The sequence below is a fragment of the Mytilus trossulus genome, chromosome 10, assembly GCF_036588685.1.
Source record: "Mytilus trossulus isolate FHL-02 chromosome 10, PNRI_Mtr1.1.1.hap1, whole genome shotgun sequence".
NCBI lineage: Eukaryota > Metazoa > Mollusca > Bivalvia > Mytilida > Mytilidae > Mytilus > Mytilus trossulus.
This window is the reverse complement of record NC_086382.1, coordinates 32914270-33058448: the sequence shown is the minus strand read 5'-3', so window position 1 is coordinate 33058448 and position 144179 is coordinate 32914270. Positions and strand designations below refer to the sequence as shown.

The 144179-nt window shown below is 32.8% G+C and overlaps 9 protein-coding genes and 1 long non-coding RNA gene across 10 annotated transcripts; 1 reads left to right on the top strand and 9 right to left on the bottom strand.

Annotated features, from left to right (window-relative positions):
- Positions 1-1842: 1842 nt before the first annotated feature.
- On the bottom strand, positions 1843-7640 carry LOC134687240 (baculoviral IAP repeat-containing protein 2-like). The gene is made up of 4 exons (XM_063547377.1): positions 7586-7640; positions 5614-6121; positions 3963-4135; positions 1843-2338 (listed from the first exon to the last, which is right to left on the bottom strand). Exons 2-4 carry the CDS (start codon positions 6092-6094, stop codon positions 2333-2335), a joined length of 660 nt encoding a protein of 219 aa, XP_063403447.1. The 5' UTR covers positions 6095-6121; positions 7586-7640; the 3' UTR covers positions 1843-2332.
- Positions 7641-11180: 3540 nt separating this feature from the next.
- On the bottom strand, positions 11181-13383 carry LOC134687238 (uncharacterized). Its single transcript, XM_063547374.1, has one exon. It carries the CDS (start codon positions 13358-13360, stop codon positions 11258-11260), a length of 2103 nt encoding a protein of 700 aa, XP_063403444.1. The 5' UTR covers positions 13361-13383; the 3' UTR covers positions 11181-11257.
- A 22042-nt stretch (positions 13384-35425) lies between these two features.
- LOC134686179 (uncharacterized) lies at positions 35426-40830 on the top strand. The gene is made up of 3 exons (XR_010101557.1): positions 35426-35523; positions 39029-39123; positions 40542-40830. It is a non-coding gene; the product is annotated as an uncharacterized LOC134686179 (long non-coding RNA).
- A 9346-nt stretch (positions 40831-50176) lies between these two features.
- LOC134687836 (sialomucin core protein 24-like) lies at positions 50177-96071 on the bottom strand. The gene is made up of 11 exons (XM_063548295.1): positions 96066-96071; positions 84626-84761; positions 83098-83169; positions 72959-72985; positions 71975-72088; positions 70246-70293; positions 67802-67873; positions 58608-58709; positions 57479-57544; positions 56661-56681; positions 50177-50521 (listed from the first exon to the last, which is right to left on the bottom strand). The coding sequence occupies exons 1-11, from the start codon at positions 96069-96071 to the stop codon at positions 50376-50378; spliced, it is 810 nt and encodes a 269-aa protein (XP_063404365.1). The 3' UTR covers positions 50177-50375.
- A 90-nt stretch (positions 96072-96161) lies between these two features.
- LOC134687835 (uncharacterized) lies at positions 96162-110612 on the bottom strand. The gene is made up of 6 exons (XM_063548294.1): positions 110422-110612; positions 103480-103581; positions 101004-101072; positions 100416-100433; positions 97164-97271; positions 96162-96247 (listed from the first exon to the last, which is right to left on the bottom strand). The coding sequence occupies exons 1-6, from the start codon at positions 110498-110500 to the stop codon at positions 96162-96164; spliced, it is 462 nt and encodes a 153-aa protein (XP_063404364.1). The 5' UTR covers positions 110501-110612.
- Positions 110613-112491: 1879 nt separating this feature from the next.
- On the bottom strand, positions 112492-114300 carry LOC134686178 (levansucrase-like). The gene is made up of 2 exons (XM_063545852.1): positions 114154-114300; positions 112492-113082 (listed from the first exon to the last, which is right to left on the bottom strand). The coding sequence occupies exons 1-2, from the start codon at positions 114245-114247 to the stop codon at positions 112700-112702; spliced, it is 477 nt and encodes a 158-aa protein (XP_063401922.1). The 5' UTR covers positions 114248-114300; the 3' UTR covers positions 112492-112699.
- Positions 114301-117493: 3193 nt separating this feature from the next.
- LOC134686177 (uncharacterized) lies at positions 117494-119199 on the bottom strand. The gene is made up of 2 exons (XM_063545851.1): positions 119080-119199; positions 117494-118061 (listed from the first exon to the last, which is right to left on the bottom strand). Exons 1-2 carry the CDS (start codon positions 119117-119119, stop codon positions 117526-117528), a joined length of 576 nt encoding a protein of 191 aa, XP_063401921.1. The 5' UTR covers positions 119120-119199; the 3' UTR covers positions 117494-117525.
- A 6717-nt stretch (positions 119200-125916) lies between these two features.
- Positions 125917-128075, bottom strand: LOC134687237 (salivary glue protein Sgs-3-like). The gene is made up of 2 exons (XM_063547373.1): positions 127899-128075; positions 125917-126719 (listed from the first exon to the last, which is right to left on the bottom strand). The coding sequence occupies exons 1-2, from the start codon at positions 127963-127965 to the stop codon at positions 126187-126189; spliced, it is 600 nt and encodes a 199-aa protein (XP_063403443.1). The 5' UTR covers positions 127966-128075; the 3' UTR covers positions 125917-126186.
- Positions 128076-132378: 4303 nt separating this feature from the next.
- On the bottom strand, positions 132379-135837 carry LOC134687236 (mucin-2-like). Its single transcript, XM_063547372.1, has 2 exons — positions 135698-135837; positions 132379-134282 (listed from the first exon to the last, which is right to left on the bottom strand). The coding sequence occupies exons 1-2, from the start codon at positions 135771-135773 to the stop codon at positions 132775-132777; spliced, it is 1584 nt and encodes a 527-aa protein (XP_063403442.1). The 5' UTR covers positions 135774-135837; the 3' UTR covers positions 132379-132774.
- A 3925-nt stretch (positions 135838-139762) lies between these two features.
- LOC134687235 (salivary glue protein Sgs-3-like) lies at positions 139763-141809 on the bottom strand. Its single transcript, XM_063547371.1, has 2 exons — positions 141610-141809; positions 139763-140790 (listed from the first exon to the last, which is right to left on the bottom strand). The coding sequence occupies exons 1-2, from the start codon at positions 141683-141685 to the stop codon at positions 140165-140167; spliced, it is 702 nt and encodes a 233-aa protein (XP_063403441.1). The 5' UTR covers positions 141686-141809; the 3' UTR covers positions 139763-140164.
- Positions 141810-144179: the final 2370 nt, after the last annotated feature.

The window sequence follows — 144179 nt, the reverse complement described above, 5'->3', positions numbered from 1 at the left end:
TGATAAATTTGAAGCCTGGCATTGAATATTGATACTGTTGATGTTGATTATTAAGGTTTGATGGAGCACCTGGCTGACCAAGCAATATAACGTTGTTTTAATAAATCTTAAGTAATTTGGATATCCGATACAATGACGAGAGATCCATTTATTCATCTATTGGTTGAAATTCCATAAGGAATATATACAAGCCATATGATTATTCAGCATTTTCTCATTGTTAAGTGACATTTTTTTTATCGAACAGTGTATGTGATATAAGTAGCACACAACATTTTTCTTAAATTTGCGACAGATAATATAGATCAGCATCACATATAACAGTTTTCAAACAAAGCACAATCAAGACATATTTTGATCTATGTATGTTCCCTGCCATTAGTTCCAGAAGTCACATACCGTGTTATTATTATAGATATTATAGATCAATGGATTTCTAATACAGAACACAAATTAGCATTGCATTGAAAGGATCTAATTTAATCACCAAAGAACAGGTGTTATTGTTTTCTGAATTGGTATAATAAAATAAGAAAGCAATTTTAGAGACTCCAAATAACTGTTTCTTGATAAAAATAAAAATCTTTGTAAAGATTTAAATCACAACAGTACTGAACTACGAAGAAAACTCAAAACGGAATCAAATAGCAAAATCCAAAGATTAAAAAAAAACATCAAAGAAATGGACATCAACTGTCATGTTCCTAACTTGATCAGATATTTTCTAATGTAGAAAATGGTGGATTAAACCTGGTTTTAAAGCTAGTTAAACCTCTCACTTTTATGATCGACGCGTCAAATTCCATTATATTGACAACGAAGTTTGAACAAAATAAACAGACATAATAGGTAAAAATGTCACAAATAGGGGTACAACAGCAACACGAATGGTAATCATATCCCGCTCGACACGTGGCGCCCGTCGTGTTGCGCTTGTTATTACAAATCCGGTAAATCGTAAAACACGGATCAATTTTACTGTACTGCTCCAAGAAAAATATAGTGTGTCTTAAAACTCCCAATTAATAAAAAAAAAGTTGGTGATATAGACTTAAACTGGCAATCAACTTATTTAATGTAAGATTATTTTATTGATTCGTAAATCAACATAGTCTCAACTAAAAATAATTACAATTAAAAAACACTTTTAGGCTTTTCCGTTGAATACAAAACTCGTATTTATTAGCAGTGATATATCAATTCGATAACAAAAATTTATATTAACATATTCACTGAATAGTCTTTTTCTTACATATTTAAAAAAAAATTAAAAAAAATGGCATTAGTTTACAAATTGATGCCCGTCGAATAGACTCAAACACTAACATACAATCGTACTATTACATACTTTAAAATTAAAAAAAATCTGACGTGATAAAAAATCAATGCATTGAATCGTTTAAAAAGTAATATCAGATTCTGTTTATTCTAAGTATGAATTTATTAGTAATTTGAATTTGAATTTGTAATAGGATAATTCTGGATTTCCCTAAATTCAAATTTGTACTGTAAAAAATACATGGATCAATATAAAAACCTTTCGCTATAGTGATAGAGATTTCAATCAAATCGGGATTGTCAATTGCAAAGATAAATATTATCATCAAATGCATAACACAGCATTGGATCGTCATTTAGAGTGCTATGTTTTGAAGATTATAGAGTGAGTGACAACAAAACATTTTTTCAGTTTATCAAAAATGATACACACACAATATACCTGTCAACCGTTGATTCGACTGTTAACACGCGTATGGCAAAGCATGAAACAAAAACAAAAACAATGGATTTTGAAGTGTGGTCCTAAGTCTACGTACACGCTGTGATTGGGAGTAAGAACAATAACTTTTCATGTTTTATTAGAAAATAAAGTTGTCCATATGATTACCATGTGTTCATATGGAATGTTCCAATGTGATAAAGCATACTTAAATTCGGACTCCGTCCGAAATTAAGCTTATGAGGAAGCAGGGTTGAAGTACAAATTAGGATAAAATCAATACATTTTCTGTTAAAAATCTATCAATATATTCTATGCTCCTCATGTCAAAAATTTGTTAAGAGGATATATCTGTAACATTCATCTTTATATTCGTACAATGATAAAAGTCAAATTGAAATAAGTGAAAACAAACCCGTCATTTTGGTAAAATTAAAACGCAAGATGTTGGTGCATGTTTGCTTTTTAAATCTTATGATATAATATAGAGTCTTTTCTTTTAAATAGTATCTAGACGAATGCATCCGTAAGACAATGTGGTGAATTTTATCAAAAGTAGACACATAATGTCTAATCCTGTCTTGAATTAACGATTGTGTAATTTGGCTGCTGCTATCCCTGTAATAGAAATCAGATTTTAACTGAATAGTCATTGTTTGTTGTCAAGAACATTAATGTTATTCAGGCACTCCTGATTATATTCAAGTAAAAATGTATGTAAGTCCATATTGGGTTTTTTTGTGTTCATTTTGTGCAAGCTTTAGAACAAGTGCATTGCATTTTATTAGTTTTAAATTACAACAAAGTTGATAGTAAAACATTACATTGTTTACCATTTTACGGTTCTGTCATTTTAATGAAATTGACATTGACGTGAGATGATAGTCGTTTACCATGTTAACCTTGTTAACGCGCTTGATTTATAATTGCAGTTTTTTTAAACTAGATTTTTAAATTTGATTCTTGTTAAAGTCTGTTTTGACCTCGAATTAAGCGAATTAACTAAATAGTAATATCTAAAGTTGATAATCTCGTTAATGTAACCTTATTTTGGTAAATAAAAAAAGCCACATTTATATAAACTTTGGATTTCAAATATTTTGGCCACGAGCATCACGGAAGAGACATGTATTGTCGAAATGCGCATCTGGTGCAGAACAATTGGTACCGTTTATGTTATTACTACCACTGGGTCGATGCCTCTTCTGGTAGACTGTTAGGCCCCGAGGGTATCACGAGCCCAGTAGCTGGCATGAAAATACGGATTTTTTGTGTAATCAAAATTTGCTGTTTCAAAATGTAAGAAATTATTATAAATTAAGGAATGTATCTCCCTCATGCAAAGCTCTGATACCTTTCATGATTTTGGATATACTTTATAGACCTTTTGAATTATAGCTCTTCAGCTTTTATATAAACTTTGGATTTCAAATATTTTGGCCACGAGCATCACTGAAGAGACATGTATTGTCGAAATGCGGATCTGGTGCAGAAAAATTGATACCGTTAATGTTATTAGTTTCATCATATTTCAAAAAAGTATAATTTTATCCTTAAAAATAATATTGATGTTAGCGAAGGCAAGAAATTATTTGCATTCATCAATTGTCAGCACAAAATATAGATAATTCGAATAAAATTGTGTTTAATGGAGAAAAACTAAAAGCAGTGGAAAAAATATGGTTTTGATACAACAGCTCCAGAATCATAATAATTATCAAATGTAACTGGGCTTACAAGTATGCCACAAAATTATAATAGAAACCGACGTAAACTAGTTTAACCAGTATTTAAAGAAATACCTGAGCTGCATGTTTACCTGCTAATGATAAAATTCCTCAATCGTGCGTAAACGGCTTTACGAAATTTGTCAAATTTTATTATTTCGACACAATCAAAAAGTAAAATAAGCAAAAATACCGAACTCCGAGGAAAATTCAAAACGCAAAGTACTTACAAGTAATCAAATGTCAAAACAAAAGCTCAAACACATCAAACGAATGGATAACATCTTTCATATTCCTGACTTAGTCCCGACATTTTCTAATGTTGAAAATTGTCAATTAAACCTGTTTGTTTTTAGCTAGCGAAATCTCTAAGTTGAATGACAGTCGAATTAAACTGTATTGTATTGATAACGATGTGTGAACAAAACAAACCAAACATACACGAACATTTATATTTATCAAATACTCTCAGTCACTTGTAATAAGTATTAACTTTTTCCATTAGATACACTTACAGTGTCTGTGTTTGTAATGATATTTTCACAAGATAATATTCCTTTCTCTTTTAGGTCTGATATGAAATCACAGTCTGATTGACGAGTTGAGTGGATAATTATGGGATCGGCATCGCTGCTCCAGTTTTTGTAAACAAGTCCGCACTGAAAGCAAGTTACCATGTCACCAAAACCTTATTATCGAAATAAACAAAAAAGTGAATCAATATCTGAGGATATCATAAGTAGTCAGTTTTTTAGTACTGTCATGCTTTATAACAAGGCCTTCTAAAAATTGGAAAATCAAGATTTGGGGGCGATTCAGTTACTCGTCTTTTTCCTATTTATCGTTTTGTTGGTAGTGTTTCTTGTACTGAAGTTTTGTAATGTCCCGTATGTTACTTTATCAGCTATAATGTAATTTGTAATTTGTCGAAATAAGAGTCAAAATCCATATCACATTGACATAATATTATCCTGATTTTGCATGTAACACTGGTATACTCTGTTGATGGACAAAAACAACTGTAAATGAAAATTATCATTTAATGATTTCTTACGGCTTGAATGAAGCTGCGTTATTTAAAGTGAATTTCGATGTCAACGTGGCTTTTAAAACATATCAGAGTTGTCATGGCAACTTAATAGCTCTTAAAAATATTGAAAATGAAAGAAGTTATATGAAACATTTAGCAAAGCCAACAAGGTTTCCAGGTTCATAGATAATAGGTGTAATAAGAACGAATTGTCGCTGAACATTTGATAGGTCCTGCACATTATTTTATTATACTTATGTAAGTTGGGCATAAAGCGATAGATGCCTATTGCTACAAGAAAAAAATCCGTTTTTGTCAAGGAAATAATATTTATTAAAACTCATTGCTGTATATGTTACGTTTCAATATGAATAGTTGATACGTGGCATACCTAATGCATTTAGTTTTAGATGCATGATTTTTTTTAATTTGTTGTGAGTGGCATTGAACTAGCTGTCAGATAACTGCGAGTACTTTCAGATCTGTTCCTAGTGTCTTTTTCTTGTCAGGATGAACAAGTTCTCGGCCACGTCCACTTGTATGTTTGTCCATCTGATGAGTTAAGCCTCTTTCGACTGATTTTTATAGTTCGTTCTTATGTTGTACTGTTATAACCCTGTCCCATGTTAGGGGAGGGTTGGGATCCCGCTAAGATGTTTAACCCCGTCACATTATTTATGTATGTGTCTGTCCCAAGTCAGGAGCCTGTAATTCAGTGGTTGTTGTTTGTTTATTTGCTTCATATTTTATTTTATTTTTTTATAAATAATGCCGTTTGTTTTCTCGTTTGATTTGTTTTACATTGTCATATTGGGGCCTTTTATAGCTGATTATACGGTATGGGCTATGACAATTGTTGAAGGCCGTACGGTGACCTATAGTTGTTAATTTCTGTGTCATTTTGGTCTCTTGTAGACAGTTGTCTCATTGGCAAGCATACCACATCTTCTTTTTATATTTACTAAATATCCAAACTCCATATCAGTTACAAAAACTGATTGATTGGTTCAGACATATGCATTGGAGAGAAGACAAGTACCTAGCAATAATTAGGTGTTACGATAATAAGTGAATACATTTTGTCTTTTTTCTAGACAAGAAAATGAATCTGAACAAAGTTTATATGAACATCTCACCTCTGTAAAAGAACCCAGACTTTGCAAAGTGCATGGTAGGCCGGTTACATTCAGATTTCCATCCTTGATATGATTTGCATCTTACTTCTTCGTTACTGTAAGTTCTGTATTGTGCAGAATTTTGTCTTTTGTGCTTTCGTTCAAAACATTCATTGTTATTTGAATCTGATAAATCCGTAAATAGATACCTTCTTTTTTGTTGTTCGTGTACTCGTTTAGCAATTTCATATAAATCCTCTTCTGTGTTTGAAAGATTGCTTCCTAAGTCGGATCTAACAACTAGCCCTTGCTGTTCGTCGTTGTCTGAAACCTGACTTGTAAATGTTTGGCTTTGTCCACTAGGTAGAATTTCTGATCGCTGCTTCTGAAGTTGTTGGTATCCTGGAACAATGTTTTGGTTTGTGCTTTGACCACCATCTCCTGAGCGTAAAGATAAAGCTTCATATTTTTCCCGAAGATCTTTTAATTCCTCATAAAACATTGTATAATGAACCAGTTCCTAGTTTACCTACATTGAAAGTAATCATGCATTGATGACAATATGTCTATGATATAAGTCTATGTCATAGAAAATGAAACTTAAACTGACATAAATACTCGAAACGCGCGTCTGACGTACTAAATTATAATCCTGGTACCTTTGATAACTAACTATAAATACTCACTGATAACATACTAACGTTTTCTTATTTCAAATGAGCACTTGAGACAAGAAAAACATTGTCTTGATGTGTTTAATTTTTTGGGAAGTATTTGTTTTTTCCATTTTTGTGTAAAATCAATATTTCTTTGTTTTTATTTTATTACAATGTAAGACATATAATCACGATGATGTATGTTAAAAGCATTAAAGCAATAACCCTTTATTATATTTGTTCATCAAAGTTTTAAAAGCTGTAAAAACACTATTCTGTCACTAATAACGTCAGTCATTCAAAGTTTTTTTTGTACAAATGCAATGTGTTTTATCATTGCATGCTAAATTATGGTAACGTTCTGTTTAAAATAAGATGTTGTTATATAAATTTATCAGGATAAAATGCCATGTTATGATTGATTTATACCAGGGAAACATTCTTCTTTATATCATGGTTAACATTTTATAACACTTCAAGAAGCTTGATTCCTTGTGCGCTTTCTTAAATTGGATAGTTGTTATGTACATGTTATTACTTTCATCAAAGATTAATTGTTGATTTTCTGTTGGTGTTTTAAAATCACTTCCTAACGCTACTTTTGTGCTAGTTCGTAGCGGTCAGTTTCTATTGGTAAAGGAAGCCGGGGTGCCCGAGGAAAACCGCCAAACTTCACTAGGAAAACAGACAATCGTAGTTAATCAAGGATGAAGGCGGGTGCACCCGCATGAGCGCGGCTCGAACTCACAACCTCAGTGTTCACTGGCTACTGGTTACAGTTATTAGACCACTAGGCCACCGAGGCCCCTTTGCAATAATAAAACAGAAAATGCCTTCTTTTTTGTTTTTAATCTTTTTTAAATCAATGTAAATCCAAATCTTTGTTTAAAACACTAATATTATCGAAGATGAAGTCAGCGTCAAAATTTCCATTGGCAATTTCATTGTCTTAAAAAAAGTATCTTTGAGATAGAATATGAAATTACTGTAGAGATCGGAAGTAGTTTTTACTTCCAACTTTATGTGAGCCAGGATATTTAAATACAACAAGGATAATATTTTCTTTTCTTTAAACTCTACCATGTCTACAACAAAGAAAATTCAACTGTGATGGGATAGCCTTAATGAAATTCACAAAACGAAAGTGAAACGGAAAACATTTTCTGTAACTGTGATTCGATTGTTTTAACAAATAGATATTAATTTAAAAATAGTTTATCACATAGCGGATATATATATTTGTTTTACAAAAATAACAAAAAGTTGTAACTATAAGAATTTTGACGTATTTCGTTTTGTTTGTAAAGTCAAAAAGATGTAAGTTTCACTATTCATACCTGCGCCATTTATTTCAACATTACTGTGTCATAGAAAGTTTTTACAAAATGGCGATATCACATTATCTAAAATTTAAAAACACCTTTTCTAACTATAGATGTTATGACATAATACCACTCACAAGTTTAATATCAATATGTAGTATAATCTTTAATTTATTATATATATGAACAACCTGCTAATTATTTAATGGCTGTACGTCTGGATGTCTGCCAAAATGTATATTGTTTTATTACGGTATTGCTTTAAAAAAACCAGTTATCATACACATGTGATTTGGTATATTGTCAACTTAGAGAACAACGCATATAGCTCAATGAACAAGGAAATAAATTCATAATACTTACGATAATTTATTAAAATTTTGCCGAACTCCAAAACAAATTCAAACAAGAAAGTCCCTTATCAAATTGCAAAATCTCAAGCTCAAACATACTAACCTATTAAAAAAACAACGGTCATATTCTAGATCCTTTATAAAACAGTCATTTGAACACAATACAGGAACCTCGTGCATTTTTCATTAATATTTTGTCTGCTGTCTTTGTTAAAAGTTTTATATTAAAATGGGAATCGTAGATATAAATTTCTTGCTTTGGTTTATGATAATTCTTATTTTGTGAAGAACCGCACTGATTATATCAGAAAATACAGCGAAGAGGATATTATCAAAATGCTGGACTTTATCGACAGAATATTTGTTGAGTTTGGGAATAGGCATTAAAATAGACGGTATTCCAATGGGTACTTATTGTTCAGCCTTCTTGTCGACTTGTTTTTGTACTCATATGAAGCAAAATTCATTCAGAACCTTTTAACAGACAAAACGAAAAAGCAACTTGCAAAGTTCTTTAATTTTACTTTCAAATATATTGATGATGTCTTACCACTAAATAATCCATATGTTTTTCAGAACTTATATCTCATCACTGATGAGTCTTTTGTAGACGAAACGCGCGTCTGGCGTTTATACAAGTCTAAATTGAAAGTTACGTTCAAACCTATGATTGCGTTGGATAAAAACCGCAATTTTTATACGTGTGCATGTAAAACAAATTTCGTTGTAAAAGGGTCTAAATACAGCACAGACAACATTTTCCAAAAGACCAAAAACGTGAAAAAGTATCTTTAAACAAAACGCATTTGACTAACAGGTCGAACAATTGATGTTCTTTAACCCTGCTGACTGCCATTGGCGATTGCGAAAGAAATTGATCACAAGTTGTGACAAAATGAATCTTAATATAAATTTAATACTAACAGAAAACAATTTAATTGTGGCCACGATGTTATGCCACAAACATAAGGTTTCAATATGTTTTTGGTACACCAGATCCGGATTTCGACAATAAATATCTCTTCAGTGATGTTAGGGATCGAAACGGTATTTGGAAGGCCATATAAAATTTACCCTCATTTTTAGATAGACTTTTGAATTTTGAGAGTCAATATAGGATGAACGGATCATATAAACCGGAGGTAAAATATGATACAAACGCAAACAAAAAAATATAAACTACGTTCTATATATATACAACTCGTCTATAAATCAACCCAACAATGTTAGATCTGTAAATTTGCTTTCGTAAATTGTTGGTTCTTCCCTCGCCGGGATTCGAACCCATGCTACTGAGATATCGTGACACCAAATCGCCTGCACTGTAGCCGTCCCGCTAGACCACACGACCACTCTAGCGGGACGATTACAGCGCAGGTGATTTGGTGTGACGTTATCTCAGTGGCATGGGTACGAATCCCGGCGAGGGAAAATCCAAAAATTTGAGAAAGCAAATTTACAGATCTAATATTGTTGGATTGATGTTTAGACGAGTTGTATATACATAATGTACACAGCCGTGTGTCACCATTACTGCTGGAGATCCGATGGATAAATCTGTTGTATATATGTATAGCTAATAAAAGGTCTAAACATGGATTGTTTTATTCAAAATACTTCACCATTTCTTCAATACAATGTACAATTATGATATCACGTCGTATTTTATTTTAACTTTGTACATTATCAACCTTTACTACTAGAATTAAGTTCATGTTTGTAATATCCTTTTGGTGGGGGTAAAAATTATTTATCCTGCCATTGTTGTTTCTTTGTAATGTTATCTTTCTTTTTTGCCTACGTGCTTTGTTTATAAGCCATTTCATTTTCCTTTGTTCGAATATTTGTTTGTTTTAATAGTTTTGAAGATTTCATAATGATGACTGCTGTATATCCTATTTGTTTTTGACATTTTTACCTATTATGTCTGTTTGTATTGTTCACGCATCGCAACATAATGGAATTGTATGCGGCTGTCGAACCATACAATTAAGAGCTTTATCAAGCTTTAAAACAAGGTAAAAATCATAATTTTCTGCATAAGACAAAATGTCTGTACCGTGTTAGGAAACTGAAAGTTTGTTTTCCTTTCGTTTTATGTACTTGAGCTTATGATTTTTGCCATTTGAATTTGATTTCCGTTTTGAATTTTCCACAGGGTTCGTTTTTTTTTGTTATTCATTTTTTTAGTACACTGATTATGTCATTGAATATATGTAACTGAACCGATTATGATACGTTTTCTTCTAGAAGTTTTTACTGTTGGATTCTATCATTTATGGTTTAATTCACTATTTGCTTCTGTATCAAATCCGAAATATAACAACTGGTTTCCAATCGATACGATGATCGATTTTGAAGACCGTTTAGTTTTGTCAGTTTGTATGGTCTTCTCCTTTCTATTTTATCTTTGAATTAGGTATTTGTGTTATAACATTTGTTTATGGAAGGTTGGTGACCTTAAAACCATAAAACATGAACAACACGACGTGTGCCACATTACGAGCAGGATCTGTTTACCCTTTCGCATCACCTGAGATCACCCTTATTTTTTGGTGAGGTTCACGTTGCTAAGTCTTTAGTTTTCTATGTTGTGTCTTGTGTACTATTATTTTTCTGTTTGCCTTTTTATTTTTAGTCATGGCGTTGCCAGTTTATTTTCTATCTATCAGTTTGACTGTCCCTCTAGTATCGTTGGCCCTTTTCATACCTATGACAACGCTTTTTCCCAGGAAAGTCAGTCGTTGATTTACTTGTTGTCATCGTCAGAGCAGACGACACTGATTTTCCTAATTATTGCTGAAATATAGTGAAAATAGAAATGGGTCAAAGAGACAACTACCAGACTAAAGAAAAAAATACAGCCGAAGGACATCACTGGTTCATTAACACAGCGAGACAATTATGCACATTAAGGTGGATTTCAGCTAGCACCTTAAACAAAATGTGTACTATTTCAATACAAATAGATTTCATACTAAACTCCAAATATACAAATGAACTGGAAAATACAAAACGTACAAAGCCTAGAGCCTCCTGAATCCTGACAGTCTCACAGAGATGTTCATACCTTTAGTGTTTTACATGTGTTTCTTCGTATTTATTTTTGAATTAGATATAAAAATATCTGGTTGAGACAATGAGACAATGTCCACCAAAGACCAAACATATTATACACTATCTACTTGTTTTTATTATTCCTGCTGCTGGTTTTTTTTCCAAACTTATGAATTGTCTTGAATAAAAGATCGCACAAGTTATGTAAATTATTGTCTAATTTTTTTCCATTATCAAAATGTATTTTAGCACGGTCTTTATTCTGTGATAACATATTTTACGCTAGATAACACCTGTGACATGAAGCAACGTTATTTTCTGCTAATGATTTATTTTGTGTTAATTCTTTAGCCTTTGTGAATGCCTTTTCGGCAAGAGAATAGTTTCCGCAATCTTCTCCACTATAGCCTAGAAGTTCGAAATTTCCATAGCTTGCTGTAAAATGACAATATGTCAAGAATTCGTCCAGAACTTGTGTAACTTTGGTTGATTTAAGCTTTAAATATGCTTTAATCAAAAAGTAATATGCAAAGGCCCGGGAATTTGCCTCGAAATAACCAGAATATAAAACTTCCTTTTTAATTTGTTCATTTAACATTGGAGATTCGTCCTTGAAATAAGTGTTTTTCATCTTTGTTATTTGTTTTTCATCGGATTCTATGAAGTTTAAAAGTAAATTTATGACTTCATCCCATTCCTGCGTATAACAAAGGAGATTTGAATACTCAATAGTGCTTGGGTGGTACACTCCACTTTTACGTAAAACTTCTTTGAACATCCTTTCTGCTTGACTTAAACTCAATTTTGCTCCCCACTGTTCATCACATGTTCTTGCAAGTCGGAAGCACATGCAAGCCATAAAACCTCGGTTTTCAAAATCTGGAAAATCAATGTCCTCTTTCTCATAAAACAGCAACATTAGAAATGTAGACTTCAGTTTGTTGCCTATGAGTCTGATTAATTCAGGAAATGGCGTTTGAAAATATTTCTCAACAAAGAGTTGATAGAAATCTAAATGATAAAAAAATGGTATACGCTTTTTTTCAGTCAGCATAGCTGATGCTACAATACACTGAACATCTAAAAAGCAACCAAAAATCGACTGTTTCGTCGTAGGATGGGATTCAGATAAAATTTCATTCATGACAGGTTGAACAATATCACGGAATTTCCTGTTATAACTTATACAGTCTTCTGTTGAGAGTATCAACACTTTTTCGTCGGTAAAATCTAAAATCGGAGACAAAGGATCGTTTCGAATCTTTCTCAGAAAAGACATAATCTCGTCAAAATCCTGGTCTTCCAATTGGTATATTAGATTATTTTGAGGTAAGAAGTAGCAAGGTAAATACCTTCGATTTATACATTCAATCAAAATATCTATCATATAAATTACACAACCAGCTGGGTCGTTATCCCAAGCAGTCGTATGCAATTCATCACAGCAATGTAAAAATACGTTTTTAAGACAATAAGATGATAGTTTTTTCATGTTCAGTTGTAACCGTAGTATCTTCAAGTAAATAAGGCACTGTCTCTGGCTTGAAGTAACAGCTTTTTCCGCAAGGAGCTGCTCAGCTTTAGCAAATGATAATCTCCATTCTATTTCGGGGTGAGAGCTGTGACGATGTGAAACTGGGACCATGTGACAACCACAAGCAATAATTTCTTTAATAGTATCAGAAGTTAACCAGCCATTGTGGCGCTTTCGTTGTATCCATTCTTCAGCAACATCCGGCCATGTCTCGCAAGGTATAGAAAACACTTTATCAGTTGGATGATATAAAATGTTACCATCTTTTGCCCGTTCGAGAAGAGGTTGGTGACAATCTTCCGATGATATGGCTGGACCTTGTCTTGAATACATGAAAGCATCATCTGGGTCATCATTTACTTGATCGTATTGTTCTTTCATTAGCATATATGAACTTATATAATCTTTGTTTGTTTCTTCGTCATGAAAGATAAGTGGATTATCCCTAACTTCTGGATCACTTATTCGAACCCTTCCATAACCAGGGTGCGTTTGATTAGTCTCGATGAATACGGAATGCTTTGTGCCATCTTCCTTAAATTCACTCATTCCTGCTTGAAATCCTTCTATTTCTATCATTACATCGATGTCAGAAAAAAATTCGACGTGATGATCTCCGGTAAATCTAATTGCGCCCGGTATTCCGTAACCTTCTGCTTTACTCCCAACTGGAACTACCTTTGAACTGAGTAGCATTTTAGGCGGACATCCTGTGAGAACTTTTCCTTTTTCCGGTCCAAGATGCCGGCGAGGTAGAAGTAGTTGCATAATATAGGACATATGAATGAGAGGTATTCTGGAAATGCCATCCCTTTCCTTTATAGAATAAACAGTTGTTTTCTGCATTTCTGAAACCAGAAAAAGAATAGTGAACACCGAGAACTTTGATTAAAATGTGTTAAAATAGCCAATGTTTAAAGATTTTTTAAGGACGTAGAAATGGTTGCACAGAACCGAGACTGTCACTAGGAAAGAAAGAAATTGGACATTCAAAAGGTTTGGGGTTCACAAGTATCACTGTCTTTAAATTGGTATAAAATCTAGTAAACGTTAGTATAATATAAGGTAAAGCACCTCTCTTCCATTTAAATGTTACCACCTCGATTAAGAAAAAGGATGAGGTCTTTCTTTTAACACTGGTCAAACAAGCACAAAAGTCGGTGTTTAAATAACGAAATTTCTGCGCTGTAGATTTTTAAGGAACAGGACAGTCACCACATGTTTTATACACAAGCACACAAGTAGAACATGTTAGCCACTTCTACAGTCTCGTTGAAAGAAACATAAGGGGGATGATGTCTGTTTGAAATGCTAACAAAATCTATTAAATTAATTTTTAAGCCATTTAAACAGCCCCTTTCTCTATTTCAGTTTTCATTTTCAATCCTGAGTGTCCTCTATACGCATCCAAATTGAATAACTTTTAGACATGTTATCCTACGTAAACAAGTCTGAAATATTTAACACTGTGCGTAATAAAAAAAATGCAACTAACTTCTAGCAGTTTACAGGGAGATGACAATTTGTATATATTCGTCAACTATCAGATCTTGTGGTCATTTGAGTAAGTCACAATTTAGGATTTTCAAACCTAGCTGATAGAAACTTTTCTATTAAACAATATCTACCAAGCATTCAAGAACAAGTGATTGATCAGTGCACTCAACTCTTCCAAACTAAAATTTTATCAACAATTTCATTATTCAAATCAGCGTAGTTCAATCTTATGTTGATGTTCTAAGTAAATATAATAAATTAGAAAGGTCATCTCTGTGCAAAATAAGATTAAGTGACTGTGCATACAATCTTGCTATAGAAAAAAGGCGACATTTTGGTTTACCCACCAATTTGATGAACGAGTTTGTAATGTATGTAGATCGGGTCAGATAGTAGATGAAAATCACTTTTTACTGAATTGTGAAAAATTTCTGATCTGAGCGTCACTGATGAGTCTTATGTAGACGAAACGCGCGTCTGGCGTATAAAATTATAATCCTGGTACTTTTGATAACTATTTACACCACTGTGTCGATGACACTGCTGGTGGACGTTTCGTCCCCGAGGGTATCACCAGCCCAGTAGTCAGCACTTCGGTGTTGACATGAATATCAATTATATGGTCATTTTTATAAATTTTCTGTTTACAAAACTTTGAATTTTTCGAAAAACTTAGGATTTTCTTACCCCAGGAGTAGATTACCTTAGCCGTATTTGGCACAACTTTTTGGAATTTTGAATCCTCAATGCTCTTCAACTTTGTACTTATTTGGCTTTTTAACTATTTTGATCTGAGCGTCACTGATGAGTCTTATGTAGACGAAACGCGCGTCTGGCGTATAAAATTATAATCCTGGTACTTTTGATAACTATTTACACCACTGGGTCGATGCCACTGCTGGTGGACGTTTCGTCCCCGAGGGTATCACCAGCCCAGTAGTCAGCACTTCGGTGTTGACATGAATATCAATTATATGGTCATTTTTATAAATTTTCTGTTAACAAAACTTTGAATTTTTCGAAAAACTAAGGATTTTCTTACCCCAGGAGTAGATTACCTTAGCCGTATTTGGCACAACTTTTTGGAATTTTGAATCCTCAATGCTCTTCAACTTTGTATTTATTTGGCTTTTTAACTATTTTGATCTGAGCGTCACTGATGAGTCTTATGTAGACGAAACGCGCGTCTGGCGTATAAAATTATAATCCTGGTACTTTTGATAACTATTTACACCACTGGGTCGATGCCACTGCTGTTGGACGTTTCGTCCCCGAGGGTATCACCAGCCCAGTAGTCAGCACTTCGGTGTTGACATGAATATCAATTATATGGTCATTTTTATAAATTTTCTGTTAACAAAACTTTGAATTTTTCGAAAAACTAAGGATTTTCTTACCCCAGGAGTAGATTACCTTAGCCGTATTTGGCACAACTTTTTGGAATTTTGAATCCTCAATGCTCTTCAACTTTGTTTTTATTTGGCTTTTTAACTGTTTTGATCTGAGCGTCACTGATGAGTCTTATGTAGACGAAACGCGCGTCTGGCGTATAAAATTATAATCCTGGTACTTTTGATAACTATTTACACCACTGGGTCGATGCCACTGCTGGTGGACGTTTCGTCCCCGAGGGTATCACCAGCCCAGTAGTCAGCACTTCGGTGTTGACATGAATATCAATTATATGGTCATTTTTATAAATTTTCTGTTTACAAATCTTTGAATTTTTCGAAAAACTAAGGATTTTCTTACCCCAGGAGTAGATTACCTTAGCCGTATTTGGCACAACTTTTTGGAATTTTGAATCCTCAATGCTCTTCAACTTTGTATTTATTTGGCTTTTTAACTATTTTGATCTGAGCGTCACTGATGAGTCTTATGTAGACGAAACGCGCGTCTGGCGTATAAAATTATAATCCTGGTACTTTTGATAACTATTTACACCACTGGGTCGATGCCACTGCTGGTGGACGTTTCGTCCCCGAGGGTATCACCAGCCCAGTAGTCAGCACTTCGGTGTTGACATGAATATCAATTATATGGTCATTTTTATAAATTTTCTGTTAACAAAACTTTGAATTTTTCGAAAAACTAAGGATTTTCTTACCCCAGGAGTAGATTACTTTAGCCGTATTTGGCACAACTTTTTGGAATTTTGAATCCTCAATGCTCTTCAACTTTGTATTTATTTGGCTTTTTAACTATTTTGATCTGAGCGTCACTGATGAGTCTTATGTAGACGAAACGCGCGTCTGGCGTATAAAATTATAATCCTGATACTTTTGATAACTATTTACACCACTGGGTCGATGCCACTGCTGGTGGACGTTTCGTCCTCGAGGGTATCACCAGCCCAGTAGTCAGCACTTCGGTGTTGACATGAATATCAATTATATGGTCATTTTTATAAATTTTCTGTTTACAAAACTTTGAATTTTTCGAAAAACTAATGATTTTCTTACCCCAGGAGTAGATTACCTTAGCCGTATTTGGCACAACTTTTTGGAATTTTGAATCCTCAATGCTCTTCAACTTTGTTTTTATTTGGCTTTTTAACTGTTTTGATCTGAGTGTCACTGATGAGTCTTATGTAGACGAAACGCGCGTCTGGCGTATAAAATTATAATCCTGGTACTTTTGATAACTATTTACACCACTGGGTCGATGCCACTGCTGGTGGACGTTTCGTCCCCGAGGGTATCACCAGCCCAGTAGTCAGCACTTCGGTGTTGACATGAATATCAATTATATGGTCATTTTTATAAATTTTCTGTTTACAAATCTTTGAATTTTTCGAAAAACTAAGGATTTTCTTACCCCAGGAGTAGATTACCTTAGCCGTATTTGGCACAACTTTTTGGAATTTTGAATCCTCAATGCTCTTCAACTTTGTATTTATTTGGCTTTTTAACTATTTTGATCTGAGCGTCACTGATGAGTCTTATGTAGACGAAACGCGCGTCTGGCGTATAAAATTATAATCCTGGTACTTTTGATAACTATTTACACCACTGGGTCGATTCCACTGCTGGTGGACGTTTCGTCCCCGAGGGTATCACCAGCCCAGTAGTCAGCACTTCGGTGTTGACATGAATATCAATTATATGGTCATTTTTATAAATTTTCTGTTAACAAAACTTTGAATTTTTCGAAAAACTAAGGATTTTCTTACCCCAGGAGTAGATTACCTTAGCCGTATTTGGCACAACTTTTTGGAATTTTGAATCCTCAATGCTCTTCAACTTTGTATTTATTTGGCTTTTTAACTATTTTGATCTGAGCGTCACTGATGAGTCTTATGTAGACGAAACATGCGTCTGGCGTATAAAATTATAATCCTGGTACTTTTGATAACTATTTACACCACTGGGTCGATGCCACTGCTGGTGGACGTTTCGTCCCCGAGGGTATCACCAGCCCAGTAGTCAGCACTTCGGTGTTGACATGAATATCAATTATATGGTCATTTTTATAAATTTTCTGTTTACAAAACTTTGATTTTTTCGAAAAACTATGGATTTTCTTACCCCAGGAGTAGATTACCTTAGCCGTATTTGGCACAACTTTTTGGAATTTTGAATCCTCAATGCTCTTCAACTTTGTTTTTATTTGGCTTTTTAACTGTTTTGATCTGAGCGTCACTGATGAGTCTTATGTAGACGAAACGCGCGTCTGGCGTATAAAATTATAATCCTGGTACTTTTGATAACTATTTACACCACTGGGTCGATGCCACTGCTGGTGGACGTTTCGTCCCCGAGGGTATCACCAGCCCAGTAGTCAGCACTTCGGTGTTGACATGAATATCAATTATATGGTCATTTTTATAAATTTTCTGTTTACAAATCTTTGAATTTTTCGAAAAACTAAGGATTTTCTTACCCCAGGAGTAGATTACCTTAGCCGTATTTGGCACAACTTTTTGGAATTTTGAATCCTCAATGCTCTTCAACTTTGTGTTTATTTGGCTTTTTAACTATTTTGATCTGAGCGTCACTGATGAGTCTTATGTAGACGAAACGCGCGTCTGGCGTATAAAATTATAATCCTGGTACTTTTGATAACTATTTACACTACTGGGTCGATGCCACTGCTGGTGGACGTTTCGTCCCCGAGGGTATCACCAGCCCAGTAGTCAGCACTTCGGTGTTGACATGAATATCAATTATATGGTCATTTTTATAAATTTTCTGTTTACAAAACTTTGAATTTTTCGAAAAACTAAGGATTTTCTTACCCCAGGAGTAGATTACCTTAGCCGTATTTGGCACAACTTTTTGGAATTTTGAATCCTCAATGCTCTTCAACTTTGTTTTTATTTGGCTTTTTAACTATTTTGATCTGAGCGTCACTGATGAGTCTTATGTAGACGAAACGCGCGTCTGGCGTATAAAATTATAATCCTGGTACTTTTGATAACTATTTACACCACTGGGTCGATGCCACTGCTGGTGGACGTTTCGTCCCCGAGGGTATCACCAGCCCAGTAGTCAGCACTTCGGTGTTGACATGAATATCAATTATATGGTCATTTTTATAAATTTTCTGTTTACAAAACTTTGAATTTTTCGAAAAACTAAGGATTTTCTTACCCCAGGAGTAGATTACCTAAGCCGTATTTGGCACAACTTTTTGGAATTTTTAATCCTCAATGCTCTTCAACTTTGTATTTATTTGGCTTTTTAACTATTTTGATCTGAGCGTCACTGATGAGTCTTGTGTAGACGAAACGCGCGTCTGGCGTATAAAATTATAATCCTGGTACTTTTGATAACTATTTACACCACTGGGTCGATGCCACTGCTGGTGGACGTTTCGTCCCCGAGGGTATCACCAGCCCAGTAGTCAGCACTTCGGTGTTGACATGAATATCAATTATATGGTCATTTTTATAAATTTTCTGTTTACAAATCTTTGAATTTTTCGAAAAACTAAGGATTTTCTTACCCCAGGAGTAGATTACCTTAGCCGTATTTGGCACAACTTTTTGGAATTTTGAATCCTCAATGCTCTTCAACTTTGTATTTATTTGGCTTTTTAACTATTTTGATCTGAGCGTCACTGATGAGTCTTATGTAGACGAAACGCGCGTCTGGCGTATAAAATTATAATCCTGGTACTTTTGATAACTATTTACACCACTGGGTCGATGCCACTGCTGGTGGACGTTTCGTCCCCGAGGGTATCACCAGCCCAGTAGTCAGCACTTCGGTGTTGACATGAATATCAATTATATGGTCATTTTTATAAATTTTCTGTTTACAAATCTTTGAATTTTTCGAAAAACTAAGGATTTTCTTACCCCAGGAGTAGATTACCTTAGCCGTATTTGGCACAACTTTTTGGAATTTTGAATCCTCAATGCTCTTCAACTTTGTATTTATTTGGCTTTTTAACTATTTTGATCTGAGCGTCACTGATGAGTCTTATGTAGACGAAACGCGCGTCTGGCGTATAAAATTATAATCCTGGTACTTTTGATAACTATTTACACCACTGGGTCGATGCCACTGCTGGTGGACGTTTCGTCCCCGAGGGTATCACCAGCCCAGTAGTCAGCACTTCGGTGTTGACATGAATATCAATTATATGGTCATTTTTATAAATTTTCTGTTAACAAAACTTTGAATTTTTCGAAAAACTAAGGATTTTCTTACCCCAGGAGTAGATTACCTTAGCCGTATTTGGCACAACTTTTTGGAATTTTGAATCCTCAATGCTCTTCAACTTTGTATTTATTTGGCTTTTTAACTATTTTGATCTGAGCGTCACTGATGAGTCTTATGTAGACGAAACGCGCGTCTGGCGTATAAATTATAATCCTGGTACTTTTGATAACTATTTACACCACTGGGTCGATGCCACTGCTGTTGGACGTTTCGTCCCCGAGGGTATCACCAGCCCAGTAGTCAGCACTTCGGTGTTGACATGAATATCAATTATATGGTCATTTTTATAAATTTTCTGTTAACAAAACTTTGAATTTTTCGAAAAACTAAGGATTTTCTTACCCCAGGAGTAGATTACCTTAGCCGTATTTGGCACAACTTTTTGGAATTTTGAATCCTCAATGCTCTTCAACTTTGTTTTTATTTGGCTTTTTAACTGTTTTGATCTGAGCGTCACTGATGAGTCTTATGTAGACGAAACGCGCGTCTGGCGTATAAAATTATAATCCTGGTACTTTTGATAACTATTTACACCACTGGGTCGATGCCACTGCTGGTGGACGTTTCGTCCCCGAGGGTATCACCAGCCCAGTAGTCAGCACTTCGGTGTTGACATGAATATCAATTATATGGTCATTTTTATAAATTTTCTGTTTACAAATCTTTGAATTTTTCGAAAAACTAAGGATTTTCTTACCCCAGGAGTAGATTACCTTAGCCGTATTTGGCACAACTTTTTGGAATTTTGAATCCTCAATGCTCTTCAACTTTGTATTTATTTGGCTTTTTAACTATTTTGATCTGAGCGTCACTGATGAGTCTTATGTAGACGAAACGCGCGTCTGGCGTATAAAATTATAATCCTGGTACTTTTGATAACTATTTACACCACTGGGTCGATGCCACTGCTGGTGGACGTTTCGTCCCCGAGGGTATCACCAGCCCAGTAGTCAGCACTTCGGTGTTGACATGAATATCAATTATATGGTCATTTTTATAAATTTTCTGTTAACAAAACTTTGAATTTTTCGAAAAACTAAGGATTTTCTTACCCCAGGAGTAGATTACTTTAGCCGTATTTGGCACAACTTTTTGGAATTTTGAATCCTCAATGCTCTTCAACTTTGTATTTATTTGGCTTTTTAACTATTTTGATCTGAGCGTCACTGATGAGTCTTATGTAGACGAAACGCGCGTCTGGCGTATAAAATTATAATCCTGGTACTTTTGATAACTATTTACACCACTGGGTCGATGCCACTGCTGGTGGACGTTTCGTCCTCGAGGGTATCACCAGCCCAGTAGTCAGCACTTCGGTGTTGACATGAATATCAATTATATGGTCATTTTTATAAATTTTCTGTTTACAAAACTTTGAATTTTTCGAAAAACTAATGATTTTCTTACCCCAGGAGTAGATTACCTTAGCCGTATTTGGCACAACTTTTTGGAATTTTGAATCCTCAATGCTCTTCAACTTTGTTTTTATTTGGCTTTTTAACTGTTTTGATCTGAGTGTCACTGATGAGTCTTATGTAGACGAAACGCGCGTCTGGCGTATAAAATTATAATCCTGGTACTTTTGATAACTATTTACACCACTGGGTCGATGCCACTGCTGGTGGACGTTTCGTCCCCGAGGGTATCACCAGCCCAGTAGTCAGCACTTCGGTGTTGACATGAATATCAATTATATGGTCATTTTTATAAATTTTCTGTTTACAAAACTTTGAATTTTTCGAAAAACTAAGGATTTTCTTACCCCAGGAGTAGATTACCTTAGCCGTATTTGGCTCAACTTTTTGGAATTTTGAATCCTCAATGCTCTTCAACTTTGTTTTTATTTGGCTTTTTAACTATTTTGATCTGAGCGTCACTGATGAGTCTTATGTAGACGAAACGCGCGTCTGGCGTATAAAATTATAATCCTGGTACTTTTGATAACTATTTACACCACTGGGTCGATGCCACTGCTGGTGGACGTTTCGTCCCCGAGGGTATCACCAGCCCAGTAGTCAGCACTTCGGTGTTGACATGAATATCAATTATATGGTCATTTTTATAAATTTTCTGTTTACAAAACTTTGAATTTTTCGAAAAACTAAGGATTTTCTTACCCCAGGAGTAGATTACCTTAGCCGTATTTGGCACAACTTTTTGGAATTTTGAATCCTCAATGCTCTTCAACTTTGTATTTATTTGGCTTTTTAACTATTTTGATCTGAGCGTCACTGATGAGTCTTATGTAGACGAAACGCGCGTCTGGCGTATAAAATTATAATCCTGGTACTTTTGATAACTATTTACACCACTGGGTCGATGCCACTGCTGGTGGACGTTTCGTCCCCGAGGGTATCACCAGCCCAGTAGTCAGCACTTCGGTGTTGACATGAATATCAATTATATGGTCATTTTTATAAATTTTCTGTTTACAAATCTTTGAATTTTTCGAAAAACTAAGGATTTTCTTACCCCAGGAGTAGATTACCTTAGCCGTATTTGGCACAACTTTTTGGAATTTTGAATCCTCAATGCACTTCAACTTTGTATTTATTTGGCTTTTTAACTATTTTGATCTGAGCGTCACTGATGAGTCTTATGTAGACGAAACGCGCGTCTGGCGTATAAAATTATAATCCTGGTACTTTTGATAACTATTTACACCACTGGGTCGATGCCACTGCTGGTGGACGTTTCGTCCCCGAGGGTATCACCAGCCCAGTAGTCAGCACTTCGGTGTTGACATGAATATCAATTATATGGTCATTTTTATAAATTTTCTGTTTACAAATCTTTGAATTTTTCGAAAAACTAAGGATTTTCTTACCCCAGGAGTAGATTACCTTAGCCGTATTTGGCACAACTTTTTGGAATTTTGAATCCTCAATGCTCTTCAACTTTGTATTTATTTGGCTTTTTAACTATTTTGATCTGAGCGTCACTGATGAGTCTTATGTAGACGAAACGCGCGTCTGGCGTATAAAATTATAATCCTGGTACTTTTGATAACTATTTACACCACTGGGTCGATGCCACTGCTGGTGGACGTTTCGTCCCCGAGGGTATCACCAGCCCAGTAGTCAGCACTTCGGTGTTGACATGAATATCAATTATATGGTCATTTTTATAAATTTTCTGTTTACAAAACTTTGAATTTTTCGAAAAACTAAGGATTTTCTTACCCCAGGAGTAGATTACCTTAGCCGTATTTGGCTCAACTTTTTGGAATTTTGAATCCTCAATGCTCTTCAACTTTGTTTTTATTTGGCTTTTTAACTATTTTGATCTGAGCGTCACTGATGAGTCTTATGTAGACGAAACGCGCGTCTGGCGTATAAAATTATAATCCTGGTACTTTTGATAACTATTTACACCACTGGGTCGATGCCACTGCTGGTGGACGTTTCGTCCCCGAGGGTATCACCAGCCCAGTAGTCAGCACTTCGGTGTTGACATGAATATCAATTATATGGTCATTTTTATAAATTTTCTGTTTACAAAACTTTGAATTTTTCGAAAAACTAAGGATTTTCTTACCCCAGGAGTAGATTACCTTAGCCGTATTTGGCACAACTTTTTGGAATTTTGAATCCTCAATGCTCTTCAACTTTGTATTTATTTGGCTTTTTAACTATTTTGATCTGAGCGTCACTGATGAGTCTTATGTAGACGAAACGCGCGTCTGGCGTATAAAATTATAATCCTGGTACTTTTGATAACTATTTACACCACTGGGTCGATGCCACTGCTGGTGGACGTTTCGTCCCCGAGGGTATCACCAGCCCAGTAGTCAGCACTTCGGTGTTGACATGAATATCAATTATATGGTCATTTTTATAAATTTTCTGTTTACAAATCTTTGAATTTTTCGAAAAACTAAGGATTTTCTTACCCCAGGAGTAGATTACCTTAGCCGTATTTGGCACAACTTTTTGGAATTTTGAATCCTCAATGCACTTCAACTTTGTATTTATTTGGCTTTTTAACTATTTTGATCTGAGCGTCACTGATGAGTCTTATGTAGACGAAACGCGCGTCTGGCGTATAAAATTATAATCCTGGTACTTTTGATAACTATTTACACCACTGGGTCGATGCCACTGCTGGTGGACGTTTCGTCCCCGAGGGTATCACCAGCCCAGTAGTCAGCACTTCGGTGTTGACATGAATATCAATTATATGGTCATTTTTATAAATTTTCTGTTTACAAAACTTTGAATTTTTCGAAAAACTAAGGATTTTCTTACCCCAGGAGTAGATTACCTTAGCCGTATTTGGCACAACTTTTTGGAATTTTGAATCCTCAATGCTCTTCAACTTTGTATTTATTTGGCTTTTTAACTATTTTGATCTGAGCGTCACTGATGAGTCTTATGTAGACGAAACGCGCGTCTGGCGTATAAAATTATAATCCTGGTACTTTTGATAACTATTTACACCACTGGGTCGATGCCACTGCTGGTGGACGTTTCGTCCCCGAGGGTATCACCAGCCCAGTAGTCAGCACTTCGGTGTTGACATGAATATCAATTATATGGTCATTTTTATAAATTTTCTGTTTACAAAACTTTGAATTTTTCGAAAAACTATGGATTTTCTTACCCCAGGAGTAGATTACCTTAGCCGTATTTGGCACAACTTTTTGGAATTTTGAATCCTCAATGCTCTTCAACTTTGTTTTTATTTGGCTTTTTAACTGTTTTGATCTGAGCGTCACTGATGAGTCTTATGTAGACGAAACGCGCGTCTGGCGTATAAAATTATAATCCTGGTACTTTTGATAACTATTTACACCACTGGGTCGATGCCACTGCTGGTGGACGTTTCGTCCCCGAGGGTATCACCAGCCCAGTAGTCAGCACTTCGGTGTTGACATGAATATCAATTATATGGATCAATTATATGGTCATTTTTATAAATTTTCTGTTTACAAAACTTTGAATTTTTCGAAAAACTAAGGATTTTCTTACCCCAGGAGTAGATTACCTTAGCCGTATTTGGCACAACTTTTTGGAATTTTGAATCCTCAATGCTCTTCAACTTTGTATTTATTTGGCTTTTTAACTATTTTGATCTGAGCGTCACTGATGAGTCTTATGTAGACGAAACGCGCGTCTGGCGTATAAAATTATAATCCTGGTACTTTTGATAACTATATAATCTGACTACAGAATAATCTTCAAAACAATTATATTAAATCTTCTTCCTTATTCCTAAATATATTTTGGCCCATATTTAAGAGACAACAACGAGCAGGTACACGAGTCCGATTCAAGGAGGACAAGCTTTATGTCGACGGACGAAGGATATTTCCACAAGATGTAGCATATAAAAACAAACGTCAAAACCATTCGGCCCTAAAAAAACCAGACTAATATAAATGATCAGCAAGACCCCCCCCCCCCTCCTTTCTGCTTAAACACGTTGGGCCTTCTTCTGGTGTTAATCAGCAACTAATTGTAAAGAATGGATAGGACAGGCTTACAAGAGGACAGTCATCTCAGATTAAGTTATCTTTTCTAAATGTATTTGGACATTAAAACAAGCTTAATTACAATGAATTTCATTAAATCTTATGATATTTTTGTGTTCTGTGAATCAAACACAAACTGATGATTAAGCCGAATGGGAGATTTGAAATAACAAAAAAGAAGTTACTAGAACAAGGACAGAACGCACTTTATGCTCTATATAAAAAGATTAGGAATAAATCTCTTTGGGTCTTTAATTGATCCTATACTTTTAAAGGGAGCGAAATTTGGGGATATGAAAAATTAGACATATTAGAAACAGTGCACTGGCAATTTTTAAAGCAGGTGCTCTCTGTCCGAAGATCAACGTCAAACTTCATGGAGTACGGCGAAACAGGTAGATATCCACTAGACATACATGTAAAACAACGTATACTAATTTTTTGGGTAAAACTACTTTCGAATGATTCTAAACTGTCTAGTAGTATGTATAAGTTACTGTATGGAATGAATTGTTCAGGAAATATGCAATCAAAATGGTTATTACATGTGAAATCTATATTGAATGATGTTGGCTTATCGTTTGTATTTGATAGCCAAGAAATTGCTAGTAAAAATAGTATAAAATACTATTTTAAACAAATCTTACAAGACCAATGTGTACAAAAATGGCACAGCATGGTCGAAAGTGCCTCGAGAGGGGAACTTTATTTATCTTTAAAAGGGGATTTATATCTTGCAGGCTACTATGTGAAATTAAATAAACAACGCAAAGTACACTTGAGTAATCTGCAATGTTCAAATTTGAAATTCCCTATAGAAGCCGGTAGATGGTTAAATATTTCTCGCGAGGACAGAATATGCTCATTATTTGTCATGTAGCATATTAATCTATTGCAAAAAAAAATCATAATTTCTGATAAAATTTGTAGATTTAGCTAACAAAGTCCTTATATTTGTATATAGTAACATTCCTTTACAGTGGAAAATTGATTAAACAAGGAATTACCTACAATTACAATTTGCTTGCCAGTCCCTCTCTGTGATCACAAATAGATAATTCTGGCTCATTTCCCAATCATTCTCACTTGAAGGGAAGATGTTTAATGTAATCATCATTCATAGTCTATTTCAAAAATGACAAACAGTTCTTTATATTGGTATGTAAAAATTTTAAACGTTTCAAATTTATGAAATTATATTCGTACATCAATTGTTTTGATACATCAATAACAAAAACTGAAATATATTGCATTGATTCATTTTGTAATTATTCAAAATTATATCAGAAACCTAAACATAATTATAAAAAAATGAACCTGTTAAGGGGAGACAATACTCGTATTACTTTTTCGAATTGGCACATAATACCACGGAATGTCACTCTTTCATACAAATGGCACATCCATATAATTAATTAACTGCGCAATCGTGCTCCATCTTCAATGATGATTCTGAATTATAAATATAACCAAAAGTTGTTAATCTATAGATAGTGAAGACTAATGAAAGCTCACCCACTGTAAAAGTATTTCTTTGCACTTTTTCAAAACTTCCTCAGAAAAATTCTCGAGCCACTTGACTTTCATAGCTCAAAATTAACGTTTTTACAGAATATTTGAATAAAGTAGTTACAGATTATTCGCTTCTCAAAGTGTAAGACGCAATAAAAATCGTATGCTTGCACAATCTTACCGAAATACGGATTTAATTAAGTCCTGAACATTTTGACATTTCTTCGTATATTTTTATCGAAAACCGGTTTTAAACAAATCACAAGTACGTGTTAAGATCCGACTAAATACCTATTTTCCGATATGGTCAGGTAAAATTGCTATGTCATGGGGGTTAAAGGAAATGAATTTCATGATCTGCTAGTATGTTGTAACCCTAATATTGAAAGAAATAGAAAAATACATACATATATATATATATATATATATATAAAACGTCTGAATAATAGTCAACGATTTTTCCCACGAGGGCGCTGGATCGTTACAAGTAACGATACATGTACACAATAAAATAAATTATATAAACGCCTAAAAAGTGTACATAACAACACCAATAACACAAAAAGGAACTATAAATGTTATTATTTATAAATATTTCGGATAACAGATATCCTTCGTCAGTCAGATTCTGATGTTAAATGAATCATCTTTAAGTCTTCTTAGATTAAACTTTTACTAAATCTTGAAATTTATACAATAAAAAAGGCAAACCGAACATCAGTTAAGACGCTTGCATCATTGCAAAAATATGTTGAATATGAAATAGGTTATATGACTATTTACATCAGAGAGTTCAAATAAATGTTTTAAATAAAAATAATAATGTGCGATATGAACTAGCACATTTCTAAAGCTTTAACAGTGTCGATAAATATGATGTTACAAGAAAGATTGCGTTAATAAGAATTCCAAATAAACAGCATTGAACGGTCTTATTTCTAAATAAACAGCACTGAACGGTCTAAATTTCTAAATATTTCAGATTTAACAACTGTAGTGTAATTACATTAGAGTCTGCGATGTTTAAATCAAACGGCCGTTTAAAAAAAATAACAAATTTTGACTAAAGTAAAATAGTTGGACGTGGCTTGGTACTTGGTACATCCCTCAAAAAATTAAGCAATTAGATTGTTATATTCAACAGATATATTTTAGAAATGAGTAAGGATAGAAATAAAAACGGGGACTGTAATAATAAGTAATATAACCCAGATGTGAAGCACTGCATATTGGCGAATTACATCTTTTCATTTATCCCATTTGGTGCCAAAGTTGTTAATTTTCTTATCCAAAATCTTTCCCGAGTAAGTCTATCCTCCCTAGACCAAGCAGAGTTGTGGTCAATGATAGTAATGGTCAGTCGATTGAGATCTGCCTTAGTGTGGCCAGGGGATCTCAAATGACGACTAAGAGGGAGGTCTGGCTTGCATTGGTAGTCGCTACGATGGCTTGCATTGGTAGTCGCTACGATGACCGTCGTTTCACAAACGAATGAACGGTCATCGTAGCGACTACCAATGCAAGCCAGACCTCCCTCTTAGTCGTCATTTGAGATCCCCTGGCCACACTAAGGCAGATCTCAATCGACTGACCATTACTATCATTGACCACAACTCTGCTTGGTCTAGGGAGGATAGACTTACTCGGGAAAGATTTTGGATAAGAAAATTAACAACTTTGGCACCAAATGGGATAAATGAAAAGATGTAATTCGCCAATATGCAGTGCTTCACATCTGGGTTATATTACTTATTATTACAGTCCCCGTTTTTATTTCTATCCTTACTCATTTCTAAAATATATCTGTTGAATATAACAATCTAATTGCTTAATTTTTTGAGGGATGTACCAAGTACCAAGCCACGTCCAACTATTTTACTTTAGTCAAAATTTGTTATTTTTTTTAAACGGCCGTTTGATTTAAACATCGCAGACTCTAATGTAATTACACTACAGTTGTTAAATCTGAAATATTTAGAAATTTAGACCGTTCAGTGCTGTTTATTTAGAAATAAGACCGTTCAATGCTGTTTATTTGGAATTCTTATTAACGCAATCTTTCTTGTAACATCATATTTATCGACACTGTTAAAGCTTTAGAAATGTGCTAGTTCATATCGCACATTATTATTTTTATTTAAAACATTTATTTGAACTCTCTGATGTAAATAGTCATATAACCTATTTCATATTCAACATATTTTTGCAATGATGCAAGCGTCTTAACTGATGTTCGGTTTGCCTTTTTTATTGTATAAATTTCAAGATTTAGTAAAAGTTTAATCTAAGAAGACTTAAAGATGATTCATTTAACATCAGAATCTGACTGACGAAGGATATCTGTTATCCGAAATATTTATAAATAATTACATTTATAGTTCCTTTTTGTGTTATTGGTGTTGTTATGTACACTTTTTAGGCGTTTATATATATATATATATACTTTTGAAATAGGCTAGATACTATCAATCTTTAGTATAGTGTATGGAAGCAATACATGTATATGCAGTTGGGGATATGAAGATTCATTTCGGCAGAGGATGATGATTAATTCGATTAAATGGTACATGATTACTTAAATTAACTATACGTGTATCATTTATATATATATCGGATATGTTCCTTACGCCGTAACTACAATTCCCTTCCCTTTCATGAATATGACCTATCGAATAAGACTATTTACCGGATTTGTTATCACATAAGCAACACGACGAGTGCTTTCATGAATGTGACCTATCGAATAAGACTATTTACCGGATTTGTTATCACATAAGCAACACGACGAGTGCCACATGTTGAGCAGGATCTGCTTACTCTTCCGGAGCACCTGAGATCACCCCCAGTTTTTTGTGGGGTTCGTGTTGTTTTTTCTTTTGTTTTCTATGTTGTGTCATGTGTACTATTATTTGTCGTTTGTCTTTTTCATTTTTAGCCATGGCGTTGTCAGTTTGTTTTAGATTTATGAGTTTGACTGTCCCTTTGGTATCTTTTGTCCCTCTTTTATAATTTATAAACAAATAATTTAAAAATTGTATGTTTTCAAATATTTTAAGGTTCATCATAACAGATGGACAAAAATGGCCGTATTTTCACCTCAAAAACTACTCTGTGTACATACTTACCTGTGCTGTTTGGAAAGTTTTAATGCCAAGCATCCACTAGATATATAAAAGTTAAATGCATTTTGTGTTTAAGAAAGATAAAATCTTTCTTGGTTTTTGATGGGCATTTTTTCACCTTTCTTCAGAAGGTGCAAAAATAAACAAACACCTGAATTACTTTGATACTGTCCACTCACTGACTCAGATAAACTCTTTACTCCTATAGTTGTGAAGATACTAAACTGGTCCGCCGTTCCATCTATACAGATATTTCTATGTATTATAGCTTTGCACTGAAGGTCAGTGTAGCGATAAGTGAACACAACAGGGGTCCAGTTTATGAAGATACCTGGTGTACATGTCAATGAAAACAATACAAACCGGTTTTTTACCTGAGGGAGCATCTCATAGTTGTACCACAACTTAGTCAACTTTCACCGGTGCTTTGCTTTTGCGCCAAAAAAATCTTTCATTTGCGCCACAAACAATATTTCATTTGCGCCAAAATAAAACCTTTCAATTGCGCCAATATTACAGGTAAATACTTTTTGCATAAAGGAAAAAAATGACCATCAAAATCCAAAAGAGATTTTATCTTTCTGAAACACAAAATGCATTTAACTTTATTATATCTAATGGATGCTAGGCATTAAAACTTTTCCAACTTTACAGGTAAGTCTGTACTCAGAGTAATTTTTGGCATGCAAATACAGCCATATTTGTCCTTTTGATATGATGAACCTTAAATATAGTTGTGAAAATAAAGAAAATTCTTGCTTCAATAGAGCAGAAAATAAATAACATGTCATCTTAGTTTACAAAAAATAAATAACCGATCCAAAAAAAAATCCTCCTCATATAGGCGAATTATTGTAATATAAAAGTGCTCAATAATGTCGCATTGCTTCTACAAAAAATCATGAAGTATTTTTGATAAAAGAAACTGTTAAGTTCAACTTCTTACCTAATTTTAGTTGTGTGTTATAATCCAATTAATCATATGATATATATATATGTCACGATATGTGTGTATTTGTTTGGATCGTTTAAACCACGTGCCAAACAACCGACGTATGTTACGGTGTGTGTGATGGCTTATATTATATGAAATTGACTTGTATATACATATGTTTATTTCAATTTTGTTCTATTATCACTACCACTTCTGTCAAGCTGTATATTATGTGTATCTGCCTCTTGTGTCAGAGTGTACAATAAAATCTTGTAAATCTTGTACACGCTGTAATGAGAATCAGCTAATTGTGAAACGTTGCATTATTAGTGAAAGTGACAAGTTATATATTAATTCTTTCATATATACATAAATGTATGGTATATAGAAATGAGATTATAGCATATTTCAGTATGCTGTAATTATTATCATGTACTGAAATATTAGTCTTTGCCGATTATTGTAGATTTTTTAAGATGTTTTATTTTCGTGTTACATGATTTAATTATTTTCTTAAATATATCAAAATCATATTGAAATTGTTATTTTTAATAAAATTGAGAATGGAAATGGGGAATGTGTCCGGCAAAGAGACAACAACCAGACCAAAGAGCAGACAACAGCCGAAGGCCATGCACCAATGGGTCTTCAATGCAGCGAGAAACTCCCGAACCCGTAGGCGTGCTTCAACTGGCCCCTTAACATTGTAGTATTATGTTTTTGTCTAAAAGAAATTTTCTACACGTTGACAAAATTAAATACAAAATGTAGCAATGGTTCAGAAGTTTCCCCACAGGCACTTCTCTCAGATAAAAAAAAAAATCCTATATACCTTAACATTATGTATAATATATAGGAATATTTTTCTGAGACAAGTGCTAGTCCAAATAAATATGACGTCTTGGAAGGCTATCTAAATTTTTTGCTTTGACGCCTCCTGCGAGTAAGACAAGTGCCTGTGTTTTTCTCCTATAAAATAACTTGAATTCTGGCCCATGCAATTTATTGAAAAATGATCTCGCTCATCCAAATATTTACACAAAAAGTGCTTGCCTAGCTGCGGGACCGTACCTATGGTCCGCCAATAGTAAAAAATAACATAAGGACCTAGAGCTACCGTACGGCTCCGCAGCTAGCTCTAGTGCTTACCCGGCCCTATTTTGCACGGGCCCATCTATCTGATAAACATTGAACGGTCCCCAACAATGATGTATCTTTACCATGTTTACCCGGAATTTGTGTCTTTCCATTTGGTCGACTAAAATGTTACAAATTTATCACATATATGAACTTGTAATGAAAAATTAAACTGATGAAAAATGCATTGACTTACCTCTTAAGCGACAATTTCAAATCTGAATTAAATTAATGTTAAGTATATAATGGTGCAGATTCGGTGCTTGTTTTCATGTTGCGCTGATATAAACTATTGTCGAATGGTAAACGGTATCAGAACATGCAGTAAAGTAATAAAAAAACACACTGATAGATGTAACAGATGTGTCACACATAAACAAATGATAAAGTGTGTACAACACAGTAATGTATTGCACTACATAATCTTGATAGTGATAGAAGTATATGAAAGTTACATATGTAAACGCATAGGAATTATGACATCTTCAAAGATTCTTGAAAGACTATTTATAATATATATTTTTTTCTTTAATTGACGCCTAACGCAGGAAGGCATCAAAGCAAAATTTAAAATAGCCTTCCAAAATGTCATAATTATAAGGACTATAAAGGCAGCGATATGAATTATTGGATTATAAGAATATTCACATTAAAGACAGCAAAACGTTTAGACAAGTAACCAAAAATGGTGAAGTTTCACTCCATGAACTTCAAATGTGTTTTTTTCCAGACCATTTAAATGTATTGTAGGTACCTTAAAAAAGGTTCTACGGTGCTTCAAAAAATGTGATGATTGTCTGGTGCGTTTGCGTCTCAATGCGAACTGCCCCATGTTATAATATTGAAGAAATATGGTATATATATATGTATTCATGATTGCCAATAAGACAACTTTTCACCAAAAATCAAATGTAGTGGGTGTAAGAAGTTATAGGCAACCGTACGGGGTCTTCAACGATGAGAAACAGTAAGAGAATTGTAACTTAATAACTTTACCATTTTTCCAGTCACATTGGAGTAAAAACCGGGTGTAAAAATCTAAATATGACAAACGAAATTAATTCTTCCAACTCTTTTTAAAGCATTGCATGCAGTTGCATCTCAATAAAAACAAAGCTTTAATTTTGTGTCATTTTATGTCAGTAACATGCGGAAATGTCAAAAACAATATATATATTATATAGGTGGGTACGTAGTACATAATGCTCTTTTAGGTCTGGCGTCAAACGGTCATTTCAACTACCGTTAGCATCTAATTGGTTAAAATTTTACCGTGATTAGTCAAAATATCCTTATCGTGATTCGTCAGATGTCTCAAATAATTATCGTTACCGTCATTTTCTTAGGGAAAAAATAACATGATTCGTCAAGATCAGTCGATGAAGACAGTGTACATTTTGATATCGTCTTACACCAAAAATTACTGTTAACGTCATTTGGCAAGAATTTTTAACATTATTCGACATTAAGGTACCCCTATTACGACCCTCACATATAGCAGCTTAATTACCAATGATGTGACGAATCCGATGACTAAGTCTTGATAAATTAGAAAAAGTTAATATCAGCTATTTAATTTAAAGAACGTCCATTATAAATTATTTCGAGTGTTTTACATTGTACTTTGAAGTTTACAAAAAAAGTTAAGACATATAAATGAAGAAGTATCTATGTGTCTAAATTACACGGATGCCCAACTCGCAGTTATCATTTTCTACGTTCAGTTAAGGGGATGAACATTTGATATTCTGGGGGGGGGGGGGGGGGCAGTAGGATTTTGAAAATAAATAACTCAGCCTTGATAATCACAAAAATAAATGGTTTGTTCTGTGGTAGTTTGAAAATGAATTACCTGACTTGCAATGCATTGAAAATACATAACTCAGCAGGTCTATAGCTTATTGAGCCTTCAGCGGTTCCAAAACCCTTCAAAAAAATGTTTGACAATACTTTGGAAGGAGGCTAGGTAAAACCAAACTAAATTAACTTTAATACTATACATTATGTATGCAATACAATATTGGGAATATAAATGATTCATTTCGTTCAGAAAATTATAAAATAATAATCTAATTATACCAATTGTCTCTTATAATATACGTATTACTATGTATTTGTGTTTCGTTTGTCCTGTCTCGCTATGTATTATCTTAAAATATTTGTATATATTGTCCTCTTGTACACAAGTATGTGTCTGAGATAATGAATGAAATCTTGAATCTTAAAATTTCTAAAGGGGATAATGATCTACTAGTATTCTGATTAAATGGTACACAATGACTTGACTATACATGTATTAATGGTTTACCTTTTTTTAAATGGTTATTTGGATGGAGAGTTGTCTCATTGGCACTCCACCATGTCTTCCTATATCTAATTATTCATAATTAACAAATATTTAAAAAATTGTATGTTGAATATCATACATATAGTGGTAAAAAATGAATAATCAGTCCCTTGCTTTAATAAAAATGAAAAATAGTGCTTCAATAGTGCAGAAAATGAATAGTCTGTCCTCTCAGTTCCTGCATGAAGTCAACCTCATAATAAAAAAAAAAAAAAAAAAGTCGGCAAGTAGAGGGGCCCAGTTTGTTCCCATTGGAAGGCCGACAGTCTGTTGAAAAACACGTCCTCTGAACGTAACAAATATGTTGTCAATCAAAAATTCAAGCATCTTGATAATATCAGTTTCAGAGAATTTTTTGTTTGAATCAGAGTGATCCTTTACAAAGTAGGATTTATTCCTCCCTAAGACAAGATACTTATATCTACGTTGGCCATTCTTTTTTTATGAAGCAAAACAATACCAACTCTTTCAATTTGTATTTTAGTTTGGAATGTGTAATCCGTGTGTAAAGAGTAGAAAAGTCAAATGTTTTAATTCTGTTACAAGATGAAAGAGAGTTAGATTACATATGTACTCTAAAAGATCTTTGGAATTTTTAAGTATCTACACACGAAGAGAAAACGTGCAATAAAATTATACAAATAGCATGTTAAAGACGAAAACAAAACGTTCGCTATCATATTGCTTATTGCTTTACAATAAGAGCATCAAATGATGAAATGGTACATAAAACCTTAAATAGCTAATGTTGGGAGAGAACAAAAATCCTACATTATAGAAACACAAAGATATTCTAAATCTGTGAAAATGGCGTAATCTAAACACTGATGTGCATCAGTCCTCAACCTGCATAAAATATAGAAATAAACTATTCATTCGATCGTTACACGAAATCTCTACACGTACTTCACCAAACGGCAAACCCAAAACAAGACTTAAAATTCTAACAACCGAAATTGAATTCAAACAATGAGTCTGTCTATGTCAATCTCTAACACATTCCCCATGTTAATAATCCCACAATTACATTTCGATTGGTCAACAAATTAACCGTATTTTACGAAAAAAATGTTTGAAAGTGCATTCACCTGCACAATCGTAATAAAGTACACTGTATCATAAATATATGCAAATCTGACTTTTGAAATATTCCAAAATCAATAAATATCATGTAAATAAGTAAACACATGTTACCATGCTTTACGTGGATATAAATATGTTAATAATGTTATTTACAAAAAAAAACATTCTGAATGAAATAAGAAACCTATCCATATGGTAACGAATTGAACTTTTACCAGAATAAAATTAACAAAAAGTAAGTGCAACCTTTTTAATATATTAACACTAGGATTGTTTTTAAACTGGGTTTTTGGTATTACTTCCTTTAGAGTACACGTGCCAATGCAAATTTACAAATGTTTCCACTGTGTTAAACAATAATAAATTATTGAGATTAGAATTTTGATGAAGAAACCGGCAAAATCAAAGTATATGTATCTGTTAATTAATTAATTAGAATACGTTATTATTCATTTAGATAAATCTTTACATAACTTTATTGTCCTATAAGGTCTTGCATTTTAATCTAAAAAGTACAACTTTTTGACCATGTTAACCTTCTGATTTATTTCTTCCTTCGTTATGAAAATACATATTTAAGTATGATTTTGACTAAGCATTGAAACGTAGGACTGTTAATTATTTATATGCGCATTGGTGTATTTGTTTCTATAACTTTTGTATACATGCGTAATTATAATTGTTTTAAGGTGGTATGGGTGTCTTTCGTCATCTTGGATTGTAAAAAAAACAGAGAATCTAAGGTCCATATTTTCTATCAAGTTAGCAAAATTTGATGCAGGAATGCAGATATTAAATGTGAATTTTCATTTAAAAGAACCAATTTATAAGAATATAACTTAGAAATATTAATTCTTTTACAAGTGAAGATTATTTTTGGTTGTTTTTGTATATTTTCAAATTGACATTTTAAGGGGAGGTAACTCTAAAACAGTGCATTTTCTGAAGGACTCTACATGAAATTTTCATATTTTGTCTTTTAGCCGGAAAAAAACGTACGGTAAACCTATCTTTTCTTTTGATATTCTCAAAGCATTGTCTGAAAGCAATCTTTTCCTAATTTATTTTACAATTCTATCATTTTGTTTAGTTTCTATTCACAAAATGTTGTTTTTTTCCTGTATAATCCATACAAAATTTGTCATTTTGTCACAACCTGTAGCTTGAGAAAATGCACGGTGACCTATCATTTTTATAATATTTTCGAACATGTATCAATAGATACTACATTTTGACAAAGTATGAACAAATTCTATCATTTTTATTTTAGACTCCCATCGTGACCACCTTAATGTTGTCGATGTCTGTCTTTATTTAAGAATTGAATGCTTCTTTTTGTAACCTCATTGGGGTGTAAAAGCGTTGACCGAAGTACATTTTGTATATAATACTTATAATTAAAATTAGCTAGGATCATGAAAACACGATTTAATCAAGTTTTTATTTAATTTACTTGTGCACTTTATTGTGGGACCTCGTGTCATCATGAATGAATGATAAATGTTATTGTGTAATGAAGTTGATTAAGGAATAACGCGAGATTGCAGTTTAGCCAATCAGAATTAAGTATTATAATGAAACATACATCTACTGTAATTATTACTTAAAGTATATTTTGGAGAGGACCATGTAAGTTCTGCGTCTGATCTTTTTTATTATACATGTATATGTAAAAGCAAATAAAATAAGTCAAAATGGAAGAGGGGCAAACTTTACCAGAGGGACAGTCAAGCTCATACATCGAAAATAAACTGACAACACCATGGCTAAAAAAAAAACACAAACTGAACGGCAAGTAATAGTACACAAGACACAACATAGAAAGCTAAGGAGTAGGCAACACGAACCCAACCAAAATCTGGAGTTGATCTCAGATGCTCCGGAAGGGTAAGCATGAATGTATATCTATATATTCTAGACTGTAAAGAATTATTTAGAAAAAGGAAATTACTTTTGTCTTGAACGAATCGATTTGAATTTGAACATGTTCAAGTCGTTCAGATTAATAAAAATAACAAAAAAGTAGATACTCTAAATTTCATTGACAAAAGTCCACCTGATAAAGTACTAAATAAATTTAATAAGTTAACTTTAGGAGTAAAAAAATGCTCTTGCAATATAGCTGCTCGATCTGAATTAGGCAGCTACCCTATTGATTGCTTTATAAAAAGACAAACTCTTCTTTTTCATGATAGACTATTAAGGGAAGAAACTAGCCCCTTACTAAAAGAGACACTAAATTTGGCAAAAACTTTACATAATGCAGGTATTTATTCTTGGTACTCCTATGTAAATCATGTCAGAAGTCAAAATGATTTAGAAATTGTTAACCAAAATAAGGATAAAAATAATAGGCTAATATACAAACAAAATCTAGAAAACTCCTATGAAAATTTATATAATGATAAAATATTAAATTTACAAGAGAATAGCAAACTCCAACTTTTTAAAAAAATAAAGAAAAGCTATAACTTTGAACCATACCTACTTTCTCAAAACTTTGAATATAGATAACTAATTTCTAAATTTCGAATAAGTGACCACTGCTTATTAATAGAAACTGGAAGATACAGGAAAATTCCCAGAGATTTAAGACTATGTACACATTGTGATGTACTAGATGATGAGTTTCATTTCTTTTTTAAATGTAAAATAAATGAACAATTAAGATAAGAATTTTTAAATGAAAATAAATATAATAACTTAAATAACTTAAATGATATAGATAAATTAAAACATATTCTCAATCCTGAAACAAAACAGGACACTTGCAAATTAGGCTCCTTTTTTTTGCCGTTTATTGTACATAACAGTTCTACCCGAAAGCAAAGGAATAACTCATCAATTTTACTTCTATTTAACTAAAACAACTATTTGTTTTAATTTTTGAAAAAAATGTTTATGTACAATAAACGGCAAAAAAATGTTTTATACAGATCATTAATCAATATGTTAAACCTTTGTGTAGCTCAAGCTACAAAGATATTTTTTGTCATGCATCCGATTTCACCTTGATAGATGCACACGCCCGATGAAGCTAATTTGTTTAGCGAAATATTGCGTGAATAATATATAAAATATAACACCTAATTTTATAACACTTATAAGTGTGTTAAAGTTACATTCTTACATTCTTAGACACTTATATAATTCAATTTAGTAACTGCATCAGTTTATTTACAAACTGATCCACACCTATATAGATTGAATGTTGATTGTTGCTATTTTTAGACACTATATATTGATTTAAAAAAAAAAGACAAATTATAGTTCAAAGTGTGTCCATTGTTTATTTTCATTGTTTTATGTAAACTGTATATTATGTATAATGTTTTAAGCCATTGGTCCATATGGGCGTAAAGTGCTTTTCAAATAAAGTTTTTAAAGTTAAAAAAAAAAATTAATAATCACAAGGGAACGACAATTTAACTTCAAGAAGTCATGTTTTTTTCCAAAAAATAAATAGTATTCTGATCCCTAATTTGATGAAAACAAATAATCAAGTCAAGCAGATGCGCGAAAAAAATATGACTCAGACAAAAACGTACTCCCCTACTTTTTAAAGTTAAAAAGTTAAATTGTTGCTCCATAAGTCGTATACAAAAAAGTTATGTGATAATTAACAAACATCATTTAAAGTGCAATTTGTTTGAACATACGGGACACTGGGCTAGAATGTTATTTGTCGGATTGCAGTTCTGCATCAATGAAAAGCTACATTGTTATTTGTTTGATTGCAGTTCTGCACCAATGAAAAATGGAACAAAACAGTCCTCAAAGTCAAGGTCATTAACGAGGTTAACATGTAAACGTGCTATTCGTAAACTAGCTAGCAGTAAGTATTATGAGTTTACATCATATGTTTGACAGGAGACCGTATTAAATGGCGGGAAATTTGAAAAAAGAGCGATATTTCAAATTTGATGCCATGCAATAGGGCCGGTCCACCTGGGGACATTTTATCTAAAATGAAAGGAAACTCCGTTTCTATACTATCTTTTTGTTTTAACTGATATGTTTTATCAAATTGTATCTATAACAACGAAAAAATTATTAAAGCGGAAGTTATCAAATACTAGACAAAATTATCGGAATCGAATACCTACTGGGATTCATTGCCTGAACAATTAATTATCTGTGTTCAGACTTTTATATTTGATCATAGTTCATCCCGTCATCATTGCGCTCAAGCCTGACTCGTTTCGTACCGTTAAACCAGCATTCACCGCCGAATTAAAAAGTTTGGATAGCCAAAGCCGGATCAGGGATTTAAAATTGAGAATGGAAATGGGGAATGTATCAAAGAGACAACAACCCGACCATAGAAAAAAACAACAGCGGAAGGTCACCAACAGGTCTTAGGTCTCAATGTAACGAGAAATTCCCGCACCCGGAGGTGCCCTTCAGCTGGCCCCTAAACAAATAATACAAGTTCAGTGATAATGAACGCCATACTAATTTCCAAATTGTACACAAGAAACTAAAATTAAAATAATACAAGACTAACAAAGACCAGAGAAATTTGTATAGCAGGAAACAATCATCTCCTCATATTAAGTGCACTATATATATAACTTGCATTTTACATTGTGTTTGAATTGTTGCAAGATCTTATAATAGTTTGTCCAGATTATGTTTCTCTCAATTTACTTAAATTGATTATTGGAAATCCCTTCGCTCGCATATATGCATCAGTTACTGCAGTATCAACAACATAAGACCATTACCTTATTACATAAATCAATGACTTAACTTATTTCAATATGATTAAGTAATCCTTGTCTAGTTGTCGCAAATGCTTACAATTAGTCAGCTTGTTGTAAATGCGGGTCTTCATCAACCACCATTGTTATCCGACCATTTTCGTCAGAGTTTAGAAACCTCGGTGGCTGAGTGGTCGAAGAAGTTACTACTGTAATCACTAGCCAGTCAACACTGAGGTTCTGAGTTCGAACCCCGCTGGTGCGGGTGCACTCGACTCCCAATTTTCCTAACGAAGCTCGGTGGTTTTCTCCGGGCATTCCGGCTTCCTCCACCAATAAAAACTGAACGCCAAGAAATAGCCTAAATGTGGTGCTTTAAAGTGGCGTTAAAACACCAAAAATCAATCAATCAATAATCCAAGTTAATTTCTGAATTAATGTTTTATTACCTAAATTCATGGAACAAGCGTATTTGTTGCGTCTTTTATTATCATAATTAGTTAAAGAGTTAAAGTAACTAAACAATAATTGGTTTGTTTTCACATTTCAGGATTTGGTAGGTTATTGTGTGTAAGGGACCCTTCTTATTGTGGAGACGGATGGCAGTATGGAAATATAACTAAAACATGGATATGGATGGGTTGACAAACTTTAAACAAAATTCTGAAAAAAATCAAATGTAATGAAAAAGAAAAAAAATATTTATCATGCATAAATTGCATTTTTTCATGTAGCTAAAACATCAAAAGAAAACGTTAAAATGAATAAAAAAAATATCATTTAACATTATTTTAGTTAACACAAAAGGGGTGGGAATAATGAAATAAAAATAAAATATATATGGTTGTCTGAATGATTTTATTGTCTGTTGATTGTCATGCAGTGATATTGTTATTATTAGCGCCCAATACCTAATCCTTACATAAGGCAGTGGTCACGGTAAAAAAGGTGAAATGACGGACAATCTTGTCTTCATGAATCCGTCGACGAGCGCTTAACAGATTCTTATACTTAAAAATGATGTTTATAGTAGACTCGGACCAAAGGAAAAACTCGAAAACTTGCATAGGCGGATTTAAAGTCGGGCCTGGGGTGTCCGCCCCACCCGACTTTTTGTGGAAAAAAATATGGTTGATTATAACAGGAATCACTGAAGCATGACTGGTGTCCCCCTTATGGAAAGTTCTGGATCCGCTACTGACTTGGTTCGAATATATATTTTCAATTCGTTTTAGCTAACCTGCCTTTCTATAGACATAACAACTATGACGGACTAACAGAACTGTGACCCTTTACATAGATGTACCAGGTTTACTTTTTAAAAATGTCAGTCTGCATGGTAGATTAGGTCAGGTGATGGGTTGACGGTTCACAAACAGGTTTAATCCAGCCACAATATTTATTCTGGTCTGTCCCTAGCCCATTCGGCAATCCTCGGTAAAATCCGCTACTCTCCTTCTATCATGAGGGTACGGAATCGGTCACGTTGAGACGAATGGTACTTACTAAGTCATGATCTTATTATTTAGAGTATGGTTATTGTTGGATTCGTAGCAACAAACGGCTACCACAGAATTAAATAAAACACATACGAAACTGCTGCTCAAACGTGTTTAATACATGGAAGGTTCGCAAATGGTAAATTTAATAGAGTGTGTTTGCTTTTCGTCCAGTGGCAAATATTTCATCTATATTCTATTGGAAAATTAACCACTTTTATTTTTTATTGTTTAGTCTAATTCTCAGCCGTAACTCCCTGTTAAAGCCAAGTTCCTGACATACTCTGGTTCAATTTGTTTTCATCATTTTAAAGCAAAGTCAGTCAATTAGTATTACAAATCATGTATGCATATAGTTCAGAAGAGTTTAAAGTTATAATACCTTTTTTTATGCCCCCAATAAGTTTGGGGCATTTGTTTTTCTGTCTGCATCCGTTCGTCTGTCGCGCTTCAGGTTTTAAGTTTTTGGTCAAAGTAGTTTTTGATGAAATTGAAGTACAATCAATTTGAAACTTAGTACATATGTTCCCTGCGATAAAATCTTGTCAATGTAATGCCAAATTAAGGGTCAACTGAACTTACTAGAATGATAGTTCGTGTGCAGCATCTGTATACTATGGACACATTGTTGTGTTAAAAGTATAATAGTCACAGGTTTTAATACGTTTTACTTTATAAACCATGGCAGTTGGACTTTTGGGAGTACTACCAATTGGGGCATTTGTTAAGAGACAGATTTGCTTAAAAACCTTTTCTAAAAGAGGGGCGAAAGATACAAGAGGGACATTCAAACTCATACATGGAAAATAAACTGACAATGCCATGGCTAAAAAAGAAAAAGACATACCAACAATAGTATACAATACACAACTAGAAAACTAAAGACTAAGCAACACAAACCCCAACAAAAACTTCGAGTGGTCTTAACTGCTCCAGAAGGGTAAGCAGATCCTGCTCCTCATGTGTTATGGTTTCTAATTTGAAACATTCATAAATTTATAGGAACATGAAATTGCAAATTAGCAACATGACAGGTTGAATATAACAAGTGAAACTGCGAACTACTGCTCACTGATGATACCCCCGCCGCCAGTGGATAATATTACTGATGATAGTGTAAAAATATGCAAGTGTTCGGTAAACAGGAAGTTGTCGAGTGATGAATCTGAAAACGCATCACACGGTATAGCTGACTTAGATAAACCCTGAAACCAAATTTCAGAAATCCTTGTATTGTAGTTCCTGAGAAAAATGTGACGAAAATTTTCCACTTGGCTATCATGTGTAAAATCATACAAGTGTTCGGTAAACAGGAAGTTGTCAAGTGATCAATCTGAAAACGCATCACACGGTATAGCTGACTTAGATAAACCCTGAAACCAAATTTCAGAAATCCTTGTATTGTAGTTCCTGAGAAAAATGTGACGAAAATTTTCAACTTGGCTATCATGTGTAAAATCATACAAGTGTTCGGTAAACAGGAAGTTGTCAAGTGATCAATCTGAAAACGCATCACACGGTATAGCCGACTTAGATAAACCCTGAAACCCTGAAACCAAATTTCAGAAATCCTTGTATTGTTGTTCCTGAGAAAAATGTGACGAAAGTTTCATGGGACCGACTGACAGACGGACTGACAGAGGTAAAACAGTATACCCCCCTTTTTAAAAGCGGGGGTATAAAAAGCTTCAATAGTGAACTTCATTAGTTTGGCAATTTGTATAGAACAAACTACTTGTTTAAAATGATATAGTAATGGTAGAAGACATTTTCTGTTCTAGGACTGAAAATCAAATGGAGTTTGAACTTTTTATATAAATATTGTATAGCTCCCCAATCAGAGATGTCATTTATCAAATCTGATTGTATATGCAAACATATGTGGAATGCATCCTCAATCTTCATTTTCTGGTGATTCGACAGGATTTGCATCTCCATGAACTAATCATTTTAGATTTGACAAATGTTGCAATTGATTGTCTCTTAAGTATGTGTCAGAATTTAAATCATATTACATAACTTATTTCAATGAAAGATAGGCTGTTCAGCTGCTGTATAAAATATCTCCTTTTTTTTTGAAAAATGCAAATGAATTTTTATTGTTGTTAGACAATGAAAACTATGTTATCCTTAACAATATGATTTATCCAAATAGTTTTCATTTTTTCCTGTAGGTTCTATTTTTTTATAAGAATGTCCATATAAGATAATATTGTACGATTTATCTTGCACATATGCACTGAAAAATCATTCAGATTAACAATGCTGGCGACATATTTAAAATAACAACAAAATACATTTCAACAGCTTTTAACTTTTATTTACACTAAAATATTAGGAACATAATGATATATTTTGATTAGTAAGCTGAATTAATGAATCCCACAAACTGGTTTGTTGCTATGACCCATTCCACTGAAATACTTGTAACTTTATTAAATTAAGGTTGAAGAAATGTCTGAATGTGAATTTGTGCAAACAATTTTACTGTTTATTTATTGCCAACCTGTATCACCTGGTAAAAGAAGGTGAATGTCAAAATAATGCTGTACAAAAAGATATTTTATAATTCTTACAAAATTATAACTTGTAAGCAAACATATACAGGCCATGTTATCAATACTACTGTGGATTAATTTATTTTCATGGGTACTAATTTTCCTGGATGAAGGAAAACTCAATGCTTATGTTCTCGGACATTTAATATTATGGTTTTGACGGTTTTCATACAAGCCTGTAGAAAATTTGTTATTTGTAGAACATTTAATTTCGTAGTTCACCTATACCAACGAAAATTGGTATCCAACGAATAATTGTGAATCCACAGTATTGAATTTTTTAACATAAATTTTTAACATATAACAGGCTATTATTTGAACTTGGAATTATTTTTAATTATGGAATTTACATAATTTCTTGTGTTTAAATTTTTTAATAGATTCCATGTTTATTTGGTACTATAAACATTTGAGCGGTTCATAACATTTTCATACAATGTATTTTGGTTAGATAGTGTTGTGCACGGCACAGTACATTCTATTGAAAATATAATATTTTCTTTGTAATAGAAAGTGTTGTGCGCAGCACAGAACAATTCAGTACAAAATAAACATGGAATTTATAAAAAAAAATTCAATAGCAAGAAATCAAACAAATTCCATAATTTAAAATAATTCCAAGTTCAAATAATAGCCTGTTATATTTCCTTTTTTTAACTTTACAACTTTTTGAGTATTTCTGTGTTAGTATTTACTATACATAATTAAATGAGACATGTGTCATATATCTACAGTACATTCTCAACAAATTATCTAAATTTAGAGATTAAGAATATTCTATAGCACACGATTAAACAATACCCTTTTACCAGTGCAATATATGAAGGCTTACCCGTGCAGTTAGTTTTTTTCTCTTCTTGTTACAGAAATTTATTAAAAATGTTAAAATCATATACTGTTAGGCCCTTTTTACTATTCAAAATTCCAAAGAAACACACAGTAAAATATCAAAAATTACATTGGAGATCATTTAAGCAGTAAGAGCTAAATGCATCAAAACTCTGACTGTTTAATTTATTTTTCATCATAATTTGTCTGTTTAAATTAGCATACTGAATAATTTAAATTAAATTTAATGTATCAGTATTTGACTGATTACATTTAATTTGAGCACCTGTTAAAAACACATTTTTCCATCTAAAATAACTAGACTTTCCCTCAGCTAAAAAAGCTATGAATACCCCTATTTAAGCAACTATACAATTATCTTTACTTATTCCTAACATTCCTTTAATTTGAAAAATAAAGTTGACCTGTGTATGTATTTGGTTGAAATAATGTTGTCTAGCCGTATGTTTTTGGTTGACATTTTTTCTATAGTCAGTACTGAGCAGTGCTTATCAATGGCAAAAAGGACATTGGTTAAAGTAGACTAGAATCATCATAAAAAAATCAGACAAATAAATTCGGTAGAGCAGTGGCATTCAAATTTAAGGGCTCATAAAAATGGACAAACACTGTAATAAGCCAGGAAATTGTTTTTTAATAAATGTTCTTCAGCTGTGTAGCTCTAGAAATAATTCAAAATTCCTGAGATTGCTGAGATTGCTAAATACCATAACAAAGCACCACATTACAATTCATATACTGGAGATTTATTTTCGTGGATTGCAGAAACCCTGCATTTTCGTGGATATGTGATTCTGTGGTTCTGCCAAAGTCTGGATAACTTCACATAAATTTGTATTTCGTTGAACATATAAATTTGTGTATCCATGAAACCCACAAACATTGGTATCCAACGAATAATTATGAATCCACAGTACCCAAAATGGTTTCTGGTTAATAATAAGTTATGACTTGTAAGACAATTCGGTTTTACCCAAGAATAAAAAAATACCATTTTTTTTAATAATACAAAAAATCTATTCTACAAACAAAAAAGTATTGTGTTTTTTAAGAAAAATCAATAAATGCTAGCAGGATGTGCTTATTTTATCTAAATAATAATAACTTAAAGCAAGAATATATTGAGATTTCTTTAATATATACTGGATGGACTGACAAAAAGATAGACTATGAGTGATGATGACAAAATTGCAAACTATCTACAATATAATGTTTTCTAAACCATTTGTAAGTGCTATTAACCAAAAGGCAAACCTACCTCATGTTTAACAGTACAAGAGATATTCAAATTTTCTTCTTCTTCCATGGAAAGATAAATTTTAACTGAAAATTCTAAAATCACAATTTTTAATGTTCTTGATGTTATTTTTTTATATATAATCATCCAAATAAAAATGCCTCATTATTTTTTGTTTGTTAATGATTTATCTGTTGGTTTTTAATCTAAATGAGGGTCAACAACCATACCTGAAAAATTGTTTCATTTTTTTAATATTTGATTATCTCCAGTACACATCAGAAAATAAAATAAACACACGACCATTCACCTCAACTAATTAACATATTTATATTCTACCGCAAACAATTTATAATCATCTTGATACATAAACATGTAAACTATTTGAAAATGACATGATAAAGACCAAATAGAAGATGGTGTCATATTTCAATTGGAATAGACAATTTTGTGTGCAATGATGGACAGTTCTAAAGAAGAAATTGTTAGCCATCTAAACAAAACCTATACCATATTATTTCAGTGTTCATCATATTTTGCTAACTTTGTATTAATTTTTACTTGTTAAGAAGTTTATTTAATATATTCTCTTAAGGTGATACCCAACACCTTGACTTAAACTAATTTGGCTCTCAGAAAAAAAATGGTTGAATATATAGAAGTTTGACAAACACTAATTTTGACCATTGAGAAGATTAATATTTCCTTTACAATACAATATTGTCTGACATTAAAACATTTAGCTGATTTTACAGAGTTATCTCCCTGTAGTGTTACATACCACCTTAAATCATCTGTCCAAAACATTTCCAGACCTTGGCTAGATCATGGCAGTCAGTATTTTATTGATGGAGGAAGATGGAGTACCCATTGAGAACCACCATACTTAAAACAATATCAATAGCAATTTGGTCAATCTCAAGAGTTGAAAGGAAATAATCACTATCTAATTTGGGTAATATGAAACAATCCCAAACTGATAGGATTTGACGCTCGTGAAAATAGATAAAAGTAGTTAACTGCTGATGGTTTTAAGATCACAACTAATTTTTTCTTTTTCTTTCCTATTTACCTTATTATATACAAATTGAAAGCACATTATAAAACAAAATTATATGATATGAAAAACTCTTCCTCGTCATATATAAAGAAACAAAATATGATAATACATTTACATAAAATATATAAACATTTAAATAGCACTTAATTGGCAAAGACGAATAAAATAAACAAACAAAATCACATTCATATCGTGACACAACATCTAAATCACAAAACATATCACAAAATTAATATAAGAATGTATTTTTTGTAGTCCAACAAAGGAAAATTTATTAATTTCAATAAAGTTCCAGGTGATGCTATTTAAAATTAAAATTTAGTTTATCTTTGCATGCTGTAAACATCAGCAACAAAAAAGAAACTTGCACAAAGCTATTCAACTACCGTGGATTCATTTATTTTCGTGGATAATTTTCCTGGATTGAGGAAAACTTGCATTTTCGTGGATATTTTATTTCATGGTTTTTCAAAATTCTGCATAAAACAGGCTATTATTTGAACTTGGAATTATTTTTAATTATGGAATTTGCATAATTTCTTGTGTTTATTTTTTTTTAATAAATTCCATGTTTATTTGGTACTATAAACATTTGAGCGGTTCATAACATTTTCCATACAATGTATTTTGGTTAGATAGTGTTGTGCACGGCACAGTACATTCTATTGAAAATATAATATTTTCTTTGTAATAGAAAGTGTTGTGCGCAGCTCAGAACAATTCAGTGCAAAATAAACATGGAATTTATAAAAAATTTCAATAGCAAAAAATCAAACAAATTCCATAATTTAAAATAATTCCAAGTTCAAATAATAGCCTGTTATAAATTCCTATACAAAATTTGTTATTTGTTGGTCATGTTTTCGTGGTTTAAGGGTCACCACAAAATCCACTAAAATTGGTATCCAATGAAAAATAATGAACCCACAGTATATGTTAATGGTTATGATAGAAAAATATTGTGTTTGCAGTTAATGATCTAATCCTATTTGTTTGTACACCAAGAACCATTCAAAATCAAAAAAGAAATGATGCTTCATTTTTATTGTAAGTTATTTTTACGAAATTTTGACCCATTGACCATTCCCACTTTATCTTCATATAAATCTTGAACCACAACAATTTTCTTTCGATGCCTAAAGCTATTTAGTAAAATAATATTATTGTTAATTGTCTAAATTACCTCTAAAAATATCTACATTGCAAAGCAAATTTCTTGAAAACTTGTTTACAATTTAAACTGAAAATGAAATCTATAGCTAAATTACAGCAGCTCATACAAATTACCATGACAACAAAACGTAAACAAACAGATCTCACAGATCATTATACTTTTAACCAGATTCTATCAGGATTATGCACAATATAAAACAAAATAAATTCAATGATTCAAAGTCTAATGCATTCTAGGTAATATTTTTAAATTGTACACCATGTCGCTGTGATTGGTTTATATTTTCTGAAACAATTGATCTCCAACCAATGATGGGAAGTTATATTCATTTTGGTGTAAAATCAATGAAATTACACATATTTCTTTGAATCTGGTGAATTACCAATCTAATATATAAGGAATGGAATGCAATTATCTGTAAACAAAACAATAAATGTACCTTAACAAATCAATTTATTCATCAATTATATTGGTTGGCAAGATGATCATGATTTTTCTTTGTTGTATTAAAAATATAAAATGTGTGAAGCAAAGATTACATGACCTCCAAATGTGGGTTTTTACAGTAATTTTAACTGTTATACTTTCCACACAATATATAACCAAATTTGTATCTGACCCAACTTTAACTTGTTAGATATCTATTTTGCAAATGACATGTTGCATTGTTGTTTGTTAATTTTCCATTTTTCATTCAGCACAGCTTAAACTTAAGCTGAAGCTTGTTATCTTAATTTTTGTTTTTCTACAGCTTGTTAAACTTTTTATTCTCCATTTTTCATATAAGAAATTCAGATAGTGAAGTGTCCCATATTTGTAAGGATGAAAAAATGGTCCAAAATATAAATCTACAAATCCTTGTTAAATAAAAACAAAATATCACATAAATGTTACTATGGTAATGTATCACACTCCCTCAAATACAAAAATATAATCCTTTTATCTTAATCCTTCACAAAATAATGAAATCTCTCAACAATTTTTTTAAAATCTAAATAAAGAATTTTATGCTAACAATACAATTTAACCAATACACAATGGCAGATTTAGGGGGTGGCCCCGCCCCCTTATGGGTATACTTATATATGGTTTATGAATACACTTTTTTTAAAGTCCTGCCCCTAAAGTTGCCATGATGGGGCCCCATTTTCAAAATCCTATATATGCAAATACCACAGTTTTTTTAACTCAATGAAACAAAACACAACATACATCAACATTTTTTTTTTACAACAATTTTTTTTATGTTTATCTTTCGTTTTTTCTTTCTTTTCATGTACAGCACCTTAACAAAGCACAACAACTGAACATTTTCATTAATATAGAGACATTTGACATATTTTCAAACTGCAATAGCAAAAAAAAGAAGATTAAAGATTTAAATATAAACTCTGACAATCTATTTTTGGCTTGTTCATCCAGGCACTTTAAGAAATAATGCTGACATTAAGTTTTGATATAATTACATTCAGTGGTAAAGTATGTAACTACCTAAACATAAAGAAAAATATCACATTTTTCCAAAAACAAAAAGGGAGATTCAGTTCTTATAAATAATTTAGTAACCAATCAAAAAAAAATCTGTTTTAAATTTAATTTTTTTTTTTTTTTTAAATCAAATTTTAAAAATTAAATTTTTAAATCAAATTTTAAAATTAAATTTTTAAATCAAATTTTAAAATTAAATTTTTAAATCAAATTTTAAAATTAAATTTTTAAATCAAATTTTTTTAAATTAAATTTTTTAATCATCTTTTTTTAAATTAAATTTTTTTAATCAAATTTGTAGATATTTTTTTAAGAAAATAACTACTTTTAAGCCTTAAAAAACACCCACTCCAAACCACATGAAAAATAAAGTTACAATATTAAGAAATTTAAATAAATGAGATTACTTTAATTTTAAAACATGTTTGAAAGACATGAAATTACATAAAGTGTAACATAACTATAAAATCCAGGAAAGAGAAATTCATCCTCTACAGTTTCTCCTTACTCCTCCGTGTTTTACATCTGATGGTAGTTGCTGGAGGCCTGTCTAGATTTGTACCATTTCAGAACAAAGAAGATGATCAAAATGATACCAGCACACAATACTATTCCACCAATGAAGGAGGCTCCATCAAAATGTCTGTCTGTAGATGGTGCTGCAGCTGCAATAAAAGACCAAAATCAGCATGTGATGAAAGTAGAAATTATAAGGTTGATTTTCAAGAGACCAACAAACTATGTCATAGAAAATGAACTTAAATGATAGTTTCAAATCATCTCGAAACAAATTTTTCTATTTTTAACTTTTTATTCTATTTCTAACTTCTATAATAAATGATAGCAATGATCAAAACTGACTGTCTGCATTTTGACTCAATTTTTCAAGGCTTATATGAAATTCCTTGAGCAAAGAATAAAGCAAGACTTGCAATACTTTATAAAATAAAGAACAAAGTGGCCATATCAAAGAAAGGTTGTCTAATACCACCAAAACTATTGTTGAGAAATACACATAACAAATGCTTTCAATTAGCATTGGCATCCTGTGATTATGGCAAGAACTAATTTTCCAAAAACTAGAGGCTCTTAAAGAGCCTGTGTCACTCACCTGACTCTACTTGGGTATTTGAAATCATATAAAAAGATACAGATCATAACAGTTACTTAAATAATGATTAAGGCCATATTTGGTTTAATATTGCATTCTATTCTGTGGTTCTCTAAAAGAAGACATTTGTATGTATTTCTCATAGGGTCCTATGTTAAACTAAGTCCACCACTAGCAGCCATCTTGAATGATGGATCGTTTACAAAGTTACAACACTTGGAAAGCACCTCATAAGGAACATTAGTCATTCATGATATGTTTGGTTTAATTCTATTCAGTGGTTCTCTAGAAGAAGACTTAGGATCCTATGTTAAACTAACTCCCCCGCTGGCGACCATCTTGGAAGATGGATCGGCTACAAAGTAACAACATGTAGTCAGCACCTCATAAGGCACATTCATGCTATGTTTGGTTTCATTCCATTCATTGGTTCTCTAAAAGAAGACATTTGTGTGTTTTTCCCATTGGTTCCTATGTTAAACTAAGTCCCCCTGCTGGCAGCAATGTTGGATGATGGATTGGCTACAAGTAACAACACTTGCCTTGGTCAGCATCTCATAAGAAACATTCATGCTATGTTTGGTTTCATTCCGTTCAGATAGGGTCCTATGTTAAACTAAGTCCCCCCACTGGGGGCCATCTTGGATGATGGATCAGCTGCAAAGTAACAACACTTGGTCAGCATCTCATAAGAAACATTCATGCTATGTTTCATTTCATTCCATTCAGTGGTTCTCTAAAAGAAGACATTTGTATGTATTTCCCATAGTGTCCTATGTTAAACTAAGTCCCCTGCTGCCGGCCATCTTGGAAGATGGATCTGCTACAGAGTAACAATATTTAGACAGCACTTCATAAGGAGCATTCATGCCATGTTTGGTTCCATTTCATTCAGTGGTTTTCTAGAACAAGTTCAAAATGTAAAAAGTAAACAACGATGGACGACGGACGCCAAGTGATGAGAATAGCTCACTTGGCCCTTCAGCCCATGTGAGCTAAAAAAACATTCACGATAGGAACGCTCTTCCACCAGCCATTGTAGTAGCACTGTCAGTTGAGGCTTTTAATTTTAAAGCCTAAAGGTTAAAGCTAAATTAAGTTAAATTAGTTTAAAGGGGGTTGGTTCTATATGACACTAAATCTATGGCAGTATAATCAGTTTGATGATTGTGGACATTATCTAACAGATGCACATTAATTATCCACACAATTTGAGTTTGCACTTAATAAGAGTGGTTCTTAAAGTTAAAAGCCTTTACCCATGCTATGAACAATTATATGAAATTACACACTAAATACCATGGATTCAATTATTTAGGTCACTCTAGGATACCAATATTTTGGAAAGAGAATTTTTTTTTATTTTCACAGAGGATGTATGATTTTGTGATTTTGTCCAAGTCTGCACATACATGATATAAGCTTATAGATAATGTGTATTTTGTTTTAAATTAAAACGTGTTGTTTGCCTATACTAATGGTATCAACAAAAATTGGTATCCCACAAATTATAATAAATCTACAGCATTACCAGTAAAATCATTGACCATTTTATTTTTAACTCATTCATTTCATTGACTAACAGTATTTCTAACATTTACCACAAAACAACAGAGACATTCATGATTATTTGTATTCATATATTTAAAGCCAACAGAAAACTAAATAAAATGCAATCAAAAAATGACAGTTACTGTAAAGGATAGTCTGCAGTGAATGTCATGCATATTCATCACCAATTGATGAATGTCATGCATATTCATTACCAATTAATACAACAATTATTGATACAGACGTGTTCAAACTAGATGGATGTACAATGTATTGGTTCATGAAACCTCAAAATTTTGTCAACTCTATTGATAGGATAGTTGCCATCATATTTTAAGTGAACATTTCAAAATCTTCCAAGATTACTAAAATTATTTATCCATTACTTAGAATAGAATATTCTGTCATACATTTACATTTAATTAATATATACAATGAAAAAGTTCATGCTTTGGGATTATTGAAAATAAAATGTCAGAAGACATGCAATTAAAAAAAAAATCTTGAAATTCATACTATGTTGATGTCACTGGCAAATTAGTTTTATTTTTAATTTGAATAAATGAATATTTCCTTTTAAGAAATTTATTAAAATGAAAAATTGAAATCTCACCTTATTGGGTCAATTTTATCAACCCGTTTACAAGAAAAAAATACATAAAAAACTCATGCTTTAAAATAAATTGAAAGAACTACATTAACAAGTACATTTGCCTAAAGGGTATGGTAGTTGCTTCCCTGTCTGGCCTGGTACCACCTGCATCCAAAAAATATGATGGCAACTATTGCTCCACATAAAATAACTCCACCAATGAAGGAAACTCCATCAAAATGATGATTATTGCCACCTTTAGATGGTGCAGCAGCTGTAAATGTCAGAAAGAGGCTAAAAATTATCTTTTTCCAAATGACTATTTTCATATACCAATCTTTTGACTCTGATGTATGGGAATTTTTTGGCGTGTTACCTACCCTGCTGTAGATAATTTAAGTACATTGTTAGGAAAAAGAAAGTAAAAGTATAATCAAGCTTTCAATGGGCAAACCTTAGGGAGAAAATTTACTGGTTTTTGTCGAGCCTTCGACTTTAGTCGAAAAAGCGAGACTAAGCGATCCTACTTTCCGTCGGCGTCGGCGGCGTCCACAAATATTCACTCTGTGGTTAAAGTTTTTGAAATTTTAATAACTTTCTTAAACTATACTGGATTTCTACCAAACTTGGACAGAAGCTTGTTTATGATCATAAGATAGTATCCGGAAGTAAATTTTGTAAAAATAAAATTCCATTTTTTCCGTATTTTACTTATAAATGGACTTAGTTTTTCTGCGGGGAAACATTACATTCACTCTGTGGTTAAAGTTTTCAGAATTTTAATAACTTTCTTAAACTATCCTTGGTCTGAACCAAATTTTGACAGAAGCTTGTTTATGATCATAAGATAGTATCCAGAAGTAAATTTTGTAAAAAAATAAATCCATTTTTTCCGTATTTTACTTTTAAATGGACTTAGTTTTTCTGCGGGGAAACATTACATTCACTCTGTGGTTAAAGTTTTTAAAATTTTAATAACTTTCTTAAACTATCCTGGGTTTGTACCAAACTTGGACAGAAGCTAATTTATGACCATAAGATAGTATCCAGAAGTAAATATTGTAAAAAGATAACTCCATTTTTTCTGTATTTTACTTTTAAATGGACTTAGATTTTCTTCCAGTTAACATTACATACAGTCGGCAGTTTAAGTTTTCAAACATTAATTAGATTCATTAACTATCCTAGATTTTTACCAAACTTGGACAGAAGCTTCTTACAATCAAAAGATAGTACCAAGAGGAATTTTTTTATTAATTTTTTTCCTCATTTTTTCTTGAGCCTGTGATTTACAGCAAAAGTAGGCGAGACACTGGGTTCCGCGGAACCCTTACAAATTTTTTTTATACATTGTACAGCAAAACAAGAATGTGTCCATAGTACACGGACGCCCCACTCGCACTATCATTTTCTATGTTTAGGGGACCGTGAAATTGGGGTCAAAACTCTAATTTGGCATTAAAATTAGAAAGATCATATCATAGGGCACAAGTGTACTAAGTTTTAAGTTGATTGAACTTTAACTTCATCAAAAACTACCTTGACCAAAACCTTTAACCGGAAGAGAAACGAATGGACGAACAGATGGATGGACGCACAGACCAGAAAACATAATGCCCCTCTAGTATCCAGTGGGGCATAAAAATCGAAATACAGTTAGAATTTTCCCATTTAATCACCTATTGCAAGCTTGATTTTACTTCTTTAGACTTGCTCTCTATTGACCCAGTACCAGAGTTTTCTACCACAGAGTAGGAAATCTGTCATAAAATTACAAACTTGGGAGTCAAAAGTCAGTTATATGAAAATGGTCTATTCAATGTCATTTTGAATTAATGAAAGGTTTTCATTGTTTTTTTTTTTAACATGTTGAAGGGAAATATTAACTGATATGTTGACATATTTTCTTCTATTCTTGAAACAAATTTACCTCTTTTTTCACACCTTTCATATATAGCTGGTTAGGAGACAACAGTTCAAGAATCGAAGTGCTTGTAAGCACTGAGGGTAAAGATTGCTTCAATTTAACAGTGGGAAGAAAAATTAAATATTGCATTGGTTGTAGTTGATTTTACAGTAATTCTAGACAAAGGGAGATAACTGAAATGAGTTTTAAAGATGACTTTAGCAATGACATGATTTATATTTTTAGAACAGATATTAGAATCCTGCACCTTGCAAAAGTTATGTAATTTTCTTCACAAGTTTAACATCATTTTGTGCCTTGAATATCTGAGCATATATTACACCGATAAAATTTCTGGAAATGTTTATGGATAGGATGTATAGAATGTTATGATCAATGCACTATATTTTGTGTATCAAAAAAGGTAGTGATAAGTCTTGGAAGATTTAGATATCAAGTCAGTCTCATAAGGTTTTGATTGCATTATGCAATCTTTACCTAAAAACCAAGATTAAATATACTACTACCTTTTAAACATTTTTTAACAAACTTTGGAAAAAGCCATGCCTCATACCTAGAACCTTTCCCATGAATAGTTTTCAACTACTATGACTACATCAACTATACATAAAGTCGATATGAGAAAAAAACAAATCTGTTGATCTAGACTGACATATTCTTGGAATTGATAATGAAAATGCAACTGAAGCATGTCTTTTTTTTAAGTTTCGTTTTAATGAGAAGAAATTTCTATTTTCACCTTTTTATATAATTTTTGCATTTTGTGTTTATAAAGATACGTTGTTTCTAAGACTCATATATAAGTAACTTTTCTGTATAAGTGACTATTGTGGATTCATTATTATTTGTTTGGTATCATTTTTTTGTGGGTTGAGAGGGTACAACTTTTACAAAACCCCAAAATCAAATATCCACAAAAATGCAAATTTTACTCAATTTACGAAATAATTGGTACACACAAAAATAATTTATTTTACTCAATCCACAAAATTAATACACTCAAACATAAATGTATCCACAATAAATAACAATCATCATTTCACTGTTACTGAAACTATCGAAGATTGCTCCTATTGTAATTCTAATTTGGCTAAATTTTCTACAATCAAGCTTAAAGCAAAGAAAGAATGCTTTCAAATTTTAAACCATGAAATCTGCACACAGATTGTAAGAAAACATGAAGTTGAATTTTTCCAGAATTTATCATTCCCCATCACTGATATCTAGAAAAGTGAGAGTCATAAGCCTGCAATCAAATGTAAAATGAGTGCTCTATTCAGTGTTGAATTCACTCAGACATACTTTTTGTTTACCAGTAAAACATAACATGCTTACACGTTTTAGATTCTGAAAAACATTTGATGATTTATATCATTTTTTTATTCACTTAAGTGGGTAGACCTTTTTGGTTCAGGGAGATAACTCTTTGATCAGTGATGCATTTGTAAAAGTCAAGTTGCATCAATTCATTTTAATAATTTACCTGAAACAGACTGGAAATAATCTATGTAACCTAAAAGCTTTGAATATTTTGATAAAAATGACCTATATAAATGTACTGATGATTTTAAGAGTTATTTCCCTTGCCCTAGGTCTACATCCTTAAATTTATTTATGACTTACTTGTAGGGGCTACAGCAGCACCTGTTAACAAAACAATATTATTAGGTAATACCAGGAAAATAAGCTAGATATTTATATTTCTAATGCAATTTGTATCAATGGTTCTGATTGGATGACAAATGCTAGAAATGCTTTGCATTATTATAAAACAACAGTAATTTAGACATTATATCACATTTTCTTATTTTTATGTTTAGTTTACGTTAGTTTACGTTTTACAATTGTTTTACATTTGTCATTTCAGGTTTCAGGGAATTGTATAACTTACTATCAATGTAATGTTGTATAGGTTTATTTCATTGTAGAAGGCTTTACTGTGACTAATAGTTGTTAATTTCTATGTCATTTGTCTACGAAGTAGAATTGTCTCAATGGCAATCATACCACAGAGAATTGTCTCAATGGCAATCATACCACAGAGAATTGTCTCAATGGCAATCATACCACAGAGAATTGTCTAAATGGCAATCATACCACAGAGAATTGTCTCAATGGCAATCATACCACAGATAATTGTCTAAATGGCAATCATACCACAGTGAATTGTCTAAATGGCAATCATACCACAGAGAATTGTCTAAATGGCAATCATACCACAGAGAATTGTCTCAATGGCAATCATACCACAGAGAATTGTCTAAATGGCAATCATACCACAGAGAATTGTCTCAATGGCAATCATACAACATCTTTTTTATTTTTTATATACCGCTAGCTTTTAATCCAAATGCTAACTAAAATCCAGTTCATAAATCTAATAATAAAAGATTTTTATCAAGAATTTAAAAAAAAAGCCTGTTATTCCAGCATGTACTTACATGAATCCAAAAAGGTGGTTCCACATTCAGTCTGGATAGTTGTTTGATTTGTAGTTGAGAAACATCCTACAAAACAAGGAGTTAAAATGTACTTTGCCTAAAAAGAAATCTTAAAACACTACTATACTCAATAGTTTTGATTTGTCTTTTGGTGTTTTAACACCTCTTTTAGGCACACCACATTATGGTGGTCAGTTTTGATTGGTGGAGGAAGATGGAGTGCCCAGAAAAAAACACAGACCTTTGATAGGAAAACTCAAAATCATTGTCAATAAACATGATTAAGATTAAGTTGAGTGCACCTGTGTTGACTGGCTAGTGATTACAGTAGTAACTACTTAGACCACTCAGCCACCAAGGCCTTACACTCAATAGTGATAGAATAGATTATAAAACAATTGGAAAGGAAGTCTGTTTATTCCAAGATATCATTGTTGAACTCAATCTGCAGTTTCCAACACCCAAAAAATAACAACTACATGTACATTGTTTTCTATTAAGTTTAAAAGTAGATTTTTCCTTGTATGGTCTTCTATTTCTAATTATTAAAATGTTTAAGTTTCATGGGAGTGAATATAGGAAATGTTTTTTTTTACTGGAAAAAACTATCTACCAAAGTTACTTGCTTGTTTGCAAACTAAGAAAGGTTGGTATCAAATTTCAAGAAACTCTGATGATTTGTACTTCCTACCAAAAATGCAACCAAATTTTAATAAAACAGACAGACAGACACAGATGGACAGACATTAACCAGTATCCCCTTCCTTTCAGAGCAGGGTTAGGTGTAAAATGTTTAAAACCACTACATTTATTTGCACTTGTCCTAAGTCAGGAAATTGATGTTCAGTGGTTTTTATTTGATATGTTTCATCAGTGTTAACTGTTTCTCATTTTTTTTATACAGATTAGAATGCTGGTTTTCCTGTTTGAATGGTTTTGCACTAGTCAATTTTGGGGCCCTTCAGAGAATGTACTTTTACCTATAAAGGTTTATTTTACAAATTGTGACTTGGATAGAGAGTTGTCTCATTAGCACTCGTACCACATCTTTTTATATCTATAGAAGGACAGACAAAAAAACATTTTCTACCATCAGTTCAGAGCAGGGTTATAAATAATTATTACATACCAGTATAAGTCAGTTTTGTGGTGGTTCCAGTACAGTTGACAAAGATACACTTATATAGTACATTTCCACAACAATCTTTCACGTTCTTGAGGGTCTGACACTCTGAAGAATAATTCAATGTTTATATTATGTATTATAACATATACTGATAATTCAAAAGTTCTTGTGTGCTATTGTGAAATCTGCATACAGATCTAGATATACTGTGGATTAATTCATTTCCATGGATACAAATTTTTTCATGGATGAATGAAAACTTTTAACATGTTTGTAGATATTTAATTTCATGATTTTGCAGAAGCCTTAAATTAAGAAAATTTGTTATTCTATGCACACTTAATTGAATGGCTCAACTGTACCTCCATGAAATATGGTATCCAAAGAATAATATATCCGCAGTATAATAAGACATCAGAATGGGAGTTCTTATTATTGTGATAATCACCTAGTCGCATTAATAAAAAAATAAATTTATAGTTCGTTCTTATGTTGTACTGTTATACCACTGTCCCAGGTTAGGGGAGGGTTGATATCCCGCTAAAATGTTTAACCCCGCCACATTATTTATGTATGTGCCTGTCCCAAGTCCAGAGCCTGTAATTCAGTGGTTGTCGTTTGTTTATGTGTTACATATTTGTTTTTCTTTCATTTTTTTACATAAATAAGGTCGTTAGTTTTCTCGTTTGAATTGTTTTACATTGTCTATCCGGGCCTTTTATAGCTGACTATGCGGTATGGGCTTTGCTCATTGTTGAAGGCCGTACAGTGACCTATAGTTGTTAATGTTTGTGACATTTTGGTCTTTTGTGGATAGTTGTCTCATTGGCAATCATACCACATCTTCTTTTTTATATTTGCAATAATTTCTGAATTTACAGTGGTCAAATGGGCCATATTAATCACTAAAATAAACTGAATTCATAAATTTTGTCTTGCTCTTCAAACTTTTTCAAATAAATACAACTTTATAACAACTGTTACTAACCAAAAAAGGGTTACAGCAATGGAACACAATTACACTCTTCTGTTTGAATAGCAACGATCAGACTAACACAAAAAATCTAGTATAAATGTCATTCAGTGGAATACAAACAAATTTGTTTGTATTGACAGAAAATTTGATTTAAAACTGTAAATGTGTTCCTCTTATCTATCAGAGATAGTTACAGGATTGATAATCTCACTTTAAAATGAACAAGGCACATATGTTTATTCAGATACTGAGCCATGGCTATTGTCAACTTAACAGGACACAAAATTTTCTAGTAAAATTCCACATGCAAAATAAAGAAGGCTATTCGTTTTTCAAGCCACCACCTAAACAAATATACTAATTTAAAAATATCGTAAAAGATAGTCTAGCATAGGCACATTCTTGAGAACAGTTCCAGAGAAAAATATATTTGAACACTGAAGCCAGTGAAGGTAATATCAGCTTCACCATTATAGAGGTGACTCCAGAATCAAGTGTTTTTAAGCTTGAAATTTTGGGATTGACCCTTTCGGGATCAAGGAATATTTTTTTTTCGAATCTCAGGATTTAAAATTATTTTAATTCGGGACCTCTGGATTTCATGTTTTTAAGCCCAGGATTTCGGGATCAGGACCCCTCCTCCCCCTCAATATACCAACTTATAAGGGCAGTTTCTAGAGAATTTAAACACTATGAACAAACACATATGCATATGACACAATTGGGTGGAAAAATATATCTGCAATTATAAAAGTTTATGTAATTTGCATCAGAAAAACTAGAAGAAGCCATTGTCCATAGAATCTTTAAAAAAAAAAAAAACTTTCAATTAATTTTCAAAAAGCTCTTTTTTCTAGTTACTGAGAAAAATAAAAAAAAAAACATTGCTGCCTAAGCAAAGGGGGGACTTTCATTGGATTGTAGCCGTAGAAAACAGATTTTGGTTTGGGATAATAAGCATGATAAGATTTTTATTTCAGTGTCCGACAAAGACTTTTAAATCTGCTGATCATTTATGTTTAAGATAGAAAATGAGCATCGTGACGCCCTAAACTTTCACAAACTGAATACAAATTTGACTAATTTTAAAACCAATACAAATGTATTGGAATCAACTATGAGAATGATATAATGGTTGTTTTGTGAGTCAGGCTACTCCAGATCAATATGATTATCTCCCCTTTAACATGTTATACTGAAAAAAATATCTGAAATTATAAAAGTTTACACAGCTTGCTTTGAAAAACTAGAGGAAGAACCAATCATCCATAATTGTTAAGCTAGCAATCAATTTTAAAGAGCCGAGGAAAAAACAAACACGTCATTGGTATCTACAAATGTGTTAAATAAAGTACTGTGATTCATATATTTTCGTGGGTACCAATTTTTGTGTATTAGGGAACACTTGCATGTTCGTGGATATTTAATTTCGTGGTTTTGAAATATCCAGTCTACATACATCTATAGCAATTTTATCCGAAAAATTTGATTCCGTGGTTCCCCTATAACCACGAAATCCACAAAAATTAGTATCCAACGAAAATAAAAGAATACACAGTATGGGTTTTGCTCATTGTTCAAGGCTGTACAGTGACCTAAAATTGTTAAATTACCATGTCATGTTGTGGACTATTGTGAAGAGTTGTCTTATTTACAATCATACCAAATTTTATGTCTATAAAGTTTATCAAATATATTACTGTCTTACTGTCTAGAAGGAGTTAAGCTTATAAGGCACATGAGAGAGAGATAGATCGAAATACTCATTTGTACACAAGGTCCTGACCCCCCCCCCCCCCAAAAAAAAAAAAAGAGTTTATACAGGGTATAATCATAGCATTGGCCTGGGTATGTTATGTATGTTGCCAAAATGTTTTAGAGAGAATATTCTATTCATTCTGTATTTATACTTGTTTCAAAGAAGAGGGAGTTCTGAAGGAAGTCAGAAATAAAAGCAAGAATTTGAAATGTCTTTGCAAAGTTTATTGTTCGTTTGCTGCAAACTGTTCTCCTGAAACATTTACTAAAAAGAGCACTACATGTCTGAAAACTCAATTTAATTGGGACATCTAGTTGCACCCCCCTTTACAAAAATGGATGGATGCGCCCCTTGTTTGCACCAATCAAACTAATAAACTACAAAAACTAAGAACACTGTCATTTATAAATAACAAACAAAAAACTAAAAATTCTACCTACTTCTATTATAAGTTCTAGAGTTTTGGGATAAACCTGTCAAATAACAGATTTATAACATATATCTGTCTCAAGTTAAACGTTCAATTTACCCATTTTGTTTGTACTTCCTAACCTCCGTTCATTAAGGCTGTTCCAAAATTTATCAGGTGGGGGATGGAAGGCTCTTAGAATTAATTAAACATGGATGGTTGTATTTTATTATACTGTGAAAGTACTTTTATTCGTTGGGTACCAATTTTCGTGGTTTTCGTGATTGACCTTATCCATGAATTTAAGGGTCCAATGAAATAAAACAACCATTATCCAAATCAAGACATGGAAAGATCCCTATGAAGGTTTGACTACTGATATGATCTAGAGAATGTAATGAATAACCTCGAATCTTGAGACTGTATGCAGGATTATACCCATTTAATCTTTAATAACCTAAACTGTACAACTTTTTATCTTTTAATTCTGTTTTCGATGAAAGTCATATTTCCTAGTATGATAAAGTTTTCATTTTATATCCTCATAGTTCTCGTACATATGGGAAATAATAATTTCATGCTGGGCTTGATTTTGATAAGAATTATTTGACAAATCAAGATACGTTTGTAGCATTTGTTTATGATACTGATTTCTGTAGGTGACATGTTTATTGCCTAATTAACACCTTTGATGGACTTTAATCTGTTGATCACTTTATCTTGGGCTAATTAGTGTTATCACTACTTTTTACACGGGCCAATATTTACTTTGCAATTTCCTTCAATCGAGACTATTTGTAAACTTCGTTTCTAAAGGCTTTAATTTTTCAATAAGTTTTGTTTTTAGAAAACTAAAATCCACGAATTTAAAAACCCACGAACATGTAAATATTGTTCAAACCACGAAAATTGATACCCACGAATTAAAATACTTTCACAGTATAGAATTTGTAAGAATTACAAGTAAAAAGAACATTTCTATTTTATGGGTGGTTGTGGTCATAAAAAAAAGTATCTCATCCCCACCCCCATGTTCATTTTGGAACAGCCCTAAGTAATTATCAAATACCTAACAGATTTAAAATACATTGTAATAAATAGTGTATTAGCTAATAGGTTATATTGAAAAGTCCCTTGCTTGAAGAATATTTTTTTTTAGACTTTTCTGTTATTTAACCATTATTATAGAAAAGAATGCATCTGGTCAAAACATTTAGAGATAGTACTATCATAACTACTAGAACACACCCGCGAAATCGCGGGCATTCAGAGTGTAGTTTAAAGTATGTGAAGTGTTGTTGGAAAAATTTTGCAAAATATTGAATGACTGGAGAATTTCAGCAAAAGTATCATAATAAAATTAACGGTACCAATTTTCTTGCACCAGATGCGCATTTCGACAATACATGTCTCTTCAGTGATGCTCGTGGGACAGGAAAATGCTTTTTGGAAAGATTAGAAATTGTTCTAAATCTTTACTTAGGCACCACCCTCCCTAACAACAGGACAGGTTAGCTACTGTTACTAATTTTTTTATCCCTCCTCCTTTATTTCCAATATTCCCATTTTTTGGTTTGCTATCAATTTCAATATGAACATACATTTAGTATGTTATGCACATTCAAGTAAGGAGCCTGTAATTCAGTGGTTGTTGTTTGTATATGTGTTACATATTGGTTTTTCGTTCATTTTTTTGTACATAAATAAGGTCGCTAGTTTTCTGGTTTGAATTGTTTTACATTGTCAGTTCGGGGCACGTGGTTCGGGGCCTTTTAAAGCTGAGTATGCGCGCTATGGTCTTTGCTCGTTGTTGAAGGTCGTACGGTAACCTATAAGTGTTAATATCTGTGTCATATTGGAGGGGGGATAGGAGGGGTTCTGATCCCGAAATCCCGGGCTTAAAAACACGAAATCCCGAAATCCCGGGCTTAAAAAAACGAAATCCTGAGGTCCCGAAATTCGAATACCGGTAAAGAAATTCCCTGATCCCGAAAGGGGCAATCCCGAAACCCCGAGCTTAAAAACACCCAATCCCGGAGTCCCGATAAAGGTCCTATCCCCCTCATATTGGTCTCATGTGGAGAGTTGTCTCAACATGGCAATCATACCACATCTTCTTTTTTTTTGTCAATGAATTTTTGTAAAAGATTTAATGACTGGAGAATTTCAGAAAAGGTATCAAAAGTTAACATGAATATTTTTAGCGCTTATCTGTATATATTATGAACATTCATTACTATATAAATATAGTGCATTTACTTTCAATTTTAAGTTTACTTATCGATCCATAGTGGTCATTGATATAGTATACAGACCCTCTCTATTTAATAAACTCTGTGACTGCCGTGGATAGTTTACTTGAAAATGATAGCAGATAGAATTCTAAAAATAAACTTTATTCTTTGTATATATGTATGTTCAAAGTATACAGAAAAACGCAAACCGGAAGTCTAATCTGACTTAAAATTTCGTCCAATGACGGGACAATATCCGGATGCCTTTGTTCTCGTTTTTCTCCAAAAATAACTCAATCTGAATAATCACATGAATGGATGACAAATGGCACTATGCACTGTACCTATAGGACACAGAGGCGTGTTGATTAATTTATTGTGGAAAGAAGAGAAGCGACACCAAAAATGAGGTCTTCTCGTTTAATAGTATAGATTGATTCATTATTATTTGTTGGGTACCAATTTGTAGGTTTCGTGGGTACAGCTCTACCACAAATTCAAATGTTAAAGGAATTACAAATTTCCATTAGGCTTTGTGTATAATGCAGAGACCAAAACCAAAAAATAAAAAATCTACAAATAATTTAACTTTTCCTCTATACAAGAAAATTAGTAACCATGAAAATAAATGAATCCACAATAGGTGCAATATTGTATTCCTTTAGAAACCTATCCAACCATTTGCAGATGTAAATGGGGGGAAAAAATAGTTAAAAAAGATATTTAATTCCATCTACTGTATATTCATTGATGTTCTTTGATACCAATTTTTGTGACAAGGGGAAAAATTACATTTTTGTGGATATTTAAATATATGGTTTTGCCAAAGTTTGTATACAATCTATAGATTTTTTTTTAAACTTCAACAGCTGTACCCACGAAATCTAAAAAATTGGTATCCCATTAATAATAATAAATATGCAGTAAAAAGAAAGTTGGGGGTACCAAACAAAATCTTATCCTATAGTGTGGATTCATTTATTTTCTTGGGTTCCATTTTTCGTGGATTGAAGAAAACTTGCATTTTCGTGGATATTCAATTTCATAGTTTGGGAAAAGTTTTCATACATTCCTTTTGAGAAATTGTAATTCGTTGAACATTCAAATTAGTGGTTCTCCTGTTCCCACGGAATCCACGAAAATTGGTATCCAATGAATATTAATGAATCCGCAGTAATCCATATACCCTGAGACATTCACCATTAACTAACAAACCTGTATCATTCTCAAAAGAGTCTGGTAGCAAAGCGTAACAAATTAAATGGAACCATTAATTTTATTAATTGGCAAATAAAATTATTTGGATATATGTTTTCTAAACCATATATTACTTTCAAGTTTGAATGATAAAATTGAGAATGGAAATGGGGAATGTGTCAACAAGGGACAACAACCCGACCATTGAAAAAACAACAGCCGAAGGTCACCAACAGGTCTATAATGTAGTGAAAAATTCCCGCACCAGGAGGCATCCTTCAGCTGGATCCTAAACAAATATATACTAGTTTAGTGATAATGAAAATTGATAAGCCTCTGATTGGAAATGCAAAACCCTGAAAATCTTAAAACATCACAACATAAAATAGATGGTGCAGTACTACATGTTTCACTGAAAATTCATGTGAACATGTTCTGTTGGAGATATATGAATGAATAGCTGTAAACCTTCAGTGGAAAGTTAAATGTATATTTAGGACAAAAGGATGATATTGTGATTGAATATAAACCCCATCTCTGTACCAAACTGTCACCTTACCCAGACACGTTATTCTCACTCCAAGCTTTGTAAATATCAGGTGTAATGAACAGTATTAAAACTGTTTTTTTTTTAAATTATGAATAATCACAACATATAAATAGATGCGGCATAATTTCTTTTTTGTTTCGCCTGCAACAAATGTGTCAGAATGTATGACATAAAGGTTTCTTATCCTGTAGTGACATTAGCTCTCTTAAAATTAAAGAATCCAATAGATGTCCTTTATAATAACCTATCCAAAGCCATTTTATAATCTCTATTTACTGTAAATACTGAAATTATTTCGAGGTTTTAATTATTGCGAAAAATGTGACAGAGTTGTAAACGCAAAAATTCAAACTCGAATTTTGAAATGTTTTATATGAATTAAACAGGATTTTTCTCAAAATCATAAAAATAAGTCTAAAATGACAAAATAGCAATAATAAATGCACGCAATAATTTCTTAATTTACAGTGGCACCCCTGGTCTAAGTGCCTATACACCCCTGGTCTAAGTGCCTATAAATAGCAGCACATGACATACAAATCTATATGGGAGTGTGGATTAATCAGTACAGAGATTAATTCAATTGCACAAACAAAATAAAATATTGTCAAACAGTGTAACTTGAAAACACTTATGTTAATATTAGACTGTTTAAAATATTTACAAAATGATGAAAATAAATGCAATATTTCCCTAGACAAACTAGCTTTATCAAGCGTGCATCTATCTTGGTGAAATCAGATGTAGAGGATAAAAAACTTTTGCAGCTCAATGTACATGTTTCACATGAATTTAGCTGCCTTGTAAAAAATATATATGATGATTATAGGTTTCTATCTAACATAATTATGTCAAAATTGTCTATGATTCAATAACAGGGTTCATATAACCTTGACCTTTTTTTATGGCTCACTGGTCAATTTCAGAATATCAAATATACACCTTCACATCAATAATAAACTTTCAACTGTTTTAGGGAGTTAAAACTGTATTATTTGAACAGTGACACATTTCTACGGCAAACTAACTACTGTGAATTTATTATTATTGGTGGGATACCACTTTTTGTTGATTTTGTGATTACAAGCTTAAGTGAACCACAAATTTAAAGGTTCTACGAAGTACAATTTTTTTACAGGCCCCAGATGCAGACATTAACTAGAGGTTCTAAAGAGCCTGTGTCACTCACCTTGGTCTATGTGAATATTAAACAAAGGAAGCAGATGGATTCATGACAAAATTGTGTTTTGGTGATGGTGATGTGTTTGTACATCTTACTTTACTAAACAGTCTTGCTGCTTACAATTATCTCTATCTATAATGAACTTGGCCCAGTAGTTTCAATGGAAAATGTTAATAAAAATTTACAAATTTTATGAAAATTGTTAAAAATTGACTATAAAGGACAATAACTCCTTAGGGGGTCTATTGACCATTTCGGTCATTTTGACTTATTTGTAAATCTTACTTTGCTGAACATTATTGCTGCTTACAGTTCATCTCTATCTATAATAGTATTCAAGATAATAACCAAAAACAGCAAAATTTCCTTAAAATTACCAATTCAGAGGCAGCAACCCAACAACAGAATGTCCGATTCATCTGAAAATTTCAGGGCAGATAGATCTTGACCTGATAAACAGTTTAACCCCCATGTCAGATTTGCTCTAAATGCTTTAGTTTTTGAGTTATAAGCCAAAAACTGCATTTTACCCCTATGTTCTATTTCTAGCCATGGCAGCCATCTTGGTTGGTTGGCCTGGTCACCAGACACATTTTTTAAACTAAATACCCCAATGATGATTGTGGCCAAGTTTGGTTTAATTTGGCCCAGTAGTTTCAGAGGAGAAGATTTTTGTAAAAGTTAACAACGACGATGGACGACGGACGCAAAGTGATAGGAAAAGCTCACTTGGCCCTTTGGGCCAGGTGAGCTAATAAAACTGTAAAATAAAATATCCACTAAAATACAATGTTTTCTCAATCAACAAAAATTTGTACCCACGACAATAAATGAATCCACAGTCATTGACAGAAGGTAAAAATAAAGACAGAATCAATAATATAATTACCTTCAAATACTGGCTCAGGGGTTGTTGGTTTCACGGTTGTTGTTTTTACAGGTTTTGGAGTGGTTATCTGACCTGCAAAAAAATATTTTATTTCACCACAGAGACAATAAAATTCTGAAAACTGAATAGAAAGATGATGATGATTTTAGATTAGTATTCAACATCCAGTGGCAAATATTACAACCATATCAGTACAATAACCTGTGATGTGAATATAAATACTGGCAGAGCTCCAGATAAGCTGCGTATTTGCGTGATCACGCAATTCAAATAATAGAAAACCCAATGGAATTGCCGATTGCAGGGTTCAATAACCGAATTAATTCAAAGGAAAACCCAATTATATACCAAAACCATGAGTTCTCAACCCTTTTGTTGGTTACCGTTTGCGTTATTTACCCTTATCTGTTTTCACTTGTTGCGTAATCTATTTTTATTATATTTATAATTGGAAATGTCCTTTCGTTCTTAAAATAGATTCCTGCATATCAAGTAGCTGAAATGGGTCCCTGTTGGCATTTTGCCTTGCTCAAAAGGTACACGTGGTTTTGAAATCATTTCGATCTTCTCGGCGTTTATCCGATTAGCGTGCGTCATATTGTCATATTTTTTTCGAATTGCTCGAGATTTATCAAAACATACATTGAATTAAAACGAAAGTGAATGTCCGATAAAAATATTGAATAGAAGCATGTTTTCAGCTTCTTTTGCATAGCTGAGGGAAAGATATGATGATAACAACACTCAGCCATTGTTTTTAGGAAGCGTCCGTCGAACGCATGGGCGTGTTTGCATACCTCAACGAGAACATAATTTGCTAATAAACACGGGACTTCGTCAAAAACTGAATCAGTTGCCGTTAGAAAATGTGAAAGGCCAAATCAATTATGAAATGATATGTAATTGGAAACCAAAAGTTCTAATAAGGGATGAATTAACCCAGATTTATGTAAATTGAATAAAACAAAAACATTCAAGTATAAGAGTTTATATACTATTTTTGTTTTCGTTTTCACGGTTAATGAGTGAATACACACACAGGTACTCCTCTCAGAATTTTTAAATAAAGGTATATAAGAGAAAAAAAGATTTGAGACGAGTGCTTGGGAATGCACATATCCGTTATATACAGTTTACATTATAAATTGTGAGAAATTACAAAACTGGCAGAAGGTTAAAAACGGGACACAAATGAAACCTTCAATTGCTCGTCAGTGACTTAAGAAAATAAAACAGCTATAGCACATATTATTCAAAGAAAGAAACATACTTAAGATGGAAAAACATCCGGGGTTGATATTGCCTAAATATTCAATAGTGTGTTGATGAAAAAACCCAATACACTAAGGAGCTTGGTGGTGAAAAACCCAATTTGATATTTACTTGAGGGGTGAATTGGAATTGATAATGCAATTGAAAATCTTTATCACCCAATTGCATAAGAAATTGGTGGGTAAAAACCCCAATTTGTGAATTCTCATCTGGAGCTCTGTACTGGTATCTGCTAGACAGCCTTGCTCGTTAAAAATTTTAAAATGCTCATTCGTAAGGGAACAGTCCCAAAAAGGACATGTCACCTTACCTTTAACATTATCTTTTTTTTTTTTTTTTTTTTTTTAATTAATCAAAGTTTTATTGCACTTTTGCTGTTAACATTTACTCAATCTACAGCTTCAATTAAGTATCCCTTAAATTAGTCATTGCATATTTAGGAAAATAAAACCTTGAACATTATTCTAACATTTATCTCACCAGTCTTTACTAAATATTGACTGCCTAACAGAGTTGCAGTAAATAATAATTTTAAAGTTTTTGTTTTTACTCCGACAGTGATAAAACTGACAACCCCGGCACTAAAGACAAGCACCCAGCCTAAAGACCCATTGAAGTTAACTAAATTGTGAGAATTTAGTTAACCTTGGTTATGTATTATCAACAATATTACTCAACTAAAACAATTTGCTTTCAATAAAATTTCTTTAATGGAGTAGGCACAGTAAGACCCCTTTTTCGAACCAAAAAAATTGCATTTTTTCAAATTTTTAAAATTGTAAGTTTTCGCTATTCATTGGAAAGTTAAATACTTCGGTTACATAAATATGGACTGTTTTTGACGATGCATTGCTCATGCATCAGGTAAAAGCATCATAAATTTATACAAAAATAACTGAAATCTTCACTATTTTACCAATCATCCTATTTTTTAAATAGTTTTTGTCTAAAAGGGAAGTGGCCTCACATGTGTTCAGTCTTAATATTGAGACTGATCATGAATGTGCCCAATTACATTTCAGACAAAAAACATTTGAAAAGTGAAGTTTTATGGCATTTTTGAAAGATTTTCATATTCAGGGTTGAATTGAGCGTCTTTCTGGAACAAATTATTTCAAAACTTTAATATAATTCTCATTCTTAAGTATATATTCAGTAATTTAAACACTTACATTGGTCAACAAGTGCAGCACATGTGACTTCTGTCTTGTTGTAGCATCCTGTAAAACATATAATTATCTAATGAAAGAAGACTATTCAATTTGCTGCATGATAGAAACATAAAATATAAATACTAGCCAAACTAGCTTTTTCTTTTGGAAATCAAGAAATTTTAACAGAAAATGTTGTTAAAAATACAACTAAATGTAACATGTCAACATAGAATCATTTTCATAATAGCTACCATATTTATGTTTGTGCAATAGAAGAAAAAAGAAAGTTAAGTCATATGCAACCACAAATTTTTTTTTTTTTCATTACACCTGTTTTTTTATTTATAACTAAAATTCTTTAATTTGTCCACATTTAGAAGTTTACTTGATTTTAATTGCTTGCTTCCAAGAAGCAATTTGCCGACATATTTTCCATATGCAAGTGACCTTAGTGTGACCCTTCTCGTTATAATCTGGTGATCCCAATACGCATGGATCTGTCATTGAAATAAACTATTGTCTGATTGTACATGTCATACACATGCTCAATATTCATGCTTCTTTGTTTATTGTTTACTATAAGGTGACAATCGGTAAACTACGGCATCAAAACACAGCAATTAATTAGCTGCCATACTTGTTAAATCATAACAGACAGAGACAAAAAAAATGACGATTACACAATATTAAGTGTAAGTGTAAGAAATGATAAAATCATGCACAGAAGACTAAGTTTATGATAAATACATGCAATGGTTTAAGAATTGGATAAACGTGCTAGTTTTTCGTATTATTCAATTAAGGCGTTTTGAGCGATTGGCAACCACACAGAATAAATGTCTAAAACACGTACGAAATGACGAGTGGGCAATACAGGGGAACCTTCACATTATCTGACCCAGTCAATTGATAACCTGAGCGTGCAAAGAAATAGTCTTGTCCACCCTGTTATGAATATGATTATATGTTGACATAATAGTTTGTTAGCTTAGCTTAGTTTCAGTCAGAATCTGGGGAAAGTTTTAGGCGTTGAAGGATAAAACAAGATGATATAGAATTTCACTTTCCATTTACCAATTCATTCTGCTGAACAAACCACACATTTCAAGGTGGAGTTTAAAATTTTCATAGAAATAATTATGGATGAAATTTGCTTCAAAAATTAAATATGGAGAATATGTCCCATGGTGATGCCCCTACTTACATCATGTTTATACAAAGTAATAAAACTTGACATTGCAGGGGCATGGTTATTTGATTTCTTGACTTTTTTCAAAATATAATTCAGAAAAACTTAGATATAAAGAAACATAAATAATTTGCACTTTGTTTAGTGTTTTTATCAACTGGACCGTATATATTTACAGTGAGCTTAAGTTTTGGGCCAAACAGTAAAACATTTACTGTGGATCCATTAATATTCGTTGGATACCAATTTTCGTGGATTTTGTGGGTACAGGAGAACCACGAATTCAAATGTTCAACGAAATAAAAAATTTCTAATGGAATGAGTATAGACATCCCCAAAACCATGAAATTAAATATCCACAAATATGTCAGTTTTCCTCAAACCACAAAAATTGGTACCCACGAAAATAAATGAATCCACAGTATAGCAGTAAGCCTTTTTCTCATGTTTTAGAATCCTCTTTTACTATTCCATTTTTGAATATAATAATTTTGACAGCATCTTGACTACCCATGATCATTGTGATGTCCCCAATATTTTTTTTAAACATGTTTTTACCAGCAAATGGTGTCTTAGTTGCTCCACTTCCAGTACAGTTAACAAACACACATCCAAGGTCAGTTCCATGTTCGCAGCATTCTGTCACATTTGTTGTGAAGTTTCTGCAGGACACTGAAATTAGAAGACTTATTTGTTATTGTTTGTAATTCAAGGTAGGTATAATAAGACCCATTGGTTAGTAGCTACAAAAATTGTAAAAATTATTGAGCGTATCCAAGCCTTTCAAAATTTAATAAATTTTACTGATAAATACAGAAAAGTCATTAGTAGGGCTACATATTTTTTTTTTTTTTTTCTACATTATTTAGGCCATTAGTTTTTCTTGTTTGAACTGTTTAGATTTGTAATTTCAGGGCCGTTCAAAGCTGAATATGTGGTATGGTAACTCATTGTTGAAGGCTGATCATTTTTGTGTCATTTGGTCTCTTGTGAAGAGTTGTCTCATAGGAAATCATACCAAATTTTCTTTTTCATATCTATCATGATGTCATCAGCATGTTGAAGTCATACTCTTCTGAATACCATGTTATCATCATAAAATAGCTACACCCATCAAAACTTATGGTTATCTAAAACCTGTATTTAAACTACTCATTACCTCCCTTGTAAATGTTTACGATTACCTCCCTTGTAAATGTTAAAATAAGACTAATTTTTCAAAGTTTTTATTTTTGGACAGGTTACCTAGGACATCCTGGGACCAAAGTCAAGTTAGAGCAAGGTACAAAAGTAACATTAAGCTTTCAATCTTTACAATTCTCTGGGAAAATTTACTGCTTTGTATTCTCTTTACAAGAGAAATGCATCTGAATAGTAAAATTTCCCCTCAAATTGTTTGAGTCAAAAGTCGGTAATATGAAAATAGTCTATTACCTCCCTTGTTGATGATTATGATTACCTTCCTTATATATGTTTATGATAACCTCCCTTTTAAACATTTCTGATTACCTCCCTTGTAATTGTTTCTACCACATCACTTACCTGTAGGACCAACTGGTGTTGCATCACCTAGCAATAAATATAAAATCTCTTTAAATATTTGTTATCATTAAATTTGTACCATATATATAATAGGGAGTCTCCTTCCATCAAAAAAGGAATAAACACATTGTCATACTAAATTCTTATCTGATTTCAATTTTCCAAGATCGTACGCGAGCTCAAAATGTGCCTTAAACCTTAAAATTGTATCTTATTAATCTCTTGAAGTATGGAGAACCATTGGAGGCAATTATTATTATTGCCGCAAATACTATCATTTTGGGTAAGGCAGTTATATTACTGTTCCAAAATGGTAAGGGTTAAATATATTTTAAAAAGCAATGGCAAAAGATTGCTTTAGAGATAGCAATATTTTCCATAAAATTTTTAATTTCCAAGAGGCATAACACCTGTAAACAAGAATATGTCCCTAGTACATGAATGCCCCATCTGCATTATCATTTTCTATGTTTCATGAAAGTAGAGTAAAAACTCTAATTTGGCATTAAAATTAGAAATATCACATCATAAGGAACATGTGTACTAAGTTTCAAGTTGATTTGACTTCAACTTCATCAAAAACTACCTTGACCAAAAACTTAACCTGAAGCAGGACAGATGGACGAAGGAATGACAGCTAAACAAACGGACGGACAAATGGATGCACAGACCAAAAAACATAATGCCCATAATTGTGGCATAAAAAAGTTTCATAGCAGTGGGCTTTAGAGTGCTTACAATACAATTTACCAGATAATCTATATCCGCAATGAATATCACTAATCAAACAAGTAAAAAATAATTGATTGGAACATTTTCTAAGTCCTCTCAAATTTTGCTGATTCTTTTATTTATTGTAAACTGGCATGTTTATAGGTATTTAATTTGGTAGTTTTGTTAAAGTCTGCCTACATTCCCTTGTAAAATTTGTAATTCGTTCACCATTTGAATATGTGGTTCCCATGTACCCACAAATTCCAATAAATATTCAAAGAATATCAATAAATCTTCAGTAAACCTTTGAAATTAATTTCATAATACTCCTAGACTTATTATATATGTTTTGTAAATTGTTTTTTTATAAAATAGGCTGTAACTTTTCTCATTTGAATTATTTCGCATCTTTCAAAGTCAACTATACAATATAGTATTTTTTTATTGTTGAAGGTGGTATGGTTGTCTATAATTGCTTACATCAACCTTTGTGTACATTTAGATGATTTTAATACAAGTTTCCATACAATTTATTTTTCTAGGTGACACAGCTTCTTTGAAAAATCCCCCCCCCCCCCAAATCAAACTTTTCCAAGACATCCAGGGCCGTAACTACATTGAGGCAAATGAGGCAAATGCCTCATGTTAGAAATTTAAAAAAAAGAGAAAAAACTGAAACAAAAGATTGTCTTAATATCGAATTGTTTTCACGGAAAGTGTCTAGCAAGAAGCAAGTTCTCTTCACTCTCTGGTGTCGCCCCAGCATGTTTTTTGTTATCCATGTTTCTTTTTTACTGTAAGTTTTCTGAGTTGATGGTCTACTGTTTGTACTCAGTCTGTGTCCCGGGTTTGTCATTTGTTCATTTATTGTCCTACTTTATGACTATAGTCTGAGTGTTGATTTTTCTTTGTAAACGTGTGGTTTTGCAATGTTGCATGTCCACCGATGTCCAGATATTGTGCGAGAAAATATTTTCAGATCTTTTAAGAATATACGATGCTACAAGAATAACAAGACACAGAAAAAAATGGTCTTTTCTGCATGGAGAATTAAACTTGATATCAAAGAATAAACCAGATGCTCCGCAGGGCGTAGCTTTATACGACCGCAGAGGTTGAACCCTGAATGGTTGGGGCAAGTATGGACACAACATTCAAGCTGGATTCAGCTCTAAATTTGGATTGTGATTAAATAGTTGACACAGCATAGGTTTCTGACACAGAATGAATGTGTTCTAATGAACTTTAAATTTTTGTTTTCTCTTAGAGCAATTCACTATGCTGTTGAATATTAATCCTCTCAAAAAAATGTTTGAAGAAATTTTCTTTTTATTTATGAATTTTCAAATGAGAAAAATTGAACCCAATTTTTTTTAATCACATCCCCCTTTCCCTTATTCCAAAACTAATCTCAATTAAAATTTCTAATGGAGTTTGCAACAATAACTACTCATTTAAATACATCATAATATATTAAGATGTAAAAAAACTGCTTGTTATCACTGAATGGTAAAGATTATTTTAATTTATCAGTTGGTAGTAAAAAGTGAATATACATTGTATATTTGGTTCATAACATGAAAGACATTCTGGTTTTGGGTAATCATGTGTGAAAACCCCTTCTGCAAATCTTTTAGCCTACAAAAAATGTAACAATTTTAATAAAGGCTACATTTAGAAAAAAGAAACATCTTTGTTATATACAATATACATTGTATATTGTATATAACAAAGATTTAAGTTGATTCTGGACAAAGAAAGATAACTCCAATTAAAAAAAATTCTTGCTATTGCACAATATTGTGAAATTAGATATTTCTTGTTGATTCTGGACAAAGAAAGATAACTCTATTTAAAAAAAAAATTGCTATTTCACAATATTGTGCAATTAGAAATTTCTTGCCATTGCGCAATACTGTGCAATTGAAAAGACTTGCTATTGAACAATACTTAATATAATAATTTTAGATCCTGATTTGGACCACCTTAAAAACTGGGCCCATAATCAAAAATCTAAGTACATGTTTGGATTCAGCATATCAAAGAACCCCAAGATTTCAATTTTTGTTAAAATCAAACTAAGTTTTATTTTGGACCCTTTGGACTTTAATGTAGACCAATTTGAAAACAGGACCAAAAATGAAGAATCTACATACACAGTTAGATTTGGCATATCAAAGAACCCCATTTATTCAATTTTTGATGAAATTAAACAAAGTTTAATTTTGGACCCCGATTTGGACCAACTTGAAAACGGGGCCAATAATCAAGAATCTAAGTACATTTTTAGATTCAGCATATCAAAGAACCCAACCAATTCATTTTTTTGGACCCTTTGGACCTTAATGTAGACCAATTTGAAAACGGGACCAAAAGTTCAGAATTTACATACACAGTTAGATTCAGCATATCAAAGAACCCCAATTATTCAATTTTGATGAAATCAAACAAAGTTTAATTTTGGACCCTTTGAGCCCCTTATTCCTAAACTGTTGGGACCAAAACTCCCAAAATCAATACCAACCTTCCTTTTATGATCATAAACCTTGTGTTTAAATTTCATAGATTTCTATTTACTTATACTAAAGTTATAGTGCGAAAACCAAGAAAATGCTTATTTGGGCCCTTTTTGGCCCCTAATTCCTATACTGTTGGGACCAAAACTCCCAAAATCAATAACAACCTTCCTTTTGTGGTCATAAACCTTGTGTTAAAATTTCATAGATTTCTATTCACTTTTACTAAAGTTAGAGTGCGAAAACTAAAAGTATTTGGACGACGACGACGACGCCAGTATGATAGCAATATACGACGAAAAATTTTTCAAATTTTGCAGCCGTATAAAAACTGGCTTTTTTTTTTGGTAGATAAAACTAAATAGCTAAATAAGTAAGGTCACCAATTTCCAGGTATCAAATAATTTGAAAAAAAACCAATCATATGACTTTTTACATTGAAGGGTTAAACTTGCATTAACTTCCATTTTCAGACCCTTTAACAGAAAATAAAGGAATATTGAGTAAATGTGCACGAAACCTAATCGCACACAAAGTTGATGCATAGATAAGATACTAATGATCAATGGTCAAAGTTGCTGGAGGGTCTTCAACAATAAAAGAATCATTAATACCGTAAAACAGGGTCAAGATGGTCCCTAGTGTTGACTTAAGCAGTATACTAGTACTTAAAGTATGATACTGCACTGTCACTATATTTAAATCTAGTCATAAAAAAATCACCAAAGTCTAAGCACAATATAAGACCAGAACAGACGGAGAGATCCGGAATAAATGATTATGAGAATTACGATTTTTGCTTTATCCTACTTTTCTACATTGACTAGAGGTATAGAGGGAGGGTTGATAACTCATAAACATGTTTAACCCCGCCGCATGTTTGTGCCTGTCCCAAGTCAGGAGCCTCTAGCCTTTGTTAGTCTTGTATCATTTTTAATTTTAATTTCTTGTGAACAATTTGGAGTTAAGTATGGTGTTTGTTACCACTGAACTAGTATACATATTTGTTAGGGGCCAGCTGAAAGACGCCTCGGGGTGCGGAAATCTCTCGCTGTATTGAAGAGGTCATTGAAGACTTGTTGGTGAACTTATGCTGTTGTCTATTCTATGGTCGGGTTGCTGTCTCTTTCCATTCTCAATTTTATATCTGTCTTTAAATGTTGTCCATAAAACCAAAATGTCTTAAATTGAAATGAATCTATGGTTTTGCGTTGAGACCAGAATATTGTCAGAAAATTAGCTAAAAATTAATTGCGTTTCAATGTCAGAAAGAGTTCTGGAAACTCTCAGAATGCACGATTTTGCGTTATTTTTCTCAGAGCTTGTGGGGGCCTTAAGCGGTCCCCAGACCCCTCGCCAATTTTTTTTGCCTCGATCTGCTCGGCGTATATATATTTGCCTCACTATTAGACGAGGCTAGTTACGGCCCTGACATCTCCTGATATAAATTTCATAAAAATAAATTTAAATTACTTGATTAACACAGCATTTCAACTGCTTTAAATAACTGCTACTGGAGTTTTATCATGAAAGTCAGCCAAATACATGTATTCAGATGTGGTGTGACATATCTAATGCAGTTCTAGATAAACATGCACCAATTGTTACTAAAAGAGTAACAAGAGGCTCTCAAGAGCCTGAATCGCTCACCTGATTTTTTTTGGTTTAATCTCTCATCAATCATTATTTTGGCTTTTCAATTTATTTAAATGTTCTTTGAATCATCATATTATCTTCAAAAGCAAAAAAAAAATATTTTCTCCTATGTTCTATTTTAGCCATAGGAGCTATGTTTCTTGATATACAAGGAAATGAAATATAAAATTTATACTAGATACTCTGAAACTCTGAAACTCATTTAGCCTAAGTTTGGCTGAAATTGATACAGCAGTTTCAAAGGAGAAGATTTTTAAAGTAAGTCAACATGATGAACAAATTGTGAAAAAAGTCTTTAAAGGGCAATAACTTCATAAGAGGTCAATTGACAATTTTGATCAAATTGACTTATTTGTAGATCTTACTTTGCTTAACATTTTTGCTATTAACAGTTTATCTGTATCTATAATAATATTCAAGATAATGACCAAAAACCGCAAAATTTCCTTAAAATTACCAATTAAGTGGCAGCAACCCAACAATGGGTGGTTTGATTCATCTGAAAATTTCAGGGCTGATACATATTGACCTAATGAACATTTTAACTCCATCTCAGATTTGCTCTTAATGCTTTCATTTTTGAGATATAAGCCAAACTGCATTTGACCCCTATGTTCTATTTTAAGTAACGGCGGCCATGTTTTTTGATGGATCAAAAATCGAAGCACACACTTAGTGCAGAATAATCTAAGGAACAATCATACTAAGTTTCATCCAAATCCATTCAGTAGTTTCAGAGGAGAAGATTTTTTAAAGTCAGCAAATATGATGAATAAATTGTGAAAAATTGTCATTAAAGGACAATAGCCCCTTAAGGGGTCAATTGACAATTTTGATCAAATGACTTATTTGTAGATCTTACTTTGCTGATCATTTTTACTATTTACAGTTTATCTTTATCTATAATAATATTCAAGATAATGACCAAAAACTGCAAAATTTCCTTAAAATTACCAATTAAGTGGCAGCAACCCAACAATGGGTTGTTTGATTCATCTGAAAATTTCAGGGCTGATACATATTGACCTAATGAACATTTTAACTCCATCTCAGATTTGCTCTAAATGCTTTCATTTTTGAGATATAAGCCAAAAACTGCATTTGACCCCTATGTTCTATTTTAAGTAACGGCGGCCATGTTTTTTTATGGATCAAAAATCGAAGCACACATTTAGTGCAGAATAATCTAAGGAACAATCATACTAAGTTTCATCCAAATCCATTCAGTAGTTTCAGAGGAGAAGATTTTTTAAAGTTAGCAAATATGATGAACAAATTGTGAAAAATTGTCATTAAAGGACAATAACCCCTTAAGGGGTCAGTTGACAATTTTGGTCATATTAACTTATTTGTAGATCTTACTTTGCTAATAATTTTTGATGTTAACAGTTTATCTGTATCTATAATAATATTCAAGATAATGACCAAAAACTGCATAATTTCCTTAAAATTACCAATTAAGTGGCAGCAACCCAACAATGGTTTGTTTGATTCATCTGAAAATTTCAGGGCTGATAGATCTTCAGCTAATGAACATTTTTACCCCATGTCAGATTTGCTCTAAATGCTTTAGTTTTTGAGATATAAGCCAAAAACTGCATTTGACCCCTATGTTCTATTTTTAGTAACGGCGGCCATGTTTTTTGATGGATCAAAAATCGAAGCACACACTTTGTGCAGGATAATCTAAGGAACAATCATGCTAAGTTTCATCCAAATCCATTCAGTAGTTTCAGAGGAGAAGATTTTTTAAAGTCAGCAAATATGATGAATAAATTGTGAAAAATTGTCATTAAAGGACAATAACCCCTTAAGGGGTCAATTGACAATTTTTGTCATATTAACTTATTTGTAGATCTTACTTTGCTGATCATTTTTGCTGTTTACAGTTTATCTTTATCTATAATAATATTCAAGATAATGACCAACCAGATGCTCCGCAGGGCGTAGCTTTATACGACCGCAGAGGTTGAACCCTGAACGGTTGGGGCAAGTATGGACACAACATTCAAGCTGGATTCCGCTCTAAATTTGGATTGTGATTAAATAGTTGACACAGCATAGGTTTCTGACACAGAATGAATGTATTCAAATGAACTTAAAATTTTTGTTTTCTCTTAGAGCAATTCACTATGCTGTTGAATATTAATCCTCTCAAAAAAATGTTTGAAGAAATTTTCTTTTTATTTATGAAATTTCAAATGAGAAAAATTGAACCCAATTCTTTAATCACATCCCCCTTTCCCTTATTCCAAAACTAATTTCAATTAAAATATTCTAATGGAGTTTGCAACAATTACTACTCATTTAAATACATCATAAAATATTAAGATGTAAAAAAACTGCTTGTTATCACTGAATGGTAAAGATTATTTAAATTTATCAGTTGGTAGTAAAAAGTGAATATACATTGTATATTGTATATAACAAAGATTTAAGTTGATTCTGGACAAAGAAAGATAACTCCAATTAAAAAAAAATCTTGCAGATATTTCTTGCTTACTATACTGGACAAAGAAAGATAACTCTTAATTTAAAAAAAATTTGCTATTTCACAATATTGTGAAATTAGATATTTCTTGCCATTGCACAATACTGTGCAATTGAAAAGACTTGCTATTGCACAATACTTAATATAATAATTTTAGATCCTGATTTGGACAAACTTGAAAACTGGACCCATAATCAAAAATTTAAGTACATGTTTAGATTCAGCATATCAAAGAGGCCCAAGAATTTAATTTTTGTTAAAATCAAACTTAGTTTAATTTTGGACCCTTTGCACTTTAATTTAGACCAATTTTAAAACTGGACCAAAAATTAAGAATCTACATACACAGTTAGATTTGGCATATCAAAGAACCTCAATTATTCAATTTTTAATGAAATCAAACAATGTTTAATTTTGGATCTCGATTTGGGCCAACTTGAAAACTGGGCCAATAATCAAAAATCTAAGTACGTTTTTAGTTTCAGCATATCAAAGAACCCCAAGGTTTCAATTTTTGTTAAAATCAAACTAAGTTTAATTTTGGACCCTTTGGACCTTAATGTAGACCAATTTGAAAACGGGACCAAAAATTAAGAATCTACATACACAGTTAGATTCGGCATATTAAAGAACCCCAATTATTCAATTTTGATGAAATCAAACAAAGTTTAATTTTTGACCCTTTGGGCCCCTTTTTCCTTAACTGTTGGGACCAAAACTCCCAAAATCAATATCAACCTTTCTTTTATAGTCATAAACCTTGTGTTTAAATTTCATAGATATCTATTTACTTATACTAACGCTATGGTGCGAAAACCAAGAACAATGCTTATTTGGGTCCCTTTTTGGCCCCTAATTCCTAAACTGTTAGGACCGAAACTCCCAAAATCAATACCAACCTTCCTTTTGTGGTCATAAACATTGTGTTTAAATTTCATTGATTTCTATTTACTTTAACTAAAGTTATTGTGTGAAAACCAAGAATAATGCTTATTTGGGCCCTTTGTTGGCCCCTAATTCCTAAACTGTTGAAACCAAAACTCCCAAAATCAATCCCAACCTTTCTTTTGTGGTCATAAACCTTGTGTCAAAATTTCATAGATTTCTATTAACTAAAACTAAAGTTATAGTGCGAAAACCAAGAAAATGCTTATTTGGGCCCTTTTTGGCCCCTAATTCCTAAAATGTTGGGACCAAAACTCCCAAAATCAATACCAGCCTTCCTTTTATGGTCATAAACCTTGTGCTAAAATTTCATAGATTTCTATTCACTTTTACTAAAGTTAGAGTGCGAAAACTGAAAGTATTCGGACGACGACGACGACGACGACGACGCCAACGTGATAGCAATATACGAGGAGCGGTCGTATAAAAACTGCAAAATTTCCTTAAAATTACCAATTAAGTGGCAGCAACCCAACAATGGTTTGTTTGATTCATCTGAAAATTTCAGGGCTGATAGATCTTCAGCTAATGAACATTTTTACCCCATGTCAGATTTGCTCTAAATGCTTTAGTTTTTGAGATATAAGCCAAAAACTGCATTTGACCCCTATGTTCTATTTTTAGTAACGGCGGCCATGTTTTTTGACAGATCAAAAATCAAAGCACACACTTTGTGCAGGATACTCTAAGGAACAATCATGCTAAGTTTCATCCAAATCCATTCAGTAGCTTCAGAGAAGAAGATGTTTGAAAAATTGTTAACGACGACAGACGACGACGGACGCCAAGTGATGAGAAAAGCTCACATGGCCTTTTAGGCCAGGTGAGCTAAAAAGAGACAGACAACCTCAGGTCCTGAATGGTTCAATAATGATATTGCATATGCCAGAAAAATGAGAGACAAATATTAATTCTTATAAATACAGATTATTTATTGAAATCAACCTATCTGTATAAATAATATTAAAAACTGATCATGTCATCATGTTTATTTTTTCATCACATTTTATCAAGTTGTATTGAACATTATTTATATCATACTTGACTTTTTATACTAATGTATGGAATGTATATGTTTGCATTTCGTTTGATTTTTTATGATGAGGGCCTGAGGAAGATTAGTTTTATAGCTTACTGTGTAACCCTCTTAAAATAAAGTATTGTTGTTGTTGGTAAAGGAAACATAAATATTGCTTTATACTGCAATCAGCTATTTTACTATACAGATAAATCTATATGTATAAACGTTAGCTTTATACATCAATGACCTCAACTAACCTATAAGCCCCCCCTTCTTACCAGAACTACTGTATTTCATCAACAATGTCATGTCATGACCATGACAACGTAAAGTAACAATGGTCAGACTTTTATGAATTTAAACTTTTATGTCTTCAAATTGGTTATTTATATACCATGTTTATCAAATGTTATTAATTAAGTTCATTTTCCCTTTCTAATTCCTTAATATGTCGATGTCTTACCGCCTGGACTACGCTCATAGGGAAATATCCCAAAATGGTACCCCAAGAGGGAAATTCCAATCACTTTTTTTAACAATTTTTGTTACCTAATTTTTTTTCATTTTTCACTTTTTTTTTCGATTTCAGTATAAAGACAATATACGTATAGTGTCTTGAAATATGAAATTATTTGTATTCAGCACGTAACAGGAAAATGCTCGGTAGAACCTTGCATTTTCCCTTTTCTAAGCCTCATACAAATAAATTTCATATTTCAAGACACTATACGTATATTGTCTAATTATAAACAGATATAATTGCTCTAACAGGAGGTATGTCCAAATTAATACTTACAAGTTTGGTTAACTTTTTCTGTCAAATCACAGGTTTTATTTATCACAGCTTGGTCTGATTTATTGAAACAACCTGAATTTATAAAATAAAAGAATAATTATAAGCTTTTCACTTAATTTAAGACCTGTCAACTTTCCCAGTTTATAGGAGTTCCCAAGGTTTCCTCAAAAACTTAAAACTCTCAATTTAATAAACTAAAATTTAAAAAAAAACATCCAAGTATTGAAAATTACATTTAAACAACTATATACTGATTCAAAACCATTCAGTGATAAACTAAAAAAAAAAAAACTGTAAAAGAGATGCATTTTGTCTGCTTTGGATAGCTTAAAAATTGACATTAGATTTTTTTTTAAACTGGCAGGTATATAATATCAATTATTAAGTAGAAGATAAAATAGTTATAAATTAAAACCCTATCCACAAGTGTCTAACATAACCATATTTTTCTACATAACACTTACAGCAAAGGTCCTGAATTATGCAAAATGTTAGATATTTACTCACAAGAGTGCACACGCTGAACTGTCTCGCCTTCTGTACTAATCATTGATATTATGTTGATAGTCCTAAGTATGAAGCTTTATTACAACTGTCACATAAACTTACCATTAATCAAGATAACTAAACAAAGACCAATGAACCTTAAAAATGAGGTCAAGGTCAGATGAACCATGCCAGGCAGACATGTACAGCTAACAATGCTTCTTTACAACATATATAGTTGACCTATTACTTATAGTTGAAGAAAAATAGACCAAAACACAAAAAACTTAACACTGTGCAATGAACCGTGAAATTGAGGTCACGGTCAAATAAAACCTGCGTGACTGACATAAACATCATAAAATATTTCCATACACCAAATATAGTTGACCTATGGCATATAGTATTAGATAAAAAGACCATAACTCAAAAACTTAACTTTGACCACTGAACCATGAAGATGAGGTCAAGGTCACATGACATCTGCCCGCTAGACATGTACACCTTACAATCATTCCATACAACAAATATAGTATACCTGTTGCATTTAGTATGAGAAAAACATACCAAAACACAAAAAAACTTAACTATAACCACTGAACCATGAAAATGAGGTCAAGGTCAGAAGACACCTGCCAGTTGGACATGTACACCTTACAGTCCTTCCATACACGGAATATACAAGCCCTATTGGTTATAGTATCTGAGATATGGATTTGACAACCAAAACTTAACCTTGTTCACTGGTCCATGAAATGAGGTCGAGGTCAAGTGAAAACTGTCTGACAGACATGAGGACCTTGCAAGGTACGCACATATCAAATAGTTTTCCTATTACTCATAATAAAGAGAGAATTCAACATTACAAAAAATCTGAACTTTTTTAATCAGACGGTTAAAAAATAACCCTTAAATTAGTAAATCTCCACATTACTTTAATAAAATCAATTACGATATTTACTACGAAAACAGGTTAAAAATTGATTCAAAATTTAAAATAGCCAGTTTTTGACACCATCAACACAATAGATAATGTACATACCACTGATACTCTTTGTAGGATCTGTCTTATTTTTACACTCATAGAACAAACAATCTGTTAACTGGGTGAAGGTGGTGTTACAGCATTCCTCCTTCTTAATGAAAGATTTACAGGTTCCTGATAAGAAAACAATTAACTTTCATCAGCAGTAGTACATATAGAGGGTGATAGAGCAGAATGTTACCCTTAGAAAACATTGTCAACTTAGGGCGATAGAGCAGAATGTTACCCTGAGAAAATATTGTCAACTTAGGGCGATAGAGCAGACTGTTACCCTGAGAAAATATTGTCAACTTAGATTGCTAGAGCATATTGTTACCCTTAGAAAACATTGTCAACTTAGGGTGATAGAGCAGAATGTTACCCTTAGAAAACATTGTCAACTTAGGCGATAGAGCAGAATGTTACCCTGAGAAAATATTGTCAACTTAGATTGCTAGAGCATATTGTTACCCTTAGAAAACATTGTCAACTTAGGGTGCTAGAGCATATTGTTACCCTTAGAAAACATTGTCAAATTAGGGTGATAGAGCAGATTGTTACCCTTAGAAAACATTGTCAACTTAGGGTGCTAGAGCATATTGTTACCCTGAGAAAACATTGTCAACTTATGGTGCTAGAGCATATTGTTACCCTGAGAAAACATTTCCAACTTGGGGAAAAGCCAAAGCTGAGAAGGTGATAGAGCAGAATGTTACCCAGAGAAAACATTGTCAACTTAGGAAAAGCCAAGGTTGACAATGTTTTTGAGGGGTTACAATCTGCTCTATTCATTTCCTACATGTAGTTAGGTATGTGTTGTTCAAATTATGATACTGATTGCTCTGATATTATTAAGCAGTGAACGGTAAAGATTGCTTCAATACATCAGTGGGAAGTTAAATAAATTTTTGCATTGGTGGTAGTTGATTTAACAGCAATTCTAGACAAAGGAAGATAACTCCAAATTTTTCAAAGATGATTTTAACAATGACACCATTCTATTTTGAGAACAGATACTGTGAAAGTACTTTTATTCGTGGGGTACCAATTTTCGTGGTTTTCGTGGTTGACTTTATCCACCAATTTAAGTGTCCAACGAAATAAAATAACCATTGTCCAAACAAAGTCAAGAAAGACCCTTATGTAAGTTTGACTACTGATATGATCTAAAGAATGTATTGAATAACGCCAAATCGGAAAATAATTTACCGATAATAGCAGTCACACTCTAGAACTACACCTTCATGCAAGATTATACTCATTTAATCTTTAATAACCTAAACTGTACAACTTTTGATTTTTTAATTCTCATAAAAAATGTTTTTGATGATGAAAGTCAGATTTCCGGTATTGATATGCTAGTATGACAATGTATGATAAAGTGTTCATTTTATATCCTCATAGTTTTCGTACACGTGGGAAATTATAATTTCATGCTGGGCTTGATTATGAAAAAAATCATTTGACAATTTAAGACACGTTTATCACATTTGTTTATGTTGCTGTTTTCTTTAGGTGAAATGTTTATGGCCTAATTTACACCTTGCATGGTCTTTAATCTGTTGATCACTCTATCTTGGGTTTATGTTGTCACTAGGATTTACACGGTTCAATGTTTACTTTGCAATTTCCTTCAATCCAGCGTGTCTAAAGGCTTTAATTTTTTCACTTTTTTTTTTTTTTTTTGAAAACTAAAATCCACGAATTTAAAAACCCACGAACATGTAAATATTGCTCAAACCACGAAAATTGATACCCACGAATTAAAGTACTTTCACAGTATTAGATTCCTGCAACTTGCAAAAGTTACAGTATAAAATTATCTTGACAAGTGTAACATAATTTTCCCCCTTGAATATCTGAGAATTTTTTACATCGATAAATTTCATGGATAGGATGTATAGAACGTTATGACTAATGCACTATATTTTGAGTATAAAAAAAGCCTAAGGTAGTGATAAGCCATAAGCCTTGGAACATTTAGGTATCAAGTCAGTCCCATAAGGTTTAGATTGCATTTCATTCATGCAATCTTTACCTAAAAAGCACATAAATGATAAAGTGTCTCTTTGAAAATTAATAGAATGTTATTCATGGACAGAGTTAAATGTCTCCCTCGTTAAAAACCAATCAAAATATAGCATTTTAACATGTAGTATTGTGTATATTTATCATTTTGTTATATAATAGGCCATTAAGTGACCTTTAATTGTTAATTTTCTGAAAAAGATACTATTTTATTGGAACTATGTTTTGTATGTTATGAATATATGCTCACACAAAAAGAAGATGTGGTATGATTGCCAATGAGACAGCTCTCCACAAGATAGCTTGTTTGCCAAATGGTTTTAAAACATTACCAAAAATTTTCACAATATTTTTAAAGTAGTTTTTGTCCAAATTGTGATGTATTAAAAAGACATTGCAACACCATATATTGAGGATAGTTTACTTGTAACCAAAATCATATATGGATGTCAAAGAAATATAATTGTCATAGTACTATTGTTAGATCATCTTGGTTTTACGGTTACCATACATACAGATAAATCTGTACTTCAGCCTCTACAAATTATAGTGTTGTGGGGTTTTGAAATTAATACAATAACTATGTGTAATAGAGTAACAAAATAAAAGGCAGATAACATTATTAAATTATGTTGTTAGTTCAATCTCAAACAAGAATTTGTTCATGGTAAATCAATGCCCCACTCGCACTATCATTTTCTATGTTCAGTGGACTGTGAAATTGGGGCAAAACTCTAATTTAGCATTAAAATTAGAAAGATAAAAACATAGGGATCACATGTACTTGAAGTTGATAGGACTTCAACTTCACCAAAAACTACTCTGATCAAAATTTTACCTTAAAAGGGATCGACAGACGGAGGGATGAAAGAACAGACACATAATGCCCATAGGTGGGTCATCAAAACCATATTAGTTTTCTGGAACTTAAAGCAGCATTATCAGCATTAATTTGGTTAAATCATAACACAAAACATGTGAAAAAAAAATTATGAATGAAAATGTGTTTTTTTCATAACCAATAACATACAATATAGAATGTATACAATACCTTACCTTTTAATTCTAATACAAAATAAATAAGATAAACATTACAATATATTTTTCAATCATGCCAGGTAACAATTATTTAATCACTAGGCCCATGCACATTTTTTCTAAACAAGTATTAATCATATAGATTGTATAAAGATCAGAGGCAAAAGAAACCAGATGCTCCGCAGGGTGTAGCTTTATACGACCGCAGAGGTTGAACCCTGAACGGTTGGGGCAAGTATGGACACAACATTCAAGCTGGATTCAGCTCTAAATTTGGATTGTGATTAAATAGTTGACACAGCATAGGTTTCTGAAACAGAATGAATGTGTTCTAATGAACTTAAAATTTTTGTTTTCTCTTAGAGCAATTCACTATGCTGTTGAATATTAATCCTCTCAAAAAAATGTTTGAAGAAATTTTCTTTTTATTTATGAAATTTCAAATGAGAAAAATTGAACCCAATTTTTTTAATCACATCCCCCTTTCCCTTATTCCAAAACTAATCTCAATTAAAATTTCTAATGGAGTTTGCAACAATTACTACTCATTTAAATACATCATAAAATATTAAGATGTAAAAAAACTGCTTGTTATCACTGAATGGTAAAGATTATTTTAATTTATCAGTTGGTAGTAAAAAGTGAATATACATTGTATATTGTATATATAACAAAGATTTAAGTTGATTCTGGACAAAGAAAGATAACTCCAAATAAAAAAAATTCTTACAATTAGATATTTCTTGCTTACTATTCTGGACAAAGAAAGATAACTCTAATTAAAAACAAAATTGCTATTTCACAATATTTTGCAATAAGATATTTCTTGCCATTGCGCAATACTGTGCAATTGAAGAGACTTGCTATTGCACAAAACTTAATATAATAATTTTAGATCCTGATTTGGACCAACTTGAAAACTGGGCCCAGAATCAAAAATCTAAGTACATGTTTGGATTCAGCATATCAAAGAACCCCAAGATTTCAATTTTTGTTAAAATCAAACTAAGTTTAATTTTGGACCCTTTGGACTTTAATGTAGACCAATTTGAAAACAAGACCAACCAGATGCTCCGCAGGGTGTAGCTTTATACGACCGCAGAGGTTGAACCCTGAACGGTTGGGGCAAGTATGGACACAACATTCAAGCTGGATTCCGCTCTAAATTTGGATTGTGATTAAATAGTTGACACAGCATAGGTTTCTGACACAGAATGAATGTATTTAAATGAACTTAAAATTTTTGTTTTCTCTTAGAGCAATTCACTATGCTGTTGAATATTAATCCTCTCAAAAAAATGTTTGAAGAAATTTTCTTTTTATTTATGAAATTTCAAATGAGAAAAATTTAACCCAATTTTTTATTCACATCCCCCTTTCCCTTATTCCAAAACTAATTTCAATTAAAATATTCTAATGGAGTTTGCAACAATTACTACTCATTTTAATACATGATGTAAAAAACTGCTTGTTATCACTGAATGGTAAAGATTATTTAAATTTATCAGTTGGTAGTAAAAAGTGAATATACATTGTATATTGTATATAACAAAGATTTAAGTTGATTCTGGACAAAGAAAGATAACTCCAATTAAAAAAAATTCTTGCAGATATTTCTTGCTTACTATACTGGACAAAGAAAGATAACTCTTAATTAAAAAAAAATTTGCTATTTCACAATATTGTGAAATTAGATATTTCTTGCCATTGCACAATACTGTGCAATTGAAAAGACTTGCTATTGCACAATACTTAATATAATAATTTTAGATCCTGATTTGGACCAACTTGAAAACTGGGCCCATAATCAAAAATCTAAGTACATGTTTAGATTCAGCATATCAAAGAGGCCCAAGAATTTAATTTTTGTTAAAATCAAACTTAGTTTAATTTTGGACCCTTTGCACTTTAATTTAGACCAATTTTAAAACTGGACCAAAAATTAAGAATCTACATACACAGTTAGATTTGGCATATCAAAGAACCCCAATTATTCAATTTTTGATGAAATCAAACAATGTTTAATTTTGGACCCCGATTTGGGCCAACTTGAAAACTGGGCCAATAATCAAAAATCTAAGTACATTTTTGGATTCAGCATATCAAAGAACCCCAAGGTTTCAATTTTTGTTAAAATCAAACTAAGTTTAATTTTGGACCCTTTGGACCTTAATGTAGACCAATTTGAAAACGGGACCAAAAATTAAGAATCTACATACACAGTTAGATTCGGCATATTAAAGAACCCCAATTATTCAATTTTGATGAAATCAAACAAAGTTTAATTTTGGACCCTTTGGGCCCCTTTTTCCTTAACTGTTGGGACCAAAACTTCCAAAATCAATACCAATTTTCCTTTTATAGTCATAAACCTTGTGTTTAAATTTCATAGATTTCTATTTACTTATACTAACACTATGGTGCGAAAACCAAGAAAAATGCTTATTTGGGTCCCTTTTTGGCCCCTAATTCCTAAACTGTTGGGACCGAAACTCCCAAAATCAATACCAACCTTCCTTTTGTGGTCATAAACATTGTGTTTAAATTTCATTGATTTCTATTTACTTTAACTAAAGTTATTGTGCGAAAACCAAGAATAATGCTTATTTGGGCCCTTTTTTGGCCCCCAATTCCTAAACTGTTGAAAATAAAACTCCCAAAATCAATCCCAACCTTTATTTTGTGGTTATAAACCTTGTGTCAAAATTTCATAGATTTCTATTAACTTAAACTAAAGTTATAGTGCGAAAACCAAGAAAATGCTTATTTGGGCCCTTTTTGGTCCCTAATTCCTAAAATGTTGGGACCAAAACTCCCAAAATCAATACCAGCCTTTCTTTTATGGTCATAAACCTTGTGTTAAAATTTCATAGATTTCTATTCACTTTTACTAAAGTTAGAGTGCGAAAACTAAAAGTATTCGGACGACGACGACGCCAACGTGATAGCAATAAACGACGAAAAATTTTTCAAAATTTGCGGTCGTATAAAAATGAGGAATCTACATACACAGTTAGATTTGGCATATCAAAGAACCCCATTTATTCAATTTTTGATGAAATCAAACAAAGTTTAATTTTGGACCCCGATTTGGACCAACTTGAAAACTGGGCCCATAATCAAGAATCTAAGTACATTTTTAGATTCAGCATATCAAAGAACCCAACCGATTAATTTTTTGTCAAAATCAAACGAAGTTTAATTTTGGACCCTTTGGACCTTAATGTAGACCAATTTGAAAACGGGACCGAAAGTTAAAAATCTACATACACAGTTAGATTCAGCATATCAAAGAACCCCAATTATTCAATTTTGATGAAATCAAACAAAGTTTAATTTTGGACCCTTTGGGCCCCTTATTCCTAAACTGTTTGGACCAAAACTCCCAAAATCAATACCAACCTTCCTTTTATGGTCATAAACCTTGTGTTTAAATTTCATAGATTTCTATTTACTTATACTAAAGTTATGGTGCGAAAACCAAGAAAAATGCTTATTTGGGTCCCTTTTGGCCCCTTATTCCTAAACTGTTGGGACCTTAACTCCTTAAATCAATACCAACCTTCCTTTTGTGGTCATAAACATTGTGTATAAATTTCATTATTTTCTATTCACTTAAACTAAAGTTCTTGTGCGAAAACCAAGAATAATGCTTATTTGGGCCCTTTTTTGGCCCCTAATTCCTACACTATCGAAACCAAAACTCCCAAAATCAATCCCAACCTTTCTTTTGTGGTCATAAACCTTGTGTCAAAATTTCATAGATTTCTATTAACTTAAACTAAAGTTATAGTGCGAAAACCAAGAAAATGCTTATTTGGGCCCTTTTTGGCCCCTAATTCCTAAAATGTTGGGACCAAAACTCCCAAAATCAATACCAACCTTCCTTTTGTGGTCATAAACCTTGTGATAAAATTTTATAGATTTATATTCACTTTTACTAAAGTTAGAGTGCGAAAACTAAAAGTATTCGGACGACGACGACGACGACGACGCCAACGTGATAGCAATATACGACAAATTTTTTTTCAAAATTTGCGGTCGTATAAAAATTGCTATTTCAGAATATTGTGCAATTAGATATTTCTTGCCATTGCGCAATACTGTGCAATTGAAAAGACTTGCTATTGCACAATACTTAATATACTAATTTTAGATCCTGATTTGGACCAACTTGAAAACTGGGCCCATAATCAAAAATCTAAGTACATGTTTGGATTCAGCATATCAAAGAACCCCAAGATTTCAATTTTTGTTAAAATCAAACTAAGTTTAATTTTGGACCCTATGGACTTTAATGTAGACCAATTTGAAAACAGGAACAAAAATGAAGAATCTACATACACAGTTAGATTTGGCATATCAAAGAACCCCATTTATTCAATTTTTGATGAAATCAAACAAAGTTTAATTTTGGCCCCTTTGGGCCCCTTATTCTGTTGGGACCAAAACTCCCAAAATCTATACCAACCTTCCTTTTATGGTCATAAACATTGTGTTTAAATTTCATAGATTTCTATTTACTTATACTAACGTTATGGTGCGAAAACCAAGAAAAATGCTCATTTGGGTCCCTTTTTTGGCCCCTTATTCCTAAACTGTTGGAACCTAAACTCCCAAAATCAATACCAACCTTTCTTTTGTGGTCATAAACCTTGTGTTAAAATTTCATAGATTTCTATTCACTCATATGTGACGACGACGACGCCAACGTGATAGCAATATACGACGAAATTTTTTTCAAATTTTGCGGTCGTATAAAAATTCCAAATGAAAGTATATATATATATATATATATGTATCATAAGATATAATGCAAAAACATGCAAATTGGTAAAAATCATCATTTAAGGACAAATATTCTATTCAGGAGTCTCTGAATGATTTCCTCCTTTGAAGCTTAATCGTAGATGTGGTCTCCCAATCTATTATAGTTATAAGAAAATAGGCAAAAATGCCAAAAATTGTTTTAAAAAATCATTAAAGGGCATTAACTTCTGCCCATGTAAAAAAAAATCTAGTGTTTTCAAGATATAAGATAATCTTTACGTTCTACCCCTATTTGCTATTTCCTTCCATGGCAGTCATATTGCTTAGCAAGATGGTGAATAGGACTCATATGTAAACAAGATACCATAAAGATTGTGGTAAAGTTTGGTTAAAATCGGCCAAGGAGTTTCAGAGGAGTAGATTTTTGTAAAATTTAACACAGACAATGGACAACAACTGACAATGGACAGCAATAGATTGGAAAAGCTCACTGGCCTTCGGTACAAGATGAGCTAAATAGATTTAAGGGGACATTAAAACTTATGACAACCAAAACTGCTGTTACAATAATATTAACTACTCCACAAAACACTAACATTGAAAACTAAAGAGTACACAAATGGAACCAAACCAGGCAATGTTATTGTAAGTACTGAACAATAAAGATTGCTTCAATTTAACAGTGGAAAGTAAAATTAAATATTGCATTGGATAACTCCAACTGATAAATTGAAATGACTTTAACAATGACATCATTTATAATTTTAGAACAGATATTAAGATTCCTGCACCTTGCAAAAGATAAAAATATTTCCTTGGCATTGAAGTCTAACATCATTTTGTGCCATGAATATATGAACATATATTACAATGATAAATATCTGGAAATGTTCATGGATAGGATGTTATGATAAATGCACTATATTTTTTGTATCAAAAAGGTAGTGATAAGTCATGGAAGATTTATATATCAAGTCAGTCCAATAAGGTTTAGATTGCATTTCATGCAATCTTTACCTAAAAACTAAGAATTATATAAGGTGCTCAGGAAAGGCAAGCAACTACTATTGTAACCCAATGTGCTGTATTGTATTGTATAAACTTACTAGTTAGACCTGAAAAATAAAATAAAAGTACAAATTTAAATACATTTCAATTTAATTTTTCTGCAAATATAACCTAGAGGCTCTAAAGAGCCTGTGTCGCTCACCTTGGTTTATGTGAATATTAAACAAAGGACGCAGATGGATTCATGACAAAATTGTGTTTTGGTGAAGGTGATGTGTTTAGACATCTTAATTTACTTAACATTCTAGCTGGTTACAATTATCTCTATCTATAATTAACTTGGCTCAGTAGTTTCAGAGAAGATTTTTGTAAAAGATTACTAAGATTTACGAAAAATGGTTAGAACTTGACTATAAAGGGCAATAACTGCTTAAGTGGTCAACTGACAATTTCGGTCATGTTGACTTATTTGTAGATCTTACTTTGCCAACATTTATTAATTTTTACAGTTTATCTCTATCTATAATAATATTCAAGATAATAACCAAAAACAGCCAAATTTCCTTAAAATTACCAGTTCAGGGGCAACAACCCAACAACGGGTTGTCCGATTCATCTGAAAATTTCAGGGCATATAGATTTTAACCTGATAAACAAATTAAATTCATGTCAGATTTGCTTAAAATGCTTTGGTTTTTGAGTTATAAGCCAAAAACTGAATTTTACCCTTATGTTCTATTTTTAGCCATGGCGGTCATCTTGGTTGGTTGACCAGGTCACGCCACACATTTTTTAAACTATATACTCTAATGATGATTGTGGCCAAGTTTGGTTTGATTTGGCCCAGTAGTATCAGAGAAGAAGATTTTTGTAAAAGATTACTAAGATTTATGAAAAATGGTTAAAAATTGACTATAAAGGACAATAACTCCTAAAGGGGTCAACTGACCATTTCGGTAATGTTGACTTATTTGTAAATCTTACTTTGCTGAACATTATTGCTGTTTACAGTTTATCTCTATCTATAATAATATTCAAGATAATAACAAAAAACAGCAAAATTTCCCTAAAATTACCAGTTCAGGGGCAGCAACCCAACAAGGGGTTGTCCGATTCATCTGAAAATTTCAGGGCATATAGATTTTGACCTGATAAACAATTTTACTCCTGTCAGATTTGAACTTTATACTTTGGTTTTTGAGTTATAAACCAAAAACTGCATTTTCCCCCTATGTTCTATTTTTAGCTGTGGCGGCCATCTTGGTTGGTTGACTGGGTCACGCTACACATTTTTTTAACTAGATACCTGAATGATAGTTGTGGCCAAGTTTGGTTTAATTTGGCCCAGTTGTTTCAGAGGAGAAGATTTTGGTAAAAGATAACTAAGATTTACGAAAAATGGTTAAAAATTGACTATAAAGGGCAATAACTCCTAAAGGGGTCAACTGACCATTTCGGCCATGTTGATCTATTTGTAAATCTTACTTTGCTGAACATTATTGCTGTTTACAGTTTATCTCTATCTATAATAATATTCAAGATAATAACCAAAAACAGCAAAATTTTCCTTAAAATTACGAATTCAGGGGCAGCAACCCAACAAGGGGTTGTCCGATACATCTGAAAATTTCAGGGAAGATAGATTTTGACCTGATAAACAATATTACCCCATGTCAGATTTGCTCTAAATGCTTTGGTTTTTGAGTTATAAGCCAAAAACTGCATTTTACCCCTATGATCTATTTTTAGCCGTGGTGGCCATCTTTGTAGGTTGACCGGGTCATCTGACACATTTTTTAAACTAGATACCCTAATGATGATTGTGGCCAAGTTTGGTTAAATTTGGCTGGGTAGTTTCAGAGGAGAAGATTTTTGTAAAAGTTAACAACGACGACGGACGCAAAGTGATGGGAAAAGCTCACTTGGGCCTTTGGGCCAGGTGAGCTAAAAAGAAGATTTGGTATGATTGCCAATGAGACAACTCTCCACACAAAATTATCAACTATAGGTCACCATAGACTATCACTATACATTTTACAAATCATTTTACAAATCATTTTACAAATCATATATAGAGTAAAGGATACATACAGCCTTTATCATGTTTATGATTGTCATCATTATTCCAAACAGTTAAGAAATGTATGATACTTTTAGAATAGAAAATTCTCAATACTGATGCTGTAAATCTTTTTTTTCTCTTGTTTTCGACACTTCATCAGCTGCTAATTCACACACAAATTTTATTATCAAAATTGTCATACTGAAATACTCATAGTTTATGCGTATTTTCAGTCCTAGAGTTTTGCAATAAAGAGCACCACAAGTTAAAAGATGAAATTCAGAAGAAATTCTCAGTATCGAAAACTATGTATATCTTTGCTCGTTGTGGAATTTGTTTTAAAAATGCACCTACAACTTCTAACTTTTAGGGCAATGCTCAACTAATTTTTTTAAAACAGAGGGGTCTTCCATGAAGTATTCCAAAGCTTCTTTGTGTTTAAAGGCTTTCTTGCAAGTTCTTTTGCTCATTTTTAAAATCATACAAGAATAAAACATAATGAACTACCATCAAAACAATTCTTGTGATTTCCTCTTAAAGTTACCTCAATACCTCCATTTTAGCTAATATAGTAAATCTTTCTGACTAATAAAGTCAACTCTAAGAAGTGCTTTCATTTGAGGTCTGTCATGTCTGTTAACTTTGACCTTAAAAAATGAGGTTAAAATCAAACTTACATGAATCTGTGGATTCATTATTACAACGTTTTGGTAAATCAGTGGCATTGTAGCAAGCTAAAACATAATACAAAAATATGGTTAGTAATAACAAACAAAACAAATACTTTATTTGCATATCAAAGTGCCCAAAATTAGCAAAATAATAAATATATACCAAACCCTTTTTATAGAGATCCCATTATATCTAACAATCTCAGAATTTCCATGTTAAAAAGGTACTGTCACATGGGCAGTCTGAACCAATCAAATACTTATATAGCTATCAATATTTAAAGGAAGTTGGTTAATAAAAACGTTTTAGTTCTAGATCTTTTGATCATGCTCATCAATAATGTATTCTAACAAAAATATCAATATATCTTTATATATAATAGGTTGTAAACATTAGTTGCAATATTTTAATTAAGTGTATTAATACATAACATAAGAACAATTGCCATCTAGAAAGAGAGTTATATCAAAAGAATTTACAAAGATATCTTTTTTTCAGCTAAAGTGTATGGTGCTGACAAACACTTAGACAATATACGTATAGTGTCTTGAAATATGAAATTTATTTGTATGAGGCTTAGAAACGGGAAAATGCGAGGTTCTACCGATTATTAAAAAAAGTGTTTGGAATTTCCCTCTTGGGGTACCATTTTGGGGTATTTCCCTATGAGCGTAGTCCAGGCGGTAAAATATTGACATATTAAGGAATTAGAAAGGGAAAATGAACTTAATTGATAACATTTGATAACCATGGTATATAAATAACCAATTTGAAGACATAAAAGTTTAAATTCATAAAAGTTTGACCATTGTTACTTTACGTTGTCATGGTCGTGACGTGTTGATGAAATACAATAAGGAGGCGGGGCTTATAGGTTAGTTGGGGTCATTGACGTATAAAGCTTACGTTTATACATATAGCTTTATCTGTATAGTAAAATAGCTGATTTGCAGTATAATGCAGTTTATAGACACTTACCGTTAAGTTTCATTGTGCTGTTGGCACAAGCTCCTAACCAAGCACAACCAGCATTGGCAGTGGTGTTACAACAGTCTGTTTCAGTTTTTACTAAGCCGCATTTATCTACTGTAAAATAGTGATACAAATAAGTAATTCATTTGAATTTATATTTTATATCTGCTTTTAGTTATATTTACACTTCGTGTACATGAACTAGTTTCAGCTTACCCAATCACATCTTACCAATTTTTATTTCACATGTTGTTGTGCTTGCAGCTTGCTATACAGTATTTTATTCATTTGATGGAAAAGTAATAAGCAAATTATGCTTTGTAGCTATTTTATTTTGATTGATTTTATTTCAACTTAGATTAGGCACACACACGTCCAATTAAAAATCTCTTTGATGTTAAAATTTTCATCTAAATTTTTGAAAATAACAATTTGAATATATGATAGAACAATGTACAATATACATGCATGATGCTCCATCAATCTAACTTGTACATGAACAATGGAAATTTGTAGATGTTTTTTTCTAAGTCTCCTGTTACATGCTTCCATATTGAGCAAGCGGTAATGTGAATATTTTTTTCGTGGTAACAGTTCATTTACATGTCCTCTTCCCTGTCTGCATTTCAATATGTTGATTTCTTTGGAAAAACCACTGACAATTGTCTGAATTTAAGCAACATAAGCTCAAGTACCGAGTGTAAATTGCAGGATAAAAACATTAAATATACATTGTCTGGAGGAAAGATCAGCAAGCCTTGCTTTTGGTCCTGTTTCTAAAGCTCTTACAAATACATTTTTTATTTTCACATTGAATATACTTGAGACTGAAGGTGTGGATGGGGGTTTAAAAAGTAGAGAATAGTGAGCACAAAATATAAATCAAAGCGCTGTAAGCACTGTAGGCAGTTAACCAAAAACCAAGGCAAACACAATTATAAAAACTGTAGCAATGTTGCTTCAACCTTTTTTTAAAGATTTAAAAGAACAAACATTAAACATTTATATATAATTGTACATTTATGTTCATTTAATGAATTAATCATTAAGGCAAATAATTCATATTTTATCAAGGAGTTCAATAGCAACGCACATGACCATGAATGGTCATGCGTCTTTCATGAGTCAGCAATGGTACAAATTTGCAATGATTGCAGTTCTTCTAGTTGATCGTAATTGTTCATATTAGTTGACTGTTAGTGGTTCAAGTTGACTTTAGTACGAGCTTGTAAAAGTATGAATGGACTTGCTTCCATGGAAAGAAAACGAAGTTTGTGTTGTACAAAAGTTACAAATCAGACAAATGTTTACTACTACAGGGATCAACGGTGAGGTCTGACTGACCTGTCCATAGTAAATGTAAATGACTCTTACCTTCACCCCAGGTCCATAATGTCTAAGTTTGGAATAAAATGACAGGTTTTGGGGTCTAGCAAAGTGATATGCATATGTGTCGCCTATGAGATTGACCCTAAGGACACTCCCTATATTTCATTTGATTAGTTCTCATACATGAATATATATGGTTTAATTTAAAGGTGGGAGCTCGACTGTTTCCAATTTCTCATTCAGGAGGGGTAGGGTGACTGCAGGGACTCTCCCTATATTTCATTTAATTTAGAGTTTGGGGATCCCATCTGTTTCAATGTTCTTAAACCTTACGGGTAGGCTGACCATAGGGACTTCCCCTATATTTCATTTGATTTGTTATGTAGTCTTATACATGAGTATATATATGGTCAAGGGGTGATGATCTGGAATTTTTCCAAGTTCTCAAACAGGAGGGTGTACAGTGACCATAGGGACCCCTTATAATTCATTTGATTTGTAATATTGTCCCATACATAAATATATATTGTTTAAGATTGTGGATCTTGACCGTTATAAATTCTCCCACGACATCCACCTATATTTCATATGATTTGTTATATTGTCCCATATATGAATATATATGGTTTAGGATGGGGGATCTTGACCGTTACCAAGTTTTGGTCATATTGGTCTCTTGTGGATAGTTGTCTCATTGGCAATCATACCACATCTTTCTTTTTTTATATAAGAAACTTCCAGCTTTTTTAACTGGAAGTATTAAAGAAAAAAAAATACCCCTTGAAATTGCAGAAATATGTTTAACTTGAAAAGCATTTAACATGCATTACCAACATTTATCACTGATAAAGAAAATTTATACTGTTTAATACCAGGAACATATATATTGGTAGAAAAACTGTTCCCAGCTGTCACATTGTATTTGATTTTGACATTAAAATTGGTGTACAAAATATTTTCTGCTTTTTCTTTATTTTGGTTTGTTATTGACCAATAGTGAGGTACGATTTTGCTCGGATTTACACATTATTTATCGGCGATTTTCTGTATAAAGCTAGCGATTGAAAAAATTGAACATCGCTGTCATGATTAGTAATGATGAAAATGAGTTTGAGATCGTTTATTAGGAAACTTTGGGTAAAAATGTTTGCAAAGTTATTTTTTTCTTCTAAGGTCCTTCGGGCATGTCGGGCGTAGCTAGTAACCAAGTAAGAAGTCCGACTGCAAAAGTGGAGGGTCGCAGACATCGGACCACCCCTAATTTGAACCCCTGCGTCCTAATTGAAAAGATACGAAAATTTCGTCTTCTAATTCAAAATTGTCGCCAACAGCGTGATCAGTTGAACTTATACTGACGTATGTATACGTAGTTGACTACGTATTGACGACAAACAATATTCCTACGACTTTTGCAATTTGGGAAATCTTAACATCTTGTCATTAGAGATTTTCGGCGATTAAATATTTCATACATTTGTTATTTGACATCTTAGACAAAAGCTCAGGGGTTTTTAAACTACATAAGGATTCCTAATGTGCTCTACTTCCTATGTGCAACTTCAAAACTTTTGGGAAAATCGACGATCATTTAAGGTTTTTCTGGTCATATTTTTTGTAATCCAGAATGAAAAGTATGAAAAAATGTCCAATAAGTTATAAATAATATAGTAGTCAGCTAGATGATAACAATGGCACGTATTTCAGCATTTATTGGGTAGCACACAAAACCAGGGTGCTCGCATAAGGCAGCTTAACTGCCTAAAAATAGAGAAAAATTGAAAGAAAAAAATAAAGACCAGAGAATAAAGAGGTGCTCAAATATAACCAAAAGAGAATAAGAGGCAAAAAGAATAGAAAGAAATGGCATCAAAGTTAAAGAATACAGAAATGAAGGAAACCCCCAAGCTGACACTCATATATTGTACATACCTGCTTCTGGACCTGAACCTGAAAGAAAAAACCAATCAAAAATATATATTCATATTCTCTTGCATACTGTGAATATCATTGTCAAGCATGTTTTGTCATATTAAATCAAAGAAATATCTTAATGAGTTTCTTCCTAGCTTTTACACACAGAAGCATACAAAGAAAGTCACAGTCACAATTCAAATTTCATTTTTGGCAGAAAAAAACAACATAAAACTTTCAATAATTTTGCTCATAAAATAGTCTTTATTTTTCTATGTTGTGTTTTGTGGACAATTGTTTGTCTGTTTGTCTTTTTCTTTGTTAGCCTTAGCTTGTCTGTTGGTTTTTTAATTTGACATTGTATGTCTCTCTGGTACCGTTTGCTCCTCTTTTCTTTGACTCTTCATTGCATTACATGACTAGTTTATTGATGGGTGTTTAACACCACTCTGAGCACATTTTATTGTTGTGGCCATTTTTTTCTATTTAGAATTTCATAATCTCTAAACTGATGTTTTGTTTAGATACAAATGCTCAATATATATATACATTTAAATTGTTGTATTATGCAGTGAAGAACTTGTATTGTTCAATATAACAACTTACAAATAGTTTTAACAGTGTCTTTCTTGCAAACGCCTTCTAGTTTAGTTAAGTTGACTTTGGCATGACAACCTGAAAAACAAATTAAACAGAGACTCAAAGTATCCATTAGCATTTCAATTGAACATTTTAGAATCTGAATTATCATTGGATGAATTTCCATTGTTAAGAGTGATTTTAACCAATCACAACATTTTGGCATACAGTTTTAAAATTATTACCCAAAATGCATTGTATTTTGAAATGGCAAATCAAAAACTATTTGTTGGTTTCCTGCAGCTATACTAATAAAGAGATTTGGCCATAACTCAATTTGACTAGTTAATGTATAACTTTTCCTTTTTGAAAATTCCCCCCAAAAAATTAACATAATTCCCATATTCAAATCAAAATTTCTTGAAAACAAGCAGATAACAATTTTTTTTTTTATTATTTCCCATCTTTATCTAAGACATATGTCACAATGTGATTGTCATAGACAAGCCAATAAAATGGAAAACTGTTTTAACTACCTACCCAGAAGGAAACAAAACAGGCATTGTTTTAAATGGTCATAACACATATATCTTTATTAGCCTGGGGGGCCTCTTTAATACTTAATTTATTGGGGCGTTGCTGGGGTTCTGTTACCCCACACTTTTCATATAATTTTAATTTTTTAAAATATGTATACCTTTTCATATATTGCGAAGGTAAAATTGTAACCTTTTCCCATATTGTTTGGGTTTCGTGGGGTCTGTTGGAAAAGTCGAATATTAAAGACTAATATTCTGTGTGTAATGTTTATATAAGGGGGGACTTACAACCATTTTTACAGAAAATATGGTAGCTTCTATAATTAATCATATATAGTAGCTAATTCTTAAAACTTCACAGTGACTCTAGGATGTCCATGAAAACGAGGGCAAATAAACTATTTTATTTTGATAGTAAAATACAAATGTAAAAGTTAAAATAGCAACGGTACATTTTTTACATCAACATATAAATTATGAAAAGCATTCAAGGTCAATGAACCATGACTGAGGGTACAGGACCAAACAATCTCCATAGAAATTAAATGACAAATATGTCTCACTTATTGGCAACTGACAAGGCAAGACAAAAATGTATATCAATATACCAGCAGTAAACCTGACCAGAAGATATCAAACATTGTCACAATACAAAATATAAAATATGGAGCTAGTGCTGTTACATAATTATCAAGCAGTAGTTGATGTTATCATGGTTATGGCCAGAGCTGTGAAAGTTTGCTCATGAGTCATGTTTCTAATTCTAAATTTATTTTTTTTACTGTGCTTTAATAAAATTTGAATTACAAACTTATTCCTCATTTTAGCATATTCCATGACAGTAACAGATATGGAATTGATGTTTCAGAAAAATATTGCTGTTGATAATAAATTGATAATGATATTAATACTTTCATGTAAGTAACATGTGTTTTATGAATTAGACAGTCACTTGACAGTGCAGGGAAACAGATATTTTATGACATGATAAAATTTCCTCATATACTATTAGATAAGTTGTCTCATTGGCACTCATACCACATCTCCTTATATCTATATATGTTAACATTGTTGAGTGGAAGATGTATATAAATTAAGGAAATCTTTTAAGTCCTTTTTATTTCCTTTAGTTAAAGATAATTCTCCTTTACAGTGATAGCAATATGAACTTGGGCAGTCTTTAAAAAGTTAAAGGAAGTTCAGATGTATTTTATAAAGACAAATATATTATCATTAAGGATGAACTATCTTCAGTTATTGATTATCTAAACATCAACCCAAAAACTGTCACTAATGCATTTTGATAAGATTTGAGAATTAACTATTGTCAGGCAGTGAATAAAGTTCGATGAAGAAAAAAGGCAAACAATGGATTGATGGACAGATCAATGATAACATTTGAATTCTAATTCCCTTCAGCCATGTCAGCATCTTTGATGACTTATAACCTTGACCAATAAGAACACATTGTGTACGCAGTTTTCATTTCAAAATATAATTTTCATAACACAACATACATTTGTCATTTTGTGGCCTTTTATAGCTGACTGTAAAGTGTGGGCTTTGCTTTTTGTTGAAGGCTGTACAGTAATCTATAGTTGTTAATTTCTGTGTCATTTAATCTCTTGTGAAGAGGCGTCTTATAGTCAATTAAACCACACCTTCTTTTTTATATGCAAAGTTTGAGTGTTTCTAAACTCAATGTTATATTTTAATGGAATTGGGTTTAAACATCAGACCTGTTCATAGTTAATGACCCACCTTTCCCAAGACCCAAATTCTGTTTTTTTCGTGGTACATGTAACAGTGGCAGATCTAGAAATATTCAAAGAGGGGCACTGAGACTGCCATATAGAGTACTCAGGCTTCAGTGATTCTCTATATAATCAACCCATTTTTCCAACAAAAGAGGGGTCCTGGTCCCCCACCTCCTCTAAATCTGCCTCTGTGTAATGTGGACTTACCTTCATGGTAAGTTGTAACTTCAGTAACATTTGTGCAGTTGATGTATGCACATTCTGCATATTTACAGCAGGCTGTTTGGTTTTGCGTTTCACAGCTAACAGCTGAAATTACAGAAAGATCATAATCATGGGTAAATCAAATAAAAAAGACGGTGGAATTAATATCTTTATAACAATTGTAAGCCAGATGTGAAATATTGATAAACATAAAGACTACCCATGTTAAAATGAGCATAGAGGGCATGGCATGATAGATTTATTCTGATTCTAATGGGAAAATTTAGAACTTTTGTAATTCTAAATAGCTTCCTACTCAAAACTATAAAACATCTTGTTCTTCAATTTATCTTTGCTGAAAAAATTAAATGCCTGTCTACACAATGTACCTACCTACCCTATGACCCAACCTTTGGATAGGGTTTGGGCAAATAAAAATATTTCTAATTTGGATATAAAGGTAAACATGTATTCATAGTACTCTTAGAAACAAGGATATATGATAATTCTAAGATAGGTATGAAATATGAAATTGATTAGCCTTTTGTAGATAAATATGCTAATCAAGGTGATAAATACAATATGTTTAATAATTATACAATGTAATCTTAGACTTATACATGTACATGTATACAAGTACATTGTAGCTTTATTTATTTTTTAAATCTATTTTAAAACTGCTCATGTATAAACTGGTTATTTCTGGTTTAATTTTATACTAATAGATTTTTTTTTTGAAAATTAGCATGACAGCATTTAAACTTCCTGATCATATGGCTTTCAGTATCCTCCTTTTATAGTTTTTTCACACTTTAAAGAATGCATTGTGACGTCACAATTATCATTGAAAAAGCATGCATGTCTCATTGGCACTCATGATGAGTAATCATGCTCATACCACATCTTCTTATATCTATATACATAACCAATTCAAATGATGTACAAAAACATATGATCTGACCATATGCAATTATAATAAATCATATCGTCGCTGTTATGCAAAAACCTCGTATCTATGGTTTTGATAATTTTACACCAGGCAGTAAAAACTGAAATCTTTTTATCGATTATTTAGAATTAAATATGTATGTTCCACTGTATGCGAAAATATCTTATCTTTTAACCAATCAATTACCAAGACGAGCAAAAATTTCTGCACCTATATTGTATTTTCAAAGCTTTTCATTATTTTTAAGCTAATATATTAGCTTTGAGAATCTAAAATTGATAAAACTGTACGTGTTATAATGTCAGCTGCCGTGCAAAGTGTTTTTCTTTTGAGATACGATATTTTCTCACAACAAAATGTCTCATCAATCCGACTACACTTTTTCGTCACATGTCAGAATTCGGATTAACGATTGGTTAGAAGATCAGATATTTTCGCATACAGTGGAACATACATATTTAATCCTAAATAATCGATAAAAAGATTTCTGCAAAAAATTGAGATACGAGGTTTTTGCATAACAGCGACGATATGACATTCAGAAGACTGTAATGGACTGTGTGACAACAATTATGACCACAAGTTCTGAATATGTGAAATATAGACAACCCTGCATAAAGGGAGCCAGGAGGTTCAAGGGGTTCCTAAAAAATCCAGGGACCACCACCCTCCCTCCCTCTCCCCAACTGAAAAAAAATAAGCATTGTTAAAGTGGATGTTCTGTTTTAATTGAAACTGCTAAAGTTGAGTATGATTGTAAATTCCTGCTACATGCCCGTGCCTGCTATGACCTTGAAATTTTACAGAAGAGTATTCAAATAACACAGAAAAAACCTGACGGACATCTTGGCGTCAACATAGTGTTTTCAACCAAGGACAGTGTGTACTGTGGATCAAATTTCATTTCATGGATTTAGTGGGTATAGGTTAATCATGATTTAAAATGTAAAACGAAGTACTTATATAGTTTCTTTCTGATAGCGTGTTATACAGTCTTTTAGGAATTAAATATCCACGAAAATTTAAATTCAGAACATAAATGAATCTACAGTATACTATAAGATACAAGCTCAATTTCACCCAAAGTTTTAAAAAGACTTCAAGACTTTCACATATCTACTATCAACTAACAATGCAATTTCCTTATCAAGTCAAGTAAAACAAAATACTAAGAATAGATTCTAAAGTTTTTTTTTATTTTTACACATATTTTTTTAATGTCTATTTCCTTATATTAACAACCTTCCTACGAAAACAATGTCATGAATGTGTACATGTCAGACATGTCAGATATGCTTTCAATCAGATAGTTAAAAAAAAATAAGATTATCTTGCTTCACAAAATCTTCAAAATGTCTGATTCTATTAATGAATAAACTCAATCATTTTATTTTTTCTCTAAAAAATCTGTACAGTAAATAAAAAGGATAATATTAATATAAAAGATAGTATTTTAGAAATGCCATACAAGTATCAATTCAATGACAAAATTGTGAAACTATCAACAGGATACTGATTTCAAAAGATGAGTTATAAAGTTCTGCTTGAGTTACATCTTATTAAAATTGCACAAAATAATTTGATCTCTAGTGACTATTTTTACAAATATACCTAAATCATCAAAATGTCATACTAATCCTTGAATAATAGTTTAAAGTTCAACTACTTTTTGTTGATAACATACATGTAGCTGAATGAAGAAAATTTTGATTTTATAAGTTGATTAGTATCTAACTTCCTAATTTTACCTACATTTTACCTACAACTGGAAAATAATTTTAAGGAAAACACTTGATAGATAGTGTCTCATAAGTCATTTTTTGGCTGGATATTGATTGTTCTATTTTAATAGTAAACTCCAGTGCCAAATATTAATACTAGGCTGAAGTACTGAGGGATTACAAATGCACCAGTTCTTTGATTTACATGCATAAAATATTACCTGCATCAGTGACACAAAATAACATACATGCAATTCATGGTGACATCGATGTTAACAAAAAATAAAGACTGACAATTATTGATGCCCAAAAAAATTGGCCTAAAAAAATTGTCAGTCTTCATTTTTTGTTTACATTGATGTCGCACAGTGTTTGAAATTTTGAAAAAAGTTAAAACAGAAGATTTGAATGATTAAAAATGTGAAGGATGGAAGAAGGTTTAAAATCAAGAGATTTTGACTCCCTCTAGATGAATCACATGTCTGGGATCATATATATATGTACACACTGTAACATTCCGCATTATTCAAGCAAACCAATTTTATTTCAGAACTTAATATTAAAGAATCTTCTATGATCCTACTGGTCAATCAAAAAAATAACATAATTTTGCCTTTACAGCTTATTTACTACTGCATGTAGAGCAAGACTTTGGTTAGTTTGCTTGCTTTGTATGTATATTGTACAATTGTAATTGAAATAGCTTCCAATAAAAATTTAAATATAATATATACAGGTTTAATTATGCCTATATATATATATATTGTTTGATGATGTCAATCTTAGTTACAAAGCTTGAGGTAACATTTACAAAGTTAGCTAGCCAACCAAAGCTTTACTCTACAAGCATTAGGAAATTAGCTATAACGCACGCAAATAGAATGATGAAGTCAACATTGATTGCTGTTAAATCAAAGTAATAACATCACATGACTTAAATCTTCCTACTTAAGTTGAAGGTCTCACGTCACCAACTTTGCAATTAATTATCTGATGTCCTACAAGTCTAAGGCAGACATACTTATAAACTAAACACAATAAATGTTGTATAATGTACATATATAAAGAGTGCACTCTGAACTCTTTATAAGTACATAAGAAATGTTTTCAGTTTTTACAACTAGATTTCAAATCAAGTTCTTTAATGTTTTTCAAACTAAAATTAAAGTCTCTTTAATCGAAATTATTTAAAAAAACAAACTTGTAATCAAACTTATCACAGTTTTGGTTGAAAAACAAAAAATTTGCCATTGGTCATTCATGTCATTTCTAGGATATTTATATTATAAAACTAAGAATGTCTGAATTTTCTTTTACTGTCAAATTAAGATAATAATTATTATATTACATGTATTATAATATATATGTATCCGGAAAGATAAATTTTAAAATTCTTATAAATGTTCAATCAAGTAAATTTTGTTTTCTTAAATGACATTAGTGTCAGATGTGATTTATATTTTCGTTGCTGCTTATAAAGTTTAATAAAATGTTAGCCAAATCAAATAGTATGAAACAGTTTTTGCTCATTTTTAAAGGGATTTGAAATTGATAAAAATCAATCATTGCTAATGCTGCCAAAAAAAATAAAATTTAAAGGCATATTTTTTTAAATTGGATTAAAGGCTTAAATATAATACATCTTGTTCACCAATCAATCATAAATGAATGAAAATAGATTTAAATTCAATAACTCAGTTTCCTGTTTTAAACAAGATCCTCAAGGTTGATAATGAAGATGATAATAAATAAATGGAGAGTCAGAATTTACAACAAATATTGATCAATACTTTATATCATGTATTCTCTTTAAACATGATACAAGGAAGAATTAGTAGTTTCCTAGTATCTGTCATTAACATATGAGCTGTGTTAATAGAAATCAACCTAATAAAAGTGTAGATATTGTAACATGTACATGTAGAAGACTTTCATTGATTTTGGAACAATCAAATATGAAATAAAAGATGAAATTTTCTTATTTCAACTTAATTTTCAAACAGTTACATATTTTGCAGAGAATATTTCACCCTGAACAGACTAATTATCATTGGCGGATCCAGGGGGGGGGGGGGGGGGGGGGGGGGTTGTTGTTGAAGAGTGTACAGTTGTCAGTTGCGTTTTTTCGCTAAAATTCAGACAACTTCATTTGAACTCTGGTGTCCAGTTTTCTCATTGGTGATTTTACCCCAACTCTACATATGTGATGGTGGTGTGTTTTTTTTGTTTTGTCAGTTCCCTTCAAAATATAGTAAGACTCTTCTGCTCTCTTTTGTGATTGCAATACATATTTATTGATGAAAAAAAGGAAAGAGGTTGTGGAAATATTGTTTTAAGCAGCATGGTCTCATTTTCATATTGAACTCATGTCATTATGTTTTGTTTTATGTTTTATCTTTTGGTACATTGTAAATGGTATTGCCTATCTTTCCACGACTTGCCCATAGCCCCAAGTTACTGCCATTCTGAAGAAAAGGATTTCCTTTTGGAGTTAATATCAGAAGTTTTCTATCAAGGGAAAAAATGCTTTCAAGGCATATTCTTGTCTCATAAGAGATCAATCTCACAACGAAATATTGGAGAGGCAATTTCCTTGGTAAACTGTTAACAAAATAAAACACTTCGTTATACAAATTTGTTACATAGATGATACAATTTATCACATTAAACAAGGTCCCATAATTGTGAATACTACTTCCATAATTTTTCTTTCAAGCTTTACATTTTCTTATTTTCAACTTGTCTTTCAAAAACTATTTTCATATATATACAAGATTTAAATTGTAATCAGCAAGTAATCATATGAATGTAATCTTAAAGTAATCTGAAAGTAATCATGATTACCCCTGTTTTTTGCAATGTAATCGATTACATAATCATTACTGATTACATACATGTAGGATTTTACTGCAAAATGTAATCGATTACAGCTGATTACGATTACTGATTAGGATTACCCCATGCCTGCTATTTATACATGGATACTAAGGTTTAAATAGTTACTTTTCAGTGTTATCCCCAATGCAAGGCCTTTTAGCATCTTGATAATATGATGCTATATTTATTGATTGTGATGCTATCTGAATTGATTATAACATAATATGGCTGTGATGCTTAAGTTTATTTTTAGAAACAACATGGCATTTCAAATTTGCCTGTTTTTCCTAGGATGCTAAATGAAATATTTGCAGAGAACCCTGTTCTCATTGTAACTCTACATAGTAGCAACTCAGTTCTACCTTCACCGACTTGTTCTCGACAAACATTGTAACTCTACATACAATGTAGCAGCAACTCAGTTCTACATTTGGTGTACATTGTACCTTCACTGACCTTCATGGAAATTAAACATACATGCATGTACCTCAGACTGAGTCTCCAATACATGTATCATGGCATTGCACAAAGTCATGTTTTCTTTGACTGTTTATGACCTCTTTACCCTTAATGTGTAAATCGATTGGAAGGGTGATGTAATTTTGCTGTGGGGATGTATACATTGTAAGTATCCTACCATGTTCTCCCTGTATTTGTCAGATGTATTTCTGTTTGTATATCCATCTAATAAGACAGTAGTTGAGCCCTTGATTTTTTAGGTTTGTTTTTATGTCATGTATGTTGTACTGTTACACCACTAGCTGTCTCTGGTTAGGGGAGGTTCAGCACCTTTAAACTAGTTTAACCTCATCACATTCTACATTGTATATGTGCGCCAGTGCCTTTTAGGGGTGTCCCAAGTAAGGAGCCTGTAATTGAGTGTTAGTCATATATTTTTTTATGTTTCTCTAACCCGAATCATCCAGTCTTTATATTACGATCACTTCGATCACTCTGGAGGACAATGACACTCTGGAGGACAGGGGGCGCTGTAATTATTCGAGTTAATGTTTCTCATTCTTGTTTGTCTTTAAATGTTTTTCATTAGTTTGTTCTAATTTTTTTGCGCTGTTACACCATTGTCCCAGGTAAGAACAACTCATTGGTGCCAACAAACTAGATTTTTTGAAGATGTTTGTAAACAGTAAATGTTAAATTTCTAAACGATTTCAAATATACCCCTAAAAAGTTGTTATGATTTTCTAGCAGAATTTTAGATATGTCTGGACTGAGAATTAGCAGAATTGCTCATTGCTGTGTACACAGGTGTGATTCAAGGTTAAAATTACATAAATAACTTATGATGACCATGTATCATCAGGTGACAACAAATTTTATTTGTCACACACCAGCACACACGTGTCACTTGTTTTTATTTGAGTTTTGTAGGTCACTTACGTTCTCCATTACTGGTAGGAAAGGTCGACAGTGTGAAACAGAATATCAATATAACACTGACAAAATACGGGATCGACATCTTTACACTTGTCTTAAACTTCTGACAACAGGAACTTCTGCGATTGTAGTGCGACTTTTCAACTTTCGATTTAGTTTCCGCTGACGTAAATTTCTATTCGGAAGATCTCAGATGTTTTGGTATAACCTGGTTTAAACTAGTTCAGATACCAGATAATTTAATAGGTACCAGATTAGCTTTTATTGGCGGGAAATCTAACAGTGACTTTCTCTCACTTTCTTTATCACTGATTTTTCTCTCCTTCTTTTATCACAGAAAGACTGACCTTTCTATTCCATTTAAAGAAAGTAGAATGAAAGAGAGTGATTTTTTCATCTTCATACTTTGTATCTCTGTACAAGGACATATATGTCATATATAGGGTGGGTCTTTTCACCACCGAACACCACAGCACACCACCGAACACCGCCGAACACCTCAAATTCTAAAAAATTATATAATGTGTACAGGAACCTCAGCCGATAGCAACCAATCTTCCAAACTAAACAAAACGTATACATACTGGTTTTTTCTTCTTTCTGTCCAGTCTCAAAACGGACATAAAATAAAGACGTACGTCACTCTATCAGAAATAAACAAGGCAGTGTCTGCGCGTACCCGCATGCGGGTACGAATAGTCAAATTGCCGTTCTAGGCTGCGCGTACCCACATCCGGTTTTCTAATAAAATGCCATTGGATCGGGTATAAAACGTGAAATATCTACGGAAATTATCGATAAAATGGGGATATCGTGTACAACGAGTGAAAAGTATGAAAAATAATATTTTCAAATTGTATTTATTAAATAATGATACATAATAATCATTGCAAAATTAAATGCACAATGATGGAAAATGAACCTGTACAGTCCCTGTAAAAGAAAAACATGATAGAAATTAATACTATTATAAAATTTTAATGCAAATTTAAAGAATAATTTTTTTATAAATTAAAAATACACCCATATGATATTTTAAAATAATCTTTAAGTAAAATGTTAAACAGAAACTAAAATTTAAAAATATATAAAACTACTAAAATTAAAGCATGAGTTTATAAAAATTAGAATTTAAAGAAGCAAGTAATAATGATTAATGAAACGTGAACGGAAGCTGGCAACATTTGTGCAGCCGGGTTGAAATCCGTGCCAAAACAATCATATTTGATATGTAAAATGTGTTCCAAATCTTAATTAGTTACATGAATCTTTTGTAATTGGTTTAAATTGATATTATAACTTGCTTCTTTAATTTTTATAAACTCCAGCTTTAATTTTAGTAGTTTTATTTTACTTTTTTCTTTTCAGGGACTGTACAGTTTCATTTTCCATCATTGTGCATTTAATTCTAATTAATAAATACAATTTGAAAATATTATTTTTTCATATTCTTCACTCGTTCTACACGAAATCCCTATACTATCGATAATTTTCTTACATATTTCACGTTTCATTCCCGATTCGATGGCCTTTTATTAGAAAACCGGATGTGGGTACGCGCAGCCTAGAACGGCAATTTGACTATTCGTACCCGGATGCGGGTACGCGCAGACACTGCCAATAAACAAATCATCTAAAATCATACAAATAGAAAACGGGTTTTTATTCAAAGGTGTGGATGGATTGGGCATAACGCATGCTCAGGTGACTTATTTTGGTTCGTTTCGTGGCGTATTTAAATTGTGGTTTGAGTGCCAATGAGACTAGGCTATTCTCCATCCAAGTCACCGCAAAGAAAAACCATTATAGATCAAAGAACGGTCTTCAACACAGATCATTAATTTGGATCACACCGAACAGCAAGCTATAAAGGACCCCAAAATGACTAGTGTGAACCATTCAAACAGGAAAACAACGGTTTAATCTATATAAAAAAAACGAGAAACACTTATGAACAACATATTTGTCTCGGGATGATTTCACATTAAATAACATTAATATAATGCACTGAAATTTTTCAATCCCCTTTTTGGCGTCGCTGATGCACTTTAAATGTAATTGTACATAAATAAATAACGTAAAACATTTAATTAATACAATCTCCATTGATACAGTATTCATGTCAAAACAAGAATAACAGTGGACGAAATGAGATCCTTTTTTAACTGCCGTGTTCTAGAAGTTCAATTTGGATATAAAAACTTCAAAACATTTAAAGTCCACATATAAAACAGAACATATGGTTGTTAATAATTTCAATCTTATAGCATTCACTACATTATTAATACTGGCTATATCCACCACTTGATTTTCGTCTTGTATAACAGCAATATCCAATTCCAAATATTATAACTAAGCCAGCCGCTAAACCGAAACCACCACCAAAAGATGGTCCGTCAAATTTACGTCCTTCAGCTGGTTTTATGGTTGTGGTTGGTTTATTTGGTGTTGTTCCTGTAGAAACAACGGGTTTGGTTGGAGGTTGTGTAGTTTCCTTGGCCGGTGTTAATGGTGTTGTTACTTGTGTTGTACCTCCGGGATTTGTTGGTTGTGTTGTCTGGGCATTCAATGTTGTCCCTGTTCCTGTTGTTACGGTACCAGGGTTTACTGTCGTTTCTGCTGGTGCGATAGATGTATCATTGCCACTACTTGCAGACACAACAGCTGAAAGATCAAAGTAAATCTAAATATAAGGTACGATTAACATCTGATTTCCAAGCCTAGCTTTTGAATAATTTGTTGTTGTTTAGTAAAAATCGGCATAGGTTATTACAGCAGAATGCATTAAGAGTGTAGGTAAATTTAGAATCTTTGGTAAGCTTGCTTGTAAGCTGAACTGGTCATTATTATGTTTGGTATACTACCCTCCCTTTGGAGTAGTCTAGTCCTACAGACAGATATATTGGATATCTGTTGGACTAGTCTACTCTTAAAGAAGGGTAGTTTACCTAGCAAGCCAGCTAAAAAAATATATCACCTTTACCTTTACACTCAATGCATTCTGCTGTAAACAGTTTTTCACTAAATCTATAACATTCTCATAAAAGTTTTTCAAATAGTTTGCACTATAATTGTCTTACTGAATTTTTGAGATGTCGAGATATATTTGATTTAGATATATCTCTATGATAGGAGTATAAATATACACTTAGAAAAGACCGAGTGTTCTCTAAATCTTTATCAAAAGGACCACCTACACTATAAATCGAGTACTAGTGTTGTAGTGAAAATTCGATGATTCTGTATTACCAGAAAAACACAATGTGCAATCAATTGATTCCACTGCACCCTCCCGGCCCTAAATCCGCCTCTGTGTTAATAGATTTTAATTATCTCTCATAGTGGACTATATAGGATGGTATTTGCTCCACTTGTTAAAGGTTGTACGATGATCTCCTTACAACTTTTTCATTTGGATTATGAAGATAGTTGTCTTACTTATTTTTATTTGAAGGTTCAACATATTGAACGCTATTTTATTAAAACAGAATACTTACTACAGACATTTAAGTTACAGGGGCATTAAAAGTTTAAAGTTGACACATAACTAGGCTTAATATCCTCTTTTGGCTGGTATACAATGCTGACATTTATAGAAACAGGAACTGCAACCCATTTATTTCTTGTTTGTTTATATTTCAAGAAATGAAATAAGGAACACCAATGTTACGCTTTAGTAAACCATTACTGTGTAACAAATATTTACGCTCTTGAATTTTCTCGGTACCTGCTTACCTGATGACACTAATGATGGGACAGTAGCTCCATTAATTATTGATATGCAGGCGCCTAAAATGACAATACACAAAAGTTGGCCGTTGCCGTTCATGGTGGATGGTAAAAAGGGTTGTACTTTGTTACTGTCCTCGCGGTCATGTGACATATAAGATGATAACAAAATCTACGTAATCATTCATTTTTCATTTTACTGATAGATAATTTGTTACGTAGAAGAGTATGCATTTTAATCTTGTTAATTTATTTAAGGATAACAATTTAATGATAATCAAACAATTTGATTAATAGATTTTACACGAATGCGATACTAAATTTTCCGTGTTACAATGCAAGAAGGTCAACCGCATAAAAAAAGAATGCAAGCGTTAGCCTATACTCAATCTAGAGTACATTTAGATAAACACGACAACCTGAGCATGAGTAAACACTGAAGAAGATAATGAATTAACTCTCTGTAAGAGACCAAATGACACAGAAATTAACAACTACAGGTACTTGTACGGCCTTTAACAATGAGTAAAATTAATACCACATAGTCAGCTATGAAAGGCCCAGGCTGAAATGGCAAATGTAAAACAATTCAAACGATCAGATGTATGTATAGAATAATGAACGAAAAACAAATATGATATACAGCAACAAACGACAACCACCAAATTGCAGGTTCCTGACTAATAAGCACATACAGATGGTGGCTAGGTTAGGCTGGTTGAAATGGATTTAGTAAAAATACGTCATTAACAGTCAGAGAAAACCATGACCTTGTGCAATGCCAAGATACGGGTATCGACTCGTAAACATATGCAAATTCATGGTTCTATACAATCTGCGACAGATTATATGCCGTTCAAGTTAATCATTTATTTGTTTCCATTCGAAATGCAAGAAAAGAGTTGATATTAAGGAGACCCATTTTACTATTAAAAATAGGGGTTTTTTGGCAAAAAATTGCAATGTATCATGGAAGATAAGTTTATTTAGGGTGGTATGGGAGTCTAAAATAAAAATGATAGAACTTGTTCATACTTTGCCAAAACGTAATATCTATTAATATATGTTGAAAAATATAATAAAAATGATAGGTCACCGCGCATTTTCTCAAGCTACAGGACGTGACAAAATGACACATTTTGTATGGATTATACGGTGGGAAACACCATTTTGTTATTAGAAACTAAACAAAATGATAGAATTGTTAAATACTTAAGGAAAAGATAGCTTTCAGACAATACCTTGAGAATATCAAAAGAAAAGATAGGGTCACCTCACGTTTTTTCCGGCTTAAATACAAAATAGGAAAATTCCATGTAGAATCGTTCAGAAAATGCACTATTTTCGAGTTACTTCCCCTAAAAATGCCAATTTTAAAAGAATTAAAAACAACCAAAAATAATCAACATTTGCAGGTATAATTAAAAATGATAAGTTATATTTTATTAATTGGTTCTTTTAAATGAATATTCACATTTAAAATCTTCATTCCTGCATCAAATTTTGCTAACTTGATAGAAAATCTGGACCTCTGTTTTTTACAATCCAAGATGGAGGAAGACACCCATACCACCTTAAAGGAATACATTGCAATTTGTAAGGTAAAATTGTTGAATGATTCACGAATTGATTAAAATATAGGTTGTGTTTTCCTTTATCGTTTTTATATAGGTTAGACCGTTGGTCTTCCCGTCAATGGTATTACACTAGTTATTGTTTGGGGATCCTCTATGAATTGCTGTTCCGTGTGAGCCAAGGCTTCGTGTTGAAGAAACGTATACTATTTTGACCTATAGTGGTTTACTTTTAATTACAGATTGTGACTTGGATGGAGAGTTGTCTCATTGGCACTCATACCACATCTTCTTATATATATACATCACTTTTAATGATTCATGATTTGGATAAAATATAGATATAATTAGTTATCAAATGTACCAGGCTTATAATTTAATACTCCTGACGCGCGTTTCGTCTACATATAAGACTCATCAGTGACGCTCAGATCAAAATAGCGAGAAAGCCAAAACAATTACAAAGTTGAAGAGCAACGATGACCCAAAATTTAAATGAAAGTTGTGCCAAATACGGCTAAGGTTATCTTTGCCCGAGATAAGAAAATCCTTGACGGTATTTCGAATAATTCATACTTTTGCAAACTGTAAATTTATGTAAAAATGACCATTAATATTGACAATGTGACTATCCACCAGTTGGTTTTTTTGTGCTTATTAGTAGTGATCTGATGAGTCTGTAGCATTCTTTCTATTACTCTTGTCATAATCCCCCTCACCCCCCCCCCCACAGTATAACAATAGACAACCACAGACAACATCACTGTTACATAGCTGGCCCGTTTTTGGGACAGACACAATATGGCAGAGTTAAACATTTTTGTGCGCATTTAACCCTTTCCAAATTATTTGAAGTTGTACAACATCAGAACAAACAATGCTTCACTCATCAGATCCGGGGAAAACAAACAAAAAGCCAAAACACAGAGTACTAGTAGCTACGAAAACCGAGTTCAAAGCAAAACATCAGAATAAATAAGGCTTTCAATAATACAAAAAAAATAAGTCGAAGGTATGTCATTGAAAACCTATTTAATTATACTCCCTCTCAAACAAACATCCACCTTTAAAAAAAACCGTGTACCTAGTGGACTTTGTTTGGTCTTTCAGCCACGCATTGTGCTTTATGTCTTATTATTATTTTGCACCTGATAATCGAGGTTCTGACATGAGGTGTCCAAAATTTCTGTATTTTTTAATAGTTTATATTGTTTTGGCAAATATTCGCCATTCTTTATATTAGAGCGCCACATTTTTCGAATATCTTTATTTTTATGTCCATTATTTTTTGTTTCGTTTCGTTTCATTTATTCTTTATTCTAAAGACACTAGACCTCCAAGAACTTTTTTGAACCTGCATTGAATGCTTTACACAAACGAATTTAAATTTGGACTATCAACCTATGTCCATGAATCATAATTTATCTCTTCTGATACGAAATTTGAAATGTTTTAAAGAAATTATGTATGTTTTTGATATGAAAATAAGGAGATGTGGTATGTTTGCCAATGAGACAGCTATGCACATATTAAGTTCGAATGCAGTGGATGTAAGCAATTAGATGCAACAGTACGACCTTCAACAATGAGACAACTATGCACATATTAAGTTCAAATGCAGTGGATGTAAGCAATTAGATGCAACAGTACGACCTTCAACAATGAGACAAATATATAGTAAAGTCGGCTATAAAAGGCACATGCTACCAATTAAAAAAAAAGAAGACAGTTCATGTTTATATATAATTATGTTAATGTATTGAAATAAAAAATCTAATATAACATCTCAGATCTATGTTACAACTCAGTCTTTCAAAAAGTTTATTGAAGATGTTGAGTCAAAATTTGATAAAGTTTCATATGGAAACCGACGTCGATAAAGAAAAACAAGAAGTATTGACACACATACTGCTATAACACCTCCCAGAATACCGATTCCAAAGGATAAACCACTAAATCCAGAACCATCGCCCGACGATGGAACACGTGTTGTTGGATTACCCGATGTAGATGGTACAGTAATTGTTGTTTTATCTGGGACAGTTGTCGGATTTGACGTTTCTGGAACAGCCGACGGATTTGATGTTTTTGGAGCACCTGATGTACTAACGGCTGTTGAAGCAGACGAGTAATCCGGATTTTCCGTCGTATCAGTTATGTAAGGTTTATTGGTTGTGTTTCCATGTGTGGTACCTGCTGATGAATCGGAAGATGTGGCATGGGATGACACTGGTATTCCATGTGTTGTAGCTTGAGCGGACTGAGTGGTAGTGTCATTTGATTCATCAATGTCAGCTAAAGTTGGACCATTTGACGAAGAAGCAGTTAGTGTAATGATCCCTGAAAAAAATGGAAAAACCGTAGAAGAGATATGAAGCCCAAACGTGAAAAGCAAATATTTTATCACATTATATTGTTTCGTTGAATATCTAATTAGGTAATTTTGTAAATAACCAGTAGTTTCAGCAGTTTATGCAAGCTTAAACTCATTTAAAACTACAGTTCTTTGGTAGACTTGTGTTGAAATTTAATGTTAAAATAAAAATATTTTAAAAAGAGGGTTTTAGTGAACGCCAATGCAACAATAACACAACGACACCAAGGACAAAAATTATCTATACATTTGTGTTTTGTATATCTGATAAGACATACTTTCAAAATGTATATTGTGTAATATTTTTTGAAAACTTACTGTATATCATATTTGCCTTTCGTTTATTTTTAGTACATTAATCGGGTCATTAGTTCTCATGTTTTGATAGTTTATTTATTTATCATTTCGAAGCATATGGTATAGATTGATATGTGGTATAGGTCTTGCTCATTGTTGAAGGAAATATGATGACCGATAATTGACATTTACATTATTTGGTCTCTGCTATAATGCATATACGTAATGTTGTCATTTAAATGTTATAATTAACAATTGTTATTAAAGCGGGAGGTTAGGCATGCCACAAAACCAGGTCCAACCCACAATTTTTCATAAAATGCCCTGTACCAAGTCAGGAAAATGGCTATCGTAACATTATAGTTCGTTTCTGTGTGTATTAAATTTTTGGTGTTGTGTTTCTGTTGTGTCGTAGTTCTGTTATATTTCATACGTTTCCCTCAGTTTTAGTTTGTAACCCGGATTTGTTTGTTTTTTCTCTATCGATTTGCGAATTTCGAACAGCGGTATACTAGTGTTGCCTTTATCTATATAAACTAAAGTTGTGACATTAGCAATTATTCCGCATGTACTTATTTTCATATACGGCTGGCAAAGTTGATAATATTTTTTATGTTTTGAATTTTCGAGGAATCTTTTTAAAGAATATGTACCCCAAAAATTGAATTACATGTAAATTTGACTTACCTGAAAAAAAGATCGACAAGATGACTTTTAAAGTATTCATGTTTATTGTTGAGTGTAGATATATTTTATCTACATTTCAAAATTACAATACTGGACTTTGTGTTGTTCATTGACTTTAGATTATGTATAAACTTATTGATAATTAACGTAACATTTAATAGATATGAGCTAAGTATCACACACAGTGGAGTAGGAGTGGAATGAATATTATAGTGGTGCAAACTTCTGAAAGTATAAATTAGAAAAATAAAATTTGTACATAAATTAGACCATTAGTTTTCTCGTTTGAGTTGTTTTACATTGCCATTTCGTGGTCTTTTATAGCTGGATATGCCACATCTTATGTTTTATATCTATATAAAGTGACACCACATTTGTTATTCAACATGTTTGAGTGACGAATCAACCTTTTATTTGCGGATTACCCATGCATGTCGGTATGCCCTCTATTATTTTCTTTTTTTCAGCCCCGTTGATAGGCATTATGTCTTCTGGTCTTTGCGTCCGTCCGTTTGTCCGTCTGTCCCGCTTCGGATTAAAGTTTTTGGTCGAGGTAGTTTTTGAAGAAGTTGAAGTTCTCTTGAAACTTATTACACATGTTCCTTATGATATGGTCTTTCTAATTTTAGTTCTTGTCCCATTTTCAGGGTCCACTGAACCTAGAAAATGATAGTGCGGATGAAGCATTAATGTACTGGGGACACCATCTTGGTGTATCATCAATTTTTGCCTAGAATTCACCACTCCCGAGCCCCGGCCCGCTACCGGTTCTAACGCACCTAATGAAGGTTTTGTACATGATGTTTAACCATGGAAGTGTATGCATTGTTTATTTCTTTATTTGAAAAGCTCAGAAATTAATGTATAAAATAGTAACAAATCAGATCAAACATCAGCTTTTAAAATGATACGATTTTTTTCTTGAAATCATAATATAAAAATAAAATCGCTTGTCACAGTATTTAGTATACGAGGTTTGAACTTCTTTAATAGAGGTTTCCAGATTTGCTACGTATCAGGTACGGTTGGTACGTTACACAACCGTTGGTGTTGTTTGGGAGGTTTCATTTAATGCATGAGATTATTGTATGTATCATGATGAAAATAAAGAAACAAAATTGTATATCAGTGATAAAAACCTTCATCTTTTATTTTATTACGATTTCACTGCTTCTAGAAAACCTTGCACGTGATTTTATACGATAAAATTTATTGTGTGCACAAGAGAATGAATCAAACAGTCCTTACTGGAACTGATTTGCCTTTGGCTTTGTTTTTGTTTTCTGTGTATATTAAGAAAAGGATTAGAATAAAGAATGTTTTCTAATACTCAAATATAAATTGGAATGATTAGAAATTACTTATTAATAATATCTTACGTGTACCTTACTGGTGTCGTTAAAGACTACATAGACGAATCCAGGGGGACGGGGCTAGGGGCCCGTCCCCCCTTTTCGTGGCAAAAATTTGGTTGATTATATAGGGAATCACTGAAGCATGGATGGAGTGCCTCCTTTTATGAAAAGTTCTGGATGCGTCACTAAACTAGTACACGTGCTTATGGCAAAAATGAGTTCAAAATTGTATTTTATCTCATTAAAATAATTTTTTAGTAATTAAGCTATCTTTTCGATTATTGGAGCAACATTTTTTCATAAAACGCAACACACATTGTAAAACCATCGATCTATCTTTTTCAAGTCATATTTTGTCACTGAACTTTTTAATAAAATTGATGATTATATTAATTACTCAAAAAATAAATATAAATTTTATGACACTAACGAGAACCATTTTTTGAGTCGAAATATTTATCCTCACGATGTTACTTCATCGTGTTCGCTTAGTATTATTATGTCACTAGATATTGTTATTACATTACTATTTGTAAATATTGTCGCGAGTAAAATAGTGTATTGCACGTGCCTGGGAGTAGTATAATATAATCTACGAGGGGTAATGTTATACCAATATCCGAGGGGTAATGTTATACCAATATCCATCCATTAATCCTTTTGTCGTACAGCATTGCCAAAAAAACTTCATACAACACAGCGCATTTTGTTCACTGATAACGGCAATAATTTGACGCTATATTTACACTTTGAACTCACGAACAATGAGGCAAATGTTTGTTCTTTCGGTAGATGTTATAATTATCTCACATTTCTTAGACATTTTTAGCTATGTCTACTTATAGAACTACCTTTCAGCCGTTAAGTCAACCAAAAACGTCATTGGACATTTTTCTTATTCCAGCTTAAAATGCAGCTACCGAGTCAAACAAAATTCGACAAAAGAACGGCTTCAATTTAACCAAGAACTGACACACTTCGTTGCTTCTGCCAAGTTTCGGAAAGATGAGAGAAAAAGAAATAGGATCACTATACATAAGAGATAAAACTGTTGTTCAAAAATGTAACGTTGGACATCCGTATTTTTCACTTAGCTTTGTTGTTTTAATCCTCAAGAGCTATAAAGAACATAAAGGAAAACATATACTGAATTCGTTTTTATAGTGGTTATTGTTTGTTAACATTTTATTTTGTTTTGCGGAGGAAATTTCGAAGATTCTGTTTTAAGTCATAGGGGTTGTAGGAACAGCGTGCGTGACGTTTTAGTCTAATGCAATATATATATGAATATGTCTTTCTAACTCACAACTATACTGAGCCAAAAAAAGTTTAGCAACGCAAACATCATTGATATATTCCTTAGTTTTTTCCTGTAATTAAAAAAAGTCCTACTTTTTTCATGGTGATTTATTTCGCGCCATTTCAGCTTTGCATGCGTGTCATTAATGTTTTATCTTCTGTACCTGTACTTTAAAAACGATATTAAAAATCACTTTTTCATTAACGTTCAGAAACACACAATTGGTAAGAAAAAACATACAACTTTGAAAAAATTGCATAGGGCGTCAACCAGGCCTCCCCCCGAAAATAACCGTCAGAAAGCTCTTGGAATGGTTGATGCCGGAATGAGTGTTGCTGAAATCGTGGCTCGATTTAATGTGCATACGGCAACAGTTTAGAGACTTACAAACAGATATCGACAAATTGCATCTGCACAGTTGAGGTCGATATCTCGTAGACGAAAAACTATCAAGGGAGGAGCGCTACCTTCGCTTTACGTCAACACGTGCCATATTTGTCCGGCCACAAAAGTAGTGCATTAACTACGAGCAGTTGCTGGTGTGTCTGCCAATCTTTCATTGGTGCACTTAGGGAATGGCTGGGAAATTGATTTTGACTAACACTATACTCATTTCCGCATTTTGACCCTCCCGCGTTCCATACAAAGAAAATCCAATGATGTGATGAACATTTATGTTGCTTCTGAAATGTCATAGTTCCATTTTGTTATTATTAAAATTATATGTTGTTATGAATTTGATTTCATATTTTTGTTGCTAAACTTTTTTCACTCATGTAATAAAAATTTCTCACTCTCTCACACTCACTCTCTTTCGCTCTCTCACATTCTCTTTCGCTCTCACTCACTGCCCCCTTGCTCCCGCTCTCTCTCACACTGTCTTCCGCTCTTACTCCCTCCCTAGCTGCCTTGCTGCGTTTCGCTCTCGCTCTCTCACTCCCTCCCTTGCTCTCTTTCACTCCTCTCACTGTCTTTCGCTCTCTCTCACACTCCCTTCCTTGCTCCCTTTCGCTCTCGCTCTCTCACTCACTTGCTCTCTCTCTCTCTCTCTCTCTCTCTCTCTCTCACTCACTCACTCTCTTGCTCTCACTCTCGCTCTCTCTCTCTCTCTCTCTCTCTCACTCACTCACTCCCTTGCTCTCACTCTCGCCCTCACTCCCTCTCTCTTCTCTCTCACTCTTCTCTCGCTCGCTCTCACTCTTCTCTTCTCTCGCTCACACTCGCTCTCACTGTCACTCTCGCGCTCTCTTTCTCTCGCTCTCGCGCGCTACTCGCTCGCTCTCACTCACTCTCACTCTCGCCGCTCTCCACTCACACTATCTCTCTCACTCTCTCTCTCTATCTCTCTCGCTCTCACTCTCACTGTCTCTCTCACTCTCTCTCTCACTCTCTCACTCTCACTGTCTCTCTCACTCTCTCTCTCACTCTCGCGCTCTCACTCTCGCGCTCTCTCTCGCGCGCTCTCTCGCGCGCTCTCTCTCGCACTCTCACTCTTACTCTCACTCTCACTCTCTCTCGCGCTCTCACTCGCGCTCTCACTCTCTCTCGCGCTCTCTCTCGCGCTCTCTCGCTTCGCGCTCTCTCGCTTCACTCTCTCTCGCTTCACTCTCTCTCGCTTCACTCTCGCTCGCTCTCACTCGAGCGAGCTGTCACTCTCTCTCGCTCGCTCTCACTCGAGCGAGTTGTCACTCTCTCTCGCTCGCTCACTCACTCACCCACTCACTCTTTCGCTCTTTTTGCTCTCTCGCTCGCCAAGCTAACCATCAAAGGTAAACATGCAGCGAAATTTACCCTCCCAGTGAAATATTTGTATAACTATCACGGAGTATTATGTCCGAGTGTTATACATGGCATTCGAAATGGCTGTAGCAGTACATTGGTTCAACTCATTAGGGTCGAACACGTCTCTGTCTACGTTTACCATTGTCTGGGTCGGTTCGGTACACACACCTTCAGTTTGCCTTCATTAGGTATGAGTACAATATGTTGTGAAAAAAAAGTTTTAACTTTATTACATTATAATATACATTGAGTAGCGGTATTTTATCATTTTATGTTTTGCAATTATATTTGTTTTGAAGAACCAACTTTATAATGTTTTAGTTGCATTTTATTTGTTTAATATTTCTATTTCATTCTATTGTTGAATAATTTATAAAGTTATTCATATTTGTGTATCCATAAAAATTATTTAACGCGATGAAATAATGGGTGCTAACTGTGTTGATCCTTTATATTTAATTGTAAATGTACACACTAACAAATGTGTGATAATATAATGATTCTCATATATATGAATTCTGTTCACTTGTACATTTTGTAATTAGTGAAGTGTAAAAATATTGACTGTAATTAAATAATAAAGATTTCTTTATAATGCATCAAAGGAGACAATTTCAAGGAGAAACATATTTCATATTTTAATATCTTGAAGGAAAATATTTACTCTAATAAAAGTGATTACGATGGGATTCTTGCAAACGAAACTGGGTAAATTTATTTTCTATTTTACTAAAAAAAAAATAACTGCAAACATTGAATACGTATAAAACAAACGCCACTTCGTTCTAAAGAAAGCAGCACATGATACACTTATGAGTTATGATACAAATATAAACTTTAAATAACAACAAAAGATACAAAAGACAAGATGAGCACCTTCAAACCAAGAAGAAAACTTAATATTTTCCTTCTCTGGGACCTTAAATTTGGACATTTTATTTGACACTGATGTAGTATACCAGATAATAATGGTGTCATTTATGCAATGAGTAGTGATTATTTAAACTTGATCAATCTGTTTCTTTTCACATATTTCAAATATCATAAAAGCATTAACATTTTATGTTTTGGTTTCATTTTATCCCTGTAAGGGAACTGCCCTGTTTAACAAAATACATCTGAGTTATTCCGCTTTGTTTGGCGAATATCACTTTAATCAACTAATACTGACGAGATATGGAAAATAGCACGCCTAATTTTCATACCCTTAAGTTGACAACCCTGCTCCATCCCTCAGCTGTTTTATATACAAATGATATACCATTTATCCACGAGATAATTTTCTTTTCAAGCAACATCGAAAAACTCTCAAAATTTATTTCTCATGTACATCTGTATTCAGGTATTTCACATCCAACATTTATGGTAATACATTTGGATTGAATAAAAAGTCAGTCACCCCAAAAGCTAACTAAACCTTTGGACTGACTTATTCAAAAGGAAAATGGTTACTATTCAGTTGTCAGGTATTTCACTGAATATTGCATACATTTGTATATTGGAATTAAAATTGATTCACTCATATGGTCTTTGTTTCAGATTTATTCTAAAACCACGTGTTGACATTCTAACGGATTTGTTTTTCTCATATATTTTATAATTGTATGAAACTAAACTCCTAACGTGAGGGAGTATGCTTAACTTTCATATGATGAAGACATAACTGCTAGTAGTCCTTTGTTAACTTATGTTTTAATGTCATTTTGTTAGTTTCTTCTGTTGTACCGTTCCTGGCATTGTACTCCAGGCGCGGATCCAGAAGGGGGGGGGGGGGGTCCGGGGGTTGGAACCCCCTTTTTTGGACGATCAATGCATTTGAATGGGGACATGTAGTTGGAACCCCCCCCCCCCCCTTTTCTCCTGGGTTAGGAACCTCCCCTTTTTAAAATTGCTGGATCCGCCCTTGGAACTCGGACGTCTTTTGAACTGAGTTTTATTGTGCGTATTGCACTGTGTTTGTTTGATCTGTATTGGCTAGAAATTTATGCAAGTGTGTACTCCTCCGCATTTCTGCGTCTACTCCAATAAGCTTTAGTCTTCGTTATTCTTATTTGTTTGATTTTGGGTTTTTTCATAGGTGAGTTTTGAAGTTTATTATGACGTCCATTTTTACTAAACAATCATACATTTTTGTTGAGGGGCTAGCTGAAGCCCATCTCCGGGTGTGGGATTTTCACACTGTGTTGAAGACCAGTTAGTGTTATATGCTGTTTTATGCACTTTGGTCGTGTTGTTGTCTTTTTGACACATTCCCCGTTTGCATTCTTAATTTTATGTCTGACGTTCTACATAATAAATAGTCTCTATGATACCTTTGGTGACTCTTTGCAATATAAGGGTATTAATAATCCTCTGAAAAATAACTGAAACGAAACAAACATATAATATATAGGCGGGAAATTATTTTGAAACCATTTTAATTTTATGCACGTAACAACATAAACAACATATAAACCAACAAATACACTTTTTAAATATTTTTTTACAAAAACGTCGATCAACGACAAAGTCAAAAGATATGTTCATTATGTTTCAAAACATTACAGATCTACTGTGCCATCTAAAACAAATATTCGTATTTCAAAATGTTTTTAAAATTGTTCTTGTTTCCTATTCTAATGTATAGAAATTCGATATAACATCTTACAAGATGTATATTCTTGTCTGATTTTAATTGACTTTCCCATAGCTTTGATTTCTACATTTAAGAAAGTATACTATTGCTGAAACGATACACGCAAGTGCTATTCCTAAAAACATTCCTCCGACGAATGTTCCTCCTTGAAATTTAGATTTTTTGGTTGTTTCTGGTTTTTGTGTGGTTGGTTTCGGTGATGGGGTTGTTGGGTGGTGCGCCGTCACCTTTCCTGCTGTTGTCATAGTAGCCGGCATCGTTGTCATTTGTCCCGCAGACGACATGTTTGATGGTACTTCTGTCATCATTGTGACAGTAGACATGTTTGAGGATTGTGTCGACATTTGATTGGCTGTGGTTTCTGACGAAGGTGGCAAAGTATTATTTGTCATCATTGACTCTGTTGTCATTGACATTGAAGTAACGGGATTGACTGTTGTTTGACTGTGTGTTGTCATTTGTTGTGGTTTTGTTGTCATCTGTTGTTCTGTTGTTACTACTGTTGTCATATCGTTAGTTTGGGACGATACTACCGTTGCTTCTGTTTTCATATCGGCAGTGATTACTCCTAAAAGAGAAGATTAAATGTATAAGAAAATGTAAAAAAAAAGTAAAATCACAAAAATACTGAACTCCGAGGAAAATTCAAAAATGAAAGTCCCTATAAGCAAAAGCTCAAACACTTCAAACGAATGGATTACAACTGTCACATTCTTGACTTCGTATAGACATTTTTTCTGAACCTGGTTTTATAGCTAGCTAAACCTCTCACTTGTATGACAGTCGCATCAAATTTCATTATATTGACAACGTTGCGTGAACAAAACAAACATACACAATTGTCTGCTCTATGGTTGGGTTGTTGTCGCTTTGACACATTCCCCATTTCCATTTTCAATTTTACAATAGGTAAAATAAAATTTAAAAAATGTGTGCAGCAGTCAACAAAGGCAACCTTGTGTTGATTTGCTCCTCAATATATGGATATAAGATTTGTAATATGCAAATAACAAGTAATATAAAAAAGAAGATATGGTATGATTGCCAATGAGACAACCATCACCAATAGACCAAAATGACATAAACATGTATTTTACATTTTTAAGCTTAGTTTTACATATTTGATATGTTCTTGCTGCATGTTATCCATACGTATTTGCAATAAAAGTAGGGTTTGTAATGCTCCTCCTATTAACGGCTGATTTTCGACGTGGAAAATAAGACTGACCGTAAAAATGGGTACAGAGATTGGAGTCATCATAAATACCATGTTATTGTAAAATATTATGAATAACTATAGGAATATTTTGAAGAGTTAATAAATATTAAGAACTATTAATTTGAAAAATTAACAAAACATTTAGAAAAAGGGGAGTACATTCCAAAAACGCCCTTGCTGGAATAAGATATTGTATTTTCTCCTTCATACCGTAAGATATTTCATTTGATGTTGCGCCAACGAACGAAAATTAAAAGTTTTAAGTATACGGTCGGCTATAAAAGGTCCCGAACTAATAAAAAGAAACAATTCGTTATACATAGTGCCATATTTCAATAGAAATAGAGTCAGCTTGCTGTTCAAACGTCAATTAGTAGAAAAATAATCTATAAAGTTAAGATGAATGATGTCTCAATGACACAGGAATACATTAAGGGTAGAGCGTTTAAAAATTGAAGGAGAAAGGAAGGAGAAGGGAAAAGGGGGTTTGATAATTCATAAGAAATAATGGTTAGTCCTTAATCTTACCAATTGTTGGAGGTGCCACACAACCAGACACAATAAAAAAGGCTAATACAACACACACTTTCATCATGATGTTAATTTTTACAACTCAAAATTCTTCTACTTGTGTGTAAAATACCCCGACTTATATCCACCTGCAGTAACTAGTAAGGTTAAAGTTTGAAGAGAGTATCTCGTGATTTTAATAGATAATGAAGATAAAATCGTATTTACACATCTATTGTGTGTGTAATTCATCAGACGCATTTAGATATGGGGAAAAATGTCCTATCAGCGAGTTAATGTACGTAAGAACTAAATATATCTATATACCTAAATTCGAGCAAGTGACTAATTTATTATGTGATAAATGTTGCGACAGACAGTTTTAGTCTAATCTATATAATGATAACAAAATATATTCATGACCCTGAAGAGCATCTGTAGTATTAACCTAATGGAGACTGCACCCGACGGTTAATAATCTTCATGTTATAATAGTATAGTACATGGCCTTGAAGAGCTTCTGTAGTATTAACCTAATGGAGACTGCACCCGACGGTTAATGTTCTACATGTTACACTAGTAAAGTTCTGTCATGAATAGAGTCCGAATGACTTACATGTTCTATTCAGTATCAGTGACGGATCCAAGATTTTTGAAAGGATGGTGTAATTGCAGGAATAGATACATATACTGCTATAGGAAGATCCAGGGGGGGCGGTTCCCCATTTTGTTGGAAACATTTGGTTGATTATATGGCATCACAAAATCATGACTGGACCCTGTTGTCTGTTGTCGGATTGTTGTAGTCTCTTGTGCGGTTCCCCATTTTGTTGGAAACATTTGGTTGATTATAGGGCATCAACAAATCATGACTGGACCCTGTTGTCTGTTGTGGGATTGTTGTAGTTCTGGTGATACTTCTGTTGTCATGTTGTTCGTTTCCGTATATATTATCGTTCCTTCTTTTTTTTTTATCATACCGGCAGATGGATTTGACACTGGATATTAGGAAAAAATTAATGTCCTATTAAAGTCAACATGGTGTCGATTTATCCTGCTACGTATGCGTATATGATTTGTAGAATGTAAAAAACGAGTTCTTTGTGCTAAAAGTATTCTTACATCATTACTAGTATTGTTTTATTTCATTGAACATACATTCTTTTTTATAAATCACAGTAGACAAATAGAAAAACAACATTATGTATGTGCCACTTCCAAGTCAGTAGCTTGTAGTTCAGTTAGTATTGTTGGTGCATGTCTCTCATTTGCTTTTTTCGTAAATTGTATTGTAAGAAATGAGGCCATTACTTTTTTCAGTTGATACTCATTTTTCCTGTCGGGGCTTATTATAGCCGACGCTATGGTATGTATTTTTCATTATCGAAGGCCGTACGGTTGCCTATAATTGCTTACATCCACTTCCTTTGGAATTTGGTGGATATTTGTCTCCAAATATATCTTTATTTTTATGAATGATCTGTTCGTGTTTTTGCTGTTGCTTGATTCGTTCCATTTAGAGCGAAATGATTTACTCCATAAAGCATGTCAGTTTAATTCAGTAGCATATTTTTTTTTTGATCTGAGCGTCACTGATGATTCTTATGGTGACGAAACGCGCGTATGGCGTATTAAGTTATGTCCTGGTACCTTTGATAACTATTTACATCACTGGGTCGATGCCACTGCTGGTGGACGCTTCGTCCACGGGGGTGTCATTAGCCCAGCAGTCAGCACTTCGGTGTTGACCTGAATATCAATTATATGGTCAATTTTATAAGAATTTCCTGTTTATACAAAACATTGAACTTTTCTAAAAACTAAGAATTTACTTATCCCAGGAATAGATTACCTTACCCGTATATGGCACAACTTTATGGAATTTTTGGTCCTCAATACTCTCCAACTTTGTACTTGTTAGGCTTTGGGAGTGGCGGTTTTGAAGCGAAGAAAAACGATCAAGATCAGTTCAAGTATCAAAATTTCTTTTTTGAGAATTGTTAGTACCATATAATGTATTTCACGGAAGAAACCGAAACATGATCTATTTCCTGCAAGCAGAAGTAGACGTTTTCAGTGATCTGTTTTCTCGAACACCTCTCCTTAGTTTTTCGTGTTGCAGATTTTGAGGCTTCATATGCAAATTTCTGGATAAAAACCCTACTTTGACGACATTCCCTAGTATGATTTATATAAAATTGAATTTCTGTCAAGGAATTTTATCAAATATTGCTTTTTAGTTAAAATTTAGTGTTTTTAAAACTAATTTTTCATCAAAATATAAAGTGTCTCTCGGGGTGTCAGACAAAAGTCTTCAGAACCTGATTTTCTTAAATTGTAGGCACCTGTCAGATTATCTCAAGATTTGCAAGATACAAGACCACACTTGAATTTTACCACTACTATTTATGTTTAGCCTTTTTTGGCCCCAACAGATATGGTATTTATATAAAGTTGTTAATAGTTATAAAAGGTACCAGGATTATAATTTAGTATGCCAGACGAGCTTTTCGTCTACATAAGACTCATCAGTGACGCTCATATCAAAATATTTATAAAGCCAAACAAGTACAAAGTTGAAGAGCATTGAGTATCCAAAATTCCCAAAAAGTTGTGCCAAATACGCCTAAGGTAATTTAAATTTATTTATGCCTGGGATAAGATAATCCTTAGTTTTTCGAAAAATCAAAGTTTTGTAAAGGAAATTTATAATAATGACCACATTATTGATATTTATGTCAACAACGAAGTATTGACAACTGGGCTGGTGATACCCTCAGGGACGAAACATCCACCAGCAGTGGCATCGACCCAGTGGTGTAAATAGTTATCAAAGATACAAGAATTATAATCTAGTACGCCAGACGCGCGTTTCATCCACATGAGACTCATCAGTGACGCTCATATCAAAATATTCATAAAGCCAAACAAGTTCAAAGTTAAAAAACACTGAGGACCCAAAATTTCGAAAAAATGTGCCAAATACAAAGGGGAAGGACCTATATTGGGACTCCGGGATCGGGTGTTTTTAAGCTCGGGATTTCGGGATTGACCGTTTTGGGTCCGGGAATTCTGTTTTTCGAATTTCGAGACCTCAGGATTTCGTGTTTTTGAGCCCGGGATTTCGGGATCAGGTGTTTTTTAGCCCGGGATACTGGGATCAGGACCCCCTCTCCCTCTCAAATACGACTACGGTAATCTTTGCCTTGGATAAGAAAATCCTAGGTTTTCCAAAAAAAATAAAGTTTTGTAAACAGGAAATTTATAAAACTTTTAGCTTATAAGTTTGAAGTAGCATACTTTTGTTACATGGATATGTGCTGTTTTTGGACAAATCAATGGACATGTATATAGTATTAGCATAATTTACTCATGAAAAATTACTGAAATCTCAACAATTCTAGCATTTGTGCTAATTATTAGACAGTTTTGGTCTAAATTTGAAGTGGCCGCACTTGTGTTAAATCTTACTAAGATTTAAATACTTATAAAGGACAAAGAAATTAACAATTAGTGTAGGTCACCGTACAGTCTTCAACAATGAGCAAAGTCCATACCGCATATTCAGCTATAAAAGGCCACGAAATGACCTTGTAAAACAATTTAAACGAGAAAACTAACGGCCTTATTTATGTACAAAAAATGAACATAAAAAAAATATGCAACACATAAACAAATGACAACCACTGAATTACAGGCTCCTGACTTGGGACAGGCACATGCATACATAATGTGGCGGGGTTAAACATGTTAGCGGGATTTCAATTGATAATAATTATACATAGAAAATATGATTCGAGAATAAACATGAATGAAGCCACTTGCATTTTAAACCAAAATAAAACCATTACATTATATTGCATATTTGATTGATATCTAATCTTCAATTCTAGAATCTGTACAGAATTGTATAATAAATCAAGGGAAACAAATTATAGCGAAAAAACATAGCAAATTATGATCAAATGTTGATAACATTGTGAAGGAAAACTATGTAACCGCCTCAGCAGTGTTTTTGGTAGCGTGCTTGTCTCGAGTGCGGAAGTTGTTGGGTTTCAACACGACCGAGTCAGCTAAAACTTTGAAATTGATATTTGCTGCTTATCTGCTCAGCGCGCAGCATTAATTAAGGAGTTAGGGCAAAGACTGGTCGGCTCTGAGTCCAATTAATGTGTCAGATAAGGTGACATGTTGGACTGTTAGTTGTGAATTCGTGCTTCGCTCTCTGCATGTCAAAAACACTTGCGACTCTTTGAGCGGTCCATAAATGTTGTAAGACTGGGTTTCTGTTCTTATGTAAAATACCCTGATTTTCCAGCGGCATTTATTTACTATTTACATCTCATAATGTCGGATGACCCTCTATAGAAGGACAACCCTATTGCATTTTTGTTAAAGTGCTCTCGTCTGAACATGAATGAAATATTTACCAATGGAAGACAAGTAAAGTCACACAAAATCATCATTCAACTATTAATTGATAAAAAGCTAACAAAACTCTGTTTATGAAATATTTTATATAACAAAAACAAATTGTAAATCATATAAAAATGAATCATTGAAAAATATAATATTTCACTGCTGTTCCCGTTGATGATCCGTCTGAAATGTATTAATGTGTATCTGTTCATGTGCTGAAAATCTCACTTTCACTTTTAACATAAAGCACGAAAATAAAAGCACTGTTCCTTTGCTTTTGAGTTTTGTCAATCTGCTCAAAGGATTTGTATACTAGTAATGAACTCCTTCTTTTACATACATATGTAATGATCATTGGAATTCACATAGTAAGACGATGACATTATGAATAAATATAGTGGTCTTATATATAAATATAAAATCAGTATTAAGCAAATGAGATTACAAAAAGGACTATTCTAATAAATTGTTAGGTTCACAGTCTTTCGTAACCGGCATCACGTTTTCTGCATTTCAAAACGTAGACAATAATTAGTATAACAACTGATACTCCGACTCCTAAAACTATTCCTTCTACAAAACTGACACTATTAAATTTATACTTCTTTGTAGTGGTCGGCATTGCATGTGTTGTTGGATGTGGATTCGTTTTTGGAGTTGACATTGGTGTAGACATATTACTTGGGCGAGTTGAAGGTTCTACTGTCACATTTGGGTTTTTCGTTGTTGGTTCTACTGTAACATTTGGGTTTTTCGTTGTTGGTTCTACAGTAACATTTGGGTGTGTGGTTTTTGGTTCTACAGTCACATTTGGGGTTGTGGTTGTTGGTTCTACAGTCACATTTGGGTGTGTGGTTGTTGGTTCTACAGTCACATTTGGGTGTGTGGTTGTTGGTTCTACGGTTACATTTGGGTTTTTCGTTGTTGGTTCTACTGTAACATTTGGGTTGGTGGTTGTTGGTTCTACTGTAACATTTGGGTTTTTAGTTGTTGGTTCTTCTGTAACATTTGGGTTTTTAGTTGTTGGTTCTACTGTTATATTTTGTTTTGTGGTTGTTGGTTCTGCAGTAACATTGGGGTGTGTGGTTGTTGGTTGTACTGTAACATTTGGGGTTGTGGTTGTTGGTTCTACAGTCACATTTGGGTGTGTGGTTGTTGGTTCTACAGTCACATTTTGGTGTGTGGTTGTTGGTTGTACTGTAACATTTGGGTTTGTGGTTGTTGGTTCTACTGTAATATTTGGATTTCTTGTTGTTGGTTCTACTGTAACATTTGGTTTTGTGGTTGTTGGTTCTACTGTTATATTTAGATTTCTTGTTGTTGGTTCTACTGTTACATTTGGGTTTGTGGTTGTTGGTTCTATTGTAACATTTGGGTTTGTGGTTGTTGGTTCTCCTGTAATATTTGGATTTCTTGTTGTTGGTACAACTGTAACATTTGGGTTTGTAGTTGTTGGTTCTACTGTAATATTTGAATTTCTTGTTGTTGGTTCTACTGTAACATTGGGGTTTGTGGTTGTTGGTTCTACTGTTACATTTGGGTTTTTAGTTGTTGGTTCTACTGTAACATTTGGGTGTGTGGTTGTTGGTTCTACTGTAACGTTCGGGTTTTTCGTTGTTGGTTCTACTGTACCATTTGGGTTATTAGTTGTTGGTTCTACTGTCACATTTTGGTTTGTGGTTGTTGGTTCTACTGTACATTTTAGGTTTTTCGTTGTTGGTTCTAGTGTCACGTTTGAGGCCTTAGTTACAGGTTCCATTGTAACATTTGCATTTTGAGTTGTTGGCTCTACAGTAATGTTAGAATTTTTCGTGGTCGTGATATTTGGAGTTATCGTTGTTTGAATGGTAACATTAGAGAGTTCGGTTGTCTGACCAGTAACGTTTGAGTTTCTTGTAGTCGTTGCAGAACTAGCTGACGTGTTTTCGTCGGTTGCTGTTTGTCTGACAGTTGCTGCTTCAATGCGATTGACATGCTTCGTTGCTGAAAGGTACAAAAAAAATAACTTAAAAGAATTGAAATCTCAACTGATTGATTAACAGAAAATCTTTTTAAGTCTTAAGCATATTCGCTGTGTCTTTTATCCCTTCTTTAGACCAGGTAGTGTATTACTATATTTTTTCTAGTCTATGCACCTGTCCTAAGTCAGGAATCTGATGTACAGTAGTTGTCGTTTGTTTATGTATTTTATACCTGTTTCTCGTTTCTCGTTTTTTTTAATATAGATTAGACCGTTGGTTTTCCCATTTGAATGGTTTTACACTAGTAATTTTTGGGGCCCTTTATTTTATAGCTTGTTGTTCGGTGTGAGCCAAGGCTCCGTGTTGAAGACCGTACATTGACCTATAATGGTTTACTTTTTTAAATTGTTATTGTGATGGAGAGTTGTCTCATTTGCACTCACACCACATCTTCCTATATCTATATAATATAAAAAAAAAATGATTTTATGTATTTGTATCTAAACTAGTATCAAAACACTTTCACTTAGTATTTCTACATATTTGTTATTTTTCTCACCTATACACACTTATTTTTGCTTGTCTATTATATATATATTATGATAAATCAACGACTTCCCTTTTACTGCGGAAAGGAGTAGGTCCAGTAAAAACCCCTTTTGGCCCCAAATTATAGCAGTTTTTAAAAAATGGTAAAATGTAAGCTTTTAGTTATTTATTAGAAAGTAGAATGCTTTTGCTACATAAAATAATATTGGCTGTTTTTGACAATACAATGCACATATATCGGGTACTTGCATCATTAAGTCATGCTAAATTACTGAAATCTCCACTTTTGTAGTATTTTAGTTAAATCTTAGACGGTTTCCGTCTTAAATGAAAGCATTTGTGTTCATTATTAATATTGAAATGAAAGTTGTTTTTGATGATAATACATAACATATATAAAGGTTGAGGATGAACACGGATGTGGCAACTTCGTTTTTGAATATTATGCGATTTTAAATTTTACTGATGAAAATCACATGCAATTATCTTTTAAGAAAAACCCAGAATAAATTTAATTTAAAATCGATTGATCAACTGCATTTTTAGAGAATTGGTACGATATTAATTTGTTTGGGGTCTAAAAAAAAAAAGAGCATTTTCATGCCCATGGTATTCGTGTTAGAAATACACGTTTTAACCGCATTTCATTTTAACAATTCAATTCAATTCAATTTCATTGCCATAAAACTACATATTTATAGTATGTGACACAACATAACGAAATGAAAATAAAAAATAACAACAAGATCAATAATATACACAATAAAAGAAACAAAGAGTTTAAAATTAATATTGTAAATTTACAACAATAACCTTTAAATAAAAAAGTAATAAAAATAGCGAGTTGAGCAATAACTTGAAATTTAAATATGTTTAAAACTGACCTACCAATTCCAGGTTTAGAGTTTACTGCTGCATAGCAGACAACCACTAGAAATATGGTGCTCCTATATGTAACGTCCATTGTTGATCGTATATATTTCAGGAAGAAAATATTAAAACTGCTATTTTTCTGAAAACTACAAAAGCTTGTGAAGACATGGTAGATATACATATGTAGTTATTTAAGTGTTTTACCAAGGTCACGTGAGATAATCATATGCATATGAATAACTATCACATACCAATAACGGATGACGCCAAGTATCGATCTGGAAATCACCCAGGACCCTTAAATTCAAGGGTCAGTTGTCCGGTTTTACTTCATCAATATTTTATTAATTTGATTTGATTGCCCTCCCCCTTTTTTTAAATATTAAATTAAGTCATAGTTCTTTTGAATTTTCATTCTTTTTATTAAATGTTCATGCATGTTCCTTATAAAAAAAACAATACCCGGGAGACCAGGAAAATACCAACAATAGAGTGATTATGAATATCATTTTTCAAATTTATCAAAGCTTCTCTAATATCTTTACTGAAACATTGACCATTGTTAAACGTTTATTTTCAACCATCTGTGCTTGCCAAGAGTTACGACCCACTTCCTTCCTTCCTCTCCCCCTGGATCGTTACTATTGGCTTCAGAGGTGTAGAGGAGGGTAGTGGGTCGTAATCCTTGGCTAGCGTACCGAAGTTGATCTTCAACAATGCCGGAAAAGGAATTAATCAAATTAAAACGAGGGGATGACAATCAACTCAACAAGTACCTGTGTTGAAGAGGGAGAGACATATAAATTTTGACAAACATTAAAGTGGGATAAATTGGAAAATCTACTTCCTCAAAAATCGACTAGTCTACTCACGACTAACTGGCTAATTATTTGAAACTGTAACACATTTGAAAGAGAACGTTTGATTAGTTCAATCAGAATACATCCAAACCGAAAAAATTGTAGACAACGTTGCTTATGATTGATTGATAGCCATTGTCAATAAGGGAGCTACCATTGTATTTAGGATGAAACGTTTTGCCCTGCATTGTTTGTTTTTTTAGTTGTAATCTCTGTCCTGTCTTTTTTTCTCACTCCATTCGGTCCTGCCTTTTTTCTTAGTTTATCTTGCCTTTTGTAACACAAATTTTCATCCTGCTTTTTTTTTATTTTAAACATTTTTAAAATCAAATGGTATCTCTCCTAGAAACCAAGTCTCTGACAACCACCATTGTAAAATATATATGTGCATCTACCCTTAGTAATGGGGGTCCATGCAGTGTAGAGGATTTTGTTTTAGCATTCGATCGTCAAACAGACGTTTGTCTTGCTTCGGGCTAAACTTTGTCTTCTGTTTAATGGAATTACTCCCTCTGTCAAAAATCCTGGTTTAATCCCTGCTTCAAAAGAGAGAAATTGGGCATTTCAATTATCTGTTGTATAAGTGAGGAGCTGCAACTTATACTACCCCACACTTTTCATATGAAACTTCAACGGGGGTGTTTAACGACTTTGACTAATGTTTGAAAAAACATCGACAACTGAATAGTTAGATATACATTGTACTTATGAATCAATCAGCAACCTTTTCATACATTTCATCTTATATGGTTCGACCTTATCATACACAATTCAGCTTACAATAATGACCTATTTCATACCAGAGATCATCCCCCAATACCACTGCCCTTGAATTGTAAGCACCTGTCAGATTTTTTCAATATCAAGATTTTCACGATACAAGACCACACTTTAATTTTACCACAGTGACACTTATTTATGTTTAGCCTTTTTAGCCCCAACTTTTAGTATTTATAAAAAGTTGTTAAAAATGTAAACTTTTAGCTTATAAGTTAGAAGTAGTATACTTTTGTTACATGGATATGTGTTGTTTCTTGGACAAATCAATGCACATGTATATGGAATAAGCATTATTTACTCATGGAAAATTACTGAAATTTCAACAATTCTAGCATTTGTGGTAGTTATTAGACAGTTTTTTGTCTAAATAGGAAGTTACCGCACTTGTGTTAATAGATATAGGAAGATGTGGTGTGAGTGCCAATGAGACAACTCTCCATCCAAATAACAATTTAAGAAAAAGTAAACCATTATAGGTTAAAGTACGGCCTTCAACACGGAGCCTTGGCTCACACCGAACAACAAGCTATAAAGGGCCCCAAAATTACTAGTGTAAAACCATTCAAACGGGAAAACCAACGGTCTAATCTATATAAACAAAACGAGAAACGAGAAACACCTACTATATTACATAAACAAACGACAGCTACTGTACATCAGATTCCTGACTTAGGACAGGTGCAAACATTTGCAGCGGGATTAAACGTTTTAATGGATCCAAACATCCTCCCTTTTTCTGAAACAATAGCATAACATCACAACATAGAAAAACATACGATAAAATATCAATTGGCAGACTTAACTCAATCAAAAAAAACAAGTCTTAATAGTTAAATACATATAAAAAAAAAGACGACGTGGTATGATTGCCAACTCTCCATAAGAGACTAAAATAAAACAGAAATTAACAACTATAATAGTTCACCGTACGGCCTTCAACATTGAGCAAAGCCAATACAGCATAGTCAGGCCCCGAAATGACAATGTCAAACAATTCAAACGAGAAAACTAACGGCCTTTTACATAAAATGAACGAAAAACAAATATGTAACACATTAACAAACGACAAGCACTATATTAAAGGCTGCTGACTTGGGACAGGCAAATAATACATAATGTGGCGAGGTTTAACATGTTAGCGGATTGCAATTGATGATAATACATAAAAAATATTATTTGAGAATAAACACTTATATTTTAATCAAAAACATATTTGAAAACGGATGATTACGTTATATTGCATATTTGATTGATATCTAATCATCAATTCTTGAATCAGTTCAAAATTTTCACTTTGAGTAATTTAATCGACTGAAGTGGACACAAACAAGTAAGTGTTTTAAAAGTGTCAAAAATCTATAATCAGGTGCACTTCAAATTTGAGGCCTAAATTAACTTTTACCGGACCTTCTCCTTTAAAACTATGGTTGTCGTTTGTTTATGTGTTACATATTTGTTTTTCGTTCATTGTTTTTAACATAAATAAGGCCGTTAGTTTTCTCCTTTGAATTGTTTTACATTGTTTTATCGGGGCCTTTTATAGCTGACTATGCGGTATGGGCTTTGCTCATTGTTGAAGGCCGTACGGTGACCTATAGTTGTTAATGTTTGTGTCATTTTGGTCTTTTGTGGATAGTTGTCTCATTGGCAATCATACCACATCTTCTTTTTTATATCTTTTCCTTTAAAACTATAAGCCAAGTACTGTGAGAACCAATCTTGATGATTAATTGGTTTGAGATATCGGTCCTGGCTTTGGAGGTGAACAATATTTTGAAAAAAAATAATGACAGACAACCGACTAACGGACATCTTAGTGTACAGAATTGCAAGATAGATCAAGGGAAACTAATTATAGCGAAAAAGCAAAGCAAATTATGATCAAATTAAAGAGTTGATAACATTATGAAGGAATACTATGTAAAGGGTGAAATAACATTGTAACTTTCATATATCAGCCTCAGCGGTGTCGAGGTAACGTGTTTGTCTCTAGTGCGGGAGGCCTTGGCTTTGAACCCCGTCCTGGTCAAACTAAAGACTTAAAATTAGTATTTGTTGCTCCTCCGCTAAGCACATGGCATTAATTAAGGACTGAGAGCAAAAACTAGTCGGCTCTGAGTTAGAAGTATGCGTCGGATAAGGTGGCATGTCTCCATGTGGACGTTTACCTGTGAACTCGCGTCTCGTCAAGAACACTTGCGACTCTTTGAGAGTCCGAAATGACCTGTTGTAAGACTGGGTTTCTGTTCTTATGTAATATACCCTAATTTTCAAGTGGCATTACTATCCTATAATATCGGACGATCCCCTATAGCAGGACATACCTATTGCATTTATTGTTAAATTGTTCTCGTCCGGACATGTATAAAATATTTACCGATGGAAGACAAGTGAAGCACACAAAAGCATCAATCAACTATTGATAAAAAGCTAACAAAACTCTGTTTAAGAAATATTTTATATAACAAAAACAAATTGTAAATCATACAAAAATAAATATATTGAAAAATGAAATCTGTCACTTGTGTTCCCAAAATTGATGTTTCACCTTGAACTTGCATTGATGTGTGAACTATGATCATGTGTTGGAGGTCTCACTTTGACTTCAATATAAAGCACAAACATCAAATCACTGTTCCTTTGCTTTTGAGTTTTTTCAGTTTGGTCATAGGATTTGTGTACTAGTAATGAACTCCTTCTTTTACATATAAATATAATGATCTTTGGAATTCACAGAGTACGACGATGACATAATGATTAAATATAGTGGTCTTATATATATATAAAATCAGTATTAAGCAAATGAGATTACCAAAATTATAGTTATAAGCAATTGTTAGTTTTACATTCTATCGTAACCGGCATCACTTTTTCTGCATTTTAAAAAGTAAACAATCATTATTATAACAACTGATACACCGACACCTAAAACTATTCCTCCCACAAAACTTGCACCATTAAATTTATACTTCTTTGTAGTGGTCGGCATTGCATGTGTTGTTGGATGTGGCTTCGTTTTTGGAGTTGACACTGGTGTAGACATATTACTTGGGCGAGTTGAAGGTTCCACTGTCACATTGGGGTTTTTAGTTGTTGGTTCTACTGTGACATTTGGGCTTGTGGTCGTTGGTTCTACTGTGACATTGGGATTTTTTGTTGTTGGTTCTACTGTCATATTTGGGTTTTTCGTTGTTGGTTCCAGTGTCACGTTAGTTGCCTTAGTTACGGGTTCCATCGTAATATTTGAATTTTGAGTTGTTGGCTCTATAGTAATGTTAGAATGTGCCGTTGTTGGTTCTTTCGTGATATTTGGAGTTATCGTTGTTTGAATGGTAACATTGGCGAGTTCGGTTGTCTGACCAGTAATGTTTGAGTCTCTTGTAGTCGTTGCAGAACTAGCTGACGTGTTTTGGTCGGTTGCTGTCTGACTGACAGTTGCTGATTCAATGTCATTGACATTCTTCGACACTGAAAGATACAAAATATACTGAAGATAATTGTAATCTCAACTGATTGGTTAACCATAAATCTATAAAACAAGTCTTTGTCAGTGATCGCTGTGTCTTTTTGTCCCTTCTTTATACAAGTATTTTATTACTCTAATTTTTTTTTTAAAGTTTTTGCATTAAAATATTTCAATCTTTACATATTTTAATGTATAAGAATAGTACCATGAACACTTTCACTAAACATTTCTACATATTTGTTAATTTTAATATACTTTTCTGACCTATTTACACTCATTTTTTTTATCTATTTGTTTTATGATAAATCAACGACTTCCCTTTTCCTCCGGAAATTTTAGTTTTTTTTCATAAACTTGTATTTTAAAAACATAGGCAATTATCTTCTCATAATACTTTTTATCCATGCTCTATCAAAACATAATTCTTTTTATGTGAATTTAAATTTTACTGATAAAAGTCACGTGAATTTATCTTTTTTAAAGAACCAGCTAGAGTTGTTTAAATTCCCAAAACGAGTTATCAACTGAATTTTAAGAGAATTGGCATGTTATTAATTTGTTTGAGATCAATATTCAAATAGTATTCTTCTTGGAAATACACCCTTTTATATAACCGCATACAAAATATGTTATATCCAAGTTTATATATAGAAATTAAACGAATAGCAGTATATTATTTTAACAGTTTGAAATTGATATTGAAAATTTACAACGATAACCTTTAAATAAGGAAGTAATCAAATAAAATTATAGTCAGGAAGAATAAAAATAGCGTTTTGCACAATTATATGAATTTTTTAAAATGTTCAAATATGACCTACCAATTCCAGGTTTAGAATTTACTGCTGCAAAGAATATAACCACTAGCAATATGGTGCTCCTATATGTAACGTCCATCGTCGATCTTAAGGATTACAGGAGGACACTGTTAAAACTGATATTTTCTGAAAACTACAAAAGCTTGTGAAGACGGAAGAGATATACATAGCTATTTAAGTGTTTTACTAAGGTCACATGAGTTTATCATATGTATATGAATAACTATCACATACCAATAACGGATGACGTCAAGTATCGATTGGAAAATCAAAACTTGAAGGATCGGTTGTCCGCTAAGTGGGTCAAGTAAAGTTAAACGAATTGAATTATTAATTATTAGAACACTTTTATGATTTAATATAAGTCAGGCCATGGAAGTGTTATATTCAATATAAATACTTACATGGTCATACGATCTTTTGCTTGCTACACTCAGTGACTGAAACCAGTCGATTTTAAATAGTAACAGTTTTTTATCAACATTTTACTAAATTGATTCAATTGCCCTCCCCCTTTTTTTCATTTTATTAAGCTTTCTTTGTCATCACTTTTATTAAATGTTCATGCATGTTCATTAAAACAAGTCAATACCAGAAGTCTAGCAATTTTTTTTTAAATACCAGTCCAACAGAAAAGAGATTTTTGATTATCATTTTTTAAATTTTCATAGTTTTTAACTAACTTCACTGAAACATTAACAATTGTTAAAAGTTTATTTTAAACAGAATATGTAATGAAGTGCCGGAAAACGAACTATTTAAAGTATAACGAAGAGATGACAATAAAGACAACTAGTACCTGTGTTTAAGAGGAAGAGAAGTATATAATATTTGACAAACATTAAAGTGAGATATATAGTTGGAAAACTTCCTTCCTCAAAACCGACCGCTCATGACGAATTAGCTAATTATTCAAAACTGAAAACACGTTTGAAAGAGAAAGTCACTGCATTTATTTGTTCTCTATTCCTGCCATGCAATAATGCCATTTTAGCGGTATATTTAACATTGCCCTAAAGCGCGAGGTTTGGCTAGCCACAAAGCCAGACTCAACCCACCATTTTTTCATAAAATGTCCTGTACCAAGTCAAGAATATGGTAGTTGTTATCTAATGGTTCTTTTCTATGAACGTTGCATTGTCGTTTGTTTTTGTTGCACTCCATGGCCAGTGTGTATGTTGTTTCATTTTTTTCCTCTTATAGTTTATGTGTGTCCATCGGTTTGAGTTTGTAGCCGGGATTTGTTTTCTCTCAATCGATCCATTGCCAATTAGAAACAAAATCTTGTCTCTAGCAAACGTTATTGTAAAAGATATATGTGTCACCACAAATGCTTCACTCAGCAATGTAGGATTCGGTTGGGGTGGTGTGGAACTGAATATTTCTCACTGATTGAGATTGGAAAACAATTTTATGACGGATACATACAATTCAGGACTTACATACTAGTATGTTACTGTATATAGAATAGAACTAAAATTGAGAAAGAAAATGGGGAATGTGAGACAGCGACAACTGCATGTTATAAAACGCGTCTGTTGTTAATGCAAATTTAATTTGGGTATCATAAATGGAAATTTCACAATTGGACTACACCTGAATACAGTTTACAGTCCGAATTTCGACAGGATTTGTTCATCCTATATGATACTGATTATCAAGGTGAATAGTATTTCGTTCATTTATCATTAATTAAAGATAAAATATGTTTCCTTGATAAATAAAAGATTGTTAAAATCGGTGTAAAAGTCCTCTCAGAGGAGTAGTCTACCCTTGACATAATGATAAAGAAAAATGACATTGCACAACTTGACGACATGTTGATAATGATAACATAAAAGCAAATAACACACATTTAAATCATCAGGTTTATTTTAGCAACTGAAATCCAAAAGTACATCACCAATAACAGAACTAGTAATACGACAAAAAATCTGGTAATTTTATATCAAACTGGGATCCTTGGCCAATGTTAGTGAATCGGACTACTAACACAAAGGTTCCTGATTCGATTCCCGTTCCGGGATGAACAAATCTGGGACTGAATTTCCCTGAATTTTGGGCTCTCCCTTGACACCATTTGCGAGTATGCTCTTGAGGAAACGATGATAGTCCGTTGGAAGGGGACAATAAATAGCTGACCCGTGTTAAGAGAGAGCCATATCTTTCACGTTAGAGACACCCTTTATGATTTTGAAAAAGAGTAGAATATTATGCCTCTACAAGGCAACACTCGCACCTGCAAAGTGGAAAGGGATTAATACAAGTTGCAAAACTTGTTTCTAAATCCACTATAAATGAATATGTTTAAACTAAATGTTCACTCTTCAACCAGCAGTAAGTTTGCCATGATATCTATTACAGAATTATTTCATTGTAATTTAAAAGTCGGAGCCCCATTCAAATGGATTGATCGTCCAAAAAAGGGGGTGTAACCCCTGGACCCCCCCCTTTGCCATTGGATCCGCCACTGGAAGGGAACTTTGAGGATACCCTTGTATTCATTTAAATAAAAAGTTTCGTTATACTCCGTATGCGTTTAACGAAATCAGAGTTCTATATTTTAATAAGAC

What these genes read in the sequence shown, in the direction of transcription:
- LOC134687238 (XM_063547374.1), bottom strand. Translation starts at nt 13,360, where the DNA reads ATGCAGAAAACAACTGTTTATTCTATAAAGGAAAGGGATGGCATTTCC.
- LOC134687835 (XM_063548294.1), bottom strand. Translation starts at nt 110,500, where the DNA reads ATGTCGATCCCGTATTTTGTCAGTGTTATATTGATATTCTGTTTCACA. An exon ending in AGTTACAACTTACCATGAAG is followed by an intron (nt 101,073 to 103,479) that starts GTAAGTCCACAT and finishes TTTGTTTTTCAG; the next exon opens with GTTGTCATGCCAAAGTCAAC. An exon ending in CAGCACAATGAAACTTAACG is followed by an intron (nt 96,248 to 97,163) that starts GTAAGTGTCTAT and finishes ATTATGTTTTAG; the next exon opens with CTTGCTACAATGCCACTGAT.
- LOC134686178 (XM_063545852.1), bottom strand. Translation starts at nt 114,247, where the DNA reads ATGAACGGCAACGGCCAACTTTTGTGTATTGTCATTTTAGGCGCCTGC. An exon ending in CCCATCATTAGTGTCATCAG is followed by an intron (nt 113,083 to 114,153) that starts GTAAGCAGGTAC and finishes TTGATCTTTCAG; the next exon opens with CTGTTGTGTCTGCAAGTAGT.
- LOC134687235 (XM_063547371.1), bottom strand. Translation starts at nt 141,685, where the DNA reads ATGGACGTTACATATAGGAGCACCATATTGCTAGTGGTTATATTCTTT. An exon ending in AAATTCTAAACCTGGAATTG is followed by an intron (nt 140,791 to 141,609) that starts GTAGGTCATATT and finishes TGTATCTTTCAG; the next exon opens with TGTCGAAGAATGTCAATGAC.
- LOC134687236 (XM_063547372.1), bottom strand. Translation starts at nt 135,773, where the DNA reads ATGGACGTTACATATAGGAGCACCATATTTCTAGTGGTTGTCTGCTAT. An exon ending in AAACTCTAAACCTGGAATTG is followed by an intron (nt 134,283 to 135,697) that starts GTAGGTCAGTTT and finishes TGTACCTTTCAG; the next exon opens with CAACGAAGCATGTCAATCGC.
- LOC134686177 (XM_063545851.1), bottom strand. Translation starts at nt 119,119, where the DNA reads ATGAATACTTTAAAAGTCATCTTGTCGATCTTTTTTTCAG. An exon ending in CTTGTCGATCTTTTTTTCAG is followed by an intron (nt 118,062 to 119,079) that starts GTAAGTCAAATT and finishes CATTTTTTTCAG; the next exon opens with GGATCATTACACTAACTGCT.
- LOC134687240 (XM_063547377.1), bottom strand. Translation starts at nt 6,094, where the DNA reads ATGTTTTATGAGGAATTAAAAGATCTTCGGGAAAAATATGAAGCTTTA. An exon ending in GTCTGGGTTCTTTTACAGAG is followed by an intron (nt 4,136 to 5,613) that starts GTGAGATGTTCA and finishes TTCGATAATAAG; the next exon opens with GTTTTGGTGACATGGTAACT.
- LOC134687237 (XM_063547373.1), bottom strand. Translation starts at nt 127,965, where the DNA reads ATGATGAAAGTGTGTGTTGTATTAGCCTTTTTTATTGTGTCTGGTTGT. An exon ending in TGTGGCACCTCCAACAATTG is followed by an intron (nt 126,720 to 127,898) that starts GTAAGATTAAGG and finishes CTTCTCTTTTAG; the next exon opens with GAGTAATCACTGCCGATATG.
- LOC134687836 (XM_063548295.1), bottom strand. An exon ending in TCCTACAAAGAGTATCAGTG is followed by an intron (nt 83,170 to 84,625) that starts GTATGTACATTA and finishes TTATAAATTCAG; the next exon opens with GTTGTTTCAATAAATCAGAC. An exon ending in CACAAAACTGACTTATACTG is followed by an intron (nt 57,545 to 58,607) that starts GTATGTAATAAT and finishes CTTGTTTTGTAG; the next exon opens with GATGTTTCTCAACTACAAAT.